Below are 144179 nucleotides of genomic sequence, written 5' to 3' on the forward strand. Positions count from 1 at the left end.
TTTTTCTTCAAAATTTTATTTCAATTTAAATTAGGGGGCCAGCCAGATTTTCTGATAAGAAATGTACTTTCCTCCGGAGAAATGAAATGCTTTCATGGAAGCAGAATTACAACTGTATACATCTCTATTAAAAAAACCAAAACAAAACAAAAAACCCCAAAACCAAACCAAACCAAACAAAAAACAACTTCACATTAAATAACTTCTAGTAATATATTGTTAAGCCTTCACGCAGATGAGAAGAAACCACTTCCAGAACAACAGAATCTTTTTAATATGAATAGCATGTCAAATGATCTTTAAATACAACTTCTTGAATGCCAACATTCAAATGTTTTCACATGTTAAAAAAGTTATCTTATCCACTATTTCTCAGGCCCAACAGAAGAGTGAGAAAACCAATACCCCAATTCAATTTTTTCCCCACTTCTTTACATATATAAATCTTCAGCATTTCTACAGTTTTCTAAAGTGGAAGCCTTACATGTTATGGAGAATAACTTGGCAAATAATGTTTTCTTCCATTTAACTATGATAAACCAAAATATAATAAGACTGTTAGTACTGAACTATAACACCATCTCATGGCCAATTTGCTTGCCTATAAGTGATTTTAAAAACAGACATTTCAAATTTTCAGTAAGATTAAGCTGCTTTTCTTTCAGTAGACAAAATGAATGGGTTTGCAAAGGAAAGATTAAGAACCTTAAAAAGACCAATTACAGTGCTAAGAGCAATTCTGTATTACTAGAGTGAAAATACCCAATTTTCTGGAGCTATTATGATCTTCCCTCATGAAGGCTTTAAAATTAACTAAAATGTCTATTAGGAGTTTCACTTTGCTGATTTGAAATATTTCACTTGGTAAGAGGACAAGAAGCAATGAACAACTTTACACAGCATTCTCAATCGGATTCAGCCATGCAGAATTTGAACTTTCAAACTCCAATCCATAAACTGGTTGCTTGTGATCTTAGCATTACTATAAGATGAATAGATACATTTTAATAGCATTGTTTAGATATTTAGAAGATCTTTTCGTGTGGTCACAGTAACAAAAACCAACATGGTGCAAAATCAGTTTTGTTTTTTTTTCTTTTATAAAATACTGATAGTTTGCAGCATTAAAGAAGAGAACTTGACAAAATTAAATTATCATGTTATCATCAGGACATCCAAGAATCCTGTTTCTTGAAGTCAAAGGGAATTAAATTATTTACTTTCACAACTACTGGGCTGAGTTATTTACTGTAAGCAAAAAAGAGACACTGTAGTTTCCCCAGAAGAAAGGGGAATTGATATTAATTTAGCATAATCTTTACCATTTGTAGATCTGAACATACTGCTAATGTAAGTGAGTAAGGCCAATATTATCCAGTAAGAATATAGTTTAAAGGGTTCCAGTTCTATATTTTAGCTTACCCTAATTGATGGCACCCTATTAGATAAGTGAATACAAAGATTTCTTTTCCTTTTAATGCTGCAGTACTTAAGATTGTTAAATCAGCATTTCCATGTGATCTGAAGTATTCAATTACACATGAGCATTCATTTTGCAAAACTCAATATTAGGTAATAGTTACAGACTAATACAATAACATTCCTCTGCTGTACAAATTAAATCATATTTTTAAAGAAATGAGCAGCCTAGGAGTTATATACAAAAGAAACCAGCAAGCATTGTTGAAATGAAATGTAAAGTGTCACTGCTAGCTCTACTGTCTGAAATACTTTCAAAGTAAAATTAACAAAACCCTTAGAACATATTTCCAAGTTTATGAGTCAATTCTCAGAAAAATCAAATCATGTCAAAAGTCTAGAAAGCAGTGAAAGGCATATATACAATTTCCTTATGAAACTTGCTATTTCATTCTTTTAAAAGTTGCGAAGTTTCAGTATCAGTTTGTTTGCAAGATGAGTTTATCCCAGTAAGCTCACATCAGAGATACATTTCCCCTTTGATTACAAATAAAGCACTGCACATTTTTTTAAAATCAAGGCATACAATCTTATACTATGGTGCCAAGTATGCACAGATCACATTGTGCTCATATCTCAAACAAGGTAAGTGCAAACATACAGATTTAATCAGATTTGCAAGCATGCAACCTGTTGCTTAACTATATTAACACCTTCTTTTCTAAACCAAACTATTATCTATATGTTTGCTTTCATGAACCTAGAATCTTTTTCTCAGGACTTCTAAAACAAGCAGTGTCTTTGAATTCTGAAATGACACAAATATCAAGAAAGTCCACATTGTGCAAGAAAGCAGCAGCTATGTTTTTCAACTTGGACTAAAAAAAAAAAGAAGAGAGAAAAAACAAAAACCGTTCACTGAACAGCAGATTAGCAGTAATGTTCCTCATGAATCGATAAGAGTGCCTGATGCTGAATATCTAACAGCAAATGCAGAATTTGGGTTTAATATTTTAGGGGTTTATTGGAAATTAAGCTTCTTGCTGTGCTGGTCTCTTCAAATCCCTGATCTGTTTAACTAAATACGTCTTCTCATCATTAAATTGTTCATCCTCGGTCCTGTCATTCTGAAACTTGCTGAGGAACTCAATAAGTTTGGTCTGGTTCTTTAGAAGAATATCTAATATAGGCTGTGTCTTGTTAGGATTGGCTACAAACACCTGCAATAAAAGAACAAATTTCAGTATGAAAAAGCTACATGAAACAGAAGACTTCAGCTAAGCCAATAAAAGGCCAGTGGTTTAAAATGATAAATGTTTTAATCAAATATGCAAAAACAAACAACAGAACATTTAGGAAAAGTAATTTAAAAGAATGTTATATTTTATAAATTTAGAAACTAAAGGCCCAATAAGAACAAACTGTTTATGACAGCCAGCAACAAGAACTCAGGAACTGCAGAACTGAGTTGTGCAACAACGGTATATTATTATTTATACCATTTTAATATCATTTCTGGAACCTCTCCTCTCCATATACACATAAGGAGCCTCCTTCCCTGCTTCCCTTAGTATTTAATATATATCCCTCTTCTCTTATTAAGGGAAGGGGCACCAGAAATGGTATAAAATATTTGTGCAGTGTTATTTTTGCCTGGAACCAAATTCCCAGCCTCTTAATAATCATTTGTTTAGTCTATTAAACCAGACGGGAACTTGATTTTATTTTACCATATCTGCAAGATAAAGATTTTTCAGAATTGATTAGTTTGCTTTAAATTCTCTAATCTAAAGCATCCCCCCTACAGTGTTATCTGGGATTAAGCAAGACAAAAAAGTGTCCATTTAAATTCTGATATCATACACTCTTCTTCTCTCTATTGTTTTTCAAGAGGTGTGTTACACAGAAAATAACTACAAAAAGCATAAGCATTTTCTGAATTAGAAACTTTTGAAAAAGTATAGAATGACACAGGTTACTTTCAAAGCCACGCTGAAGTTTGTCCTTTGAGACTGTCCTTATTACCTGTTTAACTGAGGTTCATTTGGGGATGGCTTTTTGATACTATACCTTGAAGACGTGAAAGGCCTCAAACTGAATGTTACGACTCTTGTCTCGTAGAAGGTTCATCATCAGTTTGAGATTTTCAGGTTTACTGATGTATTTTGTCATAATTGTGAAGTTATGTCTGTCCAACAGCAATTCACCAAGCAGCTAAAGGTAGAAAGTGTGACAGAACAATGAAGTATTATTAACATCAGATAAGGTAAAATAATTTTTCATAAGGGCCACAAAGCATAATTGACAACAGTCTGGTAAAGGGGTAAAACAAGCAGCTGGTCATCCAACTCCAAGTCCAGTTAACTTTTTCTACAGTAAAGACTTCTGATGTTATAGTTGCTTTTCCCTTAGTATTACTGAAAATACTGCCTGCCTCTCCCCCCGTACCAAGTACAAACACTCCTGAGAAATGCAAGAGTGATTTTATGTTTATTTTCCATTAAACAAAAAGTTCAAGTTGATAAGAATGCAGTGAAAATGAATTTCTACTTCAAGAAATGTTTATGCAACATGATTTTTGAAGTTGCTGAGTAGGTTTTTTGTGCAGGAAGGATTCAAAATTGGTTAAGATACTACTCCCAGAATTGTAACTTTTCTATAGTTAGCACCTTCTACCTCCAAAAAAGCAATGTTGGCAGTGATCAAAAAATGCTAAATAACGTTAGAGATCCCTACAAGAGTATTTAGCATTTTTCTTAATTGGGTTTGTTTTGTTGTTTTAAAGTTAGCCACTGTTTGTCCAAGCAAAGGCAAATCGTGGTTGTCAACCTTCATTTCAGGCACTGCCAATACTCCTATAATTAATGCTTTTGCTTGGCAATAATTAATTCCTCTATCATCCTATGATCTATATTTCTGAGTATTGCAAACAAAATGGTATGTTTTCAAAGACTGTATCAAAGCCCTAAGCATCTTTGCCCCAAATTTACAAATTAGGTACAAGAATCTGAGAGGCTTTAGAATCAACTCCAGCAGAACTGGTAACAAAAAACAGTCTATAATGTAATGGATGAAGTAATCCACTTCACCATACTATAAAAAGCTAGGTAAAATCTATCTTATCTGGGATGTCTGTGAAAATGTGATTATCCTCGAATTTCCAACTCTGTTACAAAGTACCAAAACACACTGAAAAATCTAATTATACAGTCACACATGCAATTTCTAATTATACAGTATACATGCAATTTAAAACATTACTTTTGCTTTTAAAAGAAAAAAATTAAACTTTAACCTACCCAAAATAAACATAGTGACTGTTTCTATATGCTTATCTAATCACAGAATAGTAGAGTTTGGAGGGACCTCAGGAGAACATCTAGTCCAACCCTGACTCAAGCCAGAATCATCCCTGACTAAATGATCCTAGTCAAGTACCTATCTTATCTGCTTTTTAAAATGTCTTAGGTTGGAGATTCCACAACCTCCCTGGGTAGCTTGGCTCCAAGGCTTAACCATCCTCACAGCGACAAAAATTCTTCCTGATATGCAACCTAAACTTCCCTTGCTACAATTTAAGACCATTGCTCTGTCCTATCCCTTGCAGCTACAGATATTAGTCTAGAGATATCCAAGAGAAATCATTACCCTACGTACAAGCATATGTAAAATTTAAGGGGAAAAGACACTTGCAGGAGCAGATCTAGGATTCTGAAAAGGGGGTGAAGCAGAAAGCTTGCTGGCATGGGGCAGGAAGGGAAGAGGAACAACGCATAACTTGCGATGGAGACTGGCAGCCAAAACCAAAGCTCTGTGGCAGAGAGCTTACTGAACGAGCACTACAGAGTTGAAGGGGGTGTAAACATACCACTCCAAGTCCCCTGGAACTGCCCTGGGGTACTTATCTTCTAATCTATTTAAATTCAATATATAGCTTAAAAAATAAAAGGAAAGTCTATAAGATAAAATAGTTAAGGTTGCTTAAACAAAAACATGCATCCACTCAGAGACTTAGAAGCTAAGATAGAAATCCTCACTGGATATACATCTTTAACATACCAACCCCACACATGCTACATTCAACCCTCACCATGTCCTGTTCAGCTCCATACCATATACTGTAATATAGGATATACTGATTCCTCACAACTGCAGTGTAACACAAAACCTTAACTCTTAGCTCATACTTTTTAAAGGAAAATTAACACAACATACAGCTTGTCAGTGCGTGGACGTTTAGCAGATACACAGGCTGAAGCTGCCATGGTAAGAGATTACAGACATACATGTGCCCTGAACTTTGTGCAAAGCAGCTTAAAAATAGCAGACTGCAAGATTGAGATATACCATTAAAATGGCCATGTTTACCATAACATAAGCACTCTAGTATGGTTGTACTACTTTATATTATATAAACATTCCCCTGATGATAGTTATATCACTAAAAGTATTGTGAGGACCAAACCTAACTCATTCCTTAGATAACTTTCTACGGCATGGATGGCTGTGACATTTGCACAATGTCTATGGGGTGTCTCAGCTTTTGGGGAAAAAGGTTCCTTGGAAATTACTGAAAAATAATAAAAACTGATCATTTAGTCTTAAAAGAAATCAAGGAAATAGGACTCCCTTACATATGCAAGCTGGAAATGTTTATGAGTTAGCATTTGTTCGACAATGGACATCAGCAGGTATCTCCTGTTATAAGGCCATCAATCAAGAAACATCATCGAACCCAGGGGTTGTCAACTGGGGGTACGCATACCCCCAGGGGGTACTTAAGATGACCCTAGGGGGTACAGGCAGGCGGGGATGGAGTGGTGCCATGCACCATGCTGCACAGGTGCTGCCCACCCGGCTGGACGCGGGGGGCAGGGGAAGGTTGCACGCAGTGGCTGCTGCTGCTCCACGTTCAGCCATGTGCCACCTCCCCAACTCCACATCCAGCTGTCAGGGGTACACTGCTCCGCGTCTGGCCACCAGGGGTACACTGACCCAAAAAGGTTGAAAACCTTTGATCTAACCAGATACAACCAAGAACTAGAAGATGCCATTGCTGGTTTACCTGTCTCGCTACCATGGGGAAAAAAACCCCCTCTAATGACACCTGGAAAAAAGGGGGGTCTTGCTGCTTTCCCTACCTCTCTGGCTCCCTTTTATGGCTTTTCCAAGTAAACTGAACCCCTTCCACCACAACACTTCATGGAAGATGGGGTTGTGCTGTAAAAGATGTGCTCTTGGTGTGTTCCCAAGGTGTCTGAACCCAATCTGACTGCACACTGATGAAAATATGCTTGCTTGTAAATTCACAATGAAGATTAAAAGAAACCAAAATTAAAATTTGTTTTTTTACTATTGTTTTAAACTGTGATTAACATCAGTTATTTAGCCTAGAAGAACTTAAATCAGTGCACCCTGGCATTAGAGGTACCCTTAGAAAACTTTGCCTTCAATAAATAATTAATTCTACCTTACCTTAAGTGACTGTCTTTTTGTCACATAATTTTCTGAATGAAGTAACTTCTCGTACTCACTGAAGAACTGAATGGAGAATGAAGAGAAAAATCAGGACCTTTCCAAATGTCACAAGCACTCTGCTTCTGAATGATTTTAATAAACTGAGGGGGGGCAGGATCCGTAACAGAAATGTAAATAAAAACTTAGAAATCTGAGAAAAAACGTTCAGTATTAAGACCTTTTTAGAAGTTTTTTTCCCTTTCTTTTTACACACTTATATATCTTTTGCTCTTTTGGGAATGTTGCCTTATTCTCAAAACAGTTACCTGGTTATTCCTTATGCAAAACTTCACAGATTATTAAATGCTCTAACCTCAGATTAATTTCAGAACTGGCCAGCAGGTGGAGCAAAGTTACCAACTACTCCTTTGCAAAGACCTCATGTTGAGAACAGAAAAAAATTAGGAAAGGATTCCCTCTAGTGGAACTTTTATAAAATCTCACCATCTCTCAGTCTCATTTTAAAGTGTTTTAGGTTGAAAGGCTGGAGTTTTAAAGTGAATTCCTGTTTTAAACACTGTGGAACAAACCAGCGTAAGCAAAATTTGATTTATGTTGTACATAAGCTAACACGGGTCATTAATAAGAATCTAACTTAATAAATGAAACATTTTTTTCTCTCAAATGAAAATTACATATCAAACATGAAAATATTCTAAGCTAACCTCTGAATTAATTTAATTTTGAATTAAAGTCTGAAATAACTTATCTTTACTCACCCTATCATAATGCTGTTCCAAAAATTCTGCACTCAGCAATTTGTGTCTTGTAAGTAAATCCTGAAAAAGTACATATTTAAACAATATTTTTATTTTTTAAAAGCCGCTTTAAACATAAATGAACGATTCCAGGCAACTCTAAGGAGTCTGTATTAATCTAATTAGGGATCTTGATATAGTGTTAAACGCAAAATGGAAGCTAGAAATTGCAGATTCTTGACTATGGATAAGGAACACATAGCACAATTTAGCAAATGATCTGTTATGTATCGTGCAGTCCTCACAGATATATTTGAACAGCTTGACAGGTTACTGCCTAGGGACCCCAATCATGAGCAAGAAACTACATGTATGTGTCCAGGAGAGAATACGGTGTAGGGAAAACTACTAAGTAAACATTATATGTTGATCCTTCTGCTGCTTTAGGTCATCTGCTTTAGGTTACAGCCAGCTGAAGTTTCTGTCAACACAAAGTTACATCCATAATGTAATAAATTAGGTTCAATTATTTAGGCCACCTTAACATAGAACAAAATCAAGTAATTGCCGCAAGAAACTGCATTATAACAGAAATGTATGTGTTGTATAGCTTTAGTTCTAGGATTAAAACTGTTACCCTGATAGTAGAACATTTGCTAAGAAACAGGAAAGCAGAAGGGTGCTAACTGACCACATGCTTTACAAAAATTTGGTTTTCAGTCCTCATATGCATATTCCATGTATGACTAACCTATTATTTGGGGGAACATATTGAAGATATTGGGAAAATATGTCATTTTAACTTGGTATGCAAGTTACCTTGAAAGTGGCAAATGCATCTGATGCAATGTCAAAAGTTGACATTTCCACATATCTGAAGAAATCATAGAACTGTTCTGACCACAAGATTATTTTAGCAAGTGGTTCATGTCTGATGCATTCTCTTAACATTATTCCACAATTTAAAGCAATTTCTGGAGATTCGTACCTAAACAAATGAAAACCAGATAAATACCTTAAATACTAGAGCACTGCAACTTAATATTCAATTAATAATATAGTTTGTTATAGGCAATTTAAACATAGCAATTAGGAGGCATACACACACACCCACATATACACTTTAAACTCCACTTTCAGATGGTGTTTTAATAGGCAAAATTCAGCCAGATGATTGATTGATGAATCACTTAAAATGGGAAGCCACAAGAAATACGAATGTGTATTTAGACTATGGCCTCCCACTCAAAACAAAACTTGACTTAAATACTAAGCTTCCCTTAATGTACAAATGTAACCATTTCTGTCAAGGGATGCTCTGGATAGGGAGGCATAACAGAATTTCATGTACTGATACCATCCACACAGACCCGAAATGTTTGCCCTTTGTGAGCATTATTTACAATTCACAACCCCAAGCACACTGCCAGACTTGCTAATTTTACATTCAATATTGACTTCTTAGGTGAACTTCACAAGTGAATAGAAGACCATTTCATGTGGTCAAAAGAATCCGTGTTTGTATTGCAAATATAAAATTTGTCAAAACGTAGCAGTCAAGTTGCCTGCAATCTATGGATATCTTGCAGCTCCATATATTACCCTATATTGCTACTTCTGTGCCACAGCTGGAAGCTGGGGGCAAAGGCAGAGGGAGAAGTGGCAGCCACATGGATGCAGCTTCCAGCTTCCCAACCTTAGTGCAGCTCCCCATTGTGCAGAAGTTGTGCTTACGCCACAGCTCAGGGGAAGCAAAAGGCAGCACTGGCAATGGTGCAGCTGGAAGATGTCCGGTCCTGGCACAGATCCTCACTGTTTAACTCAGATCCAATCTGTGGGGCTGTACATTGCCAACCCCTGACACAGAACATGTACCTTTAAACTAGGTTTTTCTGCCTTGGTTTCTTTGTCTTTGTTATGCCAAACGCTTTGAGAAAGTTCTTTAAAAAGTTTATTAAAACCATTTTTACATTTAAATTATGCTATAATACCATTTCTACTGTTTAAGTTTTGGTTCTTCTCAAAACAAGGGTTGTAATGTAAGAAAAATTGAAAGTACCCTGTGGTACACTATATTTTTTTAAACTTAAAAGGAACTTGCATGGTGTTCTTGCCTACTGTTGGGACATTACATGCAAACTCCTGGTCTAATGTAGAACAAAATATTAGCATGTTTTATACTCTACAAGCTCCTAAGAATGGCATAAACAAAGAGAATGAAAAGACGACATTATTTGAACACCGTGCAGCTTAGGTCTACTAGATTTCACAAATTCTCCAATGGTCAATGTGTAATGAGGGATAAGTGGAGAGGAAAAAAACAAAAAACAGATATTTAAACATCCAAAAAATAAATATTATCTTTACATTTCAAAGCTATCAATACAAGTGGCCAATACCCGTCTCAAGGACAGTTAAACTATTTAATTTACACCTTTTTTTTAAGATTCTCATTCCATGCCAGGTGCAGTACACAAATACACTAATATATGAAAGCTTCCTTGAAAAATACTCACTAGATGTTAAAACTACTGCTACCAATCTGATGTTTGAAATGTCAATGTTTTAAAAATGTTTACTCTGTTGTACAATATTATACATACTCTATAGGAGTGATCAATCTCACCCCAAAGTAGGGTAGGGTATTTGACCAGTTACCTGAAGTTTAAAAATATCATATTTTATGTCAAGAAAACTAAAAAAAAATATATATAGTTTTTTTTTTTCTTGTAAAATTGCTATAATCTTTGACTAGTCAAAAAATATGCGGTCAATTGACATTTGACCAGTCAACTGATCAGTTTACCCACCCTACCCCAAAGTGATATATTGAGACTGTAACCTCTTGTACATTCTTTTAGTATTTTCTTTATTTATTTAAATAAAACTAAGTATTACAATTCAAGTAGGAAGAAGGATGTGTGTGTGGTGGGTGTGGGGGGGTACTTTTTTATAACAATTTCTTTTAAGCTGCCCTCTTCTTGGACGTATGCAAATCCAGACATGCTACACAACTGATGCAGTGCGATTCTGCAATACAATAATGCAGATGCAACAAAAAGAGAGAAAGAAACACATGGCATGCAGCATGTGCATTGAATCACTCTTTGTTTGGACAAGTCTGAGTTGGTGAGGAAGTGCAACTACAGACCTGGATCGCTTTGAAGCAAGAGCTACAGGAATAAGCCAGAGGATAGGACAGCAAGTTGATTTAGCCGGAGGTTTAAAACAAATAAAAAACATAAACACTTCATAACTAAAATAACAAATAATAATTTGAACTGTAAGTCAGGTGAATACAGCAAAAGGAAAGTTTGAATTGCTGCATTACTTCTACAACAATGATCTTAGCCCAATTTCAGTTCTTACAACGTCTTTTCTTGTTCAGGAATATAACGTTACTCAATATTGTAATATGAATATCATGTTACCCACATTTTCCTTTTCCTTCTACTTCTGAGATAAGTTACAGACTCTGTGGCAAACAAATGCAAAACAAAGGAGGAGGCAACATTTTACCAACAATATCCTGCTTTTTCCTGAATAAAAAACCCTTCAATGGTTTGCATTAAAAACTTTTTAATGCTGAAAACTATACATACCCTTTTAATAGCATGAACAATATATTCTGTTGAGTGCAGATGTATTCCACTGTGGGAGTTCTTGTACCAATTTGTCTTCGGAGAATGTTGTTGAAAATTTGAGCAACATCTTTTTTACCCTGTCAAAAAAATGTAAGCAGTTGAACATGTTATTTATAGTACCTGTTTATACCATACAAACTATATTTAATGAAACCTAGTGTCTTTACACTTTGTGGACAGTGAGCTTTGCATTTAAGTTGGCCTCTATGCTCGGGTTACCATATGTCCAGCTTTTCCCGGTCATGTCCTCTTTTTGGATCCTCCCATCTCCATCCAAGTGTTTTTGTTTTTTTTTCCAAATATAGTCAAATGTCCACGATTTTGGTCAGCTCAACTTCAAAGCTTTTCCTGGCTTGCCCTAGCAAGGAGCTGCTTGGGGCTGTGGGGACTGTGATTGGAGGCAGGGGCATTATGTGCATCAGGGTACGAACACACACACATGGCTGGCATGCAGCCAGGTTGGGGGGTAAGAGCAGCCATGGCAGCTGCATGCAGATAAGTCTATGGGGGGCAGGGTTGGAGGGCCAGGGCTTAGGGACTATACAGGGGGCTGTGGGGGAGAGGGGCTGTGGGGGTGCATGGCAGGGTGTGTGGAGGGGATGATGGTGCCTTCCTCTGCTGGGGAAACTGTCCAGGTGCTGGGGCTGCAGCAGGGCATGGGAGGTGCCTGCGCAGTCCCAGGGGCAGCAGGGGGCTGCATGGCCCGGCCAGCGGCACCGGGACTGGTGCCTGTGCTCGCAGGGGAGGAGCAGCCAAGAGACACTTCAGGGCTGGAGGGAGCACGGGCTGCGTGTCAAAAGTGAGGGGCAACAGCAGGGCCGGGGGGGGCTGTAAATTGGGAGTGAGGGGTACCAGCACGGCCCAGGTTTCATTTCTTTAGCAAAAGTTTGTATGTAGGGTATCCAGCTGAAGGCTGAAGTGCCACGAGTGCTTTTGCACATATGAAATGGGTGTAGGGAATCAAAATATTTGAGGACCTTTGATAGAAATGCACATAGAGTAGGGGACACCTGTCGTGTGGGGGGTGGGGAAGGGGGAGATATATGATTGTGGGGGGCAGTGATATGCTGGTGCCCTTTCCCTGCCCATTTCATTACCCCTCGCTCCCAAGCTGCAGACCCCACTCCCTGCTGCTGCCCCTCCCAACCCACAGACACCTGGCCCTGCAAGTACCCCTCACTCCCAACCCACAGTACCACAGAAAATGGTCTTCTATTAACTTGTGAAATTCACATTAAAAGTCAATATAAAATGTAAAATTAGCAAGTCTGACAGCATGCTTGTCGTTGTGAATTGTAAATAATGCTCAAAGGGCAAACTCCTATCTGCATATATATTATAATGCTCCATTTTTAACAGTTGATCACTTTTCCCTCCAAAAAGACCATAAAAATCATACTCTACTTACATGCAGTGTTGACCTATAATTAGGTCATTGCTGATCTGGACTTTTGTATACGTGATATTTTTGTGCATGTAATAAAAATACTAAATCACAATTTATCAGTGTAGTTTTAGTATTTTCAGTGTATTTTTTTATTTGTGTCCCTTCCTTGGCCATCTCATTCTTCTGTGGGATTTTGTAAGGGCAAGAGCAGTTTATGATCTTTATCTGTAGTTCTGGACTTATATTTGGGGAAAAAGATTTTTTCCTAAAATCAAACCTGAAAATTTGGGGTCAAATTGTGTGAAAGCTGACTCACAATCAAACAATATGGTAGTTGGTATCTAGCGGGTCTTCTAGAGCAATGATTTTCAGCCTTTTGGGATTTGAAGCCCCCCCTCACTCCCAACCTGCACACCCCAGTCCTGCCAGTGCCCCTCACTCCCGACTCAGCCCCCAACCCCTGCTGGTGCCCCTCACTCCCAACCCACTTCCCCCTGCCCCCAGTGTGTGGGGGAAGGGGTAAGTATGCATGTGCCCTCCCCCCCACACACCCTGATTTCTGTATCCACAGTGGGCATGGTGCTGCAGCCTGGCTGGACTGAGCAGGAGCCGCCTCCATCCCTTCCGCTGCCCAGACTGCCTCTCACCACACCTCCCCTCCAGAACAGAGTTGCGGCCTGAGGGGAATGGTGGTGGTGGTGGCTGGACCAAGGCAGTGCAGTAAAGCTGTGGCATGGCACATGAGCAGCTAGCAGCAGGAGGAGGTGAGGGCAGTGCACACCACCCCTGCCTATTACTCCTCATGCTGCTAGTGGCACAGCTGCAATCAGGGTCCCAGCAATGGTGGCAGCAAAAAAATCTCTCTGCCCTGCTCTGCCCTCCCATGCTGGATCCCACCTGCTGGGCCACGGAGGCAGCTCCTGACTTACAGTCAGTGATTCTGCAATACAATACAATAATGCAGATGTTAAGTAAGTAGCAAATAAATGTTTAGAAAACCCAGACAAGTAGGACTGGAAGGGATCTCACAAGATCATCTAGTCCAGCCCCCTACTCAAGGAAGGATCATCCCCGACTAAACCATTCCAGCCAAGTGTCTGTCCAACTGCTCTTGAAAATTTCCAAGGATGAATATTCCTTTTCTTAAATATGGACACTATACTTGCCCTTTTTCAGTTATTCAGGACCTCACCCAACCTCCATACATTTTCAAAGAGGATAGGTAATGTCTCTGCAATTACCTCAACCACTTCCTTCAGTAACCTAGAATGGACTTCATCTGGCCCTGTTGACTTGAAAGCTTCTCCAAGTAATCCCTAACCTGTTCTTCTAGGCTGTTTGCCTCCTTCCCCATCTTTGATATCAACTGCACTTGTCATCTGGTAGCTGCCCCTATTTGTGAAGACGGAAGTAAAAAAAGGCATTAAAGACTTCCTCCTTCTGTCCATTATTTGTAACTAGATTGCCTTCCACATTCCTTAAGGGATGTATGGTTTCCTTGGGCTTCCTTTGATTTTTGATATACTTTTGAATCCTGTTTTTTGCATTTTATGTCCCTTGCCTGTTGCATTAAAAATTGTGCCTTGGCCTTCCTAATTTTATGCCTGCATGCCTGTGCAATACTCTTATACTCTTCTCTAGTACTATGACCACATTTCTACTTTTTGTAGGATTCCTTTTTGAGTTTCAACTCACTGAAGAGACTGCTGTCTAGCCAGGCTAGCCTCTTGCTACACTTCCCACTCCTCTGTTGCATCGGTATAACTTACTCCTGCACCCTTAAGAGGGCCTTCAAAAAGCATAGCCAGCTCTCCTGGACTCCTCCCCTCAGACTTGCTCCCAAGGGGATCATGCCCATTAAGTCCCTGGGTTTGTTAAAGTCTGCTTTTCAGAAGTCCGATGTCTTTATTCTGTTGCTTGACCTTTTCTAGAACTGTATCGTTTCATGATAACTGTGTCATCCAAGTTACCTTCCACCTTCACATTCCCAACGAATTCCTCCCTGTTTGTGAGCAGCAAGTCAAGAAAATCCACCCCCCCAGGTTGGCCTCTCTACCATCTGTATCAAAAAGTTATCCTCCCAAACCCTGCAAGGATTTTCTGGATTCCTTGTACAATGCTATATTTTCTGCCCAGCAGAGGTCCTGATAACTGAGGTTCCCCATGAGAAGCAGGTCTTGTGATTTGGAAGCTTCCATCAGTTGTTTAAAAAAGGCTTTGTCCACCTCCTCTTCCTGGTTTGGCACCCTGTAGCAGGTGCCCAACATGACAGCCCTCTGACTGCAGACATAAAAACATCATGTTTGTCTGTTACTTAGATTGGACCATTTGCTATCGTATTACCATCAAGCTATAAATGTTCCCTGGTTTGTAAAGGTTTGTTGTCTGAATCACAATTCTATTGAAAGCCAGGTCAAAGCAGCATCAGAATGCTTTGTTCTGGTAACGAGTAGAGCAGTGTTTCCAGAACTTGCTTTGTTCAAATGCCACATAACATTCATATCATGTCTCATCCACTAATATTGACAATTTTGCTCCAAATCCCATGATTCACTCTGGATTTACAATCACTTTCTCATCTTTCATATAATTCAGCTGGTAGTGGTACAGAGCAATATCAAATCTAGTTATTGTTAGAAACATCTACTTCTTCCAAATAATGTCATGGTTCAACAAGAGCTAACACAATGAACCTCATGCAAGCAGTCATGATTCTAAGAGGTAAAAGGTATAAACAGTGCCAGCGTTGTCCAAACCGTTGGACAATGCAAAAGGAGTTTTAAAGAAAAAATAGTTCAAATAGCAAGTCTTTTCTATTTACTGCAAGGCAGCCAGGAACTGACTAACAAGTTTCTAATCTCCGAATAATTTTATACAGTTTTTCTGACTGCCTTACATGAAAAATGTTGCCTCTATGTATAATATTCTAAACAACTTTAATTTGCTGTAAAGATTGGCTGTTTAGAGACAACTATTTAGCTAAGACCTAAAAGCATTTTTTTATATTGTTCTGGGAGCATATCATCATGATATCTGATTGAAAATACATTAGAGAAAGATGGTGCAAGTCAGAGAAAACACTCCCTTGCCACCAAATACAGGTAAATCCCCCCCACTGACATGATTCAGAGTCAAATAAATGCCTGGCCCAATCAAAGGTATGCATGCCTTGTTTAAGGTATGAATTCATACATGTCATAGATGTTAGGGATGGAAGGGACCTCGAAGATCATCAAGTCCAGGCCCCTGCCCCAGGGGCAGGAAGTCAGCTAGGGTCAAAGGACCCCAGCAAGAAAAACATTCAAGTGTTTCTTGAATGAGTCCAAACTAGGTGCTTGCACCACATCTGGAGGGAGTCTATTTCAGGTCCTAGGGACTCAGACAGGAAAGAATTTTTTTCTTATGTCCAGCCTAAAATGGTCTTGGAGGAGTTTATGACCATTGGTCCTTGTTTTTCCTCGCGGTGCTCTGGTGAACAGATGTTCCCCCAGATCCTGATAAACACCCCTTATTTATTTATAGGCAGCTACCAGATCCACCCAGAGCCTGTGCTTTTCCAGGCTGAAGAGTCCCATGGCTCTCAGCTTCTCTTCATAAGGCCTACTCTCTTGCCCTCTGATCATGTGTGTGGCTCTCCTCTGGACTCTCTCAAGCTTGTCAACATCCTTCTTGAATTGCGGAGCCCAGAATTGGATGCAGTACTCTAGCTGTGGCCTCACCAAGTACAGTGGGAGGATGACATCCTGAGATTTACTTGAGAAGCATCTATACATGTAAGCCAGGGTTTTGTTTGCGTTACCAGCTGTGACATCGCATTGGTGGCTCATGTCCCTCTTGTGGTCAATCATGACATCCAAGTCTCTTTCAGCAGTGGTGCTAGCAAGCATAGCACTGCTGGAGCCAATAAGTATGCTGTGGGTTTCCAGCCCCTCCAAGGTGGAGTACTTGGCATTTATCAGTATTGAACGTCATCAGGTTCGTGTCCACCCACTTACTAAGTTTATCCAAGTCAGCTTGGATCACTAGCCTGTCCTCAGGTGTGGACACAATGTTCCAAATTTTAGTGTCAGAAGCGCGCTGGCTAAGTTCACCGATGACACCAATGCCCACATAGTTGATAAAGATGTTAAAGAGAACTGGTCCAAGGACAAAGCCTTGGGGGATGCCACTGGTCACGGAGCACCATAATGACGTGCTGCCATTGACCACTACTTTCTGGGTCCGACCTCAGAGCCAATTTCCCAGCCACTGGACTGTGGTGTAGCCAAGGCCACAGTTGGCCAATTTTTCCGTGAGGAGGTCATGAGATGCCAGATCAAAGGCTTTTTTAAAGTCCAGGTATATGACATCAATCTCCTCTCCCTTGTCCAGGCGATATGTCACCTGGTCATAGGAGATGAGATTGGTCAGGCAAGACCTACCCGCGACAAACCCGTGCTGGCTATCCCTCAGGATGTTGCCCGTAGCCAGCTTATCCAGAAGGGTCTCCTTGACAATTTTCTCCAGAATCTTACCAGGGATTGAGGTCAAGCTGATTGGCCTGTAATTCCCGGGATCTACTTTCCACCCATTCTTGAAGATGGGCACCACATTGGCCTTCTTCCAGTCTTCAGGTACTTCACCTGAGCACCATGAATTTTTTAATATTTTTGCCAATGGTTGGGCTATGACACCTGCCAGCTCCTTGAGTACTCTAGTGTGTAATCTGTCAGGACCAGCTGACTTGGTGTCCAGCCTGTCGAGGTGATCCATTACTAGATCAACACCAATACTGGGTATAAATACGCCCTCCCCCTGGCCATCCTGCATCTTGCTAGGCAGGGCGGTCCCATTGGATTGATGAAAGACCGACATGAAGTAACCATTAAGCAGGTTGGACTTTTCCTGGGTGTTGGTTATTAGCTGTCCTGTTTGGTTCAGCAGGAGCCCAATGTTATCCTTGCTTTCTTTCTGACTCCCTACGTAGCTGAAAAAGGACTTTTTGTTATCCTTGATATGTGAAGCCAGATGGAGCTCGGTTGCAGCCTTGGCTTTCCTGATCCGCTCCCTGCAGGTACGGACCAGTGCTGAATACTCCTCCTTGGTGGTAATTCCAGCCTTCCATCCTTTATAAGTTTCTCTTTTGAGGCATAGGAGGTCCTCAGGTTCCCTGCTGAGCCAAGGGGGTTGCTGCGCCCTTTTGCTACCCTCCCTCCGAGATGGGATAGCCATCCCTTTTGCTGTCAGGATCACTCCCTTGAGAAGCAACCACTCCTCTTGGACTCCTCTTCCTGTTGAGTCATGGTCCCTTGGGGCCTCGACAATGCACCTCATGAGTTTGTCAAAGTTGGCTTTCTTGAAGTCGAGGACTTCAGTACTGATGACTGACTTGCCAGCTTTGCAACGGATAGTAAAGGTGATCAGCTCGTGGTCGCCATCACCCAGCTTTCCATCCATTCTTATGTCACTGACTACGCCATCTCCTTTGGCCAGTACCAGGTCCAACAACGCTTTACCTCTCGTCGGCCCGTAGACTTCTTGAGTCAGGTAGTGCTCGTCCACGCACGTGAGGAAGCTTTACAACCAATCAGATTTGACCAAGTGCTCTTCCCACGAAATGTCCAGGTAGTTGAAGTCTCCCATGAAAACCATGCACCAGGAGCATGCAGCCTCAGCCAGTTCCCTGGCGAATTCCTGGTCCAGCTCTTGTTTCTGGTTGGGGGGTCTGTAGTAGACTCCTACCATGATGTCCCGAGCCACGTTCCCCACGTATTTTAACCCAGAAAGACTCCAGTCATCCTTTCTGGGTGCCAATGTCAATTTGGAGGGACATATAGCTGACCCTGACAGACAGCTACACCCGCACCCCTTTTATCTGCACTATCTTGCCTGTACAGGGTATATCCATCTATACCTGTGGCCCAGTCATAGGTGGAGTCCCACCAGGTCTCTGCTATCCTTATGAGGTCATAGTCATTCTTGTTTAGCAGGAGGACCAGTTCCTCCTGTTTACTCCCCCAGAATGACCTCATGTTCTGTCAGACCACCAGAAGTAGCAAATTTAACAGAAGAAACCTACTCTTTAAACCAGCTTTTTAAAAGAACTATCAGAAAAAGCAGCTTATCAAATTTCTTCCTGGAAGCTGGTGCTTGAAAGCAGTCAGGTGCTTGAAAGCTTGGTGCTTGAAAGCAGTCAGCACTAAAGCAATACTTTTAGCTGCATCGAACAACAGATGGGAAGTTAGTACAGATTATGGGGTTTCAGTGTTCAGATGCACATTAGATTGGCATACTGCCATAATAATATATATATGCTAAAGATATTTCTGTGGTCCAGTATGAATGACTGCCAATATCACAAAGAAAAGCTACATCCTGAGATGAGAGCAGGGGGAGACCAAAACAAAGCTATTACCAATCCTCTTCACCTTCTCGGAACGAAATGAATAGCTCTAACATAGAGCTAATCTAATACAACTTAATATTCATCACCAGAAGAATACTTTCTTCAGTAATAACCAGCCTGAGTAAACGTCAGTCTGATAAAAATCTAGAAAGTCAGCACAATCTAGATAAAGTTTCTCAATATCCTCCTTCAGCAAGTAGATACCAATCTCAATTGCTTCATACTGTATTTCAGTTTTTGCTCCAAACTTCCTTATTTCTATTGGCCTATTTCAGACCTAATGTTTGTTATATTTATCCAGAATTACCTGTTTTCCTGACAGTTTTTTTTCAACTCTTTTTGTACAAATTTTAAATAATTTCTTTCTAGAAAAGTCATTTTTTAATTAATTAATTTTCACATGTATGACTATATGAACAATTCACTTCATGTATCTGTTGGATGTGTTCAGACACAAGAGCAATGAGTGCCATAGAAAAGTCTATATATGCGAAGCAATTTGAAGTGATCAATAAACTCTTATTTCACGTTGGACAGAAAAAGGTTAAGAAAGAATGTAAAATATGCCTTTTGTTTCCTAAATGGTAGAGAAGCATTAAATATTTTTCAAAAGTTTTAGTGATAGTATTAACTAAAGCCTTCTAATGAATAACTATACTGTCATGTGACCTAGTACTATTATAACTGTACTAATCAAAAGGGTTTTAAGTAAGATTGTGAGCATTACAGCATTAATACTAAGATTTTAATCCATGTGTGAACATAGTAGTTAGAAGAATTATCCCAAAATTCTAACAGAACTGTATCTTAAAGATTTGAAGTATTCCTCCAGTTTCCATTTTTCAGTAATTGACTCTTCCAGATTAACGTAGATGTAATTTTATATATCTACAGTAGAATTGAGGTGGTTATCATAATGCTTTGTAATTACATTTTTAAGTTGCACTTCTGCTATTACAACTTAAAAAACAACTTACTAGACAGAAAAACATTTTGTTCTATTAAAGTAACAGGAATTCAGACAGCAAGAATTCAATTTATGGTGTGACGTATGATGTTTTATAATTATTTTCTTACCTCAAAATCAATGAGTTGTAAATCAGCTACTAGGGTGCTAAGAAGACCACTATTGTACAGTTCTTGAGCAAGCTGTGCCACTGCTTCTGTTTGCGGCTCTTTTTCATTTGTGCCATACAAGATTTCTTTCATGGCAACCAGATTTTTTGAAACCTCCTCAGTGGCCTGAAAAATAAGGGGGGGCAGGGGGAGGAAAGAAGATAAAGTGGTATTCAGAGACAGACACGTTTGCTCATCATTGTAGGAATCACAAATCCATAGTTCTGATAAACTGAAAATGTCCATTAAATTATCAGAACAGGCCAACCTGTAACAAGTAAAACCTAGACACACTGTGATCAGGGTAATAATATAAGCTATTACTTGGGACAGGAAAAAAAGACTTAAAGAGAAGACCCAAAAGATTCAGCTGAAAACACAATAATCATGTTATCTACAGTAAACATATTTTCCCTTACCTCCTCCTCCTGACAACCTTTACCCTATTCCAAACCTTTATGTTATAATTAAGGGAAGACTGACAAGCAGCATCATTTGTTTTGAATCTGTAAAATGGATCTGGGTATAAGGTTAACCCAGAAAACATGATATGGGATCATACAGGATCATTTCGAGCAAGTTTAATAGGTACACCAGATATGTCCCTACAAACTGTGCATCCAATTAGGTTTTTCCCTCAGGCTTTGGATACATATGTTTTCAGTATTATATACACCCTTGTAGCACTACAAAAAGTAGGCATCTATACATTCAGGTTTTTTGTAGTACCAGAAAGATGGTACGTCTTCCACAAGAAAGCTGTTTCAAACAGAATTTCTTTGTAGTGCAACCTTTGGTAGCACCACAAGTAATACAGACAGTTACAAGTAGTGTGCCACAGGAAGTCTCTCTGACCCCTAGCTTGCCATGGCGAATGGAGGGAGAGTAGCCATGGAGAGCAAGGCTGCAGGTCTGCTCTTCCCCAGCACCAGCAATAGCTGATCAGGTGGGAGAGAACTTCCAGTCAGCTGTGGCTACCACACATGCCTTTCAGGCAGCCAAAAAAACCTGTTGTCACCCCCATTGAAAGCAGTTGATTGTGAACTCTTGTCCCTGCTTTGTGTGAGCTTGTCAGGCTCACTGACAGGTTCCCCTGCAGCATCATATTACCCACTAGCTGAAAAATGCATCTTTCAGGTGATTTTGTAGTGCTCCAACCAGGGCAGGACTGTGCACATGTGCACACCCGTAGCACACTGTCCTTGTAGCACTACAAACATGTCCAAGGCTTCAGCCGTATTGAGTAGAATAAATGTTGAACAAGTGGAATGTTTCCATTTCAGTTCTGAAAAGGAGCTGGGAAGACACAAACCTAACTTATAAGTGATCTCTGATCAGAGAAACTATCTGTCAAATGTCCCAATCTGACTCAGACAACCTGACCAAACGTGGAGAAATTAAAGTGCTTTGCATGGTATGCTTTGTATTTGGGGTTATCCCCATGTCAGGGCTAATGCATTCTCACACTCCCATTAGTGCTCCCAGAGAGGTTCACGCACTTGCCTGAGGTCACACCATGTTCCAATGACAATATAAGGACCAGAAGACAAGTACTACAAGCTGATTCTAACATGCTGTTTCAGTCTCCAACACACCACATGGTAGTAATTGGCTCTTAGTCATAAGCGTCATTTCTAATGGATTATGGACCGTGTGAAACTTATGTAAAACTACCCTAAGATAACCTTGCCTTCAATATCTATAACTGAGTGCACAGTGAAAATCAAACTAGAATAAACACTAGTACAAAGAAAAGGAACTGCTGCATGCAAAGGTATCACTAGCAAGCTGATGGTCTTTTCTCAATGGTCTAAACAACTGTTAAGCACTCATGATTCCTGCATCTGACAAGGAGGCTCAAATGTGAATCCCAGTGTACATGAAACTGATCTGGGAACTAAAGGAGGTCAAGTGGAACGGAAGATTAATATTCAGGTACCAGAAGCTAAAGTCTCTCATGCTGTATCAGACTAAGACAGGTAGACTTTTCTGATAGAATACTGTTTGTGTCCTCCACATACACATGCACACCCATGTGTGCGATGCACACAAAACTCTGATAAGTTGATGACACTTGAAAAATCAGTTGAACAAAGACTCAGTGATATTAGCATGCTGATTCCCTCATGACAATATAAATTTAAAGAAAACTTAAGCAATAACGTCACTCATTTTAATGAGGAAACTAGGAAATTTAAGTTACAAGCTATGAAGCCAAGTTTATATGAACCTATGACACCAAAAATGTTTGCATGACTTTCCATAATGACAAAACATACTCTAAGTTTGCTCTAGACAGGTATGTCTCTCCAAAGTTTTGCCACCCTGAAATCTACAAGGCTTATGGCTTCCCCAACAGACACAAAAGCCAAATATTTTGTCTGCATTTGTACAGATACAATGCTTGAGCTATAAAATCTTTCCTAAATCAAGCATGATAATAAGCTCTGTGTTAACAGAAATACAAGAAAAAGATTCAGAATATAAATTCATGTTAAATGTTTAAGTTAAGGAAGATATCTCCACACCTTGGAGTCTTTGGCTCCTAGTCACTGGGTGCATCTACATATGCAATTAATGTGCACGAATAAACTCAGGAGCTTATTACTCTGGAGTTGAATTCATGCGCAGCACAGTAAGCTAGGTTGGAGCAGTCCTGGCTAGGAAGGGGCACAGGGGGACAGTCTGCCAGCCCCAGGCTGCTCCCTCCGAATCAATGTACGTTAGAGGGGCTGGCTGGGGCACAAGGGTAATTCAGTGCAGGACTAGCCAGCAGGAGACTGCGTTGAAGCAACCTTGTGCCCCAGCGAGTCAGGGCAGTGTCTACACAGGTGCTGCTTCAGAGATTTTTTTTACTCAGCAGCAGGATAGTACTTTTATTTACGAGTGCTATCCTGTTACGGAATAAATTAGTCTACTCTGGCCTAATAGGGGCGCACGTGTAGATATGCAATGTTTACTGTGCAGCTTAGTCAGCTACACAGTAAATGTGTCATGTAGGTGCATCTACTAAGTACAAATAATTAATAAATGGCTTTGTTATATACTATGCAAGCACCACAAATGCTAACTAGCCATAGTCATATACCTGCACTTAGCAGGCATTTGTTATTCTAAATGCCTATACACTGTGAAGCACTTTCCAAGTGATGTACAGTACTGAAGTTTTCTATTATTTTAGTCTTCTAGTATTACAGTATTATAAGCATGGATTTGTGTCAGCACTCTGACCAAGTAAGTTATTGCCTGTGAATGCTCATGTCTTTTTTAAACAGTCTCTAAGGTGCCACCCTGCCCTACTTCTGTCTAATATTGATTGTATCAGTTAAGTTACATCACCAAACTAATTTTCAGTGAAGATCTACTGTAAGGCAAATTTAAGGCTACTTGTTTCAGTTAATATGGATGCTTCCCTCTACCTCATTACTTCAACCATATATTATTTATTTCTCCCTCTGATAAATAATTTCATTTCATGAAATGGACAAAGCAGAGAAATGAAGCACTTAATCTTTCTTTTTTCTTCAGCTATGAGTTTTATACAATTGCACGAGAGTGGTTCATTATAAAATAAGTAAAGTCACTGAATGAACTTGAAATGACTTGTAGATAACATGACATTAAAATTCAATCTGAGAACTGAATCAGACATGCATACTGTATTTTCTGTCCGTATAGTACAGACAATTCTGAAGGGCCATTAATTAGCTAAAGAATACAGTTCCCAACTGAAGACCTAGGGTAGGAGCAAGACTGGAGCAAGCAGAATAGTTCGATATAAGGTCAGAGAGCAAGGAAGAGCAAGTTCACCAAGTTTATTATGTGAGTAAATATTTATCTTCACAACAGTAATTGTGTGCGCCACAAACTAAACAAACTAGTAGTATAAAAATAAATGTAGAGGTAAGCCAAAGTGGGGGAAGAGATGGAATAAATACCAACTAATGCCAATATTCTAGAGCACACATAGGCCCAGTTTGTACTAAAGGATTTTTTTTAGATGCAGAACCAGAAAAGTTGAAAAATTAAAAATTAAAATTTATTCCTTATTCAAATAACAACAAATGAAATATTTAGTCTAGAAAATAAGCATCAAGGGAAAAGTACTAGTAGCACACTGGTATACAAGTTTACACTTATGAATCATTAACAATTTTCAACCTTCTGAAGCAATCTCCTGTGAAGTTCCCCTCCAATAATTATCTAAATCAGCAGGCTGTGCTCTCTGACAAGGTAGTGAATGACTGCATTCAGCAGAGCACACCAGCACCTGCAATCATGGCACAGACAGTAAGTGGCTAGAGCAAGTCATAAGTCCTTTTCCAAAAGATACCATGTATAATTAGGTAATCTTCATCCTTGTACTAAGCAGGGCAAAACTGTAAGATATTCAGAAGATTTGAACTGTGTGCTTTTTATTCTTTTAATATCTTTTTTGCATCAGCATACTAGGTAAAAATTCAACTTTACTTTTCTTTTAAAAAGAACCTTAAAATTACACATTTTAATAAAACAGATTTTGTCTGGATACTAAGGCAAGTATTGGATAATTAAACAAGATGCTCTCTATCCTCTCTCTCTATTGGATGCATCTGTACCTGAAATTATTTTTCCATTTTAATTATGTGGAGTGCATTTGACATGAACACGCATATACACAGTTTCGCATTTTATAATCTGTCTTTCCATCTTTCACACATGAAAGAACAGCAAAATCTATACTAATGATAATCCCAACACTCCATTCCAAGGGAGCCTGTTTAAGTGACTTCTTCACAAATCTATATTCCATGAGCAGTGAGCCATTAAATAATATTTCGGAAAAGTAACCGGATTAGATGCAGTCACAGTAACATTAATGTCCTTCTCCTACTACTTCATTGGAATTATTATAAATTATAAATAAAATAACAAAAACTAATGTTAGTACACGATTATTAAAGTATGGTATTTTTGTTTTTGAAACTTCACCAATAACATGGGAAGAAATTGCGTTTATCACTTCAAATGGTAAAAAGTCTTCCATAAAACTTCTCCAAGAATACAGGGTCGTTTTAACATAAAATGAAATATTAATTCTAAAATCTATTAAAAATGCAGGTCTTTTTTACTCCACAATAATTAGGGACCTACTGAATTGGCAACTGTGTGATTTTTGTGGAAACTGTGAATTTGGGCAGGCTCCATAAAAAATGACAGGCTCACTGCAAAAAACACTAAAAATAAAATGCTGGCTCCCCAGAGAGCGCCAGCAGTCTTCATGGTACTGCGGCCTGGCCCCTCCACTTTCCAGGGGCAAAAAGGGGGAGGAGGGCTGCCAGAAAGATGACTGCCACCCCCACCTCTTGTCACTGACTGGCTGAGAGGGCTGTCTGTCATGCAGCCCCACCCCTCTTCAATTGGCCGGGGTGGGGGTGGGGGAGGAACAGGACAGGGCCACATGATGGACAGCCCTTGCAACCAATCAGCAGCGAGGGGCAGGGCCAGCAGGGCCCCTAAGCCAATCAGAGCATGCTCAGGCCATGGAAATAGCAGTCAGCCCCAGGATCTACCTGTGAAACTGGCCGGCTGCCTCCTCAAGTTAGGTAGACCCCAACTATAATGTGCTCATTACACAAATTATGTAGTATCGATTAGAAGGATCTTTAGTTCTTTTACTTATTTCAAATTCCACATGTTCTAGGATATGTAAAATATGAAACTGCATGTGCTTATCTTTAAGAAATGTCAATCCAGTATAGAAAAAAATATTTCCAACAAAATACAAATTCATTTAAAATCCTTGAAGGATAAGGACACCATTAACATAAAAAGTAATCGGCATTAACCACAACTGACGACATTATTTACTATACTGCTAATCCTGTGTGTTTGTTATTGCTATTTGGCAGGTTACTTAAGTAGAAGGTGGAAAGAGACTGAAGGAGTGATAATACATTGACTATCTGGACAAAATGTGATTTTGTTTTACCTCTTTGAGAGAAGAGATTTATGAAAAATTCAGTATAGTCCACTCCAGAAACACAGGAAACTCCAGATTTTCTCTGAAACAGTAATTTTCACTAATGACAGGTGCTGAGTTATCCTGCATCCATTCACCTGGAACCAGGGAACTAATCTTTTCAGCACCACATGAAACTTCTTTTAAAATGGTAGTTGGAAAGTTATACTGCACAGAAAATAAGAAGTATGGGCTGGGACAGGGAAGGTTTGGCTTTGCCATCTATGCTTATCTTCAAGATACATATACTTGCAGACCTTTTTTCACTGAGCCCTAGTACAAGGATATGGGTAACAGGCAGACCTAATCAAACTTGTCTTCAAAGACTTTTCTCTAGAAAACTGGAACTTCAATTAATGTTCTTTTTTAAGAAAATAAAAACTCCAATTAATGTTTTATATGCTTTCTACTAATTTTTATTATATATATATAAAATACTAATATAAAAATAAGAATACATATAAAATATTAATACTAATATATATAAAATATTAATACTATACTAATTTTATTTTTATATATATATATATTTTTTTTCAGTTGAGAAACTGACACTTGAAAACCAAAACGTTTCCATTCGAACATCTGCTACAGAGCCTTATGGTGGCTACACATCCTCAAACCTCCTTACTAGACTAAGCTTGACATTCAACACACACCTTCCATGAGGAACTGCCTCCCCATCCCAGGGTACAAAGGGAACAAATGAAACCGCTCTACAACTATTTCCTGGATGAAGAGCCTAGTAACCAGAAAGAGAAGCCAAGCTTCCCCATATCCACAAAGGCCTGGCCCTTTTTGGCCTACTTTTTGCCCTCAAAGCAAGAACCCAGATATGGGCTGATGAAACAATTATACCAAGTTAAAAAAAAAGTGATAGACATCTGATCTGCGGTCATCCTCACAGCTTCTGCTTAATCTCACATTTAACAGAAACTAAACTAGGGTGGTTTACTCCTGAATAAAACAAGTGTTAAATTACTGAAGTTTAACTTCCACTTAGTAATATATCGAGAGACAAAGCAGAGCAGATAAGTGTATCACGCAGTAAATCTGCCTCTTTTTGACTGGGTGTAATTTTTTGTTTGTCCATACTCTGCCCCCAAGAAAGGCGAGATAGGTTTCCAAATTGTTAGCCTGTATTTCTGCCTAAGTGGGCCTAAGGGATAAAGCTAATATTTTCCAATAGCTTTCTGATTAATGCTCCCTCTCCTCGACATTTCAGAGTATACAAGTGTGGTCCTCACCATCTTCTTTCCCTACGATAGGAGTTGTGATAATTAAAAACACACAGAATCACTCAGGAACAGTCAACCAATAATGGTTCTGTTATCTAACTATACTTACAAGAGATAAATCATGAGAGATATGATGATTTGGAACTATCACCTTGTGCAATAGCTAACATACAGCTTTTTTCTAGTTACTGTTGCATGTTCTACTTAGTCTTTCCTATTGTTGTTGCATGCACTTGTCACATCTCATTTCAAAGAAGACTAAAAAAGTATTTGAAATAGGGACTGAGTCTTCAGCTGTGTTTGAAAAGCACCTGCTCCAACCCTGGTCCTTCAATAAGGCCGCAATCCTAAATGAAACACTGGGGAACTACGGCAACCAAAATCTTTGGATGCTTCTGTTAAACCATGGCAGCATACAGTTAAACTACACAATTAAACACTGCATTCCACAAAGTACTAACAACCTTTTGTTTAAAAGACTAATTTATTAATTACCAAATAATTACGATAAACATTTTCAAACATGGAAAAGGGTATAAAAATAAGACGCTTTTAATGCTAGATGCAAATGACACATGGGAGACAGCTTGAAAGCCAGCACTTTCAATGTGCCAGAAGTTTATGCTTTGTCAGGGAATAATCACTACAGTGAGTCCAGAGGGGAAGTTTTCCGGAAATGAGACTAGTTAATTAATCTAGTTTAATGTGGTTTAGAAAATATTACAGGTTACAGTATGTATATATTAAGTTACTGATCATATGACTATTTAGGTTTAACTGTAAATGGGTGAACCCCTAAACATATTTCATAATTTAGTTTTAAATGTAAACAATTTGTTTTTGCCTCAAAACATTTGTACTCTTTAAAATTTAATATGAAACATTGATATACATTGTAATTATATGCTTTAGGTTGCTTAATTATCCACTTCCAGACACTACCATGTATAGTGATTTTAAATCTATTTAAAAATCATTCCAAAATAGCAATTATTACCAATACTTTTAAATAAATATCTGGAGAGAATTTTAAAACCTAGCATGTTTTGAGGTTTTAAGCAACAAAACTTATCTAGTCCCCCCATTCTTAAATCCTCAGATTTGCTTAACATTCCCGACCCCCATCAGAAGATACAAACAACTTGTATCACCCAAGATGACACAACGCATCTTTTGACAAGCAGAAATCTAAACAATGATGCTAATCACAACTTCGCTAGGAAGTAGACTGCAGGTACATTTTAAAATTTCATTTTTGTGTGGTTCCTACAACAAACAGTTTATAATTTTATCTGTAACAAGATGCAATACGTGACAGACAATGAGTTAAATTGGCAATGAAACAAAGCATAATGAAAACAACACAGATTTAAGTGACTTAATAAATAAACTCAACGAGTCCTGATATCTGCACATTACAGCATATATCATTTTAACTAGCTACTTCACATAACCTAGACATAACTGGCTGGCTGATTTTTATAAGTTATATAGGTCTTGAGGAGGGACCTTGCACAGCAATAATCTAATAATGAACATTCAACTCTTATACGATTTATTCAGGGAACTGACAAAACTCAGTTGCTTAATAAAGTGATTGTCTAATGAAGGTACAAGAATTGCATTCCACATCTTGAGGCTACTTTGGAGCAGTTTCTTAAAGAGAGGAAGTTGCCTAACCAGCATGATTAGGTATTGCTGTACTCTGATAAAAACTTCACTCATCATCTGGAGTTTTAGGCTAGGGACAGACATTACATATAAACCGGTTTAAGTGATCAGAAACTGGTCTAAACCTGTAACAAAACAGACATTCAGTACACATAAACCAGTATGAAAATGGTTGAAACCAGTTTGAGATAAACCTGACTTAATGTAGTATCAGATTTAACTGATTTGGGTCAAACTGGTTTATGCAATGTCTGTCCCAGATCCCTTGCTGGTTTAAGTTAAACCAGACTCTCCCAGCATCCTGGCATGATCTCTGGTCTGGTCGGGCCACTCTGCGCCAAACAGCAGAGCCAGCCCCTCCCTTCTGCTCCCTGGCAGAGCTCTGGCAGAGACTACAGGTACAGCAGGGTCTGCCTGGCTTCTCTTTGCCCTACCCCCACAACTCACTGCTCAAGCAGGGATCATCTCCCCCCTCCCATCTCCCACTGCACAGACCCCAGCCCCACAGACCCTAGATATGTGGTATGCTAGCTAATGCTGAGAGGTGTCTGTGTGTGCATCTCCATTTTCACTGGGACAGCCAGACAGAACAGTGGCTTTTGGGTGCTAATCAACAAGACAACTGGTAACATCCCTCGGAAAAAAGCTGTTTAAGAAGAGTTTGAACTAATGGAGAGAGGCTATTGTTTTGCTGATGGCGTGATAAACACTTATCAGCCCCCTGCTAGCTTGCTTGCCTGTCAGTTTGCTGCAAACAGTACAAAGAAGCCAGGAGGGAGATTGAAAAGCTCCGTATCATCAACAGATGCATGCACTGCACACCTCCCCTTGCCTCAGAGTACTAGCCTGGGGCTGGGGTCTAGCAACACTCCCACCCCTTGATCAGCCGGTGGGGAAAAGCCTGGGATGGTGCAGGCAGAGCTCCCTATTCAGTGCCTCCTGCCAGGGCCTGGCCAAGGTCCCCCATAGCTCAGCACTGAGCAAGAGGGAGGGAGGGCTGTTCTAGCAACCCCTAGCTTCTAGCCTGAGGCACTGAAGGCATGTACCTGAATTTCCTCAGTCCAGAGAGAATGTCTGTGTGGTTACAAACTGGTTCAGCCTAGCCAGGTTTGACTAATCTGCAAAGGTGAAATCAATTCAGGCTTTCTGAATGTTTCTCCCTAGCCTTAATAGCCAGGCCATTGCTGTTATCTATATTTGCAGCATGTCTGTATTCCTGGAGTGGCTTCTGAGTAACAGTCACTGCTCTGTGGGAAGAGATATTGGGCCACAAATATTGAATTATCCCCTTCTCCACAAAAGTTGCTTCCAATAGACTAGCAGTGCGACTCTTCTTCTTTATGAAAGTTATAATTGTAATAATTCCATCAAGTTGTTTCTTTTTGTATATTTAGAAAAGTATTAATTTCGAACATATCAACTGCCAGTGGCATCAGAATGCACAACTAAATAACACGAAAGCACAAGTTCAAAAGATAACACAATTATTCTTTAGCAAAGGAATGGAAATAATATTTAAGCCACATAAATAATAGTTAAGCCATATATGACTGAATAAAATCTATAGCTGTGAAAAGGAAATGGAAAGTTTAGCAAAAGATGAAATCCCATTAAAAACAAACAAACTACCTTTTCGGCTTTTTTGTCAGAGATATCTTGCTTTTCTAGTACTGCCATACTGTCCTTCAGGTTCTTCACTATGTCTGCAGGAGACTTGTGGGACTTGCCAAAGGGGAATGGCATGATTGCAAGTTACACAGGTCCTTCTTCTGTAAGTCTTGATTCACCTGGAAACATACAATAAAAATAGATCAAAACAAGAAACAGCAGATTGATAACAATCGAATTGACAGAGGGGTAATGAGTATTATAAAGGTATTAGTATATTTAACAATATCAAAAGTTAAATAAAATAACAAAATCATCATTAAATTGCATACCAATTCAATTGGGTTTCTGATACTCCAAAATGTAAAACAAAATCTAAGCTACTTTTTTCTAGAATAATACCCAGAGAACCAAGGTACTACACAAACACATAAAATTACATGCTAACATGACAGAAATGCCCTAATTATTTAAATTTACACTGGCAAGGAAGTCACTAACATGATGTTCTGTCCCTGCTTCTTTATGTCTAATACTAGCAAATTGCCCATCAAGCAGGACGGGGGGCAGGGGTGGAGGGTAGGGCAGGCAAGGACAGAAGCCTGCATTGCCCCCCCCCCCCCCCAAGTCCCTTGTCCGTCCAGGGCCAGGACCATTTCCCTCCACCCTTGGGTCGGGTTCCAGCTTCCCCGCCACTTTAGGTCCAGGCCCACTCCCCCCTGCTGTTTTGGGTCCGGTTCCCCCACAATCCCCCCCGCTACTTCAGGTGTGGGCCCGTGTGTCCCTCCATCCCCAGCCATTCAACACAGCTCTGCTGCCTCCTAGGAATAGGAGGGGAGGTTGCCTGCGGCAGTGGCAGTTCCCCCCTGCTCCGGCCCCAGTCCCTGCTGTCATGGGGGCCCTCTGCTGTGGGTGGGTGGTGGTGGGGGGTGAGACAAGCACTGCGCAGCCAGCACCCTGTGCCGCACCTGCCTCCAAGGAGCAGGGCCGGGGGGGGGGGGGGGGGGGGGGGGGGGGCAGAACTGCTGGCCTCACCCCCCACTCTGTCCACTCCATTGCCACTATCATGGCAACATGCCACCACTGCCGCCTCCTGTCTAGAATGCTCTAGGAGCATTCCAATTGGTTGTTTCAGACAAGCAATCAGAGTGCGAATAAAGCGTTACAGAAAGACAGAATGCTTTTTTTTTTTTTTATATATATATATATATACACAAGATTACTGCTCTCGAGTCCTGAAACTTGGGTTTCAAATTGAAGATCTGTTATTTTAGAAAATAGAAATGTTACTACCAGTAAAAGGATTTCAAAAAGATTCTGCATTCTTTAATCTTATGTAATACGATCTCAGTAACCAAAACTAAATTGTTCATTTTAAAGAGCTGTGCCTTCTGCCCAAAGAGGGCAGAATTTTTCAAAGAATACGTAGCTGATAGTCCATATATCATTTATTAAACTGGAAGTGAAAATATTTTCTAGTTTAAAAGTATATCCTTTTGTCATTATAAATCTTTAAATACCTGAGATTTGTTACTCAACTTGTACTTCCCCTTTCACAAAATAATAAAAAGCTTTCCTTGGAAACAACTTCATAAATCGTACTTCTAGAACTCTGGTCTAGATACAAAGGAACAGGAAGTCCTGAACTAAAAATGCTGATGAGTTACTACTACTGCTGGAGACAAAAGATATTTGAAGTTGACAGAGCAGAGGTGACAATGTCATTACAAAGCAGGGATATCACCCTGAACATCAATTGTTTTCTTTCCCCACCTGGTGTCAATGAAAATAACCAGTCAGTCAGAACAACTAGTATCTAATTTACAAAGCTCCTCATTTAATAACCTGTCTCTAATTAAGCATATTTTAGCTCAGTAGGGCTAGGGAAATTAGGCTGAGTCAAATTTGCCCTTTTTAACACAGGTGTCCAGAAAGGTCTCTGTTCAAGTTTCAATCATTTCAACATTTTATAAATTGTTTGCAAAAATTATAATTTAATAAACCAGTTACACTGAGTCTGAGACCAACAATTTGAACACATAGAAGGATAGAGGTCCCCAGACCTATTTAAAACCTTAGCCAAAAAAACCCAACTATTACATAAGTTATGATTATAGAAACTACAGTAACTTCATTGTTTTTTGATGCTGTCCTAGAAGATGCAGCTACTCATAAGTAGAGGGAACAAGTAGTTCTAATGTTAAATCATACTCTTCTTAGATGCCAGACAGAAAGGTATTACTATAAATTTAATTATTAAAATGACACAAAACTTGCAAAGAATTTCCACCGCTTAAAAAATACAAATATGTCTTAATATTTTATAATAATGTGTTGACCATTACATGACAATAGCACTATTACTTCACTTCATTTTTTAAAAAAAACAAAAAAACAAAAAAAAAACCCGTAAGCCAAAACATTGTGATCACTGTTGTTTAGGACAAGAAGAATATCAACTATTATTTAATACAAGTTATGCAAGCTTTCAAGGAGTTAGAGCACTCACAGGAATTATTTGCAGGACTAAGAATACAAAAAAAGTTTCCAAAAAGGTAGATGACACTAGGAAATTACAGCAGCATTCAATATGCACCCTTAGACCACTTCTGCTCTGAAAACTATTCTGTTCAAATTACAAGATGCCCTCATCTCCATTACATCCAGACAAGGTCTGTTCTGTCTGTTCTTAGGCCCTTGACACGCATATTAATCATGCCATATATGTAAAATACAGCATAAATGGCAAGAGTGCTACATGCTCACCCAATTTAAAAAAAAACCATAAAATGGCAAACCAGCCATAAAGATGTTCCATGTATAATCTGGCCTGGGGCCATAAAAGTCCTCCAATCCCAGTTATGCCATTGTTTTTACATCTGCCAGAGGTTTTAAAAAGATTTTCCCCTTTAATTTCTTGCCTTGCCAGCTCAACCTGAGATCTGTAAATCAAGCTGGGTGCTTTTAAGCTTGTGTGTCAGCACTGGTAATAAATATTTAAAACCTAATTTTCCCCAGTTACACCTCCACAACTCCACCATCTTTAACAATGGTTGAACAACCTTGTGTTCTCTCTCTACATTTTATTTAGTTAGTCTAAAGGTGCATATATATCCTGCCTTCTGAATAAGTATAGTCAAAAGCAAAATCTGGTACAAAAGTCTTACTTTAACTGAACACAGATAGTGACTTCATGGCATAATATCATCTACCCAATTCCTGAAATTCCTCCTTCATACTACATGTAATGATTCTCCTCCCTTTTGAAAGATCTTAAGTCTCCCATCAAGCTTTTCTCCTGATAGTGGTTTTTCTGCTATCCCTGGGAATTTCTCCCCTCTCCAATCTCACAGTCATATCCACTGTTTTTAATCTTCCCTGTACCTGTATGTTTCCTTTAACTGCATTTTGTACCTTTCCCTTAACTGCATTCTAGCATCAAGGGAGTTTCTGAGGTCTGCAGTTGTGATGCTTGAATGCCTCCAATGCAGCCTTCCATGGAATAATTCGATACAGAGGTGCCAGTAAATGAGGATGTCCTATACTGCTTTATATTCTCAGTATGTGTATCTTCATAGTGCATGTTGGTTGTAGAACAAACAATTTATATATAGTAGTGATTCCTTGCTAAAGTATCATTCTACATCGGTAACCTGATGAAGCATACTTTGTATTTGAAAGCTTGCCTAATTTTATCCCAGCCACGCAGCTGGTCAAAGAAAAAAATATCACCCACAAAAATTCTTGCCTCACACAACATTTATACTATCATTTTTCTCACAGCCAATACTACTTACAGAATAAAAATCCAGAAAGAACTGCACTAACTCATTTCAATAAAAAACAACAGCAAACAATTCTCTCGGGTGCATCTAATTACTGGCTTTATAAACTGGATAGGTATCATAAACTTTCCTTTAGATTACTAGCAGTTGAGGAAAGTGCATTTGCTTTTTTATTTTTATTTTATTTTTATTTCCTATCTTTGAAGGAATATTTCTAATTTGATCTACTGGTCACCCACTAGTTGTTCCAAGCATGGCATCAGTAGAACATAGACAAAATCTGATTTTTGGTATTTATCCTGGAATTTTAAATTTGAGGAATCTGAAGATAGTATTTAATAAAATTAACTCCTGATACACAACGTATGTACAGTTGAATATGTTCTCTCTGAAACCAGATACATTTCAGTATAAGCTTCTGACAAACGAACAGAAAACAGAACTGCCAACTACAAATTAGCAAATCAAGCAAATAAAAAACCTAGGATCTCCTTCCTCCTCACTCTCTTGGTAAAATTGTGCTGAAGATAGCAACAATAGACAATGACACTATTTGTACGATATTGGGGAAAACTGTAATATGTCACATCTGCCTAACAAAAAGAGTAGTCAATAGGAAATGATTTGATACTGATCAAAAAAAAAAAACAACTACCCGAACCAAGTAAAATGCCAAATCTTCTAGTATCAACAGCTGGTTCTTCTGCAGATTCAAAAAAGCAGCTTTAACCCGTCTCCAAGCTTTTTTGAAAAGTTAGATTGCAAGCAGCATTTGCACTGCTTTGAATATATAATATGCCACTGACTGCCTAGCAGAAAAGAAAGGCTACAAAGAAGATGGCAGGAGAAGTGTCTTGTGAAGCAGTGAACTGCAATGTATAAAAAGGCACAGATGGGGTTGCTGTGAGCTCCCACAATTATCAGACAAGACCCATCCTGGCATGAAATAGGCTTTAGGGATAACAGGAGTTGACTGTTTACTGTTTCAGATTGTACACAATTTTCAAATTATACCAAGACAGAATTCTGCTGTCTACAGTTTACTTGGTAAGCATTATGTGAAATTTTAAAGTCTGAAACGGCCACATGGAATGATGGATTAAGTGTTGCCCTTGATGTAGAGTTCTTGCACATGGTGCTCTGAAAGGCTTAAGATTGCCTGGCTGCTTCCCTTCGCCGACTTCCCCCACCCCAAAAAAAGAAAAGAAAGATAAAGAGTGAGAGAGTTCTAAACAGTCATCCTCTACAAAGATCTTTCTTCCCGAAAAGTATGATTCATGAGAACAAACTCAATTATATGCATGATGTGTGGTTCTTTTCCTTGCGATTAACTTAATATTCAAAAGAATCTTCTATTCTAGAATACATTCCCTAATTCATCTTGATCTCCTCTAATTTAAAGTGTCAAAAAGTGTGCTCATATATAGATAAGATCAAATAATGGTTACAAAAAGATGCACTGAGAAATGTATTTAGTTACCTATAAACAATGATACATTAGCAAGAAGTAATTACTGTATATAAATTGTTTGCTCTACAACGAAGATGTACTATGAAGATACAGATACTGAAAATATAAAGCAGTATAGGACATCCTCATTTACTGGCACCTCTGTATCAAATGATTCCATGGAAGGCTGCATTGGAGGCATTCAAGCATCACAACTGCGGACCTCAGAAACTCCCTTGATGCTAGAATGCAGTTAAGGGAACACTGGGAACAGGAAAAAGCAGAGAAAAGAATGCCTTGCCTTTCTGCTTACTTATCAAATAAGAAATCCTAGACTGCGATGTTCTAGTTCAAAAAAAAATAAAAAAAAGTTTGGTCAAACGTCTCAACTGTTTTCAAGTGGAACACACAAATAAAACATTAGTTTAACCCAATATTACACTATTTTAACTTTGATTATGCCTTTTTATGCAAGCATCTACTCTAAAATGTAATACTTCAAATATACAGTCCTTATAAAATTTCTATTTTATGTCCAACATCTCAAAATCTAAAGTTTTCTCAAACTTTATTCTTTTTATCATAGGATTTTAAATTTAACATTAATGTCTTAAGTTGGCTACACTTTTAAAAAATCATACCACAGAACGCAAGTGTCATATTCAATTATGTCTATGCCAACATATGTATAGCAGATGCATCTGTAGTGAAAAACAGTGGCATTTATTCAATATATGCTTAGTAACCTAAGCAGGCCAAGAAAAATAAGTCTCATCTCTTAGTAGACAGAGTGACAAAACCTCTTCTTACACAAAAAGAGCCTTGCTTTTCACACATTTTCTGGACCATCGCAGCTAAAACAACACTTCAGCCTTACTTCTAGAAAGACATTTAGTCTCAAATAGAAGACATGAAGTGATGAAACATCTACCTCTTCCACTGACAGGTTATTTCAATGCTTAATTATATTTGCTGTTAAAAGTTTGTACCCATGTTCTTATTTTAATTTACCTATCTTAGATAGTTCTCTAGTACCCAGTATTTTCTCCCCTTGAAGGAACATATTCAAAACTTTACTGGAAAACATTAAAAATTATGGCCATTTACATGGTTTGTAGAGTGGGAAGAGCACACCATACACAGTACCTACATGACACATACTTGGTATATGTTGACGCAAGTGAGTAGTTTGTCATGCAGCTGATGTTAGACTAGCCTGAAGGGGTTACAAACTTTCCCATATCATGCTATAATAGGAAGAGAAGTAAGAACCTGTATGTGCTAACTGCATTGGTACAGAGCTGTAAAGTGGAAAGACATTCTTAAGCAATAGCTTCAGCATACAGAACACAATTGTTGGGGTGGGGAATATTAAAAAAATGAAAAGTCTTTGCAGATCTATGGGGGGGGGGGGCAGATTCAGTCTACATCTCACTTTCACTTTTGACAAGTGGCCTCTGGCAGGTATCCATACTGGCAATGGTTCTTGATGTGCTCCATGTACCCTTGACCACATTATCAGATACCATGAGGCACCTCATCATTTTCATGTAGCAGTGGGGTATTCTGCAGGCTCATAGGGTGCCCTTGTTGCTCTGGTCCCACACTCATGCCAAGTGCCCCAACACTCAATGATACATCAAATCCCTTCTCCCTCAGAGTATCAGCCAGTGAGTGGCTTGCATTTCAACAGGTTTTGCTTCCAGGCTTCAGTGAAAGTCTGGCACCAGGTCACAAAGAGGATGGTCACATCAGGATGCTTTCATGGTCTTTGTTTCCACAATGTCCAAGCACAGCTGACTGCTGCAGTCTGGGGAGGAGGCACAGTGACACAGTAGCCATGCTCTCGAGTGGGGTTTGCAACAACATGGGGCAGGGTCTCACTCTCATGGTGGCTGTAGCAGATGGTGCCACTGAGCAGGAAGGAGCTGAGGTGGGCTTGATGAAAAATATATATACACACTGTAATCAGTTTCATAGCTGGTAGGGTCAGAAGGGACCTGAGCAGATCATCAAGTCCGACCCCCTGCTACGGCAGGAAAAAGTACTGGGGTGAAACGACCCCAGCAAGGTGTTCGTCTAACCTCCTCTTAAAGACCCCCAGTGTAGGAGCCAGCACCACTTCGCTTGGAAGTTGGTTCCAGATCCTAGCCGCCACGACTGTGAAGTAGCGCCTCCTGATATCTAGTCTGAATCTACCCTCTGCCAGCTTGTGACCGTTATTTCTTGTCACTCCTGGTAGTGCTCACAGGGACTCCCCCAATACCTGCTGGTCCTCTCTGACTAGTTTGTAACAAGGCCACTAGATTCCCCCTCAGCCTTCTCTTGTGGAGGCTGAACAGGTTCAGGTCCCTTAGCCTCTCCTCGTAGGGCCTACCCTGCTGCCCCCTGATCATGCGGGTGGCCCTCCTCTGGACCTGCTCCAAGTTTTCCACATCCCTCCTGAAGTGCGGCGCCCAGAACTGGACACAGTACTCCAACTGCGGCCTGACCAGTGCCGCATAGAGGGGAAGGATCGCCTCCTTAGACCTGCTCGAGATGCATCTGTGGATGCATGACAAGGTGTAGTTGGCCTTCCTGACTGCGTCCCCACACTGCCAGCCCATGTTCATTTTGGCATCAATAATGACTCCAAGATCCTTTTCTGTCTCTGCACTGACAAGAAGGGAGTTCCCCAGCCTGGAAGCATGCTGCTGGTTCTTCCTCCCCAGGTGCAGCACCTTGCACTTGTCAGTGTTGAAACCCATCCTGTTCTCATCCGCCCACCCCTGTAACCTGTCTAGGTCTGACTGCAGCCTATTCCTCCCTTCTAGCGTGCCCACATCTTAGTGTCGTCAGCAAATTTGAACAGGGTGCTCTTTACCCCCTCATCCAAGTCACTGATGAAGATGTTGAACAGTGCGGGTCCAAGGACCGAACCCTGGGGGACCCCACTACCCACATACCTCCAGGTCGAAAATGACCCATCCACCACCACTCTCTGGGTGCAGCCCTCCAGCCAGTTAGCGACCCATTTGACTGTGTAGGTGTCGACGCCACAGTCCCCTAGTTTTTTTAATGAGAATGGGATGGGAGACGGTGTCGAAGGCCTTCCTAAAGTCCAGAAATACTATGTCCACCACAACACCTGCATCTTAGGATTTTGTGACGTGATCATAGAAGGCCACCAGGTTGGTCTGACAGGACCTGCCTCTAATGAACCCATGTTGGTTGCCCCTAAGCATAATCTCCCCTGCTGGCCCCTCGTGGACATGCGCCAGGATAATTCTCTCAAAAAGCTTACCCAGGATCAAGGTAAGACTAACTGGCCTATAGTTTCCTGGGTCCTCCCCTTCCTCCTTTTTTTGAAAATGGGAACCACACTGGCCCTTTTCCAGTCCTCTGGCACCACACCAGAGCACCACAAATGCTCATAAAGCCGTGCCAGGGGTCCCGCAAAGACCTCTGCTAATTCCCTCAGCACTCTGGGGTGGCAATCATCAGGACCAGCTGATTTAAATACATCCAGTCCCTCCAGAAGTTCCCTGACTAGGTCCTCACTGACCCTAGGCCTGGGTGCGCCTCCCCTGGGGCCTGAGTGGGTCCCGGTGGGCGGGCTGATCCAGTCCCTGCTCAGGAAAATGGAGGCAAAGAAATTGTTAAATAGGTTAGCTTTGTCGTCTGGTGTGATGACCAGATTTCCTTGTGTCTTGCAGAGGCCCCACGTTACCCAGTACCTTCTTTTTGCCCCCTATGTATTTAAAAAAGGACTTCTTGTTGTCTTTGATCGGGGTGGCTAGTCCCAGTTCCATCTCTGCCTTGGCCTTCCTGACTGCCCCCCTGCAGCCCCAAGCAACCGAGGTATAGTCCTCCCTGGTGATGGCCCCTCCCTTCCATTGGGCGTACGCCTCCCTTTTAGCTAGGAGACGTTCCCATATGCTTTGGGTGAGCCATGGAGGCTTTTGTGCCCTCTTGCCCCCTTTGATCCTTGTTGGGATTACCTCCCTTTGGGCTTGGAGGATCATCTCCTTAAGGATCAACCACTCTTCTTGGACACCCGACTCCCCTCCCCTCTGGGACCTCAGTACCCCCCCCAACTATTCTCCTTATTTCATTGAAGTCCGCCCTCCTGAAGTCCAGGGCTGCTGCCTTGCTGCAGACCTTTGCCACCTTGCGCTGGATGGTCAATTCCAGCAGGCAATGATCGCTGTTGCCCAGGTGGTCGAGCACCCGCAGCCCCCTCACAAGGTCATTGCCTGTGGCCAGAACCAGATCCAACAAGGCGTCTCCCCTGGTGGAGCTATGTACCTCCTGGGTTAGATGGAGGTCCTGTATCTCAGCTCAGAACCTACGTGAGCGGTCAGACCTGGCTGACTGCTCTTCCCAACAGATGTCTGGAAAGTTCAGGTCACCCATTTTGACCTAACTACCTCCGTGAGCTGAGCTAAGAATTCCCAGTCTAGCTCTTCCCCTTGGTTGGGTGGTCTGTAGTAGACCCCCACTGTTAAGTCCCTTTCCCCTCGACTTCCTTGTATTCTAACCCAGAGCACTTCCATGTGCCCCTCATCTGACCTTGTGCTACTTGATGAGGATGTGTATTCCTCCTTGATATAGAGCACCACACCCCCACCTTTTCTCCCTGTCCTGTCCCTCCTGTACAGCCTAATCAAGCCAACTCAGTAACAGCTACAAGGACTGAGCTGTTCAAGTCTTTCAGTGTAATGTCTATATAGGAGAGTGTTACACACACAGCTATACTGCTAAACACAGCTATTGTGGGTACTTGTTCTAATGAGATACAAATGATTTTACAAGCATAGTTCATCCCTGTCCAGAGACCTGAACTGGTACATCTATACCCACACTACAGCTGTTACCATAACTATGTTCTAGCCCCTATCCAAGGTTGAGGCTGTAGCCACAGCTGATGCATGCCCCGTAGCCCTCCTGCTGATCTCTGATATCCCCCCCACATAGTCTCTGCTCCCATGCCTGCCCCTCTCCCTTCCCTGCCCCTTACCCTTGATCCACATCAGCAAGCCCACATCCATGTTGCAGCCTGGGGTACTGATCACAGCCCCAGGCTCATCCTGTAACAGCAACACACAACATGCAGTTTCTATGGTGCCTGGTCATGGGGCCATGCTCAGTGCCCGAGGCTAAAGGGGACAGAATCTGCTGGTGTAGAGCAAGGATAAGTGTGGGGAAAGATGGGGAGGTTGGCTGGGGTATGGAAGAAACAGAGCCTGGGAGTGGAGCAGGAAGTGGGGCCCAAGGCCATAGGGTAGGAAGGCAGGCAGGGGTCAGAGGTGGCAGGGGGACAGGCAGAAACAAGAGGTAAGCTGCTCTGACCTCCCCACATCACTTGCCCCCCACACTGCCCACCCCCCTGCAACAGTAGGGGTCGGGGGAGAGGAATTAAAGATGATCAACCAACAATTAGATATTATACATGAAAAATTATGACAGATCTATGAGTTATCCATGTATAATTACTGGGGGTCATCTTAGATTCTGATAAATACTGTAGATGTACCCACTTTATAAACATTATCCATCCTTTTTGTAAATAAAAATCAGTGGTTTATTATGTGTAGTTCAGCAGCATCCAAAGCCTCAAAAAGGATTCTTTAATTTGAATAATTTTCCAAAAGCCCATCATTCAATATCTCTGCATCATGTACCAAGCAATTATCTGCAGCGTTACCAAATTAAAATGAAAACAAAAGACATCTCTTTAAAAAAAAAAAAAAAAAAAAAATATCAGAATCTTATGTCAGAGACCACGATGGTCACCACTGAAGTCATTTTTCCAGACAGAACATGGTAGAATATGGAGTGGAACCAGCCAGATCGGTCCGAAGTGGTCTTGAAATTTCATTTAAGTGAGATTACAGGGTAATAATGAAAAGGCTTAATAAGGGTGGTAGACAAATGCAAGTGAGACCTTTCAAAGATATGTGCATTATTAGAACCAAAACAGTATAAAGCCCTGTTTGCAAAGAGTGACAAAATTAAACCTGGGTATTTATTTGCTGTTCCTGGACATGGGTATGGTCAATATTTTGTTTCTGGTCCACAGAAGAAATGTAATAAAGAGTAGGTACAAAAAAATCATGGTTAATAACAGGGTATCTAAAGCAAGGTACAGACACCAGTTTAGGTGACCAGTTAGTATTAGATTAGATAATTCAAGACTGAACCTGCAACTGCATTCTCTGTACAAATAATCTGCTAACAGTCCACAGTGCTAGGGGTACAGAGCCATGTCAATAGGGCCTCACATGCATACATTTTAATTTTCTTTGAACAGGTTTGTAAGAGAGAGAGAGAGAGAAAGAGAGAGAGAGCGCGCGCGCCTAGATTTGGGGGGGGGGGTTGTTATGAGTATGACAATATATCATGTAATTAAACAATGAACAGTCAGTTCCCTAAATGCTGTGACAGCAAAATGGCAATGGAGCGTTCTAAAGAGGCTTAAGAATACCATAAGATGCATCCATAAATGCATCAAGGCCTAAGACACGGCGAGCTCTTTCCCCATGGAGTCACTTTTTTATTCCACATTTTCTGTATTTTGGGAAAATGCACTGCCTACAGTGCAGCAGTGGATACTGTAAGAAACCTGGCAGTTTAAAGGGGACTTTCCAAACCAATGATAGGTCAAGCATGTCCCATCTCAACTCTGGTGGATCATAAACACACAGCCCTATTTGTATCTCAAAAAGTGCATAAGTTTAAATGATAGCACATCAGTAATTTAAAAAAAAAAAAACAACCCACCATTAATCATTTCAAAACCTGAATTCTGAATAAATCTTATTTCAGATCACATTGGCAAAACTGTTCAACTCCAAAGAGCATCAAATGTATGGAAATTAGGGCAGAAAGAGAACCACCTGCTGCATGTAAGTCACCAATGATACGGTAGTAGCTAGACTCTTCTGAAATTGTCTCAACGCTGACAGGTAATGACCACCTCCTTCAGTTTGTAGGATTAGTCAATAGAAAGTGAGACTATACTGTATTTAACTTTAGATTCTGATCAATGACTATTAGTTTGATGAAAAGACCAATTCATATACCCATTCATTCAGTATCACTTAATTTACTGATTTCCTGACAATTACAACTGTAGCCTCGATTTGATAATTGTATTGTCCAATTCTTAGTTTGGATAAACGGTTAATAAATTACTAGCCTCATCAAGAGGAGGAATTGTGTTTAATTTTTTAAACTAACAATAATACCATAAAATTAGAATCAAATTTAGGTTTGAATTTGCAACTGGGTCAGTAACTCTGAGGACAATGGTAATTTAGCTGAGGTACTCACTCCAGCAAAACCCGGCTCAGTGTCTAAATCACACTTTTGTCCTGTACAATAACTTAAAGGTCCAGAACTGAATAACTTTTCAGAACCACAAATAACATGTGAAAATTATGATCCTACCACACTTCTACCAACTTTGGACTTGCTGAATCAAGTGATTTTATATACAGATGTTTCTGCTAATCACCCACTTGTAAATATTCACTATTTTGTTTTAGACAAAAGTCAGGTGTTCATCCCACCTCCCAGAAATGTCTAGGCTCTAGAACCCCAAGCCTCCCACAACAATTCAGAGCTGCATGCACTCTCCCGTACAGCATCATGTGACAGCTGAATCCATTCACTAACTACACTCCCCTCCCGAATCAACAACTCCTCCTATTCCCCTTCTGTTTCAAGAGCCTACTTGTCTGACAGATGACAAACAGAATCATATATATCACAAAGAAATTCATTGATTTATTAGGCTTCACTAGCATCGTGTCAGAGGTTTCTCCAAGTGATAAATATAATATGTATTTTGCTCATTGTAACTGAATATACACATAAGTTGTACTGCTTCTGTAGAAACATTGTTTAGTAAAAGCAAGATCACTACACCTGAGGGTTATTAGGGACATAACATACACTAAATAGCAAGATAACAATTATTCCTTAATATTTCAAATCCCAAATCTTTCCTCATGTTCAAGAAAAATATTACCAAGTTATGACTCAGCTTCTTTCCCTGGTGTGCAGTTTAAAATTACTCCACCCATTCACTTCCCTGGAAACCTTTGTACTATACTGCATATGGTATACAGACCAGTGCATAAACGCCTCACCCACTCCCTGGAAAATCTTAAAAATCAAGCTGACAATCCAAAAAAATCTCACCATTAAAAAGAATTACTGAAATCTATAATATATGGCACAATTAAAAAAAAACCTTACTGTGAAACTACAAGAAATATTTTAATAAGAAACAGCTATTAATTTTTGTTGAGTTGGATGATGAGCTTACCTATTTTCTCATAATTGATACTGTCAACAACAACAACAAAAAAAATGGTTGACCCCCTCACAAGATAAGATGCCTTTTGCTGCACCAGCTTGGAACCGTGAATATTTGAAATATTCTCTATGTTTCAATGTTAAAGACCGGGCTGAGCAACATTTTTGGCCAGAGTGCCAGAAACACTCACAACCTCAATTTGTAAGATGTTGCATGCCAGAGGCAGTGAGTTATATACATCTTACGAATTACATCTAGGGGTTGATTTCTCCTCCATTTTTAAAAAAATTGCATTCATTTTATCAAGCTGAGCCAATTTCAAGAATTGTAATTTATATTTTTTGTCCTATGGCCTATGGCTTAGATGCTGTACTAAAAGCTTCATATGTTCATAGTAGGGGTGAATTTCAAAATGAGGTACAGACCCCTTTGAATTCTAAGTGTGGGTATTCACACACTTTTGAGGGTCAAAGCATAGTTATCTTTCTATGACACAGCCAAAGCACAGACATCTGCTATGCTTTGTCTGTGTCATAGAAAGATAATGCCTTGTGGCTGTCTACAAACTCATATGTTCAAATTAGTTGCAATAAAGATTTTCTTGCCTGATACCAATAGCCAATAATTAACCAAACATATTGGATGATACCCATCCTATAAGCGATATTTAGCAACAGTGCAAGGCATTTTAAACTAGTGACATAAATAAACCTTTTTTGTTTGTTTTGCATTTCACACACACACACACGTACGCGTGCATGTGCCTCCTGTCTGCTCTGCCCGATTCCCAGGCATGTTGCTCCCCTCGCCCATGGCTCCAACCTGCAGCCCTGCTCCCCGCGCAGCCCGTGCTGCCATCCCAGGTGGGCGGGGTGGACCCTTGTGCAGACAGCGGTGCAGGGCATGTTTGAAGCCAGCGGGCCCTGCACAGCCAAGGTCCTGTTGCTGCCAAGGAAAAGCCACTTTTGCAAAGGCACCCGGTGCCCAGTATGTCCTTCACGCAGCGCCTTATGCCACCCGTGCTCAGCCCAACATCTCCGCAGCAGCCCTGGCACTCAGACCCCTGGTGGGTGCACAGCAGTGACATGGCAGCAGCAGTAGGAGCCAGTAATGGTCCTTTTGGTGCTGAGCGTGGTGCCCTGTAACTGCTTCCCAGCGCCCCCTCCCTCAGCCCACTGGGACCTGTAGTCTGCTGTGGGCTCAGGCTGGCGGAGGGGCATGGGGACCAGACTACACTCACCAGGGTGCTCCAGCCACACAACCATAATTATCGGCTACAACAACCAAAAAAAACCCCTAAGCCAATAATGCCATTTCTCCTTTTAAATCGGTGCCGATCCAATAGCCAACCAATATATTGGTGCACCCCTACTTCATAGTTAAATACCAAAAACTTTTTAGAGACAAAGAAAAAAAAAAAGGCAACTAAAATGGGCCAGAGGCAAGTGCCTGAAGTAACCAGCTTTCAGAGATGGGAAGGCTTTAGGCAGTGGTTTTCAACCTTTCTCCATTTGCAGATCCTTAAAAAATTTCAAAATGAAGTACAGACCCCTTTGAATTGTAAGTGTGGGTATTCACACACTTTTGAGGGTCAAAGCATAGTTATCTTTCTATGACACAGACAAAGCACAGACATCTATGCCTTGTGGCTGTCTACAAATTCATCAGGGGAGGGCAGCAGGGAATAGGAGATACTCTATTTACTAGGGCACCCCCTGGAGTAACTAGGAACAACGGCCACAAATTGACAGAGAGCAGATTTAGGTTGCACATTAGAAAGAACTTCTTCACAGTAAGGGTTGCCAGAATCTGGAATGGGCTTCCAAGGGAGGTGGTACTCTCCCCTACCTTGGGGGTCTTCAAGAGGAGACTGAACAAGCACCTAGCTGGGGTCACCTGACCCCAGCGCTCTTTCCTGCCCAGGGCAGGGGGTCAGACTTGATGACTGAGGTCCCTTCTGACCTTAACATCTATGAATCTTCCGTGGCCCCCTTAGACAGTCTGCAGACTCTCAGGCATCCAAAGACCACAGGTTAAAAGCCACTGGGCTAAGGTAACGGAAACAAATAAACAAGTAAAGGCCCTGCTGACCAATTTACAAGTCTTAAAATCCTTTATTTAAGAAATTAATCTGATTATGTAAGGAAAAAGGTTTGAGAATTGAAAGGTCCTTATATTATCATGGAACTATGAAGGCTTTGTTTGTGCTTTGTTTAAAAGCACCTGAAAGCTTACAAATTAGCTGCAACGATCCTGTATTAGCCACAGCTACCAGAAGCTAGTAGTTGAAGCCTTCACAGTGTCAACAATATGGAACAACTTCTTATCGTTACAGTTTCAGTATTCTTTTCATGCTTTGTTCAACAATTTCAGGTGTGTTCAGTAACAGGAATTCTATCACTTTCCTTCAAGAATATTCCACAATCTGTTAAATCTTACAGGAAAAAACATTTTCTTACACAGATCCAACATTTTCTTAAAGTTATCCCACTATAGTCCTGTGCACGGTTCACCTGAAAAATTAAAGGGTCGTTAAGAAAAGAACTTCAGAAAAAGTAAGTTCACTTCTAGGGAGAAGCCAAGATTGAAGAATGAAGGTCCACAAATCCAACAAATCAGTTTGGAGTTCATCACCATGAATGGTCTAGGAAGGAATAATGAACAGTTACAATAAAAGTGAGGCAGATTTGTGGCAAACCAATAATGAAAAACAACAGAGCTCAAAATGCCCCATCTAAATGGCTAACACTGAAGTAAGATATCCTGCTTTTTCACATCTGTTGTCTCAGCTGGTTTAAGTAAAGTCTCCAGCTCTCCAGACATGTGAGTTTTCTGGAAAATTTTGAATTGGAAAATTTTCCAATGCCCTAAATAGAACACGATCTGATTTCACATGTTTATTTGACTTATATTTAGTAAACAATACTAAAAAATGCCCCCATGTTAATTTTATGTCCCAACAGCCACAAGTATTTGAACTGCAATATTTGATTAGGAAAAAATAAATAAATACAGCACACTTAATGTGGTTTAAATGTTATAGTCAAATTCAAAGCTTTATGTGGAAAGAAATTATTTTTATTGGAATACTTGTAAAAATGTAAAGACAATACACAATGGCATGTACTTCCCTTACATTGTTTGTTTAAATTTAGGAAAAAAATGAAGGCACTGAAAACTGTTGACACACTAATTTTAGCACACCCAATGAACTGTGCATGATATGCCGTGCTTTGGTTTTGATTTGACCTGCACAGCCAATTAGGTGAATTCATAATTTAATTTTTGGATTGGATAATTATGTGAGTGTATTTGCCCTCCTGGTTACAAATCAATAAAATATATATGTATTCTGTCACACACTTCCTAGGGACAATCACCTGAAAAACAATAATTACAACTTTGAAACTGCCAAGTTTACCTAATATTGTATTGGCATCCATTCATCGTTACTAATAAATTTTATGAAACAATGACATTTTAGAAATAGAAAATTTCCCACGGAAAAATAAAGCACTGGAAAATATTCCAGAAAATTTTCTTTTCCGTCCCACATCTCTGCATCTCTCAATATTGTGGTGCGTTTGCTTGACAGAACTAGGGCAAGAATCCCAATGCATCATCACAACAGAGAGTGTCGTACAAAATCTATTGGACCCACTGCTAGAGCTGAATACTTAACTGGAAGCCACAGAATGAGTTACTGGGACATAAAGGAAGGTTAAGGCTTTAGTGTGCATGAGCTATGCCAAAGTACCTGCCCACCTCCATGGACTTCAGCCTGTGTAAATGAAAATTAACCAATGGCAACTTTGCCCTCAACAACCTTCATGCTTTACTCTAGGGCTAGGATGCCACAGATAACTTGTTCAGATGCCTGTGCCCTGAATCACTTTCCAATTTCTGTCATTTTAACTATTTTGGGCAAATGTGCATTTTTTTTTTAAATTAAGTGTTCTTGTCAATAGCCACTACTTAAATATTAGCTAAGTTCAACTAGTTCTCCCCAGCCTCAAGATTTAGTTGATTTTTGTTAATCAAACTGTGTAAGCTTGAAGCATAATTTAATTTTTACATTGTCTTCACTTTGAAAGGGATGTTTCTGACAACTAAGCTTTGGAACTCATATCCTGAGTCAGAGAAAGCAGACAACAAACAAGTTTTGTTTTCAGACTTGGAGTCATGGCCCTGTCAACTTCCTAAAACCCTTTCAGTGAGTATACCAAACCCCTGCTCAGTAAAGCGAGGAAAAATAATAAGCTGGTCAACAAAAATCTTACAAACAAAGAATCCCTAATCTCGGGGGTCAGCAACCTATGGCCCACAGGCCAGATGTGGCCTACAGAGCCTCTGGAACCACCCCAAAAAGCTGTGGCTTTGGTGATGTTCAGCAGAGAGGGAGCTCTCCCTCCACTGTATAGCAGCCAGGTGGCAGGGAGAAGCAGCAGAGGAGCCCGCAATGCCTGCAAACTATTGCTAAGACAAGGCAAATCACAGAACCTAGGATCAAGTATTAAAAGCAGAGAAGTCATTCAAGAATAAGGAGATCCAGCTGTCAAACAAGGTTCAGAGATCAGACAAATCATTCTCTTGCAGTGATGATAATTCTGGTTATGGTGAAAAAAAGCTTAATTCTCCCACAAAATATATCCAAATAGAGTATCCTACTATCAAGAGTTGGATACTCCACAAGGCCTTGTAAAACCTAAAAAAAGAGGAGTCGTTCACACTTCAGACAGAAGGGTTAGTCTGGCCCGCCACTAGTAAATGTTGCCAACCTCTTTCTTATCTAGCAGGAGGAGAAACCGAGGAATTACCACTTACTGACTCTACCATCGAATGATGATTCAATGGTAGATTCATTAAGTGGCGATTCCTCGGTTTCTCAGGTAACAACTGTCACACTGCCTGGCACAGAAAATTTATGTTTTGCTTTTACTCCCAAGGTTAGCTGACAATTATACTGATGAATCCTCACAGAATAGGTGCAATTTATTCAGGCAAAAGATATCTTAAGATATAGGTATCGAATGTGTTCATCACGTGTATCTACTTTGGTTACTGTATAAAGCGTAAATCTACCCCGCCTTTTACTTCACTTGAGACCAACATGACTTCAGACTAATACAACTAACAACATATCTGAAAATAATTCTTTGACCATTGTAACTGCAGTACAGCTTTTGCTAGCATACCTACGTTGGTCAGGGTATAATTTTTTTCATGTTCCTAGCCAACACAACTATGTCAGCAAAACTTTTAAGTGTACAGTATACAAAGCTTCAGCATTCAGTTTTGTCCGTAAGTCACTAGCTACTGATCTATACAATGGAAAGGTATCTGGCTGAAGAAAACTCCAGAAGCCTGCAAGACTAACACCCTCTGACCGATGAGAAGACAGAGCTATCTTCTAAGATCAGCAGAATCCAAACACTCTTGAAGAAACAGTTCCTCTTCCCTAAAAGCACTTAAACACAAGGATCAGCTTTATGCCCCATTATCTTCAACATCCACATGGATCCACTGAGTGAGGTGACACTTACATTGGCAACAATATGCCTGTGACACTCAACTGTACATCTAATGCTGCAGGGTTGCAAATCTTGCCATTAAGACAGGAGTGGGCAGAACGTAGCCTGTGGGCCAAATGTGGCCCACCAGACCATTCCGTCTGGCCTGCGGGGCCCCTAAAAATTTAGAAAATTAATATTTATCTGCTCCTGGCTGCAGGTCATGAGGCCCTCGATGGCTTGCCAAAACTCAGTAAGTGGCCCTCCACCTGAAATAATTGCCTGCCCCTGCATTAAAATGACATAGTGCTGACAGAGACTAACTCCTAAATGAAAAGCAGTTGGATCAAACTCAACCTGAACACCAAAAGGATCCTGTTCAGATGGGAGAACAAACACAGAAAAATAAAGTAGGAGGCCATGACCCATGTCTCATCACTGAGCCTACAACAGATAAAGAGCATGCCAGTGACAAAGCATGTTTCCTTTCACATCCGGGCTACTAGGAAACTTCACTCCTACCTCGCTGGTAGAGACCTCACCACAGAAATCCATATATTTGTCATTTGCAGACTAACTTACTGTAATTTCTAGGTATACAAAGCTGACTGCATCATTTTCAATATGTTCAATGTTAAGAAAGCACCCAGCAGTCTACTTCAACAGACTCTTCCTACTCTGGGTATGAACAAATGACATTTTAGTGACTTTAAAAGAGCAAGGGGATCTGCTTCTACTACTCAGGAGGAGTGCACAGCAGCTGCTATGATCCTTCTCTTATGTTTGAATGGTTCTGCAGCAATACAAGTTAACTAAATCATCCTAACTTTGACCCTGAATAAAGCAATATTAAAAGCTGAAGCAGTTTTGATATGCTTGCGCCACTAGTGTCATGCAAACATAGCAGTTGCATCGTCACAGCTTTTATCGGCATCCTTTGATATCGATACAATTGTTACATCAGTCTCCAGCCTCTGTTCCACTGCCAGCAAGTTCAAATTTTTGGTCCTTATCTTCAAAGCCATAAATGCTTTAGGTTTCCAACTGCATAAAAATCCACATTGCCTATGAACTATTGATAAGACAAAGCAAATTATAGAACCTAAAATCATGTATTTAAAAGCAGAAAATTAATTCAAGAGTTAGGAGATCTAGCTGTCAAACAAGGTTCAGAGGAGATCAGACAAATCATTCTCTTGCACTAACTATAATTCTAGCTATGGTGAAAAAGCTTAATTCTCCCACAAAATACATTCAAATAGAATATCCTACTATCAAGAGTTGGATATTGCACAAGGCCTTGCAAAACCTAAAAATTCATACTAGAGTCATTCACGCTATTTATTGGTGGGCACCAGTACAAAGACCTACAATGGACTGACAGATGTCTCAGGGCAAGCATTCTGGAGATCCAGCAGTCTAGTAAAGACACGTAGGAAAATTTCCTTCTAATAAATTCTGTTGCAGACTGCATTGTATCCTCTAACATCACATTACTAAGGAAAGCTCTCCTGCATATTCCTCTGAACGCTGATGTTCCCCAGCCCAAGTGAGAATGTGCTGGATCACAATTAAGTTGGCAGAATTTTGGATAACACCGTATTAGTGGATGTGCAGGTCTATAGCAATGTCCCCTTCAGAGTGCTCAGGAAAGTTTACAAATCCTCCAGTGAGCTTCAGAGGAGACACTTTCGCAAGAGATATTACCATACCTTCTATAACAGTATCATTAGTCAGACCCAAAAGGAACCTGCCAAGTGAGTGCAAAGCAAAAGGTATCATTCAACTCTGTTGTGACTTCTCAGGACAAGTGAAATGGAAGCAGGAATGATGCAACAGAAGTAGTTCTATTGGTGTGGTAGAAAGTGGCTAGAATAGATAAAGGAACATAAAAGAGTTGCACAATGCTAAGGAAATAATTCATAATTTCTATCCTGTAGTATGGTTATTGTGTAATACCATCTGGAGAAGCTGAACTCAAAGAAGAAAAATTCACAGCATCCAAATACTACTGTGAAACAATTTTACACTTTGCCCTTTATTGCTTAAAGAGCATTCCACACTCTGGAGAGTGGTACTTCCAAGGAAGGACTGACATCAATACAATTAGGTAGGACAACTTGTACTTCAACCAATATTTTTGCTCATAATGTCATATACTGTCAAAGGGCTTCAGCAGCTTCAGTGTCCTGCCAATGATTTCCTTTTCTTAGGGATGTATTCTTTTAAATCCTTTAAGCAGAGTTACCCAATACATTACCTTAGTATTATAAAAAAGAATTATACATATTTTAAACATTACTTTAACACTGTACTACAATATGCCTGTTACGTATGAAGTAGAATATTACTTCAAAGGTGTAATTAGCTAAATTATGTGGTACCCTTTTATACAGACTGGATAAAACGGCAAAAATTTTCAAATTCATTAGACGTCCTAGAGCTTTGCATTTAAACTGCTCAAAATGAAACTATTGTAGTAAACACAAGTGATATCCTGTAGAAGCACTTGTGACTCTTGCTAAAGTTATTTAGTACCTGTACAGATTCCTGAGAATAAACACACACACAAACCAACCCATTAAATAATTTAAAAAAGAATCTATATTTTGGCAGCAATTCTTTCCCACGTTCGTGAACGATCTCAAGAGTTGACTAACTCTGAAACAAACTTATTTCTAAACTTCTCCCAAGCTCCCAGTCTGCACAAGTAGGCCAGATGGACTTGTCCAATTACTAGCTACATGTTAGAAAGAGAGCTATTCCTGAGGGCCTGTCCCAACAAACTAATTTCAGCAACATCCATTTGATCACCACACCATCACAGGAAAAAGAGATTTTGCACAATCAGTAGAAAAATAGTCATCTTTTGTTGTTTGACAGACTACCAAGCCGATGCTCAGCAAACCTGAGCACATTTTTTTTTCTAACACATTTTTATATCTTTTCAAATACTGAATGATGACTTACTATGTTTCATATAAAAATGAACTGTCTAAGGATGTTTCCGCACTGCAGCTGTCTGGTTCCCCTATGAAAATACCATACTTGCTGGTATTTTCAAGTTTTCTTCATTCCACTTTCCAAAATCAAGATGCATGTCTTATTCAGGGGCACGTGATATGCAAGAAAATATGGGATGTTACTATAATGGGAGGGTGAAATGGCTGATCATGTAGAGCTGAGGAGAGTTTGAGTTTTATAAAGTAGTTTTCTCAATTATAATTATTAAATAATTATAACATTTTAGTGATAATTCTTTGATGAAGTTAGATGAGAAGTAAAATAACACTTGACTACAGACAGAAAAGAGGCCAACACTTGTTTAACAATGAAGTCAAACTAACTTTTACAGAAGCTACAACTCAAACTAGACAGAAGACACCTGTACTCATGCTCCCATCCTGAATGTTATAACTATAAAGCAGCACATGAGACAAGTCAGCAAGAGGAACAAATACTGAATGAACTGCTTCTAGTTTAGACAGATGAGATTACTCTAAAACCTGCCTAGGGCTGAATGTTTTCTTTTCATGTGCATTTACACTAAATTAGCACTCATGGACCTTTTTATAAACAAGAATGTGTGGGGAGGGGAGGAAATCTTTCAAAGTGGATGTCAAATGTCATTTGGTAAGTTAGAGCTTTTTTTCATTATTACTATACGTCATTTAAACTATAAACAATTATTTTTTTCTGTAAATCTTTCACCTAAACATATCTTGTTTGCTTTATGCATACAGTCAATGCTCTCTCTCCACTTTGTATGGGACTTCCATGCAGTTTTATATATATAAAACTAGGGGGGGAGGGGTGCGTATCCAGCCTTTATTTATATTTTATATATATATATATATATATATATATAGAATATAAAAAGAAACAAAAGTGGCAAACTCTAAAATATAGACATTTTAAATAATTAGCTTATTTAAAAGAGCTCAGTGGTGCCAATTTAACAACGTAAGCACTGTCAGTCTATTAACATTTACATTCAAGAAAGAAAAGAAAGAGGAGGGAAAAGATTACATGTGTGCATGGAATTCGTTAATTTTTGTTTCCAGTCTTTATGCTGCATTAACACTAGAATTATTTTGGGAGCTGCATTGTGTTTTTACACTTAGTTTCATAATGTTGTTCTTTTTTATTTTTAAGGGGGAAAATGAGAAAAAGTCCAGAAGCAATTGGCTTGCACAATTTAAAAGTTCAATGAAGCTTGAAGTTCCCTGCCCTATCTAGCTGCTTCATCGTGTGAAAACGCATTTGTGGTTTCCATACCAGCAGTGCCCCTTTGGAAAGCCTGCCACGCCCTTGGGACGAGGGGGCTATGTTGGAGTCAAGGTCATGTCAGCAGGGACATGGATGCCCCACCCCCACAACACTCTTAAGAATGGTTAGAAAAGTTCCAGCTTCCATGTGTCCAGGTCTACACTTGAAAGGTTTCACTGGTGCAGCTCTTCCAACATACAATACCAGCAAAATGCTCCTAATGGAAACACAGGAAAACTGCTTATGCCAGCTTCACCCTCCAGAGACAAAGTTTACAGACTTTAAAATACTGCCTGGTGACATTTTTGGATTAATTGTGGAACACTATTAGTTAAAATACCAATGTTTCTTTGTTTTGCTTTTATATGAAACCATAAATCTGAACAAACATTTTTACAGTGTATTTGTTTGGTAATTCTAGACTGTTTTTAAGAAGTTGCGACAAGTTAAGGTTGGGAGATGGGGCAGAGTTGGTGGCATAATACAAACAAAGGACCTTGAGCTCAAAAAGTTCACTCTCCACTACCTCCAACCTTCTAAACTTCACTGAATGCTCTCAAGAAACCTTAAGAACCTCCTGTTCATGATGTATATGTGCAGTCTCAAAATCAATTCTAAAAAGGTCTTTTATCCAACCCATTTTTAAGGATTTTCAGAAGCCTTATTCTGCTTAAGGATGATGTCATAACGGAACAGTGTACATGCAAATGCTTCAATAATATTATATTCGCAGTTAAATATGGGATTTTCTTTAGAGTTATGGGAAGATTGAACAGATAGCTCCACTGTAACTTTTCAGAAAAACAAACAAACAAATCCACATACTAATCAACAATGTTAGGATACAACATGTTGCTATTTACATGATAGAACAAGCTGTCTATATTGCTTAGATATAACAGCAAGATAATCTAACACAGGGGCCCTGCCCATACATGTGCTGCTGGTCCCATGGCCCTTGGGTGCACAGTGGGGCTGCTGGTCCCACAGCCCTTGGGTGCACAGTGGGGCTGGAGCAGTTTGACTCCACTTCCTAGCAGCCCTGATGGTAGTGGCTCCTGGCTACTGTTGCTGGACCCTGCTCCACTGCCAGGGCATCTCAGCCTGTCTTCCCCGGGGCTGAACCCACACGGGAAGTGTGCACAGTTGGGATGGGGCCACAAGCCAGCAGGGAGAGGCATCCAGGAGCAAGATGAGTGGGTAGGGCTATGGAGACACCCAGATTTTGAGGCAATGACAGCACATGACCAGAGCCTGGGGCAGAGCCATGATCTACTGCTCTCACACATCCCTGCCCGTGGAACCTGCACCTGTTGCAGGGGTACGTGGCGAGTGGATCATGGCTCTGTTCCAGGCCCCGGCCCTGTGCTGTCCCCACCCCAAGATCCCGATCATGGCCCTGGCCCCGGCCCCACAGCTCCCTGCATGGGTGCAGCTCCCTGCACAGCTCCCACTCAGTGTCCATGGAGATCCCAGGATTGTGTAGCCATGGCAGTGCAAGGCCAGGGCCAGGCCAGAGCCCTGATTCTGTGAGCAGGGATGTGTGAGAACCATACTGTGGCTCTGCCCCACCTCTGCTCTGTCACTGCCCTGCAATCCACCGTGTGATCTGGGCCTTGCTGGCCTGTCCCACTCTGGAACACTGTTTCCTGAACACCCATGGCCCACACAGGAAGTTTTGGTGAGTTGCTGTGTGGGAGGGGAGGAGGGAGAGAAGGAAGAGGGTGCATTTTGCTGTCAGGCTGGATAAGCCCTACATGGCCCACAGACCCAAATAATTGTCCACCCCTACTCTAACGTATAACCAAAACATTTAATCAGGACATCCAATCATTTAATGATAAATCAGCAAGTAGGAAGCATGCAGCTTTAATTTCAGCTTGATAAAACAAGTCCTTGTTCAATTTTAAATTTCATTCTACTTCCACTACTGAAAATAAGCTTAGGCAACATCATAAGCAAAAATACACAGGTAACTCGATGACTCTTTTCCTAGGCCAGGCCATGGTGACAAATGCAGAATGTCACATGAAAGTGCACCTAATCTGAACCCTTGCAATCATGAAGTACTAAGAAAACCAGAAAGTGACAACCACTATTGAATTTATAAACGGCCAATTTAAGATTTTAATCTCAACCTTAATTCCCAACAATCACACTATGACAGCAAACTATTTGGATAAACTGCAAATTTCTGGAAAAACACTAGAAATTGCCAGTCATGAGAAACTGCCAGCATTTTTGTTACCTACATCATCAGGTGTCATTCATTCTACCATACCATTTGAAACTGTTAATACAATGATTTGTTCAACAAGCTTTTCAACCTTGCAGACCCAGTGTTGTTAACTCTTAAAGTTGTCTGACACTTCAGACTTTTAAACTTGCTGATAACTTTGCCAAATTACAATTGCGCTGAAAGTCTGCATTCTGTGCAGCTGCCTATGGGTGAATGTTTTGAAAAAAATTCAGTAAAACTTGTTCTGCTGTTTCCCAGAAGGACACCAGGGATAAAGAAACACTGTTTCATATGTTCAGCTTTTTACATTCAGAGATGTTTTCCAGCCTTCTGCACTGAAGCACGATCTTGAAAATTGACAGGAAGATTGCTCTGCTATCAAGGATGCACTTTATGTCACGCCCATGAAAAAACTGCCAAAATAAGGTCAATGTATAAGCCTCTGAAAATTTTAAATTCCCACATACTTAGAGACAAATTCTGCTACTATCAAGCTACTGGAACTGAGCAAGACTTTCCCTACAACTCCTGCTCCTTCTTACTGCACTGCCAGGCAGAGGAATTAAGAGCTGGGGAACTGCCTCATGTCCCAAATGTGCTCTGGTAGCATGGAAGAAAAAGCAACCTGACTGAAATGCAGAGAGAACAAAAGCTAGAGTATAATAGAGAAGGAGTAGAAGGGAACAAGAAACAGAAGCTGGGTGATGGCAGAATTCGAGCTGGGAGGAATACTGACTCTTAGTGAGGAGACTGGCTTGGTCAAGAGACTGCACAATGACAAGGGGAGCTAGAAAAGGCAGACTGCCACCAAGGCAGGCTAGAGAGTCAGAAACTGTGGCAGAAAGGCCTGGGCGTACATATCTCCACAGCCTGGAATTTCAATTAAGATTCCCAAGTGTCAACATTCATCTGCTATCAGTGAATATCTGAGAATCCCAAAAGGAAGTATTTGCCTCATTCACTGTAATGACTCATACAGAGGATATGACAACATATTCCTAATATCAATTACGCTGTAAATTCAAACGGCAGGGATCTGTGATGGAACTGAAGGTTCCTACCTTGCCGATGACCCAAAAAGGAACAAGTATAATTCTGTATCAAACATTTGAGTGGCCCGTAGCCTTGATGGGGGACCTTTCCCTGGCAGCAGCCAAGCGTACAGGCAAGAGCAATGGAGCTGGAGCCATAGCAGCACTATAGCTTGTTCCTGCAGTGGCAGCCAAGTGGCTGGGATGCCAAGCTTCTTCCTATGGTGGTGCTGGGGTTCCAGCACTGCAACTCTCATCCAGGGTGGTTTGGCTACCACTTTGCTGTGGGAAAAAGCTGCAGTGCTATTAGGGCTCCAACCCTGTGGCTCTCACCAGCTTGGCTGCCAAGCATGGGGGGGGGCAGTGGAACTAGAGACCCAGAAGTACTGTGGGTAGCAGCTCAGCAGCATGGCTTGTTTCATCAAGAGAACCCAAGTGCCCCACATACTGGTCCTCTTTCTGCGCAGACAGCAGGAGTGGTGCCACATGACGGGATCAGGGGAAGGGGGTCCCTTGCCAAGATCCTGTCTATGGGGCTGGCCCTGTGCTATTCATCCACCCCATGGACTTCAGTTTTTCAGTCTGGGGTTTCTCTTTTTTTTTTTTCTTTTTTTTCTGAGAGAGAGAGAGAGAGAGAGAGAGAGAAATGACACACAAAAAATGCATTTTAGAACATGTTAAAGTTGCAAAGCACTCAAAATCAAGCACTCACAATTGAGAAACCTTAATTCTGCTGTTGTCTGTGCAACCTTAATTTGGCCTTTTTGTGCACAGGTGTTATTACATGGCATTAATTACACAATCACATTATTTTTTAGAGGACTCCCTCCTCATCCAGTTCCCAAAAGAGCTGTCCCAGCAAAGAAATAGAAAGGAAGCTGTTTTCAGTAGATTCCTTATTTCATTTGTTCTAGAAGTTAGAAAGTACTCAGGGGGCTGCAGGGATAAAAAGGATGGTCTCAGGATCACAGCCAGGTGCCGACAACCAGATTCTGTGTCCAGCTACCACAGAATTCTATATAATGCTCAGCAAGCCAAACTCTGAAAAATTACCATTAACTGTATATTACTAATTTTATAGGAACCTAACTGGAGATCCTGAGCTGAACACTAATATCAACTGAAGCCATTGTGAATCTTACTCTCAACACAAAATGCCAAGCACTCTGAAGAAGAAAAAAAAAAAAAAAAAAATCAGACCAAAGGCATCCCAAGCTGAGCGCTCATAATTAGCACACATTGTTGATTTTACTTCATCTGTACTTTAGTTGGCTACCTAAAATAGAAATGTCAAATCACCTCACCCCAGTGTTGCATAAATACATGCACTAACATTTGTGAAGCTATAGTAATAAGTAGTATAAAAAGCTCAGATGGAAATTGTTGATTCTATCGTTAGAGAGGGAACTGAATGGCCTGCAGCTAATATTAGGCATAGGGCCATATACCAAAGAATAATACAACAAAATATTGAGCTGCTGTTCATTGAGGAATACTACTCATTCCTGTGCACTCAATGAAGGGTCTTGTGGGGATAAAAAGAATGTGATGGTGCAATCAGAGACTGTTCTGTGCTGCATAAAAACAACGGCAACAAATTAATGTTCCACAGACATTAAATCTGGTATCTAACATTTGACTATTTCACTTTGCATATTTAATTCTCTTTTAATATATTTTTCTGTTATGTAAAGCTTATACAAAGCACAAGTGGTAGTCTCCTGACAGATAGGCATCTGTCTTCATTTCCTATATGCAAATCTTAGTAGTTTCCAATCTCCTCTCAAGAGAAACTTTGGACTGGAATAGCAGGTGTTGCAGGTTAGGAGAGGTGGGAAAAATTCCTGAGTGCTCTAATTCTCACAGTTTCTCAGTTATACCCAATTTAAGCCTGTGTTAATGCCTCACTTAAGTGGAAGAAAAACACCCACATTTTAATAAAGAAAATGTGAGTTTACTCTACAACTGAAGCATGGTTTTATTAAGGATGATAGCACATGGTATGTCTTAGAAACTATCCATGGCTCTTTCTTCATCGCTGTAGGGTTTCTGCCTTCCTTTAATGTAAAATGAACTAATAGATGGAGGTGTGCAAGTCTTATTTGCACTAATCTGATGAAAACAAAACGTATTTAAGCTATTGCCTAAATTTTTACTTCCTATGTATAACTGCAGTAGCAACTATTGAAACTGCTTACTCAGACACATCTACAGACAGAGATTCTATCATGGTAGGATGTACTGAAGCACTGTCAGCACATGTGTCTGCATAATCACTGTAGGAAATGTTACTATTAGTTCTATTTCAGAGTAGAGTTGTTGTTTTTTTTGTTTCAAATGTCTCCCCCACATTTCCAAGCATGGATACTAGAAGATAATGTACTAATGCATGATAAAAATCTACATACCCATAACAAACTTTCATAGGTGAGCTTTTGGCTAAAAATAGAAATTGAAATGCAATGCTGAGAGTCTTGTCAATGTCATTTTACTTGGGAAAGTTAGGAGCAGCAACAGTGGCTCTCAACATTTCCAGACTCCAGGCAACAAATGCAGGCTCTCTCAGCTTTCACCTGGTTTTTTACTATAGAAAAATAAAAAAGCAATTCTTGTGTTGCAAAGAACTGAGAAAGACCATGACAGGTCATAATGTTTTTGACACTGGATTTCTATTCAAAATCTCCAGGTTTATCTTGTGAATCATATATTGATTTTCACACACCTAAGAGCGTTAACTTTTGGAACTCATGGCACCCCAGGGTGCTGCAGCACCTTGGTTGAGAATCGCTGCTCTAGATTCAGTAAGACAGTACGGTAACCCTTTATGTTAAGAAGGCTGCCTTCATAGACATAAATATTAAAACGCTTTTTTAAAATGTGTAAATTAACATCCTAGATTAATGTATTTCTGCAGGTTTAAGCAGACTGTTTCAATATCACTAATGTCATAAAAGATTTCTCATTGCTAGCAGCTTGAAATTCCAAGCTGTCCATTTCCATGAATATTTGTCATAATTTTGATAATGTGCCTGAAGAGACATAACATCACTAGAGATTTACATTTCTGTACACTATCTTCACATATTTATTTAAACACTAACTGAACTAGTCTTTCCTACAAACATGTATACCAAACTCAGTGAAAAACTAGCCATTTTAAAACATTTGACTGCAGTCCCAGTTCTACGTTGCTCAGCCGTTTTGAGGTGTGGAAAATGTAATTAGTTTTTGCTTTAGTTAACTGTTGACAATACTGCTTTTAGTAATAAAATGAAGTACTGTAACATTTGTTTTCAAAGCTAGTAAGAAATGGTAACAATTCTTTATAACAAGGTGGTAACCAAAAGCATTACATTGAAATTTATTTCACTTACAAGGTAATCGGTGTATGAAACATTTAAAACCGCACTCAAAAGAGAAATTCTGAAAAGCCAAATCCTACTGTTCTGAACTGATATATTTAAATATATCTGCACTAAATAATTTTTTAGGTTTCAGGACCGTCTTACAGGAAAGATAAACTGAACCCTTTTTTATGAAAACTTGAAGAGGGAGGAGTACGCAGGACATCTGCGCAACAAATCCGTTTTCAGCAACAACTCACCAATAAAACTGGCACTTAATTGGAAGTAGCGTACCATTACTAGTAAGTGGGCATTAAATGGACACGAGCTACAGTGTTTAGTTTTCCCAAAAAGTTATGTCTTTGTCTATGAGTTTTCCAGAGATATCTCAAATTCAAATTATACCCAAACAGCTCACACCTCCTTTTTGCCTATTTAAACTCTATAGTTTGAAACTTTTTATAGTACCCTGTGACCACATAGGACACTAGCTAACACTCAAAACCGGGGAGTCTGATTGCACGTTGAGCCAGTTTATTTAAAACCTGACAAAAAAAATTACTTCCTAAATTGATGTTTTGATGTTACTTGGGAAAAAAAATAAATAGGTCATGATGTATTCTGAGTTATGACCATGTTTGCTTCTGTATGCACTATGTGGCTACTTCCAGAGTGATTCAATACTGAACTTGTTCCATTTTACAAGGTATTTGAACAGTGAAAACTGAAAACAACATTTTATTACTTGGCAAGATAAAAAGAGCATGCAAATTTGTTTAGCTCCAATACCCAACTCACATGACTAGTTATTAGGTGCTCAGTGCTTTGGAATGTCAGCCACTTATTAAGATAAATATGGCAGGAAGGAGCTAACCACAGAACTTTAAAAAAAAATCTTGACCAAGGTTCTTAGAACTAAGCAAGACAGCGTCACCTTCTTATTTGGATTTTTGGTATATTTGCTACAATTCTCTCCTTCTCATTACTAGAGTATCATTACTACAGTATAATTTAGTTTCATTTACATTGACAAAACTCTTAAAATGCAACAAGGGGTTCAAGGAGAGAGAAGCAAATAGAATTAACCTGCAAAAAATCATAATAAAGAATACACCCAAATTAGTAAGAGAGGTGGTTAGTCTTGTTAGTCTTAAATCAAGCAGCAGGTAGAGCCGGGTGGCACCATAAGAACCTAAGCAAAGAAGTAGCTTAAGAAACAGTTCTCCTGCTTAAAGCAGCACATTTCCTGAGGTCTAATAAGAATATCTAGCATGTCTGTGCTCCAACTACAACTATAAAATAAACCAGAATATATGATGCCTTGTGCCACTCAACTGCTCGCATGCAATTAATTTAGAAATTCTGTTCCCCAGCCTTTGTGAATGCTTTTCAATAAAAAAGCTGATGTCCACAGGGTATGATGGAAGATGTCAGGGAAATTATGATTCTTTTATGATTATGTGGCCGAGCTGACAATTATGTTGCTTGATTTTCCTGCCTTTTTGTTCTTGTTATTGTCTTGCAAATAGTATTCATCTCATTTTTGCTCATAAAAGCAGCAGAGAACCTTGGAAGGCATCTGAAGAGTAGAAAATGGCAAATCTTAATGTGTTTTTAAATAGTTATTCTTGTAACCTTATCCCATTAACATGTGTTTTTTTTACCAGCATTCCAGTTGCTGTGAAATCTTTTCATTTTAGTTACTATTTTTAAGGAACCCAGAATTTTTCTATGGCAATTAATAAGTCTTGAAACAAGGCCTTAAAAGTTTAGCTTAAGCCCTTAATATGCTTAAAACTTAAGTTATTCAGCTCTGTACCTAATTCTAAATAATGATCTCATTTTAACAAACTATTCTTTCCACAAACAATTCACATGACGGGAAACTCTGGGGAAACGGCACTACCTTGGAATTCTAGTCTTTACAAAGAATTTGAAGAACCAAGAAAGTACGCAGCACAAACAGTAAGGCCTACTTGAATAGCACCAGTTAATTAGAGAAGCTACAGTAATAACTTTGACGGTATGATGCAAGAAATATCTAATTCCCCCCTGAATAAACATTTTATAATAGCAATCAAGAATTCCAAGAGGTGGAGTTTTCTTAGCATAAGCACACCCCATTGGGAACAAACATTTGTCTGTGCCTGATAATACCCAAGGAGTATAATTATCTCTCAAAACCATACTGTCATAGAGTATTACTGAACTACCATATTAGAGTTTGCCTCCTTTTATTAATGTAGAAAAAATATGCATATCCCCAGTAAAACCCTACAACTTCTAGGCCAGCAGTCTCCAACCTTTAAGCAGGAGATCACCTTTGGCATGTAAAAGCAACCCAAGAACTATGGTGTGCTGTTGCCACTCTCCCCCCTGCCCAGCAGGTAAGTCTGTGGGGTGGGAAGGGGTTGAGGGGTAGATCGAGGCAGAAAAAGAAAAAATTATTTGGGGGCATGCCTCCCAAACAGATAAGTCCCACCGGGCCAGGGCACCACTCAACTTACCCCTTGTCCTGCCTCTGCGGCACTGTTCCTCACAGCGGGGGCCTTATTCTAGCCCCCACCCCTACCCTCTGCCATAGACTGACCTGCTGGGTTGGGGCACATGTGTTCATGCACGTGGGCACTCAGCCCCCGACCCCAGCCTCGGATTGACTCCAAGAGGCTCCGAGATCCACTGGTTGGCAACCACCGTTCTAGGCCTTTATAGCCTTGTGTTATTTGAAAATCCAAGATGAACCAGTAAAGCAATTTATCCTCAGAAAAATGCTTAAAGTCCTGGATTTATGTGAACGAGGAAGAAATGTGAAGACCCAATTGACAAAACTAGAATTTTAAGACACTGTGACAAAACCACACACACACACACACACACCCCCAACACGTATATTTTATTATTAGACACCTTCGCTGTTTTCTTTTATAATGTTAAGATACAATCTCACATTTTCCTGTGGTATTTCCTTTTCTGTCTATAAAAAAAAAGCCTGAACTGCTCACAGAATCACACTACCCATAAGATGCCAAGACAATAAACAAATAAACTTAAGTCAACTCTAGGCTGACCGGCTGGCTCAGTCGCTTCAAACATCACAAGATCACCAGTGAGCTAACTGAAAAAACAATATTCCTATAAGAGCAAGTCAAGGACAGACAATTGTACAAACAAACAGGGTCCTGGGATGTCTTTATCGTGATTTCTATTGTGTATCAACTGCACACAAAGTAATACATTGTCAAGAAATTCTTTTGACACTGAAACAACTACCACGCCTCTCCTAATTCACACAGCAAGTCCTTTAAGTCACTTTATACAACTAAAAAAAATCATCTATGTACAACAATATACGTTAGACAGAAGGCGTGCAGTTTTGAACCATTTGCTCAATAGAAATAACTATATTATTTAAGGGCAAACTAAACAGTTTGGCTGCCAGGGCTCATGTTCGGGGTGCTCCATTTTACCTGTAACATCCGACAGCACAAGCACCAAAATGCTCCAGGAAGACACATTTGCTGCTGAGCAGGGCCCGCACTCATGTCTTTGGATGGGACTGTTTGCAAATTTAATTACAGAAGTCATTAAGACCTCAAATATATATTTAAAGTTTCACAGGCCGCCTGCCTGACAGACAATAGGCTGAGACTCGACTTTTTTCTTTATCCTGTTCCCACAGATGTGCTTTGCTGATGAAAGCACACAAGGTCTCTCCAAGTCAAACACAAGGCTTCAACCCACCCTGTTTCAGGAGGGGACTCTTCTGTTCTCCAGTGACCCCCCCCCCCGCCCCGCCCCACCCCCACCCACCCCCGGGGGGAAGGGCCGTATCAGGGCCGCAGGGTGACAGGATTTAGTGCCCAGGGGGGTTGTGAGGCATCCCCCCAAACCCGCCGCGGGGCCCTGCTGAGAGCCACCACCAAGGCCCGAGGCCCGACTGCTGCAGGGCCCAGGCCGCGGCGCGGGCCGCGGTGACATGGAAAGTTTGAGCCCGGCGCACGAGCAGCTCCCCGGAGCAGGCGGCGGCAGAGAGACAACGGCAGCGGCGCCGGCCCGGACACCCACCCCGGGGGCTCCCTCGGCCCCGCACCGCACCCCCGCCCCGCACACCCGCCCGGGGCAGCAGCAACCGCTGCACGCAGCGGCCCCGCCGCGGGAGGGGAGGGGAGGGGAGGGGAGGGGCCGGCCCCGCACGGAACCCCGCGGCCCGGCCCAGCCCAGCCCGGCGCGGCGCAGCCCAGCGCGGTACCTGCGGCGGGGCTGCGCTGCCCGGCCCGGCCCGGCCCAGCCCGGCGCGGCGCTCCCTGTTCCGCGGCTGCGACGCTGGTGCCTGGTGCTGCCCGCCCGGGTGCTGCGCGGCGGCGCGGCCCTGCCCTGCCCTACCCTGCCCTCCCCGGCCCGGCCTCGGCGGCGGATCCCAGCGACGAGCCGGCAGCGGAGGCGGCGGCAGCCTGCGCCCCGCGGCCCGGCCCCGCTCGCTGCTGCCCCCGGCGGCGCGGCGGACTCGGCGGCGCGGCCTGGTCCCGCCCCGGCCCGCGTGAGGCGCCGCCCGCCCTCCACAGGAGGCAGCCGAGCCCGAGGGGCTGGGGCGGAGGCTGGAGGCGGAGGGGGGGCTTCAAGGCCGGGAGGCGTTGCCCGCAGGCCGGAGGAGAGGCCCAGGGCCTCGGGAGGATTCACAGCCCGGCCTGGCGCTGCTGCACTGCACGGGTCTGGTCTGGGATTTGCTTTTATTTAAGGAACATTTTTCGTGGCCCAAGTCAAATTAACCAGATCAGGTCCAAATCCGTTTGAATCATACAAGAACCACGTGTGGCCCTGCTCCGCGCAAGCAGCCCCCGCCCGCGGCTTCACATACTTCCAGGTCCTTTGGCGGGTGTCCTACGTGCAGGCCCCTGCCCGGAGGCGTTCAGGTGCCCGTGGCTTTCACTCGCCCTCAGCCCTCCGGCCACAGGAGCAAGCTAGGGCGGGGTCTCCCACATCAATAAATTTGGCGTGTAGCCGAGATCCTCTCGCTGGAAGCAAGTCGTAGGGAGTCCTGTGGGCAAGCAGACAAGGGTGCAACTCTGCTACACAGTGCCATTTTAATTGCATTACCTTGGTCAGGGCACTTCCCCTGCCACCATCATGGTCATGGTATTTCCCCTGCCATGTAAACATCTGGTGCTGGCGCTGCAGGCGCGTCCGGCCAGCTCTGTGCTGCATGCCGTGTGCGCCGGCAAGCCCATGTCCCTCATGCAGCACGCTGTGAATCTGGCACCACATGCAGTGTGCAAGGTCAGCCCGGCATGCACCGCATGTGGGGTGCAAGTCCACAGCAGCACAGTGGGCTGTATCCTTCACACCCCTCAATTACATCATTAAGCAATTGAACCAGTCTGACTGGAATACCCCCCCAAACCCAGGCCAGGGACCGAACAGCTCCCTGATAGGCTGCCACTTTCATTTTGATGAACTAGTTAGGTCATCACTTGCATAGGATGGTCTCCAACTAGCACGTGTTATATAGTACATGGGCCAAAGCCAACAGCGAAAGAACAATGCCATGGCATTTTAGAAGAAACACTCAAAAGACAGCCACAAGAAACTAAAATCTTATTCTGGAGAAACAAATGGAATGTGCCCCAAATTCCACATATTTGGACCAAAAAATATGTGCACATGAAAATCTCAGACTGGCTATAAAAGTATCACAAACAGCACCTCAGTGGACCATAATAAAGCACCAAGTAAACATGAACCTCCCATGAAATATTCAACAGAACACTTCTTTCTGTTTTCCTGTATGGGAGGGAGTGTGTTGCGCCCAAATAAGAAGCCTGTTTTAACTCTTGGGACAACCCCACAGAAGAAACTCCATTATGTGTAGTTTTGCAACAAATACTTTTATGTACTTCAAAGTGTCATCAATAAAGCAGGGGGAGAGTTATGTCAATTCCTTCTATTCAACATAGACCCTCCCCCAACCAAATTCTAGGTGTCATATCACCCAAAGCAACAAACACTGCACCACAAAGTACTAAAGCAGTAGGAGCCAAACTTTTTGGCAGGCAAGCTACAAATTAGCCCTGAACCCTACCCAAATGCCACACCAACCGCTTCCCCTGCCCTGTCTGTTACTCTGTTTTCTACTTCCTTCCCTTTTCTCCCTGCCCAATGTGCTGCTTTGCTTTTCGATTCCTGCCCTATGTGCAGCTGCATTGCCTATCCCCTCCCTGATCTAACATGTGCCACACACAGAGGCTGCCCATACCACTTGTGCACCCATGCTGCAAGTTGGCCACTGTTATAGTTAGAGGTTCACCATTATATCAGTCCATATCGTATTGGGACCAATAAAGGGAAAATTGACATTATCTGTAACCAGCTTTTTTTGGCAGGTGTAGCCAATAATGTCACCAATAAATTCTGTGTGCATGCATGCAGCCGCAGCATGCACGTGGCCTTTGGAGAGCAGCGTCTGGCTGGTAAATCGGGGGGGGAGGGGTGTGTGGGGGCAGATTGAGGCCCCAGTGGTGAGGGTAAGGTGTGGGGCAGGGGAGGCACTCCCAAACAGGGGTGGGGTGGAGTGTAGGACAGAGTCACGGGCAGCTTGTCCAGGGATGGGGGGGAGGGGAGAAAGGGGGTCACTCCCACCACTATGCACACCCCTGGGGTGTTCCCTGACTCTGTATGCAGGATGAGGGGAGGCTGCCCACTGTGGACTTGGGGCCAGAGGCTGCATCAGTCTCTTCCTGGCTGGGGCTGAGCTAGGGCTGTGCTCAGGGCAGGTGGGGCAGGGCTGACGGGAGTGGTGCTGGGAGTGGGGGTTTGGGGGGACTACAGCAAATTTTGGGATGGCTGTAACTCCGCCCCCCCACCCGTAGCCCCACCTCCCAGCACCTCTGTTATCCACCCCAAGCACAGCCCCAGCCCAGGCCCCGCGGAGAAGAGGCTGGTGCAGCCCCTGGCCCCGAGCCCGCACTGGGCAACACTCCCTCCCCTCACACACGGACCCAGGGGCATATGGCCCCAAACCTCCCCCAGGGGTGCATGCACGGCAGGAGCCACCTTCCCTTCCCACCCTTCCAAACCCTCTGGATGAACCACCTATGGCTCCATCCCATGCCCCATCCTGCCCTGGCTGGGAAGCACCTGTCCCAGCCCCAGCTCCAGCTCCATGCCCTCCCTCACCATGGTGGCCTTGATCTGCCCCTCCCCCAGACTTACTGGCTGGGCACTGCTCTCCAAGCTGCCAGGCTGCATAATTGGCAATCAGATCAGTATCGGCTGATATGGCTGGTTAATAATTGGCCATCAGTATTAGCAAAAAAATCTTTATCAGTGCACCCCGAGTTATAGTGAAGGATCAGCTATGAGATCTAAATGAAAGCATGACTCGCTCACTGCTGTTTCACCACTCCCTGAGTTCAGCAATGCTAACCTGACCAACACAGCAAGTAGCCCCTTCCCACCATGTGGAACACATTTAGAGTACTTCCCAAGGTTGGGAGCACCTCTCTAAGGGGCATGAAGGAAAAAAGAGAAGGATCAGAAAATGTTTAAACTGACAAGGTTGGTCCTTTAGCAGCATTTAGCAACAGTTGAAGGGCAAAAATCAAGCTAATTTTCTTGAAGAAAGCTCAGCTTTTAAAAGTTTTGGAAGCACTGCACTAGATTAAAACTGAAAACAGCAGTGTATAACCCCTTGGGAGGAAAAATAAAAAACATTAATAGCTAGGACTGCTGAAAGTCCCTGTCACAAGAACAAGCTGCTTTGTTACTGTGAGATGTGCTAAGCCAAGTTAGTACCATTAAATATATTAAGACAAGGCAATTTCTCATCCAACATAGAATCAGTGACTATAAACTAGAGGTGGAGGCATGGATAGACTAAGTATAGCTCAAGCCCTGAGAGAAGCATTTTTTTAGCTAATCAGCAAAAAGAGAAGAAAGAGAGGGGGAGAGGGAGACTTTCTACGTCCATGTCCAAAACACAGGAAAAAGTAATAACGATGTTTGCACAAACTGTCAAGGATGATAAAAGACTTTTCACCAAAAAGTAATGACTCTCTTATCCATGCAACATTTGCCAAGGTGCGTGTGTGTATTAAAGTTGATATTTGATTGTATTCTGCTTACTCAGGCCTCTTTGATATTTGTCTTTTTATATAAATTCTTTAGGCTAGAAACATTCTGTTTGAGGAAGGGAAACGTGTTTCTACAGGATTTAAACTAATTGGAATCTGACTGACTGTGGCTTGTTGGCAATATTGTAATAAATACTAATATTAATACTGATAAGGGAAAAGAGAGAGATGCCAGTGAAAGCTTTCCCTTATCCAACACCCTATCATCTGATCCTGAAGGAATAAATATCACCTTGTGAAGCCCTGTCACATTGCTACATTTTAGCAACACTAGCTTAACTTGCCAATTAGTAAAACTAGTATGGAATTCAACAGAACTTGGATAGCCTACAAAATGAGCACTTCGTATCTCTCACATACATACTACTCACAAAAAGGGCCAAGTTGTTTGGAAGCAGGGAGTCTGCTTTAGGTTGCTCTCTACATTGTTTTTTTTTAATGTGAGCTGTGTCTAAATAGCCTTCAGCACTGAATTATCTACCTCTTGTTCCAACCAGTGCACTTCCACTGGACACAAAAATGTAAACCACTGTGTCATCTAACCCTGACCGGCTGGGGGGGGGGGGGGGAGGCAGGATAGGACAATAGTTTAAATAGTACAGCCACAAGCAGCTTTTCTGCACTGGCATTGCTGCTGCAGCTGGTACCCCACTCCTAGCAACTAGAAAAACATTAGAAGAAAAAAGATTCAGGCAGACAGAGCCATAGTTTTGGTTGGAAAGTTATTGTGGACAAGGATCATTTTGCTTCCATCTCAGTGGATCCCTTGTTTTGCCAGTATTGTTTTACCTTGCCTCTGTGGGCAGAAACCACATATTGGAGTCATGCAACTTAGATACAAGCAAGGAAAAACAACTTTGACCACAGCAACATCTCATCACAGTACTATTGCTTCCTTTAGGTGAGAGGTTAGCCAATATTTGAGACCTCATTGGGTTGTTGCCATGAAGAGGAGAAATCATTTTAGTCAGGTATATTTTTCAATGAATTCCTGTTTATTTCCAAATAACATACTCAAAGCCCTGTTTCCCTGAGCAAAGAAGGAACTAACAACAAGAAAGTTTCCTTATTCATACTTACAAGCTTTCTTCTCCAACCAATGCTATTTCGCAGGCCAGGGGATGGTGTCTGTCTACTCCTTTGCAGGCCATGCTCACACTTGCTTTTCTCACTGTCAGTTGGTTTCTTGAGCTTTGTGTGTGTCATGTCTACAAGATGCCCCAAGATCCCTCACTCCCTGCATTTTTTAACCAGTCTCTGGGAAATCCCTTTTATTCTGCCTGAATTATTCAGGCCTTGCCATGAAGCTCAGTCCCATAGGCTCTAGTTTTTATCATTTCCAGCTGTCAGTCTCTCAATACGTCTTAACTGATGAGAATGAAGCATATTTATCTCGCTTTAAAAAGGTCTTTGATTTCCTGATCAAAGACCTGCTTCACAGCAGCCCTTGCCGGCTTCTAACACAACTCAATTTAAACATAGTTATTTTGTAGTATGGACTACCACTAAGTTATTCCCTCTCTATCATCACCAGGCCTGAGGAAGAAAGGCCCTAATCTTGCATTACCCATCAACTACCTAACACTCAAGAGCATTTATGAGAACTAGTTGATGTCTATTGAATACTTTTTAGTGCTTTAGGAATCAGATTTGCCAGCCTATTCGAGTTGAGCGAAGTGGCCAAAAATGCCCAGTGAAAAACACTTCTGAGACAGAAACTCTGCAGGGCCATCACATTACCAGCAGAGTAGGCCTGTTGGAGGGATATGGACTGAGATAGGATGAAGCTTCATGACACCTATCCTCTGCTGGTGTGAGTAAGAGCAGCTTCTCCACTGCCCTAACTAACATGCCAGCCAGTACCTGCATCTAAAGAATGAAGCTTAGGCACTTGTAAGAACCAAGCCCTATGTGCCATTCAGCATGACAGGTTTCTAAGATAGCACTGACCTTGGACTCCCACTGCTTTATTTACTATAAGTCTTGTCCCATGGCTGGAGATTCTAAAAGATGACACCTGCCATTTCAAAGCCTCACAGAAGGCAGATATTTTAAAATGTTAAAAGCAGTCCAAAAAATGAGGGCGAAACCTTTCAAATAAAGAATATTTGCCATCTGTTTCTATATTTTTTTTACTGCATTAAATTGCCGCAAAAACTATTTTATTATTGGCTGGATTTATGCTGCTCTTTATTGGTAATTCTCCTCTTTGGGCTTTGTCTTATTCAATTCCAGTTAATTATTACTGTGCTTTCAACTTTTATTTTGCCAGGAGGCTGGGGTTTTTTTTTTATTGTAATGCTTACCTTACACTTTTGCCATATTAAGATCTTGAGTTCTAATGTGTTAAACTATTTGCCATATCATACCATATCAATTCTTGCATTCAGATTTCTGATGAAAAAATATCCCTGGGCTTTTCCAGAGACTATGTTGTACAAGGTTCAGATCATGTCTGCATCACCTGTAGGTAATATAATGCTGGATCTACACTAGCCTGGATTCTCTCTCTTCTATTCAATATACAAATACATATATCAAAGGTATGCTGTACAATAATTAACACAAACATAAAATACTACCGTAAAGCAGAAGAAAATGCATGTATGCAAGCCAGTCTTTAATTATGATTCATTCTGGGCTGGGGATGGACAAAACCTGCATATAGATTTCTGATATATTAATGCCTTCATGGCCTGATTTTCTAATGTATTATTAAGCTCCTCCTACATTATTGTTCTGCACATCTTGTGCAGCTTTTTCTGCCTTAAACTTCTGTTTAAATATTTTTGCCACATTACGTATCTCCTGAATTATTTTCCTGTGCTTCTCCTGTCACATTATAGTGATTGTCCTCTGCTGTGGACCCTAGCACCATTTTTCACTTGCATGAGAAGCTACTGCCTGGAATTATATCTGTCAAGTACAAATTTGCACATCTCTAAAACCAACTGTCAATGCTAGCACCATGGTTTCACTATTCATGTTCCTTACCTGGACATTTGTCACATGAAGGAAAGCTCCCTTATCTAGTCTTTAAAAAATTGGGGACCCAAATATTAAAGCTTTTAAGAGGCCCCCATGCAACACAGTATTTGTTCAATTATGTAACTTCAACACAAAGAAAGTCCCTGCTGCTGAGGGCAGTGTATACTTTAATACATTATAGCTAAAGAAATTTTCACATAGCTGTTTCCTCAAATCCTCCTCCTTTCTCTGATCATCTCCCTACCCAGTAAGATGAACAGAAGCCTGACAAAGTAGCTGCCAGGAGGCAAAGAACATGTCACTCCACAAAGATTTTATTTTCAATTGGCATCTGCTGATGACCAACAGATTATGGAGAGCACAGCAGAGGGAAGTGAGTTTTGAAGGCTAATTTTGTTCCTGACTACTACTTTATAGTGCTCTGCTGTAGCAGTGTAGACAGGAAGCTGCTTGTGAAAGGATGGCTGGAAATAGAAAAAATGTTGTCAATTGACCTCCTATCTCCAAAGAGTAAGGATTATTGTCCAAATTATGCTGCTGGATATCCATGACACAATTATACAAGGCATAAAGTAAACAGAAGCAGTAAATTAATATCTGAAGGTAGAATTAGTATCCATATAATCTCAAACTACTGCAGTATTTGTGTGTTACTATTGAGAAAAGGAGCAATAATCCACTCTGTGGTCATCTTCCTCTCTTCTCCCATACTATGTAGATCTTAGCACAGGTGAGAATCTGTTTTTTAAGTAAGGGTCTGTTTCACAAAATACCCGACAAACATTGCAAGTATGAAAGTAGAAAGCAAGTCATCCAGACAACCATAAAACATGCCTACTCCATCATCCTGAAATCAAATGGAAATTATGAGATACAACTATATATACAAATATTATCAATCTCTCCACACACACGCTTACCAAAACTGAAAAATCTGTCCTATCTAAAGGCCTAAATTTCTGTCCAGAAAAATACCCTAATAAAATACTTCAATGTGGAGAACTAGAAGAATTCTTCCGACGCCTGCGCCTCAAAGAATATTTCCACGACCAAACTGAACCCACTCCCAAAAACAACTCATCCTCTGACAACATTCAAGAAAAGATCAATGCCAAAAAACCCCCAAAAACATCAGATTGGACACCTCGCAGTGGACGAAACCCTAACCTTGACCGCTACATTGACTACTTCAGGGAAAGAATGAACAATGAAATAATCAGCAACACACGCCACCACAACAACCTCTCTCTACCAGAGAAAAAGGCCATAGAATCTCTAAGATCTAACCACCAAATAGTAATAAAACCAGCAGATAAAGGAGGAGCCATAGTCATCCTAAACCGTGAGGATTACATAAAGGAAGCCAACAGACAGCTCTCTGACACCACCTACTACAAAGAACTACAAGAAAATCCTACTCCCCTTTTCACCAAAAAACTCAACAATACCATCAAATCATTTCCACCAAGATTACAAGAAAAACTACAGACCTTGATCCCCCTGCTACCTAATCCAGGGACAAAATCCACAAACAAGGGAACCCTGGCAGACCTATCATATCAAACCATGGGACCCTAACTGAAGAAATATCAGGTTTTGTTGAATCCATCCTAAAACCGCTTGTCACCCACAGAGCAAGTTTTGTCCAAGACACTACAGACTTGCTACAGAAACTTAAAAACATAGACCACCTTTCCAGCAACACGCTCCTAGCCACCATGGACGTTACCAGCCTATACACCAACATCCCACACCAGGATGGCATCCATGCCTGCCTTACATATCTACAGGAACAAGATTACAACCCAGAATACAGACCCAAAGACATCACTGAGCTTATACACTTCACCCTCACACACAACAATTTCACTTTTAATAATCAACACTTCCTCCAGATGATGGGAACAGCTATGGGCACTAAAATGGCCCCACAGTATGCCAACCTTTTTATGAGCCACCTGGAAGAAGACTTCCTCAAGAACTGCACCATCAAACCCTTGCTGTACTTACGATATATCGATGACATCTTCATCATTTGGAGTGAGAACCAGGAATCTCTAATTGAGTTCCACCAGAAATTCAACAGTCACCATCCCTCCATCTGACTTTCTTTAGAATACTCCAGCACCAACATCCCCTTTTTAGACACAACGATCAGTATCCAGAAGGGTAAAATACAGACCACAGTATACAAGAAACCCACAGACCAACACACATATCTGCACAGAACCAGCAATCACCCGAAACACACCAAAAAAGCTGTGATATACAGCCAAGCCCTCAGATACCACCGCATCTGTACTGAAGAGAACACCCGGGATCGCCACCTCACCAATCTTAAAAAGGCTTTCACGCAGCAAGGACACTCCTCCAGAGAGGTAGATCGCACGTTTGAAAGAGCCACCTGGATACCACGTGAAGAACTGCTGAAGTACAGAAGAAAAACACCCACAAATCGCACACCGCTGGTTATGACCTATCACCCATCCCTTGAACCTGTACGGAAAATCCTCAAAAAATTGCAAACCATATTAGAAAAAGACCCTATTCTTAAAAAAATCTTCCCAGAGCCACCCATCCTAGCCTTCAGACAAGCACCAAACCTCGCCAACCTCATCACCAGAAGCAAACTTCCTCAAGCCCAGAACACACCAAAAGGATCCAGACTGTGCCAGGACAAGAAATACAAAACCTGCCCCCACATCTCCACCACCTCCACTATTACTACACCCCACAACAGAGCCATCAGCATCCCAGGATCTTACAGCTGCACCTCCAGGAATGTAGTATACCTCATCCAATGCACCAAATGCCCTGATGGAAGATATGTAGGAGAGACCAGACAACAACTGCGCACTAGAATGAATGCACACCGGAAATCCATCAAAGACAGAAACACCCAATTACCGGTGGGGGCACATTTCTCACAGGAGGGCCACTCTCTCTCCAATCTCTCAGTCCTGATCCTCAAGGGAAATTTACACAACACTTCCCAGAGACGAGCCTATAAGCTCCATTTCATCAACCTGCTGGATACTAGAGATCAGGGACTAAACATAGACATTGGATTTTTGATACATTACAATCTGTCTGGCAACTGACTCCCCAGCCCAGCCCAGCCCAGCCCAGCCCAGCCCAGCCCAGCCCATGGCTTGTTTACTTTTCATTCCATCCAGGAAGAGCACGCAGCAACTGCTGCAGCATCCTTAGCCTGATGAAGGGTTTTTGAACCCGAAAGCTTGCTTAATAACTATTCTCCAACCATTTGGGTTGGTCTAATAAAAGATATCAAATTCACCCAAGAAACCTTGTCTGAGATACAACTATTTGTTCATTACTTGGCTTCAGTGAGTAAGGCAGTTTTATACAAGCCGCCAAACACACATCCAGTATGTTTTACTACTTTCTATTCAAGTTCCATTTTCAACTCTGTATGTGCTCTCTTCAGTTGTAACTACAGGTTTCTCCTGCTTTATGCTGTGCATGCATTCCTGAAAAATGGTGCACAACTCAAATTCACATAAAGGGAAGCCACTTTACAATAACAAATAGGGATATGTTCCAAGACATCGACTGTACTGACCCCCAGACCCATTTGTACCACTTTTACAAGACAATTTTCATACTCACCATCAACAGAAAGGCGTAGGAGATAAGCTAGTGGGATGCTTAGAAGCCATAATGCGGATGGCAACTACAGAAACATGTGCCTCAGACAATGAGCGAGGAGCACAGATCCACACAGGAGACTATTTTGGCGCGCATCACTCCCACAATGTACCACACAAAGCAGCTGACTGTGGGCTTCCACCACACTGATTGTATAAGAGTGAATTTACCTCGCATATAACAATTTTTGGTATAAAAAGCGTCATCGCATAAGAGCAAATTTGCACATACAGAACCTGCATAAAGCGAGGGAAACCTGTATAGCTATGAGTGCTAAACAACAATCCTTCATCATTTCAGAGCCCAGCTTCTTATCCTTTGAATTCTTAAATAGATGCTCATACTCTGATCCCTTTGTCCATTATCTGGATGTAACCTCTCTTCACGTCTCACGCTCTCTCATTTATTTCCAATGTCAAGTTTTCCTGGGTTTTACTGGGATGCGTTAAGTCAAAATAATAAAAGCAATCTTTACAATGGAAATTAACAGAAAACACACTGAAAACAATAGGGAACATCCATGTGGGCTGAGAAGGAAAATGGAATGATGATGAAGATAGAAAATACAACTCTTCCATCCTCCCTTGGGCTCTCTCAGTAGTAGCAAAGGTGTTTCCTAATAAACTAGCTGATTAAGACAAAAAGAGATTTCTTGCACTGATGTCAAAAGATATATACTATGTGTGAAGTTCCTAGGAGGCTTAGGGAGCAGCATAAGAGGCTTAGGGAGTGGCACGAGATGCACGGGTGAAAGCACATTGCGCCCCCGCACCCCAAAGCCCCCCAGTGACCCCCAACTGCTGCGGAGCACCCCTGCCAACCCCCAGCAGCAGCCGGAGGTAAGTGGGGCTGTGGTGGAAGGGGACTAGCCCAGCTCAGCTGCAGGGAGGCGGCTGATTAGGAACCAGGGAGGGTCTCACCCCGCCCCAGCCCCTACTTGGCCCAGCCCCCCAGACGGACAGTAGAGGAGGGGGAGGGAGTACTCACCAACCCCTCCCCAGGCCTCCGGCACCTGTTTAAGTGAATAAACATTATATTAAAAGACAAGATGCAGCATTGAAAAAAAATGTATTTTATTGAGTCATTTGGTCCATTGTTACTTAGTTTCAAATGTATAAAATACATCCTGCAGGGGTGTAGGTTGTAGCCGTGTTGGTCTAAGGACAGAGGCAGACAAGGTTCCTTGGGTAAATTTGATATCTGCCTGGCAACTGACTCCCCAGCCCAGCCCAGCCCAGCCCAGCCCCTGGCTTCTTTACTTTTCATTCCATCCAGGAAGAGCACACACCAACTGCTGAAACTTCCTTAGCCTGACGAAAGGTTTTTGAACCCGAAAGCTTGCTTAATAACTATTCTCCAACTATTTGGGTTGTTCTAATAAAAGATATCAAATTCACCCAAGGAACCTTGTCTGCCTAAAATACATCCCAGCATTACTGCAGTGGTATATATACAGTGGTATATCTTAAGACAATATTTATATCTTAGTAATGAGACATCATTGCCATATCCAGTTTAAATTTTTTGCCAAGCAGTGGGGAGACACCAGTTTTTGATGTGGACAAAAGCATGTAGCTTAGAACACATTAGTGATGTCCTAGTGCACTAATTCTCAACCAGGGTGCCACAGCACCTCAGGTGAGCCTTGAGCTCCTTTCAAGAGTCCTATGGGGTGTCACATGTAAGCACTCTTAGGTGTGCAAACATTATTCACAAGATAAAACCAGAGATTTCACATAGGAATCCATAGTGTTAAAAACGTTCTGCCCTGTTGGGGTCTTTCTAAGTTCTTTGCAACAGAATTGCTCTACTATTTTTCTGCAGTCAAAAAATGAGTGAAAACTAAGATGTGGTATTTATGAGGGATGCCTCAAGTCTATCTAGGGGTGCTTTTAGTATAAGGAGGTTGAGAAGCACTATTCTAGTGTATAACAGGTATCAGCATATGCATAAACTCAGGGATGAAGCTAGGGTGAGATTTCTATACTGTCCCTGAGAGGCACCCCCCAGATCTCTTAGCCTAGGAACAGAAGTATGGCGTAACTAAGAGACATTAGCAATTTCCTCACCCTGAGCTGCTCTATAGCCTGCAGAAAATCCTAGTGTAACTTAGAAGGTTTGGGGAGTCTGTCTACATTATGTCTGCAGCACTGCCCAGCATCTCCCCACCATTATGAGGTATGGCAGCATGGCAACATGCCCTTCCTGCCTCCAGGGCTTGACAAGGCAACCATATGGCTGTCACCATGTTGTTGTGCCAGAAGAGTCTTCACCCTAAGCAGGATGCTGGGGCTTTTAGGGCCCCTTTACACTACAGTAGCCCTTTTATCCAGTGTGAGAGAGCCAGAGAAGGGATAAGCTAAAAGTCAAGAGGAGTTAAGTTCAAGGCCTTATCTCAATTAAAAAGAAGTAGAAGTAGAGAAATTCAGGCTACTCTGGTACTGTGAGTGTGAGTGTGAAGACTGGACACGGTACTCCAGATGGGGCCTCATCAGTGCTGAATGGAACAGAAGCATCACTTCCTTTGATGTGCAAGTGATACTCTTGCTAAGCATGCAGTTGGTTTCTTTTTCTGCAACAAGAACACGCTGTAGGTTCATATTAAGTTTATGGTCTATTCAACTGCAACTCTTTGGTACTACATCCTAGCCAATTATTCTCCAGTCTGTATTTGTACATGTAATTATTCTGTCCCAAATGCAGGACTTTGCATTTGTCCTTGTTGAGTTTCATTTTATCAATGATGGACAATTTCTTTACGCTATCCAAGTCATTCTGGATCCTGGTCCTACCTTCTAGAATGACTGCAATTCCACTCAACTTGGTGTCATCCATAAATTTGCCAAGTGTGCATTCGCTAAGCATGCACATAATTTATCATACTCTGTTGCAGTCTACTGCGTGATTCTGGAGGCTTTATATCAGGGGCCAAGCACATGCACTAGATATGCCTGCTAGGGCCTTAATTATGCCAACCTTACTCATACTGGTGTTTATTTAAGTAGTTGCATTCATTGTAATAGGACTATTCGCATGCATAGAAGCTAACCAATATGAGTAAGGTTGGTATGATTGAGCCCGAAGCATGAAAGGAATGCAGAGATGGAATTACAAAGGCAGAAATAAATATATTTATCCTATACATATCAGGATCATATATTTTGGTGACTGCTGCATATATGTAATGACTACAACTAACAACCACACTGTAGGAAATTATGTGCAGACTTGCTCCACTTATTGCCGAAGAATCATCAAACCACTGGAGTACATTACAGTTTGTTCACAGATCCTAGTAAACGGTAATCCTGTTCTTTTCTCCAGGCTGACTGCCTAATGCACAAAAGTAAATAATGCAGAACATCACAAAATCTGAAATTGTTGATTAATTCAAGAATGCATCAGCACACACTACCATCCATACTATACAGAGAACAAAATCCAGGTGGATATCCAGGTGTGGTTTTAGCAGAAAAAACATGGTGAAAAAACTGGGACACTAGGCTTCCTTTGTACCGAAGATCCTCCACTGTCCAACTTGGATGAAAAAGAATATTGAGTTTGTCCATTTTGTTCTGATATCTTTGGATAAGACCATTGTGAAACAGCTAAACAAAATGCCTTATGTTCTGGAAATATCCCCATATTAACTGAGTCTTCATTTTCATTCTGTGTTCTGTTGTTGATTTTGGATGCTTATTTCTTTCCAGTTTTCTTGAAGACACTTTTACTGTCACACCTCATGCTGTCTTTCCATTCATTAGAAGGAAATTAATTCACAATAGAACAACATAAACGAATGTCATTGTTACCACCACCAAGAAAATCTTTCTCTCTGGAATGCTATGACTTATATTTGGTTCAAATTTAAGTTTTAAATCTGAGCTAAATCTAATTGAAACACTACTGTATACTGTTAGAATTGCAGGTTCGATATGAGACTTGTAAGAAACTTGTCAGTAAAAAAAGAAAAGAATCACTAATAGAATCAGATTAGAATTGTAATAAATTAATTAAATGCGCTGCAACAAAAACAGTTTGTCATCCTATTGGCACTTGCCATTTTAATGAACCTTAGACTATTGTGGAACAACAGTTTTATCAACAAATAGTGTAGGACCTACTTCAATGAGAATATATTATATTAAAACTGAGAAACAATTTCCATCAAGTCCGTAAGCATGGAATAAAATAATGGAACTCTCTTTGAAAAAATAACATCATTAATACCCTCTAAAAATAATGCCCTTTCTCTGCAACAAAAGGTAAGGTAATCATGAGGTGAACTATTCATATAATATAATTGTTAAACCATATTTATCTCCAGATGTTCACTGGCAATAAATGCAGGGAAGTAATGGAGCCATTAATATTGATGAAACAATTAGAAAATACATTTATTACATTGGATGATAGATGTTATTTTCATTTCTGTTATAATGTCTGCATAAAACATTCTACACAATACCAAAATACATTACTAATATATTTTAGATCAAATCCCTGAATAAAATTATATGCTCAGTTAGATCAATCAGAAGATGTCAAGTTGATTCTATTCCATGCCATAATGTTGCTGCAGTCTTTAGGCAGAGTGAAAGTCATCGTTTCCTGGCCTTAAACCTAGTGGTTGGATTTCCTTCATGTAAGCAGAACATAAGTTTGTAAGACAGTTAGCTTCTACTGATTATATCTCAGTGCTTTTTATCTGAAGCGATGAGGGAGTTGAAAGGAAATTTGAGAATGAACTGTATAAGAACCAAAATATACATTGTTAAAGTAAGTTAATATACCAAAAAGTGGAATATTTTCTAACCATTTTTACAAGTCAGAATGTCCAAATGTAAAGAAGGAACTACATCTCATCAGAAAACTGGGAGCAAATTCAGCCTCGTAGAGAGTCAGTTTGAGAGGGTCACAGATTCTATGCACCTCTTAAGATTTCAAAATAGAGTTTAAGTTTGATTTAAGCAATGGCTAGACTTCATGCCTAGACTTCCGCACTGAAATGAATTTCCCCTCTGGTAAGTTAGTGGAGAAACCCTATCTATTTTTTTTCCAGTATCTTCTAATTTCCCCCTTTAATGTTTCTTTTTATTAAATTCTTTTTCTTAACAAGGATGAGAATCTTTTCTTGAAAACAACTGTGTCAGTACATTTGGATACTTTTGAAGGCTCAAAGATTTACCTTTATAGTTGCTTTATAAAGAAAGTATTTAAAACCTTCCATTTAAAAAAAATCCCATTTATTTCTAACTTTAGAAATTCTGATACTAGCTTTGGTGGTTTGGGAACTATCTCACTCCTTAATGGAAGCGACATCCTCCCATAACCCATAGGAGGTCAAACCTAGGCAGTATCAGAATTTCTAAAGTTAAAAATAAATGTAGGGCTGTCAATTAATCACAGTTAATGTGCATGATTAACATGTTAATCAGTTCTTCCATTATTTTTTTAATCACAGTTAATCACACGTGGTTTTGGAACCCACGCCCAGGCTCCACTCCACCACCTCTGAGCCACTCAGTGGGGTAGCAGTGGTGGTGCAGATGACAGCAAGATAGCTGGGGCATGGGCTCTGGGCAGCTGCAGCAGGGAGGCCTGTGCACAGACACACAGAGACACGCATGAGCAGCCACAGTCCGGATGCTGCATGTAGAGCAGCACCATGCCAGTAAGTCTGTGGGGGGAGGGGAGGGAAGGAGGGAAGAGGTAAGGTGGGGGCAGATGGAGGCCCCCCACAATGAGGGAGAGAGTGGGACAGGGGCAGGGCTGTGGCAAATGGGGCTGTCACGGGCTGGGGTCCCCATAGGTGGCCGTGATACCCCTAGGGCCCCTTGACCGTGCCAATTCGGCCTGATGAGCACTCTCTTTCTCACCCACCACGTCTTGTTGGTAATACTTACAAATAGGAAGGCTGCCCTCAAGTTTATGTTGGGCACAGTCCTGGTGGACCCCACTGGACCCTGTGGGTTCTTGAACCCCTTTTTGGTCCCGCTCTAAAATGGATGTCTCGGGACACCCTCAGCCTTATGGGCTAGATGCGTGGCTCCAAACCACCCCTTTACCACGCCCTGGGCCTCGCAGATGGTATTCACAATGTCCCTCTGAGGCCTTAGTTTCACTTGGCCTCTGGTCATTACTGGGTTCTCAGCTGCCCTATCTCTCTCTCTGCACCCCTTGGCGCTGGGCTCTCCACAGCCCTGTCTCTCTCTCTCTCTCTATGCCCCTCGGCACTGGGCTTTCTGCAGCCCTCTCTCTCTCTGCGCCCGCCAGCGCTGGGGCCTGTGCACCCCTGATACCACACCTACACTGGCGTTGGGGCCTGCACACCCTGGATACTGCACCCACACTGGCGCTGGGGCCTGTGCACCCTGGATACCATGCCCACACTGGTGCTGGGGTCCCCACACTATAGTGGACCCCCCCAATGAGGCCTCCTCCTTCCCCAATAGCCTCAGCCCAATCCACCGGTTTACTAACCGAAATCAAAATACAAGCCTCTGGGCTATAACATAATGCAAGCAGCTCAGAGTGTGCTCTGTCCCTTTAAATGAATCACCCTTCCCCCAGCACAACATGCCTTGTAGGCCAGGGTCTGGTGAGCTCCTGAAATCCCTTAACCTCGCCAGCAGCAGGAGGAGATGGGCTGTGTAGCCGCCGGGCCTCATACATCTTGCCTCGGGCTTCCTTGCCCCAAGTGCTCACTGGTGTTCGGCTCACCATCGCAGGTGGCCTTCTGGGAGGTCTTTCCACACGCTGCAGTCCGCCCTTTCTCGCCTGCCACGACTTGGATCTTTCAGTGGGTGGGACTTCGTGTAGCGCGGTTTACCCTCGTCAGGTACCTACGTCATAGATGTCTTCTGCGAGGCTCCTCCTCCCCTGCACCTCACCCTTACCCAGCCCGACAGATCTTGACTGTTTCTGTGGGTGCTCGAATAATTCCCTAGATACACAACGAGCAAGTTCACTCCTCGCTCCCACTCCCTGCTGTCGCACCCTTAGCCCCTTCTAACCCGGGGAAACACAAAAAGGAACCTTTCAAAACACAACTAAAACACTGTGGGCCTAACGAGAGGTATCACCCTGCACCTATTAGGCTTCCTAGTGGAGCCAGTAGCCTCCCTGCTCCCCTGCTTAACTACCGGGTCACTCGCTCGTGGCTCGGTTCAGTAGCCCTCTCTTTCTATATCTGATTCCCGCCACTCCTGGCCTGGTATCTCCCAGGGCAACCCTCTCTCTGGGCCTTCCCTGGCCTGGAGCCCTCTCTCCGGGTCCTCCTTGGCCCGTAGCCCTCTCTCTGGGTCTTCCTTGACCTGTAGCCCTCTCTCTAGGTCCTCTTCGGACCGCAGCCCTCTCTCCGGGTCTTCCTTGGTCCGCTGACCCCTCCGCGCCGCCGAGGCTCTTACCGGTCTCTCGCCCAGCTCACCCACCTCTGTCACGCTGCCCTCGGGCATTGGCTCATCCCTGGGCTTCTTTACTTCTCTGCAGGGAGCGCTGGCAGTCAGCTCCGGCGTTTTGCACCTGCAACTGACTCCGCCGGCCAGGCTCCCTCCCTGCAGCCACGTGCGTGCCCCGCTCCTCTCCGCCGCCGGCTCTCTTATCGCCACTGGCCAGCGATTAGGAGTGACGTCACCCGCCAACCGCAGGTGACTTAAGGCGTCGTCCAGGCCATGCGCGGGCTTCTCCGGCCGTCCCTGCTCTTCCTCGCATCCTGCAGCGAGTAAGTTATTTTTTTTCTTTTCTTTTCCCTCCGTTCCGCCATCTGTCTCTGGGGCTCCCTCCATGAGCTCAGGAGTTTCCCCAGTCTTTCTCCGCCTGTGACAGGCTGTCAAGCCTCTTCCCTTAGCTTCCTCTAGGAGAGCTCCTTCCTCCTTAGCTGCTGGCAGAGAACTGACACTATGGTCCCAGCCCGGGGCCCGCCTCTGTCCCACACACAAATTGGGAGGCACAGGGCCCCCCATTCCTCCACTTGGGGTACACACAGTGGTGGGGAGCTGTTCCCTCCTGCACCCCTGGACAAACCTCCCATAGCTCTATCCCATGACCTGCCCCAGCCCTGGGCCCCCATTCACTCGTCCTGCCACTGCCCCACTCCCTCCCGCACCATGGGGGCCTCAATCTGCCCCCCGGTGCCTCTTCCCTCCCGTCCTACCCCTCCCCCTCCACAGACTTACCTTCTGGGCACTGTCTGTGCATCTGTGTCTGCTCCTCACTTCCAAGCCACAGCCCCTCTGCCCAGCTCTGTTGCTATCCCTCACTCCTGACCCACAGTACCCCACATCCTGCCAGGCCATTCGGGGACCCCCTATTCTCGGGCTCTAAACCTCACACACACTCACAGCCCCCTATACCTTCACAAATTCCCACACACACACACACACCCCACCCCCACCCCAACCATACAAAGTACCTGCATAATTTTTAGTTTTTCTGTGCATGATTTTGAGGTTTTAGCTGTGTGATTAAAATTGTGATTAATTGTGACTATTTTTTTTAATCACACAACTAATCACAATCAAATGTTTTACTAGTTTGACAGCCCTAAATAAATGGGATTCTTTAAATGGAAGGTTTAAAATACAGCAACTAAAAAAGGCACAAGCATAATCTTTTAGCTCAGCAAAATGTTTTGAGAGGACCTCCTCCCTGTCCCAGCCTCCAAAGCTCCGTGGACTCCTGTTGTGTCAGTAACATGATGTTTTAAAAGAGACAGAAGTTCATCAAGCTCTACTAACTCCTACTAGATGCCTTCAGGGCCTTTTTAGTTTTCTTCCCCCATGAAGAAAAGTGACCAAATACAGCTGGAGAAACCAAGGGAGCTTAGGGAGAAAAAGGGGGCTAAGAGACATTTGTATAGTGGACTGGATACAAAATTATAGTATGTGAGGAGTTAGCTCTTCCTTACATCCATAAAATATACTACAATGTGCATAAGGAAACTATTAATGGGAAGGTGAAACCAATGTTGCAATTATTTTATGTACAATCCACTCTATATCTGAATTGCAAAGGTCAGAGAGACACTGTAGCTTGTTTCTTTCCAGGAAGAATGTAAAGCTAAATTAATCTCTCGTGTGATTCCATTGCAAATGATGGAGTTACAACAGGAATAAATGGCAATTGTGAGAAAATAAGTTAAGCAAAAGTGGTTTCCATCATTCTAACCTCACCATCATTCTAACCTCAACAGAACTAGTAACAAAAATATTATTGCAAATTCTATTTATAAGCATATTGCCTTGCTGACCACTTTTTATACACTGCTAATGAACCATACATACAGAAGTTGAGAACACGGTAATTCTTAAGCAGTTAAATGCTCTTCCCACAAACCACAAAATTCATGACCAGTGCACAGCGTCACTGATGTAGACGAGGTATTCTGCTTCAGGGATTAGGATGTAGTGTTAGTCCAGACACTAAAAAAAGAAAACCAATACTGGCATATAGCCAAGCCAGAGTGGAAGTGGAGTTTCTCTGTAGCCACAGAAGATATTTGTCTCATGTAGTAAACAATTCTCATGATATCTTACTGACATACTTTAAAAGAGATCATTCATACTTCAGCATCAAGGCTATTTTTATTGGAAATTGAAGAAACCTAGAACTAATTTAAAACTTAGGGTGTGACCAAGGCCTGGTTATAGTCTCCTGGCTGCATCCATGATGACAGACTCAGGGACTTACAGCAGGTGCAGAGGCTAACTGGAAATGCAAAGTTAAATGAACACATCACACATCTAAATGGTACCTGATAATACATGAGTAGCCCTGCCCTCTGGTTGCCATCTTGTGACTGGAAGTCCTGCATCCTAGCCCCCAACCTTTGCCACCAGAAGTCCCTCCCATTGCCCCCAGAAGTACTCCTTTCAGCAAGGGGTTTTTGCCATCTCAGAAACAGAAAAATAACAAATTATATTCTAAAAATCAAACATCAACAGCATTCATTAATTTGATTTAAAAAAAGATTTTTGTCCTGATTTACGTGCATTTGTATAGTGTACATAGAGGTGATTACACACTAGCTTAAAATGAAGTCTTACTCTTGTATATTGTGGAGGGGGGTATAGGGTGTAGGTATGTGGGGGGATGGGTATGGGATGAGGGAGCATGTGGATGTGTATGTGGATATGTGGGGTCTGGGTGGGTATGGGGTTTGTGGGAGGATGTGTGTAGGGGTCTGCATGTATGGCAGTGCAAGGGGGAGTGTGGGTCTATGTGTATGGTGGGGCGTGTGTGTGGGAGACTCACCCTACGAACACACAAACACACATACACACACATACACACACATATACACACACACACACATACTCTGTCCCTCCCTTCTGATTTATCTTGCATGCTCCCTCCCTGAACACACACACACACACACACACACACACACACACACACACACACCGCTCCCACTCCTGGCCCCGGGGTATCAGCACGGGCCCCATGCTCCCCAGTCCAGCAACGCAGCCAGGAGCCATGTGGTGCTGGAGCAGTGTCAGCAGGAAGGCAGGGAAATGGCTGGGGGTGGGGCAGGGATGGGCTGCTGGGTCCTGCTGCACCTGGCTTCTGTCATTTTTGACAGGCAGCCAGGAGCAGATAACTATTAATTTTCTAAATTTTTTATGGGTGCCACAGGCCTGACAGAATGGCCTGGCAGGCCAGATCCAGCCCATGGGCCATATTTTGCCCACCCCTGCACTATATTCACCACTCTAAAAGGTTGAGGAATCAACATTCTCCTTGCATTAACTCCCTCTCCAGACTCCATGTTACAATTGCCATGTTTCCAGCTGAGGAGAACTGAATGAGACCTCCTCCAGGGCCTGGCATCCCTGTCATTTAACTGGCTAACCAGGTCACTATTGAGCAATGGCACCAACATCACCTGTGCCTTAACACAAAGGGTTAAGAGTTGTAGGTGAGTGTGAATGTAATTTAGGATTTTTACGGATAAAACTACAAGGCAAATGCATAATTCTAATGATTTTTAACAGAAGCCAAGCCCTGACATCAATGTAAATGACTGATACTAATAAGTTTGGCTCCAAGAACAGGGGAAATGAAATACGTGAGACAGCAGCAGTGATACTTGTGCAAAATATGTATGCTGAGCCATGGGTCTGTTTAGCATCATCTTCAGAGGATTGCATTTGCTGAAGATGCCTGATAGCACTTCTGATGCTAAGACTTATTAATGTTGAAACTGCTGTTTCTAGGAAGTGTTAGGCTTCCTTTCTTCAGTGGTCAGAGGCAATTACTAATAGCAAGATTAGTAGCATATTAGGGCTTCTACTTATAAGAGATTTAGTTTTCACTATGCTTTGTTTATTTGCTTTAAAATGACCTCTGTGCCCACTTGCTATTATTAAGATAAATTAACTAGCCAGGTATTTGTATTCTGTACTCCTATTTGAAAAAAATGTTAAGTTCACAGAGTATTTAGTTAGTGAGGTATTATTCACATGGGTGTGTGGGACAGAGCTATACTGTTACCCAGCACATCCACAGGTAGTGGATAGTGGAATGACCTTCAGGGATGATTAGTTCTGAAATAAGCAGAGGTAACACTGGCAAATAAGTAGTTGCGGACCAAGCGGCAGCACCACCAGGATGTAGTGAGAACAGCTCATGGCAGTGCTTTCCATCCTGAAAAGCCACATATATCCTTTGATGGTGCTGTGACATGGCAAGCATAGGTCGCCACTATAATAAGCCTGCCCTGCCCGCCACTATATGTCTACAAATTCTCAATGGCAGAGCTGGAAAAAGAAGATATTAGAACAACATTGGCTGCAAAGGTGGATGAAGGCTACAGCAGAACAAGATCTCCAGGTGTCTTGGTCTCCTTGCCATTGGATCAAGGTCCTGTTCTATAAAGATCCATGTGGAAGCTGATATGCAGCAGCTTCTCCATGATAAAAGAAGTCATGAACAGGCATCCTCCATGAAAACAGCTTTTCCAGCACATTCCTCAAGCCCTTTGACAATCAGCTAATGGTGATGGGAGCAGGACGGTAAAGTCTGGAAGCTTCTAGTCATGAGCTGGCATGAAGGCAGCAGTTACAAGAAGGTTGTCTAACACATGGATGATACAGGAGTGTGATTCAGCAGCTGTAATTGTGACTGAGCAGCCTTTTTCAGGAGCCACTCTGTTCACCCCCAAATGGGGAGGGGGCTAGAAAAGGTGCCTTAAACATAACCTATCTACCTTCTTCCTGACTCGGGAACCAGCAGTGGGAAGGAGAGGAGTCAGGCACACGTGTGTCCCGCATGCACGTGTGCCCCTTTAACCAACTGACTGGCCGGAGGCAGCGGCGGCGGCGGCGGCAGCAGCAGCAGCAGAGGAATCAGCAGCGGGGGCAGCAGCAGCTGATCCCCCGAAGGTAAGTGGGGCGGAGGGACCCAGCGCAGCTGAGCCGGATCCGGAGGGGAAGCCCCCCGGGTCCCATATAGCTGAGCCGGTAGGGAGCCGCGCTCCCGAGCCGCGCGGCGCGAACAGAGCGCACAAACAGGCGCGCTCTGTGAGAGCGCGCCAGCATTTGCGCAGGCATTCGCGCCGGCAGGCGGGCAGGAAGGGCCAGGAGTGAGACTCCTGTAGAGGTAGGGCGTAGACACGACACAGATCTACAAACAGCAGCTCAGAATGGTGTCTACGAGGAGTGCTGCTAGGGCCTCTGCCCAGGGGGACAAGGCTAACCGGGGCTGGTCTGAGGCCTCCACCCAGACCGAGCCCATGGGGGAGCTGATGTCCCCCTACCTCCTGGCCTGTGGGGGATCCCCAGGAGGGCCGGGGGGGCAGAGATTGGGGGCCCCCACACCTGTCCGGCAGGTGCCCATCTTAGGGCTCTGGAGGCGCAGGTGAGGAAGCTCCGAGAGGAGGTTAGCAGGCTGAGGGGGATCAGGGAGGCGGAGAATGAAATTGACAGATATTTCCTTTCCCTGCAGGCCCAGGCACCCAAGGAAGAAGCAGCCCGGGGAATGCCCTCCACAGCAGAGTGGCAGACAGTCACAGCCAGGACCAGAGCAGCTTGCAGCGAACCAGTACCAGCTTCTCCAGTCCGACTGGTGAACAGGTACGAAGACCTGGCGACCCTGCAGGAGATGGAAGGGGAGGAGGAAACCCTTGGGCAAGAAGAAACACCACATTCTTCACACTCCGAACAGGTCAAGAGATCCAAGAGGACCCAGAGGAGGAGGCGACGAGTGCTCGTCATAGGCGACTCCATCCTGAGAGGTACGGAAGGGCCCATCTGTTGCCAGGACCCCTCAGCACAAGAGGTATACTGCCTCCCTGGAGCAAAGATTCGGGATGTGACGGAGGTAATCCAGGCCAGGATCAAGCCCACCAATTACTACCCCATGGTCCTAGTCCATGTGGGTACTAATGATGCGGCCAGGAGAACCCCCAATCACCTGATGGCGGACTACAGTGTTCTGGGCAGTGTGCTGAAGGAGTTCGGTGCACAGGTGGTTTTCTCTTCCATCCTACCAGTGAATGGAAGTGGAAGACGGCATGAGAACTGCATCCAAGAAACCAACTGGCGGCTTCGGCAGTGGTGTCTTGAGGCAGGCTTCGGCTTCCTGGACAACGACCCACACATCACAACGAGGGACATGCTCAGCTGGAATGGGCTTCACCTGTCCCCCAAAGGTAAGCGTGTGTTTTCTTCAAGGTTGGCGGATCTCCTCCGGCAGGCTTTAAACTAGGCTCGTCGGGGGGAGGGGAATATGAGGGCGGGGGAAGCTGTGGACCACCAAACCATGGGGCACCCACAAAGACAGCCCAGCCTGAAGAAAGAGAGCATTGGGAACCTGAAAGCCATGGGGAGGCCAGTACTACGGCACAGGTAAGAAACGAGAAGGTAAGAAACAATGGGCCCCTTGGGACTCGGAGCGGGGGGGCAGCAAAGGCACCAGTCGCAGGGCTCAAGTGCCTATATACTAATGCTAGGAGCATGGGAAACAAGCAGGATGAACTAGCGCTCCTGCTTGCACTAAACACCTATGACTTAGTGGGGCTAACAGAGACCTGGTGGGATTCATCCTACGACTGGGCAGTACATATTGAGGGCTATAGATTGTACAGAAAGGACAGGTCGGGGAAGAAAGGGGGAGGGGCTGCGCTCTATGTCAGTGAGCAATATACATCAACCCTCAGGCTACATGGGGGGCAAGGAGAAAGGGATTTGGTGGTAGGGGTCTGCTACAGACCCCCACATCAAGGGGAAGAAAGAGATTCGGGGCTCCTGAGGCAACTCTCAGAGACCATAAAAGCTAAAGAGGCGGTAGTCATGGGAGACCTAAACTACCCAGACATCTGCTGGGAGTCACAGACAGCGAAGTCCCACCGCTCACTCAGGTTTCTAACCTGTGTACAGGACCTCCATCTGACGCAGGAGGTACACGGTCCCACTAGGGGGAATGCCATACTGGATCTGGTATTGGCAACAGGGGATGACATGGTAGGGGACCTCCAGATCGGTAGCCATCTGGGGGACAGTGATCACCTAATAATAGAATTCACCATAAGACGTTGAGTGGGTAAGGTAACTAGTAGGGTGAAAGTGCTAGACTTTAGGAAAGCTGATCTCAATGAACTCAGGCGATTAGTCAAGGACGCACTGCAGAGTAGGAGTTTTGAAAGGATGGGAGCCCAAGAAGGGTGGCTGTGCCTTAAGGAAACGATCCTTCGGGCACAAAGCAAGATGATCCCCGAGTGAGGCAAAAGAGGGAAAGGGGCCAGGAGGCTTCCCTGGGTGACCACAGAAATCCAGGGCAGCCTAAGGGCCAAAAGGGGAGCACATAAGAAGTGGAAACAGGGAGAGATCACCAAAGACAAATATACCTCCTCTGCTCGTGCTTCTAGGGAGGCAGTTAGATGAGCCAAAGCTACCATGGAGCTGAGGATGGCAACCCAAGTAAAAGACAACAAGAAATTGATTTTTAGATATATAGGGAGTAAAAGAAAGACCCAGGGAGGAATAGGACCCCTGCTAAATGGGCAGAAACAATTGGTGACGGACAGGGGGGACAAGGCTGAACTCTTCAACGAGTTCTTTGCCTCTGTGTTCCTAAGCGAGGGGCATGACAAGTCTCTCACTGGAGTTGTAGAGAGGCAGCAGCAAGGCGCCAGACTTCCACGCGTAGACCCTGAGATGGTGCAGAGTCACTTGGAAGAACTGGATGCCTTTAAGTCGGCAGGCCCGGATGAGCTCCATCCGAGGGTGCTGAAGGCACTGGCCGACATCATTGCACAGCCACTGGCGGGAATATTCGAACGCTCGTGGCACACGGGCCAAGTCCCGGAGGACTGGAAAAGGGCCAATGTGGTCCCCATTTTCAAAAAGGGGAGGAAGGAGGACCCGGGCAACTATAGGCCAGTCAATCTCACCTCCATCCTTGGCAAAGTCTTTGAAAAAATTATCAAGGCTCACATTTGTGAGAGCCCGGCAGGACAAATTATGCTGAGGGGAAACCAGCACGGGTTTGTGGCAGGCAGATCGTGCCTGATCAGTCTAGTCTCTTTTTATGACCAGGTTACGAAACGCCTGGACACAGGAGGAAGGGTGGATGTCGTATACTTAGACTTCAGGAAGGCCTTCAATACGGTATCCCACCCCATACTGGTGAACAAGTTAAGAGGCTGTGACTTGGATGACTACACAGTCCAGTGGGTGGCGAATTGGCTGGAGGGTCTCACCCAGAGAATCGTGGTAAATGGGTCAGTTTCGACCTGGAAGGGTGTGGGCAGTGGGGTCCCGCAGGGCTCGGTCCTTGGACCGATACTCTTTAATGTCTTCATCAGTGACTTGGACGAGGGAGTGAAATGTACTCTGTCCAAGTTTGCAGATGATACAAAGCTATGGGGAGAAGTGGACACGCCGGAGGGCAGGGAACAGCTGCAGGCAGACCTGGATAGGTTGGACAAGTGGGCAGAAAACAACAGAATGCAGTTCAACAAGGAGAAATGCAAAGTGCTGCACCTAGGGAGGAAAAATGTCCAGCACACCTACAGCCTAGGAAATGACCTGCTGGGTGGCACAGAGGTGGAAAGGGATCTTGGAGTCCTAGTGGACTCCAAGATGAACATGAGTTGGCAGTGTGACGAAGCCATCAAAAAAGCCAATGGCACTTTATCGTGCATCAGCAGATGCATGACGAATAGGTCCAAGGAGGTGATACTTCCCCTCTATCGGGCGCTGGTCAGACCGTAGTTGGAGTACTGCGTGCAATTCTGGGCGCCACACTTCAAGAAGGATGCGGATAACCTGGAGAGAGTCCAGAGAAGGGCCACTCGTATGGTTAAGGGCCTGCAGACCGAGCCCTACGAGGAGAGACAGGGGCACCTGGACCTCTTCAGCCTCCGCAAGAGAAGGTTGAGAGGCGACCTTGTGGCTGCCTATAAGTTCATCACGGGGGCACAGAAGGGAATTGGTGAGGATTTATTCACCAAGGCATCCCCCCGGGGTTTCAAGAAACAATGGCCACAAGCTAGCAGAGAGCAGATTTAGATTGGACATTAGGAAGAACTTCTTCACAGTTCGAGTGGCCAAGGTCTGGAATGGGCTCCCAAGGGAGGTGGTGCTCTCCCCTACCCTGGGGGTCTTCAAGAGGAGGTTAGATGAGTATCTAGCTGGGGTCACCTAGACCCAGCACTCTTTCCTGCTTATGCAGGGGGTCGAACTCGATGATCTATTGAGGTCCCTTCTGACCCTAACGTCTATGAATCTATGACTGGATAACCATATCCAGTGGGATTACCATTAATGCAGTCAAAAATACCAGCAAAGACACACCATCACAGGGATAGGCAACCCCTGGCACATGTGCCAATTAGTGGCAAATGGGGACATTTTCCTCAGCACACCAGGTGTGCGAGGACATTAAAAAAAAAAAGATTTTTTTTAAGTTGCTGCTCTGGGTTCTCCAGAGGCATGGGGCAGGGAGCCATGGCAGGCACTCACGACAGAGCCAGAACACAGTCAGGAGCACTGTCTGCATTCTGCTGACCCTGCCCCCTGTCCCCAAGCTGCACCTCCCCAGCCCAGCCCAGCCCAGCCCAGCCCAGTCTCTGGAGTTGAGCTGTGGGTGGGCAGGGGCAGGGGAGGGGCCTGGGCAGGTGTTGCAGAGGGCTGCTGTGCTGGAGACTCCTGGTCAGCTCAGCCCCAAGTGCTGCCCACAATGGCTGTTCCTGAGCCCTGGGGGACTCCCACGGCCAGGACCCCACACTAGGGCGGCTCTGCCCAGCTCACGCTATGCCTGGCATGCAGGGAGGCTGAGCTGGGAGCCCTGCAAGCCCAGTGTCCTGCTCTGGCCCAGTGGCATCCTCTCACGGGCAGGGTGGCTGTGGCCCATCCCCACGGAGCCACTGCCCAAGACCACGGAACCCCAGGGCAGCACCCGCTTCCCACCTAGCCCCCACTCTCCTCCAGCTGCCACCTTCCCAAGGGCCTGGCCAGGCCAGCCCACCGTTGGCACCTCTCCCTGTGCCTGCTTCTCCCAGTGCCAGCTAGAGCTTGCCCCAAGTGGGACAGGGCATCTGTCTGCCTGAGCCCCAGCTAGGTCCAGGGCTTGCCCACCTGCTGGGAGCCTCCAGCACTGAAGCCCTTCACAGATCCTGCCTGGGCCCTGTCCTCCCCACCCACAGCACCCCTCTAGGGGCCAGAGCCTGGGTAGGTGTTGCAGGGGGCCACAGTGCTGGAGGCTCCCAGCTGGCTCGGACCTGAGCGCTGCCAATGGCAGCTGTTCCCAGGGCCTGGGGGCTCCTGCAACAAGGCCCTGGCATCGGGGCCAGCTCTGCCAAGCTGCCCAGTGTGTAGGGAGGTCAAGCCTGGAGCTGGGAGTCCCCTGAGCCCATTGTCCTGCCCCAGTCAGGTAGCATCCCCTTGTGTGCAGGGTGGATGTGGCCCATCCCTGTAGAGCTGTGTGGGCTGGGCTCCACTTCAGGTGCCACTGGGTGCTCTCACCCACTGCAGCCTGAGTCTGTAGAGCCCCAGGGCAGCCTGTGCTTACCACCCAGCCCCCACTCTCCTCCAGCTGCCACCTTCAAAAAGGCCTGGCTGGGCCAGCTTTCCCATAGCACCTCCCCCCCACACCTGCTTCTCCCCCCTGCCTGGACCCTGCTCCAAGTGCCCAGCCCCAGTGTCACCACTGCCTGGTTGGGACAGGATGTCTGTCTGCCCAAATCCCAGCCAGGCTCTCCCTCCTAGCCCTGGGCCTGGGCTTCTCCTGCTCTGGGACCACCACAGAGGCCTCAGCGCCCTGGCCCTGACAGCTGGTGCTGAGGTGTTGCTGCCCCCCCTCTACCAGACACTGCCCTGGACCAGCGGGCCCAGCCCACAGCCAGTAACAATGGGAGATGTGGGTAGCAAGGGACACCCTCTTTCTCTTTTTCCTTTCTCTCTCTCTCTCTCTTTTTGTCTCCTTTTCTCTCCCCCCATCTCTCTTTTCCTTTTTCTTTTTTTCTTTCCCTCTTTTTTCTTTCTTTTTCTCTCTTCTCTTTTTCCTCTCTCTTTATTTCTCTCTCAAGATGGGTTTCACGAGAAAGACCAGGAGATCCAAGAGTTGATCAATCACAAGTACAAGGACTTTTGTGCTTGGCAAACTGACATCATCTCCAAACAAAAGAAATTAAATCTTCAACAGGCCAAGGTACAGGTCCAAAGGAGGACCCATAATACAAAGAACAAATGGTGGGAAGACAGGGGTAAGGAGATTCAATGTTTCATTGACATCCACAATATGCATGGTTTCTTCACTGCCACCAAAGCCATCTATATAGTTCAAGCACTTAGGGACCAAGCCCCTTGAGACTCAAGGATGGAGGATACCTAATCAAGGAAAGGATGCCTTTTGGAAGAAACATACAGATGGGGGGGCACGTGCTCCTGGGGCCCTGGCTGAAATATGCAGAGTGGCGGGAGCCCCCTGCCCCCTCCCCCTCATGCCCCTGGACAAGCCACCCAGGGTCCAATTGTTTGAGGTAGATCCTGGGTTGCACTTTAATTTAAAAAGTGATCTTGTGTTTAAAAAGTTTGGAGATCACTGGTTTAGGGCATCAATAGGCACAACTGATATGATCTTCACCTCTCACCATGGGCAGAAGAAATGCTAGGAACAACATACGCCTCTCTATATGGCCTTCTTTGACCTCAAAAAAGCTTTCAACACTGTCAACCAAGTGTTGTGGAGGATCCTTCTGAAGTATGGATGCCCACCAAAATTTCTCACCATTCTCTGCCTGTTACATGATAGTATGCAAGCAGTGGTTCTCAGTAATTGATCTATCACAGATCCCTTTGAGGTTAAAATGGGAGATAAGAAAAGCTGTGCCATTGCTCCAACAGCCTCCTCAGTATTCTTTGCCACGATGCTACATCTGACCACCAACAAGCTTCCAGCTGGAGTGGAGCTAAATTACTGCATGGATGATAAACTGTTTAATCTCAGCCAACTCTGAGCCAAAATCAAGATCACCCTGACCTCAGTCATTGAGCTCCAGTATGCTGATGCTGCTGTAGTATATGTTCACTAGGAAGCAGGCTTTCAGGTAATCATCGCCATCTTTACTGAGGCATTCAAGAAAATGGGACTGATGCTTAACATTTAGAAGACTAAGGTCCTCCACCATCAAGCTCCTAATGAACAGTCCCCAGCTCCAGTAATCCAGATCCATGGTAAGGCTCTGAAGAACACTGAGTATTTCCCATACCTCAGAAGCCATTTCTCGCAGAGGGCTGACATCGACAAAGAAATCCAAGATCACCTCGAGTGTGCAAGTGCAGCCTTTGGATGCCTGAAGAAATGGATGTTCAAAGATCACAACATCAGATCTGAAACCAAGATCATGGTTTATCAAGCAGCCATGACCCCCAGCTTACTGTACAGACCTGAGACATGGACAACATACAGGAGACATCTAAAGTTGTTGGAGAACTACCATTAAACACTGCCTGTGGAAGGTCCTCCAAATCCAGTGGGAAGATAGATCCACAAATATTAGCATCCTCCTGAAAGAAAACACCATGAGTATTGAGGCGATGATCACCAGACTGCAACTTCATTGGACCAGACATGTCATCTGGTTGTCTGACTCCAGACTCCCAAAGCAAGTTTTATTCTCCCAGCTCAGCCAAGACATACCTCCTCCTCAAGAGGAGGGCAGAGAAAGCACTTTGGGGACAGCCTCAAGGCCAGCTTGAAAAAAATGCAACATTGATGTCATAGAATCATAGAATATTAGGGTTGGAAGGGACCTTATGAGGTCATCTAGTCCAGCCTCCTGTTCAAACGAGGACTGTCCCCAACTAGATCATTCCAGCCAGGGCTTTGTTCAACCGGGCCTTAAAAGCCACCAAGGATGGAGATTCCGCTATCTCTAGGTAATCCATTCCAGTGCTTCACCACCCTCCTAGTAAGAAAGTTTTTCCTAATATTCAACCTAAACTTTCCTTGCTGCAACTTGAGAACATTGCTCCTTGTTCTGTCATCTGCCACCACTGAGTACAGTCTAGCTCCATCCTCTTTGGAACCGCCCTTCAGGTAGTTGAAGGCTGCTATTAAATCCCCCCTCGGTCTTCTCTCCAAACTAAATAAGCCCAGTTCCTCAGCCTCTCCTTAGAAGTAATGTACCCCAGCCCCCTATTTTGGACTCTGGACTCTCTCCACTGGACTCTCTCCACCTTGTCCACATCCTTTCCATAGTGGGGGGCGCAAAACTGGACACAGTACTCCAGATGTGGCCTCACCAGTGTAGAGGGGAATAATTACTTCCCTTGATCTGCTGCAGACACTCTCACTAATGCAGCCCAGTATGCTGTTAGCCTTCTTGGCAACGAGGGCACACTGTTGGATCATATTCAGCTTATTGTCCACTGTAACCCCCAGGTCATTTTCTGCACAGCTGCTGCTTAGCCAGTTGGTCCCAAGCCTGTAGCAGTGCACGGGATTCTTCTATCCTAAGTGCAGGACTTTGTACATTGTCACAGAGCACTAAAGTGACTGCTCCTAGAAGAGCAGAAACTGCCTGGGGAGAGCTCAAAGAGACAGGCAGAAGCCCAGGTGCAGGTTATTAGGGCAACAGACTAGAGAGCAAATTAGCCTGCACCTGGACCTGTCAGCTGACTGGAAAGGGCAGGGCCCTTATAAATCCCCAGGCTGGAACTACTATTCTCCTTAGATTGGTATTGTCCAAAAACTTGCTGAGGTTGCAATTCATCCCATCTTCCAGATTGTTAATGAAGATATTGAACAAAACTGGCCCCAGGACCAGCTCTTGGGGCACTCCACTTGATACTGACTGCCAACTAGACCTTGAGTCATTGATCACTACCTGTTGAGCCTGACAATCCAGTCAGCTTTCTATCCACCTTACAGTCCATTCATCCAACCCATCTTGTTTGCAAGAATGTTGTGGGAGACCATATCAAAAACCTTGCTGAAGTCAAAGTATATCATATCCACTGCTTTCCCTGCATCCACAGAACCAATTCTCATCATAGAAGGTGAGCAGGTTGGTCAGATATAATTTGCCCTTGGTGAATCCATGCTGGCTGTTCTTGATCACTTTATTCTCCTCCAAGTGGTCAGAAATAGATTCCTTGAGGACCTGCTCCCTGATTTTTCCGGGTACTGAGATGATGCTGACTAAACTGTAGTTCCCTGGATCCTCCTTTTTCCTTTTCTTAAAGATGGGCACCATATTTGCCCTCTTCCAATTGCTTGGGACCTCCCCTGATCACTGTAAGTTTTCAAAGATAATGGCTAGCAGCTCTGCAATCGCATCAGCCAACTCCCTCAGCACCTCTGAATGCATTGCATCTGGCCCCATGGATTCATACATGTCCAGGGTTTTTAAATAGTCCCCAACCTGTTCTTTTACCACTGTTGGCTGCTCACCTTCTTCCCAAAGTGTGCTGCCCAGTGTAATAGCCTGGGAGCTGAACTTGCCTTGAAGACCAAGTTAAAAAAAGACATTGAGTACTTCAGCTTTTTCCTCATCATCTGTCACTAGGTTGGCCTTCCCCATTCAGTAAGGGACCCACACTTTCCCTGACCTTACTCTTGCTGTTAACATACTTGTAAAAACCCTTTTTGTTACCCTTCATGTCCCTTGCTAGTTGCAACTCCAATTCCGCTTTGGCCTTCCTGATTTTATCCCTGCATGCCCGAGCAATACTCTTATACTCCTCCTCCTACTCATCTGTCCAAGCTTCCACTTCATGGAAGTGTCAGCTGAGACTATTGCCCAGGACTGCCCCAAATGGAAGAAGAGTCTGCTGCAGGTATCTCAGTACTTTGAAACAACAATGGGAAATGGAAAAGTGGGAGCAGTAGAAACAGTATATCACAAGCCAAATCAAGAATCCAGTGCCAACTACCCCACAGGGAAACGCATGTCCAAGCTGCAGGAGTGTCTGTCAATCCCAGATAGGCCTCATCAGTCATCTTCAGACACACAAATAAGACAATCATGGAAGACAAATCATCTTCAACTGTGAGGGATTGCTGAAGATTCACATGGGTACATCTCTATACTCATTTGGAATTCCTCCAGACACTATCCCACAGAGCTTAGTAAATCACTTGAACTGACTGGCCTGTGTACATCTTCTCTGAGATCATATTGACCAGATGCCACATGCTTGTTGAAATGATCTTAAGCAGTCAGGATCAAGGCATTTGATGGTACATGTTCCTGGAGCTGCAACCATCACACTGCATTACAACACCATAGAACTACACAACAGTCTTGGATTTCTTTACCCTCAGGGAGAAGTAAAGGTTCAGGAAACCCCGAAGAAGAAATGTCATAATAAGGTTGTATACAAAGCCTTCTTTAGATGGATAGCTAAAAGTGGTCACATCCAGTTGGATCAAGAACAAGTAGCTGAGATTAGCTAACAAGAAAGCCAAAGATTAAAAAAAAAAAAAGCCTCCAGCTGTGCATGGGTCACTAGCCTATGAGGAGGAGCTCGACAAAATTTTGATATGCCACCAATCTGCATTTACTTTCATGAGGCACAGGTGGCAGTGAGGACACCAGCCACTCCACGACTGACTATGAGTCCAGTCCTGTAAACTAAGAACTCTTTTAACACAAGTGTCAGAGGCAGACTGTGAGGGCATCTGGCAGCTCTAGGGAGGGGACCTCAGCCTGTAATTATCTTTCTTGTGATCCATTACGTGTTACCGTTTTACACGTAAGCAGTATTAAACTCCACAAGATATTTGTTTTGTTCCAGTGTATGTGGCCATGATAAGCAGATGTGAGCTAGTTGCTTTTCCACAATCCTATTCCTACCCACACGCTCAACTTGGCTAATGATACGAGTGGAGAGGGACCAACTTTAGGACAGTCACCAAGAGAATGGCGAAGTTCTCGGGCAGCAGGCAGCTTAGCACCAAGCCACTAGAATCTCCCCTTTCCTGTTTCCCACCCATAAAACCTCCCAGCACCCCCAGTCCTGCTGCCTGTCCCCTCTCCTCCATTTTGGTGCTGCTGTTTCAAATAATAGAACCTTACAATGAAAATGTTTTTTGAGTACCATGAAAACAGGGCATCATTCTAATTAGTCAGCTTCGTATTTTGCTCAACATCCTGGTTTCAAAGCACATTATGACATATTCTGTATTGCAGCACAGTGTCAGGTGTATTCCACCATAAAGGATTCCAACACATGTATTCCATAGAGTTTCTTCGAGGCATTTTACCTGACCCAAAGCACAGCATTTGCGCAGCAGATAAACTCTTTTGAGGGAATATTTTCCAACATAAGCATGCATACTCATGAAAAGGCAAAAAGATAATTAGGTACCAGTGAGGGAAGAGCTAAGAACATTATTAACCCCTGAAGTTTTGGACAATCATTGTAAAGCTATTTATTCTACAATAGAATTTGGGCTGGCCAGGAGTGAATATTAAAATGCAACTAAAGTCACGAGAAGGGCTTGCTTACAGCTCACACAGAGAGACGTCTTGTTCATACCAGAGGCAGCCATGCCTTCTCAGCCCTACAGCATTCTCAGTAAAGTGGGGGTGAGGGGGTTGGGCACTTAATATCTCCACTCCCCATATGTAACAATATTCTGTCCATTTGCCTGAAAATATACATAACTTTGAGAACACACAACCGGAAGTGCAATAGGTATAAGATCATGAAAAACAATCCCTGTCCTTCAAATAGAAAAGACAAGGCAGCCCTGTCTACAGGCTCCTGGGGGAGACAGTGTCTCACCAGGGCCCTTAGCACTCAAAGTCTGCACCTTTACCTCCAAGCTCTCACTGAAGCTCTTCCTTTTACTCTCGCAGATATTGCACAAAACACAGCACACAATTTAAAACACCATTCAGGTATTGTTCAGTAGCCCTTACCCTAGTCACAAGAGTCCACCAGCTCTATTTACATCTCTCAAATGCATTCTCTGTTGTACCCATGAAGCTGTTTTGGCAATAGTTAAACAGTGCTTTTCTAGGACCCAAGGGCATTTGTACACAACACTTTAAAGTGGGTTTAAGGTGGGTTAAATGTCTTTTGCATTGCTTTAATGGCATTGCTGTTTGCACATTTGGTGGTGTATTGCACACTAATTCCAGCCACCAAAGCACATTCGGCAGCATGATTGCCTTAAACGACTTTGGGATGCAGCAAATGACTTTGGGGCACTGCAAAGTAAAACATCTCTGAAGAGTTTTAGTTTTCTAACCTACAGCTGCGGAGGGAAGCACCGGGCTCTATGCGGCTCAAGGGCTGTGCAGGCAGACCGTGCAGGCAGGCTGGCAGCAGCCCGGGAAGGCAGGCTCCACAGAAGAAAAAGAAAAAAAAGCAATGAGCCTGATTTCTGCTCCCACAAGCCTGCCTGCCTGAGCTGCGCAGGGGTCCAGTGCTTCCCTCTGCAGCTGCCGTGCCCCCCGGGACTGCCTGAGACAGGTGCCTGTGGGCAGGTGATTCCTGGGGTGGGGGCTGCCGCTGCCACAGAGAGAAGCACCAGCCCCACACTGAAGCTTGCTCTCCCCTCCCACTAGAGAGGCAGGTAAGGATTGGGCTACAACACAGGTGTACACAACATGGGGGTTTACTTTGCCCTAAATTGAAGCGGTGTTTTTAAAAAAACACCGTTTCAATTTAGGGCGAATTAAACCCCTGTGTCATGTACAAATGTCCCAAGTGGCCAGCAAAAGGTTTTAGCAGGCAAGTAGACAGAGGATAAGGCCCCTGGTCCAGGGGAGCTCTCAACATGATTAACATCATGCAAACAAAGCTACCTTTTTATATTAGATGTGGTGGGCTCACTGCTTTTGCCCAGCGGGCCTGGCTTGGAGAAGGACACTTTGGACTGGTACAACATTTCCACCAATCAGGTAACAGCTGGGAGGGGCTTGCCCTGTTCCTGCTCAGAGAGTTGAGTGGGATGCAAGGAGTCCCTGGACCTGATTGAAGACTGCGCTTTGTAGATCCGACGGACTTCAAAGCCCAGCATGTTCAGCACGCTGGGCAGACATGGTGAGGCACAGTGAGGACAGAGGAGCTCCAGAGAAGACCATCATTGGGACCCTGCCTGAGCCTTGACGATGTGCAGATTGGTGCATAGTACTCAGGCTCTGGAAGGTGCTTGAGGCAACTTGAGCCTGCACGCCTGGCAAGTGGCTGGGTGAGGCGGTGCATGGATCAGCGTATGGAGAGCCAGCCCTGGGAGCAGCTTGAGGCTGTTCAAGTTAGCCCTGGCTCTAGGCTGGATGACCAGAGCCCTGCAGTGTGGTTCAGCATTAAACTAAAAGAGCCCCAGTGTCCAGAGCAGGGCCTGGGAAGGCCCAGAGGGAAGGACCCTCAACTCAAGGCCACCGGTCCAGAAGGCCTGAGATTGTGTGGGGACCCAGAGGCCAGATGGACAGCCCCCAGAGGAAGGACCATGAGTTACTGGGAACCCAGGTCCTGCAGGGGAGGCGCTCCTGGGCATGGGACTCTGAGGGAAATGGGCAAAGGGGAAGGCCCCACACACCCTCTGCTCTCCAGTGTCGGAGGGGAGGAGACCCCAAATGTACATTGGGGAGGGTTCTGTGGAACCCCCAGGGTGGAGAAGACCCTCTCCCATTTGAGGGACCAAGTGGTTGGAACCCAGATAGGGTGCATGTAATATCTGGTATAGTTATGTTTCCTATTGGGTATCTATTGTTATTGTTGGTGTTATAAATAGTTGGATGTATTAATTCTATATTATGGGCTCTGTAACGATGTCTTTATTAGCTAATCCACTTGTGGTATAAACTTGCTGGATTGACTTGTCCTGGGATTTACTCCTCTTCTGGGCCTGAGGCATGGGTACTTACCCAAATGCTCTCCCTAGGGCAGACTTCCTCTTGCTAACAGACCTTTATATGTATATTTGTATCTACATCTGTAATTATATGCATCTTAAAGAGTTTTCTATATAAATGCTGGTAACTCAATAATCTGTGTATAGTTAAGAACTTTGGGCTTGGGCTTTGGCTAACTCCATAGAGGAAAGAGGGATCTGCCCGAAATTCCGGCATCTGTCTCAGAGCACCCCCTTCTGCTTACCCATCCCATCCGACTGAGAATAGGGTGCACCCTTGGGTGTACGCAGGTTATGTAGATAAAAAAGACATGAGTTCCAAAAGATCCTACCATCATGAATCTTTCCTGATCAGCCCATGTTAATATTGGTGAATCTGCCACAATGGTTAACCAGGCCTCAGGACACAACAGGAAAATACCACCGTCTATCTGTGAATGCACAAGCCTGGTGCAAGACACAAGGAACGTAGGTACCTTCAGCTGCCTCCATGCAGTTTGTGAACCCCATGCATGCAAAGCTAACAACAGCTACCCACGCATGTTAACAATGCCCTCCTACCAGCATGCACCTCCATCACAACAGCCACCACAGATGGTCTGCCCAAAAAGACCTGACTGGCTGTCAATAACCATTTTAAAATGATGCCAGATAGCTGAAAAGAGATAGACTTTGTAACTGTGGGGGAGTAATAATAGGAATTTGGGTGTTTGACCCCAAAAGCCTGTTACACAACTGCCCCAGGCTTCACTGGGACTTTATTTCTGAAGTGAAGGACAATTTTTTTAAAACAAAATGATCATAATCAGGTGTCATGCTTTTGAAACATTTCCTATATTCCCCATTGTTCCCCTGATGTAGTAACAGCCATAGCAAAGGAAAAATAGGCCAAATGATGTATAACTTAGCATCTGATACCAATTTACACACCTGGGAACCCAACCCACAATTCCTACGCTGAACTGGCTCCCCTCTGGGCACACTCCCTTTGGGGAATCTTTATTATTTATTGGCTATAATTCTTAAGTGTACAGTAATTTCAGAAATATGTCAACTTCCTCTTGACAAAGAGGTTGGCACTTGGCAACATACACATAATCTAAGAATGGCTGTGAATTGCTCCCACTCTCTCATTGCTCTGAAAACCTACTTACAACCTGCTCAGTTCTCACTCTGACACCCCAGTGTCACACCTATGATTCTCTGCAAATGTAAAGATCAGTAACCTCAGGAACCTTCATCTCCCATTTGTGCCGAGTCTCCATGTTGTGTTTGGTGTAGTTTTTACCTTCACTATTCATATTTATAGGCAGACTGTTAACCTAGGGGAGCCTAATGCTATTGCAGGCAGTCAGTTCTGCATCTGGGTGCTCACATGGGCACTGTCCAGTACTTGGTTACATAAGCGACTGCTGAAACACTCCATATCAGGCCCTTGCATAAACTAAGCCCTCAGTTTCTGAATGACATAAGTGCAGCTGTGAAACATTAGCTAGAACATGACATGTTACAAAATGTCCACTGCAATTAAAGTGGCACAGGTGGCAAGTGATTCACCATCTGTACAAACCACCAGACTGCCTGATTTCCGGTGTACTTCTTCACATCCTACATGTAGAATAAAACCACTGCCGTTATGTTTAAAGATATAGATCTTCCATCAGAAACATCACTGATAATGTTAAAAGGCTCTGCATCCTCCCTTTTCTCTTTCTTTTCATTTAGACCCCTCTAAAAAGCTCCACCTAACAGACTTAAATAACAGCAAACAAAAATCATGGCCCCAGCATGGTGTTTGCAAATATTACTCTGCTTATGTGTTAAACCCTCTTCATCTGTCTTGAGGGACAGAGGAACTGTCTTTCTTGTAAGTGGCCAATGTAAAAGGCAGCTAGCTTCTGCACTTAGCTCCTGGCACTGCCACCTTTCCTGTTTAAAATTAAGTAATGTCTCACAGCAGAGTTTGCAGATATTTGCCATAGAATTCAATTGGAACTGTTGCACAACCTAGGTCTAAATAGTCCATGGACGTCTCAATTACCATGACCAGCAATTATATATTCTTCTGGCTTTCTTTAATGATAATAACTTCATGTGGAGAATAGCATACATCACAAGCCAGTGTAAGGGTCACAGTTTGCAAGTGAGGCCACACACACCTTTTACAAAGCAATTTCCTCCACTACATGAAATCAGCAGACTGGTAGTTTTCCTCTCCAGATATGTAGTATCATAATAGTACCACAAGAGGGTGCACACTGCACATCTCAAATATAGAGGGGAAGGTTTTCCTTGCCCAACTCTGGATTGAGTTATTCACAACACTTTCACTGACCCAAGGAGGAACAAATCATGCGGAGTGACAAAAATGAATCAAATTAGAGCCTGAAAAAGAACTACAAAAGGTGAGAAAAAACATTTTCTCCTTTAGGAAGGTTTATGGATGAATTTCCTGCTCAAAAAAGAAGGGAGAGAGCTCTGCACACCTTCCCACCCTGTGCTGCCAATCCTGGCCCATAACAGTATCGCTCCTTGCTCTGCAACCCCTGCTCTGGGCAGGAAAGAGCACTGGGGTCAAGTAACTCCAGCCAGGTGCTTGTCTAATCTCCTTTTGAACACCTCCAAGGCAGAGGAAAGCACCACTTCCCTTGGAAACCCACTTCCATATTTTGGCAACCCTTACTGTAAAGAATTTCTTTCTGATGTCCAATCTAAATCTACTCTCCTTCAGTTTATGGCCATTGTTTCTAGTAAGCCCGAGGGGCACCCTGGTAAACAGAATATCCCCCATTCCCTGCTGACTCCCCTCCCCACCCCGATGACTTTGTAGATAGCTACAAGATCACCTCTCATCCTTCTCTTGTAGAGGCTAAAGAGATTCAGGTCCCTCAATCTGTCTTCATAGGATCTTACCTGCAGGCCCTCAACCATACAAGTAGCCCTCCTCTGACCCTTTCCCAGTTATCCATGTCTCTCTTGAAGTGCGGCGCCCAAAACTGAACTCAGTACTCCAGTTGCGGCCTCATCAATGTCACATAGAGGGGAAGTATCGCCTCCCTAGACCTGCTCATGATGTACCTATTAATGCAAGAAAGAGTGCAGTTAGCCTTACTTATTACCTTGTCCCACTAGCAACTCATTTCATTTTTGTGTTGACTATGACCCTGAGATCCCTTTCCACTGCTGTGCTACTTAGAATGGTACTTCCCAGTCTATAGGTGTATTGGTGATTTTTTCTCCCCAGGTGAAGCACTTTGCACTTATTTTGTTAAATTGCATCCTATTCTGATCCACCCACTTCCCCAGTCTATCCAAATCTGCCTGAATTTGCTCCCTGCCCTCTAATGTATTTACTATACCCCACAGTTTGACATCATCTGCAGATTTGGACAGAGTGCTTTCTACACCCTCATCCAAATCACTGATGGAGATATTGAACAGCACTGGTCCAAGGACAGAGCCTTGGGGGACGCCACTGCCCACATCTCTCCAGGTAGAAACCGACCCATCCACCGCCACTCTCTGGGTGTATCCCATAAGCCAGTTTTCCACCCACCTGACTTTGAAAAAATCCACGTCACAGCTACTTAGTTTACTTGTAAGAATTGGGTGCAACACTGTGTTGAAAGACTTTTTTAAAATCCAGGTAAATAACATCTACCTCTACTCCTGCATCTAAGCACTTTGTGACCTGGTCATAAAAAGAGACCAGGTTAGTCAGGCAGGATCTGCCTGCTATAAACCCATTCTGGTTGCCCCTTAACATTGTATTACCCTCTGGCCCCCCCATTTATGTGATCCTTAATGATTTTTTTCTAAGGTCTTGCCAAGAATAGAGGCAAGGCTAACCAGCCTATAATTACCTGGGTCCTCCTTCCTCTCCATCTTGAAAATAGGGAATCAATTGGCCCGTTTCCAGTTTTATGGGCCACGAGCACTCAAACAGTTGTGCTAGTGGTTTCACTATGACACCAGCCAATTCCTTTAGTATCCTTGGGTGAAGACCCTTGGGTGAAGATCATCATCCAGTCAACCCTTCTGAACTCCACTAAATTGCACAATACTGTCAGACTTGTACCAGTGGGAAACAGAAGAAAGCTACCACACTCATTTTGATTTGAGAAGCAAAGGCCTGATCCAGGGTCCACTGACATCAGGGCATCACCTCCTCTCACTTCTGTGAGCGCAAAGAAGAGGGGCCAACCACAATCACCCACAGAAGAACTTGGAGGACTCTCCAAATTGAGAAGCCCCAGTAATAAAAACCACAATGCATTTTTATTGACCTAGACTGCTTAATACACCTTGACTTCTCTCTAAGCTAAATATTTGTATAATTTTGTCTAGAACCTATGCGTTATACATTTAATAGGCTGGAGTTTTTTGTTTGTCTGGATAGAGATCCATCTCTGATTTCTGTTTTTGTAACTCACATACAAATTCCCAGATATTCAGAGTTGGTAGTAGACTGATGCAGTTTTCTGGACTAGGCACTGGAAGCAGAATGAGAGTAGGGAGGCTGAGCTGAGCATACAGCTTAACAGCCTTGTTACCTATAGAGCTAGTGTAAAAAGACATGTTCTGATTCTGACAAGAACAAGAGACTTATCACCACATTAAAGTCAAGACCCAGAGAAAAATTTCACAAGTGAAAGTACAAGTGGTAGAGGACAAAGCAAAAGAGATTCAAAAGTTTGTTGGCAGCCATGACATTTATGGTTTCATCAACGCAGCCAAAATTACCTATGAGCCCACAAGAAGATATCCCTCTACGGCCCAAGGATAGAACAACACTCTTTAAAGACAGCTCCACCATTGATATAGTGGAAGGAGCACTTTCAAGAGCTCCTGAACTGAGATTCTACTGTTTAAGATAATACCACTGAGGCCATTCCACAGCATTCCATTAAGGACTCCCTTGCAGGTCCACCAACTTATCAAGAGGCCTTGAAAGCCATTAAGCAGATGAAGAATGAAAACGTGATCCTGACGGAATACCAGCTGAACGTTATAAGCAAGGTAGACAAAAGCTCTCTTTCCAACTACACATCATTACTATGAAAATCTGGAAACATGAACAGATTCCCAGTGACTTGAGAGATACAAGTATCATTCCCACATTCAAGAAGGAGATAAGTTGGGCTGCAGCTATTATCATGGTATTTCACTCTTATCCAAAGCTGGGAAGAACCTCACCCACATTCTCCTCAATAGATTTGCTTTTTTCTCTGATGAGATTCTACCCAAATCCCAGTAAGGTTTTAAAACACTCAGAGGGGCAGCAGATATGATCTTTGCTGCTAAACAGCTGCAGAAGTGCTGTGAGCAACACTGAGAACTTTGCTTGGCCATCATTGACCTGACTAAGTCCTTTAATTCAATCAAGAGAGGCCCTATCAAAGATCCTGATGAGATCTGGATGCTGGCCAAAATTTGTTACCATTATCAGACTCCTTTATGGTGACATGACAGCAACCATACTAAGCAATGGCTCAGAAACAGATCCATTTGTTATTAGAACTGGAGTCAACCAAGGATGTATGATTGCACCAACACTCTTCTCCATCTGTGTTGCAGTTACTCTGCATCCTCTAAAAATCTGCATACAGAATGCACATTTGTCTTTAATTGATTTGACAGTAAACATATAGACCTGTTCTTGCCGTCATATTTAAGTCCATGGGGATCTTGCCAGTAGTTTTACTGGCAGAGAACTGGGCCTTGTAATTGGATCATAATCTTAATGTTGCTCAGGAAGTCATACTTTTAAACACAGTTAAAATATTCTAAAATACAGCAAAAGTAATGGAAAGTTATTAAGTTCCAGCTCCTTACCACAGCTGGCAGTCACAAGTAGGGAGACACTTGGCAAAATTAGCAGACCCCAAATGTAACCTATTTGATCGTATATTTCATAGATTCATAGATGTTAGGGTTGGAAGGGACCTCAATAGATCATCAAGTCCGACCCCCTGCATAGGCAGGAAAGAGTGCTGGGTCTAGATGACCCCAGCTAGATGCATATCCAACCTCCTCTTGAAGACCCCCAGGGTAGGGGAGAGCACCACCTCCCTTGGGAGCCCGTTCCAGACCTTGGCCACTCGAACTGTGAAGAAGTTCTTCCTAATGTCCAGTCTAAATCTGCTCTCTGCTAGCTTGTGGCCATTATTTCTTGTAACCCCCGGGGCACCTTGGTGAATAAAACCTCACCAATTCCCTTCTGTGCCCCCGTGATGAACTTATAGGCAGCCACAAGGTCGCCTCTCAACCTTCTCTTGCGGAGGCTGAAGAGGTCCACCAAGATCCCTTTCCGCTTCTGTGCCACCCAGCAGGTCATTCCCTAGGCTGTAGGTGTGCTGGACATTTTTCCTCCCTAGGTGCAGCACTTTGCATTTCTCCTTGTTGAACTGCATTCTGTTGTTTTCTGCCCTCTTGTCCAACCTATCCAGGTCTGCCTGCAGCTGTTCCCTGCCCTCCGGCGTGTCCACTTCTCCCCATAGCTTTGTGTCATCCGCAAACTTGAACAGAGTACACTTCACTCCCTCGTCCAAGTCGCTGATAAAGACATTAAAGAGTATCGGTCCAAGGACCGAGCCCTGCAGGACCCCACTGCCCACACCCTTCCAGGTTGAAACCGACCCATCCACCACGACTCTCTGGGTCCGACCCTCTAGCCAATTTGCCACCCACCGGACTGTGTAGTCATCCAAGTCACAGCCTCTTAACTTGTTCACCAGTATGGTGTGGGATACCGTATCGAAGGCCTTCCTGAAGTCTAAGTATATAACATCCACCCCTCCTCCTGTGTCCAGGCGTTTCATAACCTGGTCATAAAAAGAGACCAGATTAGTCAGGCATGATCTACTTGCTACAAACCCATGCTGGTTTCCCCTCAGCATAATTTGTCCTGCTGGGCTCTCGCATATGTGAGCCTTGATAATTTTTTCAAAGACTTTGCCAAGGATAGAGGTGAGACTGACTGGCCTATAGTTGCCCGGGTCCTCCTTCCTCCCCTTCTTGAAAATGGGGACCACAATGGCCCTTTTCCAGTCCTCCGGGATTTGGCCCGTGCGCCACGAGCGTTCAAATATTCCCGCCAGTGGCTGTGCAATGATATTGGCCAGTGCCTTCAATACCCTCGGATGGAGCTCATCTGGGCCTGCCGACTTAAAGGCATCCAGTTCTTCCAAGAGACTCTGCACCATCTCAGGGTCTACGCATGGCAGTCTGGTGCCTTGCTGCTGCCTCTCTACAACCCCAGTGTGAGACTTGTCGTGCCCCTCACTTAGGAACACTGAGGCAAAGAACTCATTGAGGAGTTCAGCCTTGTCCCCCCTGTCTGTCACCAATTGTTTTTGCCCATTTAGCAGGGGTCCTATTCCTCCCTGGGCCTTCCTTTTACTCCCTATATATCTAAAAAACAATTTCTTGTTGTCCTTTACTTGGGATGCCATCCTCAGCTCCATGGTAGCTTTGGCCCGTCTAACTGCCTCTCTACAAGCGCGAGCAGAGGAGGTATATTCGTCTTTGGTGATTTCTATTTGAGACCAATTCTTTTGGCTTCTGGGCAGATTATTATAACACTTTGCACTTTGTGGTGCAAAATGAGGATTAAGTCTTTTTAACCACTCCTTGTACAAAAAGAATTCCTGAGTGGCTTTTCCTTCTGAGGGATCTGAAATCCAAATTTTGGGTGGAAATTGTTGTTACCCTGTGACCATTTAACTCTGGAATATGCAAAGCAGAGCCCTTTCTTGCAGACACACATAGCTGACTCCATGCTCCTCACAGTACAATCCGGCCACTGTAGTTATACTATGGCACGGGCAAAGCAATGTCAGGGCTGGGGGAGGTCTGCCCTGGGGGAATAATGACACTGTGGTTAGTCTGTTTCCTGCTTGTTACAAGATGCAAGACTGTTGAGGGACTACTTTAGCCTAACCCTGAGCAACTCCAGGTTCAAGGAGGTACAAGCAGCTCCTCTTGATGCTTAAGAGCAACTTGGTCACAGTACCAGGGTAATTCCCTTGTTTTCTTAGGATGTTGCCATATATCAGCTAGCACAAGGGAAAAACAAACCTTTGTTCCAAGCATGGGAGCACACCAAGAAATGGTGCTCACAATTTGGGCTCTGCAGGCCAAATGAATGGTGCAGGGCTAGTCTGCGGGCTGGATCAGGCCCCATGCACCAGGATCGGGCCTGAGGGTCCCATACCCCCTCCACCCAGCTGGTGGCAGATCCCAGCTGGGAAGGGGTGTTGTGAGGCCCTGGGGCCTGATCCTAGTGTACAGGCCCTGGGTAGGGGCAGCACAAGGCCCCAGGACCCAATCCCAGCATGTCGGTGCCATGTGGAGGCAGTATGGGGTCCTGGAGCCCAATCCTGGCCAGGTGGAGGCAGTGCTGAGCCCCTACCCAGCTAGGATTGGGCTGTAGGGGCTCTGCACCATCTCTGCCCAGCCCCCACGGGCTGGGATTGAACCTCACCCTGCCCTGCATGCCCAATCTAGCCTGCTGGGCCATGGCCCATGGGGTTCCCTACAGGATCCATGTATTACAGGATTACATGGTACCGGGGGCCAGATCTACCCTGTGGACTGGAGGTTAAGCACCCCTGGTCTACCATGTCTTCAAACTTTTACCTGCCAAGGCCACATCTTCTGTCCCTCAAGGCTGATATTTTGGTAAAGTCCCTCTCAGTATCATTCTTCTTGCATGGTTTTGCTCCTGAGGGGGCCTAGTGTTCTTGTCCAGCTGTTATCAAAGCCATAAAGTGCACAACCTGCTGCTCTGCCCACTTGCAAACCCTTTCAATCTGTTTAGTGTTGCAAAGCAACCCTCTCACAATGTGTGAGTCCATCACCAGAGACGCCACTGAGCAGTGCTGTGCTGATTTACGGGTGTGTTTACTGCCCAGACAGATTTTATCCCTTAAAACAGACTAAGCCTTGTGCAGTGCAGATGCAGCCTACCACCTGCCCTACTCCCTGCCAGCTTCCTTTGGGTTAACCCGTTCCTGCTGTGTAGCAAGGCATGGAAGTTTGAACCCTGTTATGCATTTACATCCACTCACTTAGTTTGGTTTTTAATGCCTCCGCTCTCTCAAAAGAATAAATAAAATGTAATATACCTGTACTACTCACACCTCAGCCTCCTACCATGTCTCCTACCAGCTATTCTGGTCAGCATTAAGATATTAAGAATGTAAAATCTATTCCTATGAAATTTGCCCATACTAAAACTTCTCATGCTGCTGTTTAATGCAACATGCTTATCAATGTTATTTATGCAAATCCCTTTTTGAATACAGCATTTGCTCCCCCGAGAGAGACTGGCACAGGCATACAGATACAGAAAGAGAAAATGAGGGAGCTATACAAGTAACTGAGTTGAATTCCAAGCTTTTAATTACTATGTTTGAATATTTTAGTTATTCTGAAAAATAAAAGAGAAGTGAACATTAACTTTTGGAATTAATGTCTATTGGGCAGATTATTATAACACTTTGCACTTCACAAACATTCATCCTTAAAACAGCCTTGTGAATTTTCCCCATTTTATATCTGGGAACACTGATGCAGGGAAATAAAGTTCTAGCTTGAAAATGTTGGCCATCTTACTTGACATCCTAGCTTGGCCTTTCTCCTCATATGGGGCCTTCAGAAGTGGCCTGATTTTCAGGCATTCTGAGAAGCGAAGAAGTAAGGCCTTTGCAAGAAGGGCCACTTAAGTAACTTGCACGTTTTGGGACAGGAGACTGGAAGTGTTGGCCTAAGTGATTTGTTCACCTAAGTAACTTGTCCGAGTTCACAGGTAGAGTCTGGAGTCAGAAGGACTTCCAGCCCCATTGCTGAAGGACTGGATCACTAAAGTACACCCATCTCCAATAGCATAATGCAAAAAAACCTCAGTTTCTATTAGCTTATAAATACATTACCCAGACCAGTGTTTTCCAAATTGCATGACATCCCCCACCAAGTCACACAGATCTGTGAGGGAATTAGCTGCCCACTCTTGTCATCAGATTGCCACTACAATTACTTTGCTCATGTGCTGGAACTAGGGCTCAGCTGTCCCATAAAGCAAAGGGCTGATTCCCACTGGGCCTTGTGCGAGTGTGCACAAGAGATTCTGGGGATCACAGAAAGGAGGAGTGGATGAATAAGAGATGACTAAGGCATATGCAGAAGCGTACAGACTCAGAACTTAACCTGTGATAAGTAAAATGTCATGTCTGTAATGAGACATGAGATGTAGAATAATATTGCAGTCCTACAAGTACAGTGTTGTGACTACAGCTCTCATTCTTCAGTCCTGTTTAGCTCTGACCTGCACTCCAGAAGCTACAGATGCGGAGGTTTCAGTTGGATCCAAGTAAATCCTGTGACTTGACAAGGGAGAAAAAAAAGCTTAACTGAATACCAGCCACTATGACTAGGGACAGAAATTACACACAAACCAGTATAAGTGATCAGAAACCAGTTCAAATCTGTAACACAACAGGGCTAAGTACAGACATCTTGGGGGGATTAAACTGGGTTCAAAATGGCTGTCAGATTTAAATTTAGTTCATCCCAGTGCCAACCTTACACTTACAGACCCTGTCTCAGTGACCAGCATTCAGTCTAAGCCCGTAACTGAACAGAAGTTCCATGCGCACAAGCTGGTGTAAAATTGCAGAGCCCAGTTTAAGATAAATCCAGATCTATATAGTACAGTATTAGACTTATTTGATTTAGGTCAAACTGGTGCATGGAATTTTTGTACATTTTCCCTGCACAGCCCTGGGGCTGGGAAAACCCAGCCACTGGCCCCAGCCCCCAGCTCTGGGGCTGCTCTTTTCATGCCCCCCACCCTCATCCTCCAGCCCTGGGCTATTTTTTGCCCCCCCTTCCCTTTCTCCCCCCCACACATGAGCCAGCCCTCTCAATGCCTGTCTCTCAAGCTGCTCTGGGTACAGTCACTTTTAAGCAAGTAAGTTCCAGTGGGGCGGGTGGGGGGAAGATGGGGATGTAGGTTTGCTGGGGGGGAACCCCATGCCACCCACAGGTCGCACTTGCCCCCCCCATCCCAAACTGTCTGCTCCACCCAGTAGGGAGACGTGATCTAGTGTCCTCCTGGCTTCTGGCCTGAGCCACTGCAGGCACATGGCTGGATGTCCAGAATCAAAAGTGAATGCTTGTTCACTTGCTTGTTAGTTCAGTCTACAAAGATTGAAGAGCTTCAGCCTTGGGTTTTATGACTGTCTGTACTAAGCCTACATGCAAACAGAACTGTCCCTTCACAATAAAAGTGCTGCTAAAGAAATGGCATTTTCCATCAGCAGCAACTTCTCTTTGAACACTGCATTATGGAGAGAAAGACCTCAGCATGACCTTCCTTGAACCAGATGTTGCACTAAGAAGAAACTGCCTAATGCTTAAATATAACCACCAGGCTTCAGCCATCCAGACTCTGACATCATTGATTACCACATGAGCCACAGAAACAGCTGCATTTTCTCATGCACTTTCATTTGGGAATCTAATAGTTATTTTGGGCCAACTGCCTACTGGATGCAATGATTGCAAGGGATTTAAGTATATTCTTTAGGTATTCTCATATCAGCGTGAAAGAATTCCAACTCTACTATTGCTCTCTATAAGCACTCTCTTTTCCAAGACCTATCCAAGTTCACGCCTGTAAATCTTTGAATATTTAAGTGTAAACTAAATCCATTCTGTGAAATATCTTTCAGAACCAGTTTCCGGCTGAGCACTGACTTCTCTATAGCTGCTATATGGAACAGCATAATTATATATAGCCGTTGAATGGTACCTGAAGTAGAAGATAAATGAAGGACACCTTATTGACCACACGTCTCATCTCATGTAAGAGAGCAGCAGCTACAATTTGTTTCTTACATAGGGCCTAATCCATAGACCATTGAAGAATGTAGGAATTTTTCAGTAGGTTTTGAAGAAGGCCCTTATTTTTTACCATAGTAAAAATAGAAAGGGTTAAAAACTTTCCCCTTGCGTCACTTGTAGGCTTGCTGTCCATTTCTCTGCTGATTCTTAGATTGTTCATGGCTATTAGGTTTGTTTGAATAAGCTCTTTTGTTCTATAGAGTTTTCCCACGTCCCTTCATTCGCTAGGCAGTCGCGTGTCCCAAGTCAAAGAAGGGCTGTGGCCATGAATCCTTAAAGAAACTTTTTTCAGAGCAAGACATCTGCCTTGGAGGGAATCTGCCAACATCTGCCACACTTTTTCCACTTTTAAGACTCTTTCTTTCCGTCTTAAAAAGTGCAGGAACAGATGTTAAAAGTTGTTTTCTTTCTAAAGAGTGTGAAATGTAGACAAATAGCAAAAAGAAAAATAAAAGCTGAGCTGACCCCTTGCTTTTTGGAAAACTTAGGAGAAAAGGCAGGCTTTGTTTAATAAGGAGAATCTACCTTTTCAGGAAAATCTGGCAGCGTGCGATGTAAAAGTGGAGAAGCAAATCACAAACTAATTCCTTGAATGCTACTTCAGCATTTGCATGTGCTCCCATATTTCTTGCACAATCCCAAGCACAGATGTCACACTGTCCCTGAATGAGGTAACTCCTCAGCCTTCACCACCCCTCAGTTCTAAAATAAAGGCTTCAGCCCTGAATGAGAGGTGTAAAATAACTGTTTACTGCTAATGCTGCCCTTCTTTTCAGTGGGATTTTGCATGCCGCCTTAAAAAAAGAACCTGAAAACATGAGCCATATTTGCAAAAGATGTAGTAAAAAAAAAAGAGAGAGATGAAAATATTAATACACTCCACAAATAATGGGTCAAATTCACTTCAGTAGAATAACACTGAAATCCAAGAAGTGTTTGAAGAGGAATAACTATTGCCCCAAATGACCAAGCAGCATTTATAGTGACCTTTGCAATAGACTTTACTTACTTTATCTGAAATATGTTAAGAAACCTTCTATGTTCTCATAAAAATTGATGGAATAAAATTAGGTCAATGCAGAGCATGTCAGAAAATCCCACTTTAGTCTCCTACCCAAACTTGAGATCCAGTATGTGCTTACATGTTTTGTCTTTGGATTATACTACTGCTTGTATGTATTGCCTAGTTCTGTATAGCTGCTCTTCTACAAAAATCTCTCCTTGCAGGGGATCTCTACACAGGTTTCTAAGACCTAAATGCATCAGCTGGCAGAACTACTGCAAAGATTTCCTAGTGAGAGACAGACCATAAAATAATTATAGGTGACAGCAAACAGACAGAAACCTTTAGGTGAACAGCTATGTTTAGATAAGCAAATATTTGTATTCTCACACCCAGGAGTTGATGCAGCTGCAGTTTCAAATAGTTAAATGTAGCAAGGTCTATGTCCCAGCATCAGAGAACTTCTTTGGCATGCCTGTGAAGTTGTCATATTTTATAACCACAAACCATTTGTTCCAGGCTTGATATTCTGAGTAGTATATAATGGACCATATACCTTCATTTTACTCCTACCATGTAAATGCCAAATTTCTCAACAGCCATTACTTACATTTGACATAATGTGACAAGTTACAACATTTTAGTAGGTGTCTGGGCCCATAATAGTATAGTCAATGCAAAATCTCTGTTCCAGCCTCCTGGGAAAGAGAGGGAAAGTATGGGGAAGGGGTGAGACCAGGACATGTTGGAAGGAATACAGAAATGGGGAAGAGAGAGGTAAAGAAAGGACATGACAAAAATAGCAAATGATCTGGGGAACAGAAGAGGGTGTGGGGAGTCCTTCCTGAACCCCCAAGAAGGATGTCTGCATTTCTGTGCATGCTTTTAACTTTAAACCATGGTCTGAAATGCTCCCAAGTCAATTAGGAGGTGGATACATTCCCTAGATGCCCCCAGAATCAGAAGACATCTTTATTTTGGAGTCTGGCCTGTGAGAGGTTGACAACATAGGGTATCCAGTGCTTTCCTCCAACTCCAACTCCACTGTTGTTCCACAGAAGCACCAGAACCAGGGAGAGGAGGGCAGCCAGGGAATCAGGGAAGGGGAAGAGGCAGAAGTCAGCCTCTCTCTGGTCTGTTCTGCTTTGTCTTGCCAATATTCTGTAACATAAATAGCCCTGCCACAAACTGCTTAGCTTTGCATTTTGAAAATAACTAGTCCCATTGAGTGAGGGCCTCATTGGGAAAGCAAGTTTTAGGGATGTACCTGGAAGCCATAAAAGCCGGCAGATGCAGGACTATGGCATTGAAAACACAAATAAGGCCACTGGGCAAACACGTGTCCTACAGCTTCTTAACACTGTTGCTGACCCCTCCTTTAGGTAACCTCAGGACTGTTGAAGTCACTGTTGAATTTTCTTCATACATTCACCGAGCAAGACCTAGGAGCCTGGATTCCCAAGAAGAAGCCTAGGGAGGGAACAGGAAACTAGTGTAGAGTTTCTGCATATCCTCCCATGGGGACTCTTCCTCACACCTGCTGAGCCTCAGCGGATCCAAAAGATTCATGAAATTTTTTACTGGAGTCTTTCAAGAGTCCTGTGCTTCTGCTCCATCCTGGCCTCTGACTTGTCATCACTAAGACAAGAGAAGGGGTAGGAAATTAAAGCAGAGGCAAGAATACGATGAGCCAGGGGGCTGGGAGAAGTATGAGGAAATTAAGGACACAGTGTCAGCAACTGGGAACATACATACTGGTATTTATGAGCAGACATGCACTCAAGTTACAAGTGTCCATACAGTTCCAGAAGAAGAATTCCTTAAGTTTCATGGATTTGACACTGGCCCTAGAAAACAACCCTGTAAGAGACACAAAACATGCTCGATGGTTCCTTGATGTCCTGACAAGGAACAAATTTTATGGTTGTCCAGGCGAAGAATTTTGAGGGATGGTCTGACCACAGACACCCCAACAGATGAATGGAGATGGCAGCACTTAGTACCCAGCAAGCCTATTTTATGCAAAGCAGCATAACCCCTTTTGATTTTTGTAGTCTTAAGCATTGTACAATCCTTCACTTCCAGACCTTGTTTTAAAAAATACATTAAAAAAGAAAACATTTAAAGAAGCTCATACAGGGTGAGATGATGAGAGAACCTCTTGATCAAAGGAAATTGCTCCAGCAGCAGGCAAAGCAAGCCAAGCAAAGTGAAAGCCTGCTCCCATGCTCCTGGCCCTCCCTTGGAGCCCAGTTCCTTCTATTCCTACTGCTAGGATCAGATAAGGTGATTATTACAGAGCAAATTTTGTCTTAGCTCCCTCCCTTGAGGTCTCCCACAGAGGACAAGGAATTGAGATAAGAGCTCATTCACATGAGTTCCCCACCTTGCCATCCTAAACAAATCTTGTGCTTCTGTCCAGCACAGGGAGTACAGTTTCCCTTCCCTTCTTTGAACATTTAGCCAAGATTTCCTAGAAGTGGACCATGACTCAAGGTGGGTATGTGACTGTCTAAGGCTTACTCACCTTAGAAAAATTGAATATATTGTGATCAGGAGCAAATCTTGCTCTTGCTGTGTGGCCATATCTTCTACCAGAACCTAGGGCTGCTCACTCAGGATTTTACTGTGAGACTTGCTATGACATTTACAGTTCCATTAAATCCCATGTCTGGGGTCATGTGGTTAGATGAATGTCTAAGATTTATTATTTTTATTATTTTTGTTAAGAAAAGTTTCTAGCTCTCCTAGTTGCAAAGAAGGGTTTGAAGATATGAATCCTAAAAGTTCCAAGGTTAGAAGGGTGACATTTATTTTAAAAAGCCCTGATTTGGGAGACCTGACTCATGATAGCCTATTTTATGCAAAGCAGCATAGCACCCTTTTATTTTCTATTCATAGGGATTACCTTGCATAATCCATCTCTAATGTGGTTTAAAGGCACATTAATACATTAAAAAAACATTACCATGATGCCGCTGTCAATACACTCTTTCTTGTATATCAAAGAAAATGCATAACAATGTCTTGCTTTTCCTTTGAACAAGGTCACTATAATGCTGTATTAAGTAGGGCACTCAGTTCCTTGAGAAATAATCAGACAAACTCTCTGGGTTTTCATTGGCTAAGAACCTCTACTTATGGTATAACTGTAGATTCTTATTTTATACAGGTGCACATACAAAGAGCATAACTCTAAATATAGCTACATTGTACAGTGTGTGGTGTATTTACCCACATGTATAGAACAGCGTGTTTACATATTGTTGGAGATGGAGGGATGATGCCCCTTGTACTTTATTCTCATGCGTATGTAGCTGTCTTGGGATATGGAAACAGGAATGAATCACTCTGCAGTTGTGTAAGTAATGGGTTTCAAAAAGCCTTACAGTGGATTGGGGTGGCTTTTGGTTCTTCTAAAGCTCTTCCTGTCTGTTTAAATAAAATGATACATTTGACACCTATTTAAATGGCTTCATCTACTTCACTCAACAGGATACTAGCAAATCCTGTTCATTAGTAAAACAACAATTAGAAACCCAGAGCTTGTTCATGTAAAATGCCTCAGGGATTTTCCTTTATAAAGAAGAGATAGACTGGTAAATGGTAAAAAGTTTAAAAAAAAAAAATGCCCTTGCCCTGTTCATACTGTTCTTTAAGCATCCACCTACCTTTGCATGAATATTTAATTGATTTAAAAAAAAAAAATCAGTATCATAGTGAGAAAATAAGCCATTATGGGAAAGTACTATGGAATTTAATAGAAAATAAACCAATACAATTCTATACAAAAGCAACATTTTAAACACCCTGTAGTTGCAACATTGAATTCTACAGAATACCTAAAAACCCCAAATATTATCATTTTCTATTTTACAAATTTTTAAGAATAATTTTTACAGCCATGTTTCTTTTTTTACTGAGACTTACTGATTTCACTTGTATGAAATGTCATGGCATTTTTCATAAGTATTTCACAGATGGAAAAATCAGTTTCTAGGGGAATCTGTTGTCAATGGACTTCAATAAACAATCACTACGCTGTAACATTTGTAAAAAGGATGAACTACACAGTGGATCAAATAGCTCCATTTCCAAATGTGAAGGTTGTTCTGTGTCTCGGAGCTTCTTTTTATATTTCAAGTGGGAGGGATACATATTTGGCAGGTAAAGAGTGACATCCATTCAGTAAGATAGTATGATTAATATAAAAAAACCCACAAGCAAAAACCAAAAGAAACTTCAAGGAAATTCTCCCAGGTGTAACTCAACTGGTTACTGCCTATTGTTCCCCCTCCCTGGGAATCTGTGCAAATTGAGCAAGGGGCCATGTGATCCACTCTGAGTGCGCCCTTTTTGGCTCTCCTTCTTAACAAAAGGCTTCTGCAAAGCAAAGCTTTGTAGGCTGGACATCTGTCGCTGTTTGAGGGGGGGCAAGTTGGTCATTGAAAAGAAGCAGTGACCTGTCAGCCTTGATTGATAGCCACAAACCTCTGGTCTCGACCCCTCGTGTGGGAAAAGGGGTCCAGCCAAGGAAAGCCCTTATTCACATGCTAATTCTGGGCTATAAATACAGGCAAAGTGCTGAGGAGAGGCAAGAGAGGCAAGGAGCCCATCAGGAAAGGAAGCAGCTTGCTGCCAAAGATCTTTCTTTCTTCCTCCCTCCGCAACATTTAGGAGCAGAGAAGCTGGATTATAATGACGGCCATGGCTATGGCCAGCAATGTGCAGAAACTTTCCAACACCAAAGAGGAAAGGAAGGTAGGTCCTTTTATAGATTTACACGTCCATGGGCATGTGTGCACATCATGGGTACTGTGCATAGCATAGGAACTGTGTATGAGTGTCTGCATTGTGCAGTACAGTTGCACAATCCTGTAACTGGAGATGATAATTTTCATGTGATAAAATATTAGAGACAAACAACCGCTTTCAATATAAAGGAGTTTAAGCAGCATTCTTGCCACAAAGGGATGTAGTCTCCTCCCACTCGCATTAATTTTACACTGAAATATCTTTTTTGCCATCAAAGTAACCCGATTGACACCAGCTTAAATGAAAGGAAAATCAAGTCCAATGCTTGTAGGGTCAGCTAAAACTGATGAGGATTAACAAAATAATAGTGTGTGCTGTCTCTCCTACACAGTGTCGTGTAGCCTTGTGATTCTCCAATACCACTTGCAGAATACAGCTCTTAAGGATTAAAAACAAAATCAGGGGGTCTCCATCTGTGCCCACTGAGTTCACCAAGGGAAGCTCAGCAAAGGCAGAAGCAGCATTAGCAGCTATACAGTGATAGCATCTGGAAACTCAACCTCAGAAATATTCTTTTTTTTTGTTTCCAGTTAAGAAAGCCACTCATTGAACGAAAGAGAAGGGAAAGGATTAACAACTGCTTGGATCAGCTGAAGGAAACAGTTGTTGGTGCATTTCATCTGGATGTAAGTGTTAATTTCTACCTGGTTCTGCTACTTTATGATTTAAGAAATCCAAAATCCTACAGAATAAATCATCTTCACTGACCTACTGTATTCCTGTTTTTGACAGCAGTCTAAACTGGAAAAAGCTGATATCCTTGAAATGACAGTAAAACATCTCCAGAATATCCAAAACAATAAAATCATGGGTGAGTGAGTAACTTTGTTTTGCATCTTGTATACAACACACAACGTTTCCATATATTTAAGAGGTGGAATTTAGTATTAGCCTTGGGTAGTGACTACACTGATGATACATTGACAGTTTTGCAAACATCCCTTTCAACCCTACAAGTGGTTTTTAGCCTTCACCACTAGAGGGGGATAAAGCCCTAATCAAACAGGTGAGTCATGTTTCTCCAAAAGGTTTTTTTTATTTTAAGCTTTATACTATTACTTATAACAGCAATTTAATTATAATCAGTACTGAATTATACAAGTATCTTGTATCTTGCCTTATACTATCATTTTTTGTTATTTCACTAATCTTTTTTTCTGAACATACTGATCCTTCTGGAAAAGCTCTACAGAACTGAATTGTAGACGTTAATTTAAAACTAGCTCTAATAAAGAAATGTTCATGAACAACTCTTAATATACTCTACAATAGAGTTCAGTATCATCAGCTCTGTTTTACAGATTAGGGAAACAGAGGTACATGGAAATAAAGCGACTTCCAAAGTCACCCAGAAGGCCATTGGCCAAGATGAAAATAGGGGCCCAAGTGTCCCCAAGCCCAGACCTCAATTTGCTAAACACAGTAACTCTTGAGAAGTTACCATTTTTTTTGTTTTTATCTTTTAACATCAGTATATAACAATATATCATGGCCTTGCTGAATGTTTGTAAACTTAAGTAAAGCATGGCTAGCCCAGTCTTTTAACTAACCCAGGTTGTCTCCTGTTCTAATACAGTGGATTCCAAAATGGGTTTTGAAGCTCAGCAGAGGTATAGCACTGGATATATTCAGTGTATGCACGAGGTTCACAATCTTCTCCTGACCTGTGAATGGATGGACAAGACACTTGGGGCACGTTTATTAAACCATCTGCTGAAATCCTTACCCAGATCCAGTGAGGAAACCTGCAAAGCAGCCTTAAGGTCTTCAACACCAGTGCAGCAATCTCCTGCAGCCCAGAAATCCCCTGTGGGTGCAAAGGGGAACACTCCCACATGCAGTCTATCTCAAGAGCAGTTCTACCCTGCAGAGGACAAACAGGCTTTGAAAAATTCAGTCCGGGCACCGGCACTCGCTCTCTTTAGTCAGCCTGATGTGTTGCCTCCCAGACAGATCCTGCAGCCAAATTTTTCACACAATAACCCTAGTATGGGGTCATCAGACATGTGGAGACCATGGTAAAATATGTTTAAAAATTTTCCTTCTAATCTTAGACACTCCTATATGTATCTTATAGATATGCCTCTTTAAAACACTTGTGGAGCAAGTCTGTTCCTGTAGGTGTGCTAAAGACCAGGGTACTTCAAGCCGAAGTAAACCTATATGTAGCCTGCATTGTAGAAGGCTGCTATTATTTTGTATTTATTAAATACATCTAAGTTATTGTATAGGACCCTCTCTTGGGCTTTTTAGTGTATATTAATTATATAACACTCTTGTTTTCTTATATTATTAAAAAAATTAACACCTTAATAAAAAGGAACACCAAGCAATGCCTGTCTTTTGCATTTTGCTTTCTGAATATGCATCTTTCAGATCTCACTTGCCTACCTGAGATCACCTGGAAGTGAAGATAGAAGACTAAACTCTCCTCCATTACTTCGGGGCAACCACAGTGGGATAACGGAAGGAGAATGTAGCTACGTTCTTGTGAAATGCTGCATTCACTAATAATCACATTTTAAAATGTGCTTGGATTCCACATATTTAGATTAGTATAAATATAAACTGTGTTCTCTCTATTGCATGTTCAAGATGTGCTCTAATTTGACCACCTGAATAGACAACTATTTTCAAAATAGTGAAGTAGCTAGAGGCTTCTTTCTCTCTCCTTTTTGCATACATACACACACACACAAAATAAAATGGGGTCTGATGATTTCTGCCTATACAAATTGCTGAAAAATTACAAATAATCCATTGGGAGTTTAAAACTAAAACTTTTTTTTAGTTGGCTGATGGAATGAATTATTCATGTATTAGTTTTGCAACTGTTTTAAAGAAAACCCACCTAGCTGCACATATACACATAGACATGCACACACACACCTTGAGGAACTACACAGATCTTGTTACCATATAAGATTATAAAAGGTCAGATGCTGGGCTATCAATCTTGCCTACCTCCTTTGATTATACTTATGAGAGAGTCCCAGGTAGGAGATCAAGTAACCAGAAGATAAAATTCCTTGCAAATCCTACCAGTAAATCTGAGAGGCATTTGCTAAACTTGTAGGCAACATTTGGTCACAGTTGTTCAAGTCAAAGGCAGTTAAAACTTCTTTATAGTTAAAATAAAAGAGCAAGGGATCTCTTAAACAAGCACTCTGCATACTAATTAATGACCCTCCTCAGTACAGGGGGCTAATTATGCAGACTGATCTGTTTGATGATGTGTTGAAAGAGTGAAAGTCATCACCTTGGGTTTTAGCATCTTTTCTGTGAAGCTCTCCCCTTTTATCCAGCACTTTTGAAAAATGGTTAGAAATGGTAGCACAGAGATGGTAAGAGTAACAACTGGTTTACATGAAAAGAAAGTGCATTAGGGAACAGAGGCACAGCACAAAGATTAAACTGCTGTGACTTATGAAGTAGCTTTCTTAAGCTCATAGAGCTGTGCACATGTAGTAGGCCTACATTTCTTCCCCAGTTTAAGATTTATTAGTGTTCCTCCAAAACAATCTTCTTAGATAAGGTAACCTCCAGAACAGCTGATAACACGTGTAATAGGACCCAGCCCAGCCCCCCACTGAAATCAATGGCAAGACTCCTGCTGACTATAGTGAGAATCAGATCAGGTCCCTACATATAGCAGACAACACCGAAATGTAATTTTCATAGTCCAAGGAAGCTCCTTAAAAATGCTGTTAAGAATGCCTCAGAGTCTTAGAAGGGAAAGATCATTACATATCTTTACAGCTTGTTTATTATTATTTATTTCTGTGTATTATTACATTTTTGTGCATTTCAGTGAGTTTGGACAAAGGCCCTGATCCTGCATCATAATCCAGTACTGCAATTCCTTGATACATGTGTCAGGTCCAAGGTGCTCTACAGAGGCATAAGGAAACTTGCTAACAGATCACTGTACAGGATTGGGCCTAAAGCTGGTTAGTTGCCCTTTTGTTTCAAGTCAGTTACACTTCCTGACTGATTGCATTTTAGCCCCGCTGCTGGGTAGGGATTCAGAGCATCACACAAGGATATATTTAAATAAAAGCATGTTCAAACCTTATGTCTTATCATTATCACCATATCAGTGTTAGGTTTTGCCATCACTAGTGTTAAAAGTAGCACCTAAGGTTACTGTAACTGTAACACTGGTGAGAAGAAATATGTTTCTCTCTGCTTTTAATTTGCTTACTTTTTTCATTTGATGTTTTGTACCTAGGCAGCTTCATTGTGTTCTCTTCTTACTCAGTTTCTTTTTAGGTGAAGGGCTACCACAGCAGCAGGCAGGAGAATGCTTTTAAAATTAGGAAAATTTAGCAGTATGATCCAGGGAGCAGTTTTAAAAGGTGATACTACATTTTCTTAATTGTCTACATTTAATTTGGTGGCATCCCCTTATGTTATCTCACCACCAATATTTTAGTAACAAGTCTAAAACTGGTGCCCAGCACAGATTGATAGAATTTCTTTTGAGAACTGGAATTAGATGAATCTCTTGAAATATAGTAATTAAGAATGAAGAAAATGTTCCTAAAAAGCCAAAAGAAATTATTTGAAGTACTTCATTCACTTGAATCAATACATTATTTCAGTTTGGCAAAGCACTTCCACATTTGCTTCTAAATCACGTAGTTTTATCAAATCTAGCTTAATACAACATACAGTTAGCTCTCTTTGCACCTACAGAGCACTTTTCAGCTGATGATCTCAAAATGCTTTGCAAAATACAATTAGCTGTGTTTTCCTAATGAGGAAAAAAGTCTCGAAGAGGTGACGTGTCTTGTGGGCATGTAGCAATCATGTTACAGCAATAGCTCATGACAGAACAGCAGTGTTGGTAACATGCTTTCGGAAACTGGTGCTGTTTCTGCTGTCTCATGAGAAAATGCTCAGATACCAAAGCTAAAGTACCTGACCTCACTTACATGAGCACTTATGTCATTACTATCACTCATCTTTCGCAGGACCACTATTTCCTAATCAGATAATTGATGAATCATAAGAAGAAGATAACTCCCCTGTAACAACTGCACTCTTCACAAGCGTGTCATTATGGATTGTGCCTGTACGATAAGCAATGTGTGATCACTAAGTGCTTGTAGTGTGTTCTTATACTTGCCTTTAGATGAGTAGATTGCCAGATTTGCACTTGTGGTAAGATCCTTTCTAAAGGTTCAAGCAATCAAAAAGTTCCTGATATTGCCAAGCAGTCCTCTTGCGGTGCTTCCTAGCCTTCCTTTGCGTTGGAATACCATGCCCTGTGCCCTAAGTATGGTGTATTTGAGGAACAAAGCTTATAGGTGTCTCGGACGGCCGGAGCCGACTCAAGGTGATATACAAACTGCTCGGTCGTTTGGGCGGGCTGGTGAATGGAGAGGCAGACAAACCGTATTGGTTGCAAAAACTTTACTTACGCCGCTAATAGCCACGACGCAGGTGGTCCGGTTGCTTAAACAACTCCACGAGTTGCTCCAGCTGGCAAGGCTCAGGCCAGCTAATCCGCCCACAAATTAAGCTGGCAGAGAAAGGGTTCGTCGAAGGATTGCACTTGGCGACGGGGAGAAGAATCGATAGGTGATCAGTCTATCGATCAGCTTAGCCGCAAGTCAGATATCTTTAGCACTCTGCAGCATGCTCAAAGTTCTCCAACTTGGGCGGAAGCCAAACAAAATTTTATATGGCCAGCAAGCCAATTACTAGCTGCCATGTAGGAATAATTTAGAACTGGCCAATAGTGGGACACAAATTTGCATGCGAAATGGCGGGAACTCTCTTGCACCGGGGTTTTCTGTTGCAGCAGAAAACTTTTGCTGTGCAAGAGACTCTCATGTGGCGGGAAAATTCCATCGTGCCGAGGCACTAAAATCATTACAATAGGCACCTATGGTCTCTTTGGGGAACAACCAATTCTCCTGCACTTCTTCCCTCCTTAGATTTGCCTCTCAAATAATCTGTTTATGAGATCTGCCTAAATCTGCTCTTCTGAAGTTTGCTTGGTTTTGTTTTTTAATTCTTTCTTCAAATTCGTGAATTCTTTCTTTCTTTCTTTCTTTCTTTCTTTCTTTCTTTCTTTCAAGATGGCCGCCGACAGCTGAAGCCCTTCTAAGCTCCTCCAGCTCAGGTGCTTTCAGCTTGTTGCCTCGCACACCCTGCCCCCCTTTTCCTGTCCCCCCACCCAAAAAAACCCCTTGCCTCTCCCCACCCTGTCCCTGGGGACCCCCCCCTGTCCCTTCCCCCCACTTTCTGAGCCTTTTTCCCCTGGGCTCTGGCAGCCTTGTTTGCCTCTGCCCCTCCCCCACCCCCGCCTGAGTTGTCCCTTTGATTTCTGCTGCCTCCCTCCCCCAGGGCCCCTTCCCTTGGTCCCTGCCATCTGCCCCTGCCTTGGGACTTGCCCTGAGCCCCTGCGGGGTTGCTCTGCCCCCCCTCAGGCCGATTTTGGGGCGTTTTCAGCCCCCTCCCAGTCCCAGTCCCCCGGGTCAGCCTGAGGCTTTTTTTTTTTTTTTTTTGCTGCGCTTCGCAGTTTAACCCTGTCCTGGCGAGGAATGGCGGCTCCTACGCCTGGCAGCTGGCATGAGGATGTCTCTCGGGACCTCCCACTGTCTCATGGCCTAAGGGTTCATGCCCCTCTCCATGTGGGGCTCGAGGCTTGCGTGGAGGCTCTGGCCGCCCTCCTGGGATGGCGTACCATCCGCTACGTGGGGCGCGTGAACACGGTCCCGATGATCTATTTGAGCAAGCCCGCCTTGGTTGACAGGGTGTGTGCGAAGGGCCTGGACATTGCGGGCATCCACTACCCTGTCACGCCCCTAGAGACTCAGGCAGTGAGGGTGGTGATTTCCAACATCCCACCGCACGTTTCCGATCGGGAGCTGGCCAGGGGACTCGAGGCCTATGGGGTTCCTGCGAGTCCTTTTCGCCGCCTGCCGATGGGAAACAAGAACCCTCAGGGCAAGCACGTCCTGTCCTTCCGGAGGCAGGTCTTCATGCTCCTCAAGGAGGGCCCCTAGTCGCTGCCTCGCTCCCTGAGCCTCACGCTCGAGGGGCGGCGGTTTATTATCTATCTGTCTGTGGGAGAGACCACGTGCTTCAAGTGCGGGGGCTCCTCCCACCTGGCCGCGCAGTGCCCTCGGGGCAAGGCGGCCGGACCATCGCCGCCTGCGGCAGCGCCGAGAGACGGCGCGTCGACCTCTGGGGCACGCGGCAGGCCCAGGGAGGCTGGGAGCTCTTCCTCCCGACCTCCTTCCCCCCCATTCCATCTCAGGGGACCGGGGTCTCCAGCGGGAAGCCATCGTCCAGCCGAGGGGCTGGTGCTACTACCGTGGCCCCACCGCCCCCTCCCCCGTCTGTGGCGCCCCCTGCCCTCGGTGCGGCAGCCCCACCGGGTGGAGAGGCAGACGCCTCCCCTTGCCCCCTGCCTGCCCCGGCCAAAGTGGCTGGGGTGGCCAGGGACTGCGGTGCTGGAGCCTCATCGGATGATGGGGCTCGGGCATCCTCCCTACCACCCGACAAAGAGAGGGAGATGAGGGGGGCCTCTCAGGACACCCCATCCCTGACAGACCCCTCCTCGGCCAGTGCCGAGGGCCCCCCCACTACAGAGCCGGACCCCGCTCCGGCTGCCACACCACCTGCCCCGTCGGATGTAGCCACCGATGAGGCAGACTTAGCGGGTGGGGGAGAGGGGCCTTCAGGGGTCCCCCTCCCCTCGCCTGTCCCCTGGCCTCCAGGGGTCCCCCTCCCCTCGCCTGTCTCCCGGCCTCCAGAGTCGGGCGGCAGCAGGGATAGTGGCGAATGTCTCTCTTCCGGTGGCCTGGCCCCGGGGGTGGCGGAAGAGCCCGCTGCCCCTTTGGTCATGCCCCAGCCTACCGGAGCAGATGGGGACGTTAGCGAGATGGAGATCCAGCTCTCGGAGTTTCACAAGAGACGTCGTGAGCGGGATGGCCCCTCCCCCCCCAAGAAGACAGGGAATGTCCTCGCGGAGCCGGTCCTCAACTCGGACGACGAGAGGCGGCTGATGTGCCTGGACATCGAGGGGGTCGATGCTGCAGTTGCGGGCGAGCTCCCGCCGGGGGTGCGGCCTCGCCGCTCTTCCGTAGGCAACATCCACCCCAAGCTGGCGGAGCCCCCCTGGGTCCCTCCTGACTATGGGGGACTCCTGTCCTTGCTGAAGCTAACTAAGGGGCAGAAAAATGTAGCGGGGCGCATCACCCAGTGGTGTGCGGACCCCAAAGTGTTTGTCAAGGCTGCCAGGGCGGCAGTCAAGCTCATGCAGCAAGATCGGGGCACATGTCAGATGGCCTACCGTCTGGACAAGCTTGCCCAGAGGGTGAGAGTGGAGTGGGGCCTGGGCGGGTCCCTCGACTAGAGTAGGGCACAGTAGGCCTTCCCTGACCTGTCTGTATTGCCTTGCTCTGCTCTTGGGTGCTCGCTCTTCCACCCGCACTCTGCTTTGCTCCTCCTCTCCCACACCCACCCCCATCGCAGCCACAACCATTGGCACCTTCAACGTCAACGGCTGTCGAGACGCGGTGAAGCGCGAGGCCGTCCTGGAGCTCCTGCGACAGAAGAGGCTGGCCGTCGCCTTCCTACAAGAGACCCACTCTGACAGGTTCAACCAGGCGGCTTAGCGGGCTGCCTGGCGAGGACAGGTGTTCCTGAGCCACGGCACCAACCTCCGCGCGGGGGTCATGACACTCTTATCGCCGCAGCTGCAGCTTGACGCGGCGGTGCCACGGGAGGTCGTCCCCGGCCGCCTGCTGACCGTCCGCATCACCCTCGCGCAACACCGTCTGCTGCTCGTCAACATCTACGCGCCCTCCGATGGCCAGGAGAGGGTCGCTTTCTTTGAGAGCTTGGCTGCCCTCCTGCGCGACGCTAGCGAGGATGATGACCTGCTCCTCCTCGGGGGCGATTTCAATTGCACCACTGCCCCGCGCCTCGACCGCACAGGGCCTGAGCCCCACCTGCCCTCCGCTCGCAAGCTGCAAGCTGCCCTGGAGGGGGCAGACCTCGTGGACGTCTGGCGAGCCCTGCATCCCGATGCGCGCCAGTACACCTGGGCCAAGATGAGTGCCGGCGGTCTCACCATGGCTCGCCTCGACCGCCTTTATATCACCAGGCACCACCTGCCACTCCTGCGCAGCAGCCGCATCGCTCCCTCGGGTCTATCAGATCATGGCCTGGCCTTCAGCGAACTGAGCCTGCCGGGGAGAGCCTGTGCACGGGCACCGTATTGGTGTTTGAACGTTAGTCTGCTCCAGGACTCTTATTTCCGGGACTGCTTTGCCCACTTTTGGCGGAGGTGGGAGGCTGCGAGACCGAGCCACTCCTCCTGGAAGCTGTGGTGGGACGTGGGCAAGGTCCAGACCCGAGCCTTCTGCCAGCAGTACACCCAGCTGGCCGCGAACGAGACGCGCCGCCATATCCGGGAGTTGGAGGAGGACGTGGCGGAGCTCGAGGCTGCTCTGCTGGCCGCTGGCAGCGACGCGGCACTGAGCGAGAGCCTCCGGCTCCGCAGGAAATGCCTGCGCGACTTGGCGGAGAGTGCGGCCCGCGGTGCGAGGATCCGCGCCCGCTGCCAGGAGCTGGTGGAAACCGACGCCCCGACCCGCTTCTTTTTCGACCCGGAGCGGCGGCGGGCAGCGAGCAAAGTCTTGGACCATCTCAAGACTCCTGAGGGCCGGGTCATTACAGAGCCGGGCGAAGTCCGCGAACGTGCCGTCGCCTTCTATCGCGACCTGTTCGCGGCCGAGCCGTCGTGCCCCGAGGCCACGCGGGAACTCCACGAGGGCCTACCGCGTCTCGATGCCCTAGAGGCCGGCGAGCTGGAGCGGGACTTGTCCCTGGAAGAGCTGGCGGCCGCCACGGCCGGCCTCGCCTCCGGCAAAGCCCCGGGCCTCGACGGGCTGCCTGCCGAGTTCTACAAGACCTTCTGGCCTCTCCTCGGCCCCAGCCTCCTGCGCGTCTTCCAGGAGAGTCTCGCCGACAAGGTCTTGCCGATCAGTTGCCGCTGAGCGGTGCTGACCCTGCTGCCCAAGAAGGGAGACCTGGGCTACATGAAGAACTGGCGGCCGGTCTCCCTGCTGTGCGCGGACTACAAGATTCTGGCCAAAGCGCTGGCCACCCGCCTCCGCGCGGTCATGGCCTCTCTCACCGGGCCCGAGCAGAGCTACTGCGTGCCGGGCAGGACCATACAAGACAACCTGTTCCTGCTGCGGGACCTACTCATGGCTAGCAAGCTCTTCGGCCTCGACGTCGGCCTCCTCTCTCTCGACCAGGAGAAGGCCTTTGACCGCGTGGGCCACGCCTACCTCTTCTGCACGCTGGAGGCCTTTGGCTTTGGGCCCCTCTTCACCTGGGCCCTCCGGGTCTTGTACCGGGACATTTCCAGCCTGCTCAAGGTGAACGGGGTGCTTTGCGCTCCGTTCCCCGCGCGCAGGGGCATTCGCCAGGGCTGTCCGCTGTCGGGCATGCTCTACGCCCTGGCCATCGAGCCACTGTTACACGCGCTGCGCCGCTGCCTGAGTGGGGTGGCCCTGCCATCAGCCACGGGCCCGTCCGCTGGCCCTCGTCTCCGGCTGTCGGCCTATGCGGACGACGTCACCATCTTCCTCGCCACCCAGGAAGACGTGCGGGCTCTGGCAGATTGCCAGCGGGCCTACGAGCGTGCCTCCTCCGCCCGCATCAACTGGGGCAAGAGTGACACTCTGCTGCTTGGCGCGTGGACTGGCAGGCCTCCGCCGGACTTGCCGGGGGGCCTCGCCTGGCGCCGCGAGGGCCTCAAGGTCTTGGGCGTGTTCCTGGGGCCGACGACCTTCATGGCGCACAACTGGGACGGCCTCGAGGAGGGAGTGGAGGCCCGCCTGCAGCGGTGGCGCTGGCGCCTGCCCAGCCTTTCCTACCGGGGGCGCGTCCTCGTCATCAATAACCTGGCGGCGGCCACCCTGTGGCACCGCTGCGCAGTGCTGGACCCTCCGCCGGAGCTACTGGAGAGACTGCAGAGGCTCCTGGTCGATTTCCTGTGGGACGGACGCCACTGGCTCCCACGAGCTGCCCTCTACCTGCCCACCGGCGAGGGGGGCCAGGGCCTGATCGACCTGGCCAGCAGGGTGGCCGCCTATCGGCTGCAGGCCCTCCAGCGGCTCCTGTACACCGAAGGCCACCTCCCGTGGCGACAGCTGGCGTGCCGATTCCTGCGGCGAGTGGGGGGGCCTCGGCTTTGACCGGGAGCTGTTTCAACTGGACCTCACCTTCCTGAACGGGGCGGTCCTTCCCCCGTTCTACCGCAGCATGGTGTGGGCCTGGCGGGCGGCCTTCCATCTCTGTCCCCAGGCCAGGCACCTGCGGTTCCCGCAGCTCCTTCGAGAGCCCTTGGTCCACAACCCGGCCCTGCACCGTGTCGTGCCGAGCCTGGCCTCCGCCAGCCTCACGGCAGCTCTCGTCGAGGCGCGCTCCACCCGCCTGGAGCACCTCCTGGACCCCGCTCGGTCGGACTGGCTGTCACCTGAGGCCCTGGCTGCCCGGCTGGCGATGCGCTCCGTCCGCACCGCGGGGCGGCTTCTGCGGGCCGTTAGCGCCGCCCTCCCGACGGAGGCAGCGACCGCCCTGGAAGCCCATCTCCAGACTCGCCGGCCCCTCCCCACCGCAGACGCCGCAGAAGACACCTTCCCACCGCTACCCGTCATCCCAGCGGTACCCGGCGAGCTGGCCGAGAGGCCCAACACGCTGCTCAGGCTCCCGGTGCCCCCCAGCAGCAATACGGGCTGCCCTTTTGGCACCCTGCCCCGCAAGGGCCTCTACATGTGGGTGGTGCGCACCCGGCACGCCCAGGTGCTCGCCGGCCACTCTGACACCGTGTGGCGGCGGCGCCTGGCGCGGCCCGGGACCCCGGCGTGGCGCACGCTGTATAAGGTGCCCATCGCCAAGAAGACCGGCGACCTGCAGTGGCGGCTCGTGCACGGCATCCTGGCCACCGGCACCTTTGTGCATCACTTGGACCCAGCGGCCTCGGCGGCCTGCCCCTTCTGCCCGGGGGTGCTGGACGAGGACATTTTCCACGCCTTCCTCGACTGCCCCCGGCTGCAGCCTCTCTTTGCCGCCCTGGGCGCACTGCTTCGGGTACTGGGCCGAGACTTCTCCAAAGACGCCTACGTCCACTCCTTTCCATACCGGGCGGCCGAGCGGGCCACGGTCAGCCTGGCCAACTTCCTGCTGGGCCAGGCCAAGATGGCCACCCTGAAGAGCCGGCGAAACCAGCTCAGCGGCACCGGGATGGTCGACGCCCTGCAGCTCTTCCGCCTGCTGGTGCGGGCCCGCCTCTCGCTCGAGTTTGAGCACGCTGTCCTCCGGCGGACGGTGCCCGCCTTTGAGGAGCGCTGGGCCCTCGAGGGGGTGCTGTGCCGGGTCGAGGCGGGACGCCTGATCCTCGTTCTGTGATGCCACTGGCTGCTCAAGCCGCAGAGACGCGTCAAGCGGGCCGAGGCCCTGGGCTTTTGCTCGTGCGGGTCGACCCCGGAGGCCTCCATGGGTGTCCCTGCTGGCAGAACTGTAAATACTGTAAATAGTCCTTATGTGCGTTGTGTTGTTTTTTTTTTTTGTCTAGCGTGTACGGGCAGGCCTTGCAGGCCATGAGCCCAGGCCTTGTCCATGAGGCCCAGAGCTTCGGGCATCCTTGTACATGCTTTTTACTGGCTCCGAGTCATCACCCTTCGGGGAATAAAGGTCTCTTAAAAGTCAAAGTCTTTCTTTCTTTCTTTCTTTCTTTCTTTCTTTTAGATCATGAACTTTGTCATTTCATGATCTCACTTACAGCAGTTTCTGTTCACGTTCAGGTTCTCAAACAATTCCACCCTATTACTAAGGACAAAATTAAGAAGAATCTGCCTCAGGTAGTCTCTTGTTTATCTGTGCCAAGAAGTTGTTCTCAGCACAGTTTAAGTACTTGCTGGGCTGTCTATTCTCTGGTATGCAAGTTTTTTCCAACAGATATCACAGGAATCCAGGTCTCCCATAACCACCAGATCCTGCAATTTGGACACTGCAGTTATTTATTTAACAAAAAAAAAAAAACCAACCAAAAACCCCAAAACACCTCATCCACCTATCCTTCCTGGTTGGGTGGTCTATAGAAGACAACTACTGTGACATTGTCCTTGAAATGTTCTTTTTTTATCTTGACCCAGAGACTCTTAATAGGTCTAACTCCCATTTTGTCCTTGTCCTCAAAATAATGAGCTTATTTAATATACAAGGCAATGTGTGTATATTAAATATATATCAATATTGCAGTGGCGTGAGCCATCCCCACCATGCCTCAGTTACTTCAAGTCAGTCATAGTTATTGCTGTATACTAGGACTTCTGGATCTTCCTGCTTATTCCTCATACTTCTTGCATTAGTATTAAGCATCTAATATAACTAGCAGGCTGAACCACTAGCTTCCCTCTTCTGATCTTCTCTCTCCTTGCCAAGTTTCCTCCTAGTCCTGGATCTTTATCCAGGTCACAATGAAAGCCTGTGCCACTAGCCCTTAAACTCAGTATAAAGCCTTTCTCCCTAGGCTGGAACAATCCCCCAGGCTCCAGGGAAGCATGGGGCACCCCCACAGCTGGGAGCTCCTCATCCAGGCTCCTACTGCACCAGCAATAAGGTGTGGTGAGATCTAATGAGCAATCCCACAGTTGCACCTCCTGTTATGCACATGTGGCATGGCAGAAGAGCAATTGTGTGGATTGCAAATTAGATCCCATTGCTCCTTTGCCTGCATGTGTAGAAGGGGCCTTAGGCAGTCCTGGATCTGTACTCCTCTAGCATTTCATTTATGAAGTCTAGTCCTGGTGAGCACTTAGCTCAGAGTATCTCACTTTAAAATGTTCATTTTGTCTGTGAAATTTGTCCATTGACTTATTAAACTATAACATTTCATCGCAATGAAATTTTTCCAGCAATCCACCTATGAGAGGCCTGGAGAAATGACCTATAGAGTTGCTGGTTTATACTTAATAGGCTCCATGTATGCCTACATACATAGAGTTCCCCTAACTCCCTGGGGTCAGAGGCCCCATGGCGTATGAGAGAGCAGCTGCTGTCTGCATCATGGTCTCCCCTAGCCAAGTGGATACCTGTAAAGGAGCTCCTTCTGGCAAAAGTGATTCCAACTTAGAGGACAGAGAGAGTGGGAATGCACTCCTAAGGGAGTTGTATTTCCAAATGGTGGGGAGAAGGCAGAAGGAAGCACCAAGGAGACAAGACCTCACTGCAAAGTTAGAATTTCCTCTCCTAGTGGTTTCCTGACAGACGTGCACTTGGATTCCTCCATGAGGCAGCATTTGGCGAGAGACAAGACCACACCCCTGATTTGCCCTTGGTATTTCAAAAGCAATATAATTTTACTTCTTACAGAGATTGTTATAATGGCACATCCTTGCCTCTTATGCATGAACACTCTGACCCCTTCTCCATGTTATGGGATTAAACAAGACAGCTGTTAAATTGTTTACAATGGAAAGATTCCAGAAAGCGAACTTGTTGCCTCTACACAAATGCTGTCACATGCTACAAAGGGCCATTACTGACTTTGGTAGCATAATAGAGCGGTAACCCTTTCACTTTTACAAATTATTTTTCCAGATTTGTATTGTATTTGTCACATACTCTTGACATGTGGTGCATATGCAAACTAAAAGGGTTTACTTGGAGATACTAAATAAAGTCACTCTAAACCTTCTTACTCTCTTCATGGTCTCCATGTTGGCCTTTTTTATGGAAGTCTACCATAACCCCCTTCTATCCCATAGTTTCTCTACCAAAAGGAAAAGCCTGAAAATACCAATGAGCTTTGCAGAATGTCCTAACAGGATCAAATGTGGGTTCTGGTAAACCAGGCTGGGAAACAAGTTCTAGCACAGTGGTCACCAACCAGCCAAATCTCAATCAACTGGTCAACCATGGAGCCTTTGACAGTCGATCTCAGTCTGTCAGAAGCTCCATGATTGGGAGCAGCAGGATTTATGTGGCTGGCCTGGGCGGCTTGTCCAGAAGGTGAGGGGGTGGGGCAAGGACGGTAGATCCTGGAGTGCCTTTACTTAAAAAAAGTGATCATAAAAAGGTTGCACACCACTGTTTTAGCATCCCAGACCCCACACAGGGATCATGGTGCCACCTGAAAACAAAACAGTCCATTACACATGACTTTTACTCTTCCTGTAGGAAGTCCCACAGGAGCACTTCTAAAGGCAGGTCATGAGAATGAAGTGTTGTCTGCTGAAGGCTACCTGCTGTGTTTGTATTCCTCTAGCAACTCACTCATGGGGTTTAGATTACAGTTTTTCAGGTGAGAGATAGCAAACCCAGAAGCCAGCTTCCTCAGTTCACAGGGAGTTGGTGGGTTAGGATACAGACTAATGATCCTGACAATGGCCCTGAGGAGGTGACCCTTCTCAATCTCTGCACTATCAATTACAGTACATGCAAAATGCAGCTTCTCGGTTTAGCTTTCCCTCAGCAAACTCTTCACCTACACATGCAGACACCAAGACTTCCAGGTCATTCATACACACCTTAGACTAATCAGGCTTTTTCTCTCAACTTCCTACAGGATGGGAAAGTAGAAATAGAGAAGCTGTTAGTTCTGTTCTTAAATGCATGGGAAGTGCCTGGATATTATAGTAGTATCACAGGACAATTTTCTCAGGAATGAGAGCCCCAGAAGGTGGAAAGAACTCCCAAATGCAGGATCTAAGACCCATGGCAAACTTCATCCTATTCCACTCCAAGTCCAAAGTGCATTTATTTGACCTTTCTCTAACACAAAATAGTGACATGTGTACACAATATACAACATTAGAAAACAAAAGCACTCTGCTACACACATCTCCTCTGGGAGGAGTCTAGAGAAAACACCACTTGCCAGAGCTTTCTCTGAAATGCCTAAAGCTAAAGAAATGTTGAAATTAAACCAACAGAATTAACAGAGGGTGCTAATGGTAGATCACAAACCCAGAGGAATCAGATCATTAAACAGTCCTTCAACTCCTAACTACCAAAGGATAGGATGCTTATGGCCTCTTATAATCTCCACTGTTCAGAGCAGTGAGGGGGCTGTTCTGTTGTCCCTTGTAAACATTGATTTTCTAGAAAGTTTTGAAGTACCTTGGAAGAGATGTACAGCCCCACACACATGATCATGCAGAGGCCACTTAGAAGACAAGCCTTTAACACCTTTGAAAGCAGAGCTTGGAAAGACTGATTTAACGTGAAATATTTTTTCCCTGCCAGGGTTGTGCTACATTTTATCCCAGCCTGCAAGGTGAAATCTGTATCCAAGTGCCATGTTTTGTTGCACAAAGTTGCACTCTTCCCACCTACCTCCAAAATGCTCTGCTGCTGCTTCTGTCTATGGTATTAGAGATATCTCTTTCTGGTGAGCTTCTATAGCATGTTGGTCTCTGATGTAAAGGGCTGAATTTCAGCTGCTGTTTAATGCTTGTCACCTTGGCTATGTGGATTAATTAAAGAAATGTTGCTCAATTCTGTGAGATAACTGCATGAGGGTAGGAATGAACTAGAAAACACAAATGCAACAGCCTGATATTTAACTCTCAAATGATGGTCATTTTAGGGTTGGGGTTTTTTGGTTTTTTGTTTTTTGGGGTTTTTTTTTCTGTTTTATCCTTTGTAAATGCAAAGAAGCTTTTAAAGCTTTGAGTATTGTCCCTCTGGGATTTTCGCCAATTTCACATGGGCCCATAGCTTATGAAAACCTAACATAGGCCAGCAAATGAGGTACATCTATACAAGACATTCATATGCCCAAGTTCATGTTCTTGCCACCACGCTGAAGTTCCTACGTGCATTTCCTGAGCCAGGTACAACCCCAGTCTGCATGTTTTGCTGAGCTTCCAGATCTGTACCTGCCTTAGCCACTAATTACCCTGCTACATGGCCAGTTTCTTATGTGTTTGCAGCATAACCATGAGTTTCAGGGCTCAGATACAAGCAGTCCTCCACTGGAATTCCCACAATTCCCTGGCCTTCTACATTGCAGCCTTTCTGAATACCTGTCTCTACCCTCCACTCCCAGCATGCTGGATGGCACTTTAGAAATGTCCCATTTGTTACTGAACTCCTTCTTTCCCTTGCAGATTGTTCCTGATCACCCACCCAGCCCCTACCAGCTCCACACTGGCAGCTAAGCTTTCTTCTGCCAGGCTGAGATGCTCCTGACATGTGCCTGGCTAGGTGGAGCAGCACTGTAGTGAATGCCTGGGGGGAATGCTCCACACAGCACAATTTTAACTTCAGTTGCCCGCCTTTTCCCTATTCAAATGAGATTTAAGTCAACATGCTCAGCTGGGCATTCACAGGAGGAAGTCAGTGCTGCAATCCAATCAAATACCTCAAACACGTCAGCTCTTCTAAAAGGCAAAGGTCACACGACAGAAGTTTGGTAATGCCCCTCACCTCATGCCCTGACCACATGAAGCTTGGTAAAATACTTACCAGTGCCTTGGCTACTGAATCCACTGCTTCCCATAACTCCATTCTTCTGCAGGAGGATCTTCTTCATAGAGAGGAACAGGGCTCAAGGATGGGACCGTGAAGATGGTACATCAGGCAAACTCAGAGCAGTCTGTCCAAGCAAGCTGTTCTATCAGATGCCCTGGGAAATGGAAAAAGGAAATGGAATTGGCCATGCTAGGTGATACCTGAAAAGGTGACTGTCATTCACCAACATGCCCTCAAAAGGGACAGACCTATCACACACAGGAGTTACTCAGTTGCTGGCAGTTTTGAGATGCTTCAGTATCAGCTGAAGGGCCTGTGAGAATGAATTATGACATATTTGGGTAGTCTCAGCTCACCCACAAGGAGCTCAGTATCAGAGAAACCATGAGATTCTCCACCTCCAACTGGCTACAAGTTGAAATATAGATACTCCAGACCTCCACCTCTAAAATGTGTTCAGAGTCCTCTGACTGCACACCCACAGAGATTTAATCCCAAAGCATACTAGCCCAATTGCACCTTTCATCTGGCACTGAGCTGATGGTACTGGCCAGCTCCTGCCAAGCTTATCAGAGAGGCCAGGCTCAGTTCCCCAGCCTGCTTAACGTGGAGATAGCATTTTGGCTGCTGGCTGACATGTCCAGTTTACTTTAGTGGAACTCACTAGAGCACCTGCAGGACTATTACAATGGCAGCTGTAGGTCCCAGAGAGGATGGAGGCCTCATAGTACAAGGTGCTGCTCAAACAACAAGCGAGAACTTGTTCACAGTTCCTCCACGCAGCACCTGGAAGTGCCACCCTGAAGCACACCCCGCATGCTCACTCCCACACTGCATGCACCTGGTCCTAGAAACAGAGCAGCCTGTGAGCAGCACTGAATGCATACCAGTAAGCATGTCCAAGACACAGAGCCCAAGAGAGGCTCTGGGTAGTGCTGAGGGCTGCTCCAAAGACAGCTACAAGATCTTGTTTTCTGGGGTTGGCACATACAAAGCAGGAACAAGAAGGCCAGCCTTTTTTCAAAGCAGTGCTCCCAAGCATGGCATGGCAGTGGTTGATATGGCCTAAGAGACTGTTTCTGCTCTGAAGAGCTTTTATTCTGCAGGCAGATGGAATGGATGGCCTCAGCACTACCATGTAAGGAGACTGGGGGGGGGGTGAGCAAGGGGAAGGACAGAGCGAATCCATGACAGGCCTCACTTATGTGTCCAGGCACTCTGTGAACAGGGTATACTCAGAGGGAAGACAGGACAACTTATAAAGCAAACAGCTTTTTAGCTGGAAGAGAGAATGGCTTAGAGACAGTAGAGATTCTCATCTAGTCAGAGTCTGATTGTACCTGAATTTGCTTGTTTTCCAGTTACTGTGATCCTGCTGTTAGGACCAATGCAACTCCAGGGCTCAACTTATGTCTATCACTTGCCAAAGACTGCTCTTTTGTTGCTGAATAAGCTATTTCCTTGCTCTACCAAAGCATGTTCCCTGCCCTCTCAATGCCAGAAGACTTCACCATCTAATGCACTAGCTCAGGGTAGTCTATCTTACGGCCCTCAGGCTGCTTGAGGAGTTAACTTGCGGCCTGAAGGCTTCCACTCGCTCCCCCCACAGCTCCTTCTGCTGCTGTGATGTCTCCAGAGTCGTTCTCTGTCTTCAGCTTCTCACCCCCACTCCTGCATTTTTCAAAATGCACTCCACACATATCCACCTTGTCAAAGTCACAACTTGGATGTGGGTAGTTGCAGTGCTGAAAGGTCAAAAGCCCAGAAGCCCAAACAGGAATTCAGACTGGAGCTAGAACTAGACAGGACCAAGTAACTAGCCACAGCAGTGCTGGTCATGAAGATAGTCAGCCAGCAGTCCAAAGTACTCAAATAACCTGAGCCAGGTGTGGGTTAATCAGTCTGTCTACTTCCATAATTCCTAACAGCCCCAGACCACAATCCTGGAAGCTCACCTTGTTTGAGGATACCTCTTACAGAGGACGTAATGGGCACCATAAATATAGTCAGAAGCTTGAATCATGATAGCCCAGTCCAAGCCAGGACACGGGGAGACCCTGCAAGAGAACAACAGGCAGCACTGGCTGAGAACAGAGGAGAATTATGAGATCTGAGTCTGTGTGTCCAGCCCTCTAAACCAAATTTCACCTCCTGTTTAGTATTAATTAGAGCTAGACTTTGCCTGTCTCTGCTTTACTGAGTATGAGTGTTGAAGAACCATCCTCTCCCCACCTCCAGATGGGCAGGGAAAGATTTCCTCCACAAATGCTAGAAAAGCTTTTAAGAATCAGAGAGTGGTGAGCAGAAGCCACCTGGACTCCCATAAACATGGGAGGTTTAGATGCTTCAGGATGTAGTTTGAGCTATTCCTTGATATTTCTTTGTGCTAGTAGCTCATTCACAGCAGGAACTTTGCCACAAACTCCTTCTGAAATTACCATCTATCAATCTCAGCTTTGTACTGTACTCCTGGCCAAACTACGATGTGAGACAAAAAGAACAGTGACTAATGACCTGAAGCACCTGGGATAAGGTTGAAAGTTTTTTTGATTGCCTACTTGTGCTCATCAGACACATGGAGATCACAATATAAGATGGAGTTCAGCCATTGCTTCTTACCCACACCAGGGATAATCCTGGTTCATGAGTGACGTTCTGAATGGAAAGGTTCACCAGACAGGGAAGGGGCTCTTAGCGGGGAAGCTTTCTGTTTAGGGGAAAGTAGAAGAAAATCTGAAAGACCAGAAAGAATCTGAAGCTTTGTGATTGATGTGGAATGGCTTGGGCAAGAAGATCCCTCAAGTAGCTTTTATCTGTACAGCTTCACAGACCACAGTGCAGCCATGCTGATTTCTTCTAGCAGGCATTCTGGACTGCATTATTTAAAATAACCAAAGAACCTATCTTGACTCTGATCAGGCCATAATTGGGGTCTCTCCAAACAATGCACTATGAGAAGAGACAACTGTAAGACATTTCTGCAGAACCTCTTCCTGAGCTAAGAAGTTAATTTGTACCATCTATGTCAGCCTGAGTTCTCCATGTCCCAGTTGCAGATGCAGCTTTCCAAAGCCTGCTGAAATAGAACTTTTTTGATTACATACAGTTCCTTTTCCCAGGATCAGGGATGCCTTGCCAGCTAGGGTAGAGCCCCTTCTCATTACTTTCCCCACCTTAGAATACCTATGCCTGAATCAAGCCCTTAGAAGTCAGCATTCAAGCCTGTTCATAGCTTTGCCTATAGAAGTTAACCCTTTCATGGCCAATCCTGTACTACTTGGAGTGCTGCTGCTGTCCATTAACATTCCTTGAAATGTTCGTGAGATGCCTCAGGCTAAAGCTTATTCTCTTTAATTGTGGCATCTGACATAGTTGGCTGTCACCTATGAAAATGCATGCCTTTCTGAACAAGTTAATCTTTAGTGTGCCACCCTGCCCTGCCTTCTGTCTCTCTCTATTCAGAAAAAGGTATCTAGACAATATTCAATAGGTTCAAGGAACAGTGTGAAACCACAACCCTTGGTTTAACTTCTTTCTGTATGTCTAAAGTCCATGCTATTTTATTTTATGAGAGAGTGTGCATGGATGACTGGTGCTGCTTTAGTCAGGGGAGGACACATGCCCACCCTGCGACCCGTCCCACCAACTGGGGTGGGGGGGGGTCCCCCTGCAGCCAATCCTGTTGACTGGGGGAGGACCCGATCCTGCAGACCGGAGGAGGGGCGGTGTTTCCCACAGGCAATCCTGCAACACCTGATCGCTGCAGCCGCTTCTGTGAGTGGCTGTGGCCACTTCTGGGAGCAAGCACCGACCAATCAATGCAGCCGCTCCCAGAAGCAGTCATAGGCACTCCTGGAAGCGGCCACAGCGATTGCAGTGATCGGCCGGTGCTTGTAGGGGGGGCACCGGCACTTCCGCCTGCCTTCCCTGCCCATCACTCAAGCAGCAAGCATGGCCAGTCAGGGGGTGTACCAGCACTCTCAGGGGTACATGTGCACCCCCTAAGCATCGCCACTGAAAGTGCGTGCGTGACAGAGAGAGATAATGCATGAGAGAAAGAGACAGAGCACAGGTAGAGCGAGCACAAGAACATCAGACAGACAGGACAAGGGAAACTTAAAAATAATGCATCCATTCTTTTTTCTTTGCTTCTTTGAAAGTTTTGCTACACTTTTCTGTAGCAGATATACAAATGAGAACACCCTACTACTGAAAGAGATAGCAAGACATGCAGTAATAAAACAATTGCACTGAATGGCTAAGTACAGACAGTCAAAGAGCCCAAGGCTGAATTGATTCAATCTTTGCAGGTTAGTTTAAGATGCATAGATTGAACTGATAAGCAAGTAAACAGACATTCATTTTTAATTCCAGAAATGCAGCCACATGCCTGCAGTGGCTCAGGCCAGAAGTTTGGAGTGATAAAACACACATCCCTGCTCAGCTGGAGCAGAAAGCTTGGGCTAAGGCTAGCCTGCCCACCCTACAAGGAGAGGGTTGCAGGGGCTAGGACAGGGGCGGGCAATTATTTCGGGTGGAGGGCCACTTACCCAGTTTTGGCAGGCTGTCAAGGGCCGCATGGGTAGCCCCACCCCTTGACAGGTGCCCTGCCCCCTGGTAACCATCTGGGAACCAATGCCCCAATATCTTGGGACCGATGTCCCAGGGCTAGCACCAGTGGGGCCAGAGCAGTGGGTAGGCTGGCAGGGGTCTGTGGAGCCAGGCTGGGCTGCACCAGCAGGCAGAGGGGGGAGCTGGCCCGGCTCCATAGAGCCCCTGCTGGCTAGGACCCCATACTCCTGCCACCCTGCCACTCCTGACACTGGTGTGGGCCCCATGCTCCCACTGGCTCCCGCACCTGCTCACTCCCAGTGCCCCCCAGCCCCACTGTACAGGCAGGGGGCAGGGCACAGCCCTGACCTCCTGCTCGCCAGTATGTAAGAAGCTGGTGCTGAGCACGGGGAAAAGTGGCCCCTCGCCTGCCCTGTGGCCAGCACTCCCTGCTGCAGCCACTCGCAGCCCATGCGGGGCTGTCCGGAGCAGGCATAGGTAGCCTAATGCAGGAAGTGCATCACCCACCCCCTGCCAGCCATGGGGTGGGTGAGGGGCTGCTTTTCCCCGTGCTCAGCACCAGCTTGTAACCCACCCCGCTGCCAGCCTGGGTCCCACCCGCTCTAGGCTCGCCCATCAGGGCTGCGCACTGGGCAGCCCAGGGGCAGCGGTGGCAAACACTGCCTGGTGCAGCAAGCGGGGGGGCCGCAGCTGCTGTCACTATGTGCAGCCCTGGCGGGTGAGCCTGGAGCCGCATGGGGCCCAGGCTGGCAGTGGGGCTGGGTTACAAGCTGGTGCTGAGCGTGGAGTGGGCAGAAAAGTGGCCCCTCGCCTGACCCATGCTTGGCACCCCACGCTGCAGCCACTTGCAACCCACCGGAGGCTGCTTGTCCCTGCTCCAGACAGCCCTGTGCAGGCTGCGAGCTGCTACACCAGGGAGCATCGGCCATGGGGTGCGGGAAGGGCCGCTTTCCTCCATGCCAGGAAGGAGCCCGGGGAACATGGGGAAAAGCAGCCCCTTCCCTGCCCCGTACCCAGAGCTCCCTGCTGCAACTGCTCTCAGCCCACGCGGGTCTGTCTGGAGCAGGCAAAGGCAGCCCCAGGTGGGCTGCAAGCAGCTGCAGCATGGGGCACCAGGCATGGGGCAGGTGAGAGGCCACTTTTCCCCACATTCAGCTTTTCCCCAGGCAACTTTTCCCCGGGCTCCTTCCCTGCCCTCCCTCTCTCCCTTACCTGAGGTTCTGGCCGGGGCAGCCACATGGTCCCAGGCCAGAAGCCCTGGCTGGGGCTTCCAGCTGGGGGGCCGGAGCTAGGGGGGCCCTGCTGTTGTGGGAACCTGCTGGGGCTTCCCCTGGGTCCTACTGCCTCTGGTTCCTGTCATTTTTGACAGGAACCAAGAGCAGAGCAATATTAATTTTCTAAATTTTTTAGGGGCTCCATGGGCCTGATAGAATGGCATCATGGGCCAGATGTGGCCCACAGGCCATATTTTGCCCACCCCTGGGCTAGGGGGTGCAAAACACCCTGGGATGCTGGGGAACTGTGAATTAATTTGAATCTGGAGGGGATCTGGGACAGAAGTTCAATAAACCGATTTAACCTCAGTCAGTTAAATCTGATACTACATTCATCTAGGTTTATCTTAAATCAGTTTTGGACATTTTGAAAGTAGTTTATGTGTACTGAACTTCTGTTGTTACAGATTTGAACTGGTCTCTGATCACTTATACCAGTTTATGTGCAATTTCTGTCCCTAGCCTAAGAGAAATAAATAAGACAATTAGAAAAAGCAACAAATCAGTCACTCGTATATAGAAAGTGCGAGTTTTGAACATTATCATTTGATATGTCCCAAATTACCCTATATATCAAATGACCTAAAAGTTCACTTCTAGTAACCCAGTCTGCTGCAGAGCCCAGCAATAATAGACCAGGGTGTATACATGTAATAGAGCAAAATAATACAGGTTAGCTAGGTAACAGGTGTGGTTTTACTAAAGGTTTCAGGGCATTCACTGGAATTACCAGGAGGGAGAATTACTTTTAAGATTATGACATTTGTTTCCAGTGATTATTTTCAGTAACTCATGCTACCTGGATTGGGAAATGCTAAAATGTTCAGAAGACAGTAAAATGAATAATTATGACAGAATTTAGTTCCCTTTCAGAACTCCCATCAGTTGATACTTATTTTTCTCTCCAGCTCTCAAATCAGATTAAAATGGCAGCTGGTTCACATTCATTCGCCCATGATGAAGTACGGTATGTACACATCATATTAAGAACACACTGCATTCCACCACGGGGAGATAACAAGTTGCAAGGAAGGAATGCTTTCCATTGCAAGTCTGTGCATGACCTAGACCAAAGTATAATCAGCTAGCAACAGGAAGCTTCACAGCAGATGAATCTTGTAAAGAGTGAGACAGGGCTTGTTTGTCTAGTCAGTTAATACAGACTGCACAAACCTCCAGGTCACAGCTAAGGTGCAATGTCACAGCAGCGTCTGGGAGGCTGCATTTGGTTCCAGTGTCTCTGTACATGCTCCTAAAGGCCAGATTTCTGGAAGAGCTCTGCTCTCATTCAGCTACCTATGTAAATGGCCTAATTGTCAAAATAACCAGGGGCCCTTTGGGCACTGAGCCTTTTGGAAAATGTGGTGACAAACTGGGCCCT

General features: G+C 44.4%; 2 protein-coding genes across 4 annotated transcripts; one reads left to right on the forward strand and one right to left on the reverse strand.

The window, feature by feature from the left end:
* Nucleotides 1-250: 250 nt before the first annotated feature.
* On the reverse strand, nucleotides 251-65024 carry CAB39 (calcium binding protein 39). Of its 3 annotated transcripts, none has more exons than XM_059730921.1 (9): nucleotides 65001-65024; nucleotides 30706-30863; nucleotides 20128-20292; nucleotides 11237-11355; nucleotides 8454-8622; nucleotides 7656-7715; nucleotides 6895-6960; nucleotides 3490-3633; nucleotides 251-2639 (listed from the first exon to the last, which is right to left on the reverse strand). In XM_059730921.1, the coding sequence occupies exons 2-9, from the start codon at nucleotides 30817-30819 to the stop codon at nucleotides 2451-2453; spliced, it is 1026 nt and encodes a 341-aa protein (XP_059586904.1). In that variant the 5' UTR covers nucleotides 30820-30863; nucleotides 65001-65024; the 3' UTR covers nucleotides 251-2450. The 3 variants fall into 3 exon arrangements, with proteins under 3 accessions (XP_059586904.1, XP_019334267.1, XP_019334268.1); XM_019478722.2 differs by lacking the exon at nucleotides 65001-65024 and adding an exon at nucleotides 64867-64989; XM_019478723.2 differs by lacking the exon at nucleotides 65001-65024 and adding an exon at nucleotides 64085-64184.
* Nucleotides 65025-119035: 54011 nt separating this feature from the next.
* LOC102572243 (transcription cofactor HES-6) lies at nucleotides 119036-121806 on the forward strand. Its single transcript, XM_019478725.2, has 4 exons — nucleotides 119036-119384; nucleotides 119969-120064; nucleotides 120171-120249; nucleotides 121015-121806. Exons 1-4 carry the CDS (start codon nucleotides 119322-119324, stop codon nucleotides 121458-121460), a joined length of 684 nt encoding a protein of 227 aa, XP_019334270.1. The 5' UTR covers nucleotides 119036-119321; the 3' UTR covers nucleotides 121461-121806.
* Nucleotides 121807-144179: the final 22373 nt, after the last annotated feature.

Source organism: Alligator mississippiensis, chromosome 7 (assembly GCF_030867095.1).
Source record: "Alligator mississippiensis isolate rAllMis1 chromosome 7, rAllMis1, whole genome shotgun sequence".
NCBI lineage: Eukaryota > Metazoa > Chordata > Crocodylia > Alligatoridae > Alligator > Alligator mississippiensis.

Bases quoted from the DNA above. Each gene is read 5' to 3' on its own strand.
- CAB39 (XM_059730921.1), bottom strand. From the start codon at position 30,819: ATGCCATTCCCCTTTGGCAAGTCCCACAAGTCTCCTGCAGACATAGTG. The intron at 11,356-20,127 runs GTAAGAAAATAA...TTTTTTTGACAG, and splicing joins TACAACTCATTGATTTTGAG to GGTAAAAAAGATGTTGCTCA. The intron at 7,716-8,453 runs GTAACTTGCATA...GTACTTTTTCAG, and splicing joins ATGCATTTGCCACTTTCAAG to GATTTACTTACAAGACACAA.
- LOC102572243 (XM_019478725.2), top strand. From the start codon at position 119,322: ATGACGGCCATGGCTATGGCCAGCAATGTGCAGAAACTTTCCAACACC. The intron at 120,065-120,170 runs GTAAGTGTTAAT...TGTTTTTGACAG, and splicing joins TTGGTGCATTTCATCTGGAT to CAGTCTAAACTGGAAAAAGC. The intron at 120,250-121,014 runs GTGAGTGAGTAA...GTTCTAATACAG, and splicing joins CCAAAACAATAAAATCATGG to TGGATTCCAAAATGGGTTTT.